The 144179-nt window shown below is 35.2% G+C and overlaps 1 protein-coding gene across 2 annotated transcripts; it reads right to left on the minus strand.

Annotated features, from left to right (window-relative positions):
• Positions 1-8363: 8363 nt before the first annotated feature.
• On the minus strand, positions 8364-91323 carry GYPC (glycophorin C (Gerbich blood group)). Of its 2 annotated transcripts, none has more exons than XM_012544647.3 (3): positions 91053-91323; positions 9831-9869; positions 8364-9102 (listed from the first exon to the last, which is right to left on the minus strand). In XM_012544647.3, the coding sequence occupies exons 1-3, from the start codon at positions 91084-91086 to the stop codon at positions 8906-8908; spliced, it is 270 nt and encodes an 89-aa protein (XP_012400101.1). In that variant the 5' UTR covers positions 91087-91323; the 3' UTR covers positions 8364-8905. The 2 variants fall into 2 exon arrangements, with proteins under 2 accessions (XP_012400101.1, XP_003763814.1); XM_003763766.3 differs by having other exon boundaries at positions 9831-9872; positions 91053-91304.
• Between the last annotated feature and the right edge of the window lie 52856 nt (positions 91324-144179).

The following is a 144179-nucleotide window of genomic DNA, read 5'->3' on the forward strand; positions in this document are numbered from 1 at the left end:
AAGGATTAGACTACATGGCTTCTAAAATTCCTTCTAGATCTAAAGTATACAATCCTTTAATCTGGTTCTCCTGGCATTCAAGCTAATGTTCTTTTTATAGAGGTCCCAATAGTGGTAACCCATTTCTAGGAATTAATAAATTTTATTCTAAAAAATGAACAATTTAAAAAAATACATGCTTCACACCATATCATATTTAATATGAATCCTCTATAATTGCATAGGACTTTTACTTTCCAAAGCATTTTGACAATTGTTACACTTATTTTTATTTTTTTCCCATTCTATTAGTTAGGGTTTTAGTATTAATATTCCCCTTTGGCAAATCAAGGGACTTTCCCAAGATCACACAGCTGGTTAGCAAGAAAATAAGAACTAGAATCTAACTTTCTGGCTCAGTATATTTTGACATTTTGCTCATAGATCCAAGGACTTAAAAAGCTCTGGGTATTAGCATTTCATTTGCTGAATTGTCTTGAGAGACATATGAAGCTATGATCGTGCTGGGCTCCATGGTGCTATGACAGGTCTTGCCCTGTCAGTAAAAAAATGCATATTTGAGAGTGAGGGGAAAGATACTGGCTATGAAGTAAGACAGTCAGCACAAAGGCAAATTGAGTCATTTCTATTGAGAGAGTACCTGTGGAGAACTTGATGAGAATGCTCTCTCCTGCTAAGCTGTTGCTCCCTAGTAAGAAAAGGCAGTAGTATCTAAGATTTAGGAAGTTCCTGTGTAGCCCTCTCTTTCATTCGAGGATTTTAGCCAAAATATTTCTGCAAAGATGGCTTTATACATAGGCAGAGTAGTTGACTATTTTTATGATGTAATTGGTAACCTATTTCATTCATCCATTCAGTGAACATTTATTAAACACCTACCTCATGCCAGGTACTGGGGCAAGTACTGGAGATAAGAGAAAGAGGCAAAAGACATTCCCTGACTTCGAGGAGCATACAATCTAAGAAAGAAGTGTAAGCAGTAAGAGTGTAAAGCAGGCTATATCAATGATAAATGCAAATGAACAGAGGAATGGCACTGGGATTAAGAGAAGTTGAGGAAGGCTTCCCATAGGAGGTAGAATTTTATTTGGAATTCATAGGAATCCAGAGAAGTCAATGGTCAAAGTGGAGAAGAAAGGGAACTCCCAGAGAGAATGCCTGGAGCTGAGAGACAGAGAATTTTATTTGTGGAACAGCCAGGAGGCCAGGGGCACTGGATTAAAGAGTATATGTTAGGAATTAAGGTAAGGTTGGAGGTAAGCGTTATGGAAAGAAGACTGGAAAGGTAAGGTTATGAAAGAATTTAAATACCAAACAGAACATTTTCTATTTGTACTTGGAGTCAATAGAAAGCCACTGGTGTTTGTTGAGTAGGGGAATGATATAATCAAAACACTGACAGTGTCTGAAGCACTACTATTAGAGTCTTTCCTTTGGGTGCAGCAGTACCTTTAAAAATGAAAAAAAAAAAAACAAACAAACAAATCCTGATATGGGGGAAGGCCATAGTACCCAAATTCTCTGAGAGTTAAGTTGCTAGATTTTCAGGCAGTTAAGAGATCCAATATTCCAAATGGATTGTCCAACTTTTCATTAGTATTTCTCATCAATCTGTTAATCAGTTGAAAGCCTGTATTGTTTCCATATGCATCAGAAAATTTCATGAGTCCTCCAACCTATGAAGCAGAAAGGCGGTTGACTCTTACTGTTCCCAATGTCTTTAACATGGTTCCATGACTCTTTACAGTAGATACCTGACCTTGCCAAGGAAGAGAGGAATAAAAATAAATTGTCTCAGGGATATGTTTGAAAACATGTGATCATCATTGATACAGTTCAGAGGAGAAATTGGAATAAATGTTAAGTGGCAGCAACCTGTGTGTGTGTTTGTGCATGTGCACATGTGCATATTTGTGCATACACATGATGTAATTAGACTCTGGTAACCTTTATATATAGGATCACAGGACTAAAGGACCATAAATCTTAAATTAAAAGAGCTCTCAGAGACCTTTAATTCAACCCACACTTAGCAGAGTGTCTGGCACATGGTGGGCACTTAAATGTTTACCTATTGAGTGATTTTACATTTGAAGAAATTGAGATCTAAGTAGTATCTTGCCCAGTCTGGGGGTCGTAAAGATAGTAAGTATCAGAGATAGGGTGTGAACCAATTTTTCTGGCTCCAGAACCAGTGCTTTTGGGATTCTTGGCATTCTGGGAGATAAGCTGGCAACATCTGGGCTATAATTTGAAAGCCTTCACACTTCAACAAACATAAAGGTATTTCTCAGATCTGCCCTTTCTAGAAAATGAACTCATTCCTATTTGGCACCTCTTCCAAAGCATTAACCATCATTAATCTTTGCCAAGAAATGAACTCATTCTTATCATGTCAACCTCCATATAAACACAAATGATGTATTACATTTGTAGAGTATTTCAGATTTTTTTTAAATAAATGTTTTCAACAGAAGTGAGTACTTTTTGCCCCAAACTGAAAAAAAAAATATGGTCCATTGAATCCTCCATTAGGAGTTTTGCAAATAAATAATTTCTGGTCTTTTCCTTCAATGTTAATTCTTGGTCACTTGTCACTTGAGAGACAGCTAAACACTGATTCTATTAGTGTAGAAGGTCCTTGAGAGGAGATAGTATTTTAATCTTTTTTTTTTATAAGCCCACACATAGCATAGTGACTGTCACATACTAAGGACTACTTTGAAAGGGCTTGTCCATTGGTTGATTCATTTTGAATTCTTTCTTCTCTCCTTCCCTAATATTAATATCTATTAATATTTTAAAATCAATTTCTTGTCACTATCTACCTCTTGACATAATTTACAGGGAGTGTCAATGCTACCCTTCTTCCTGCAGAGAGAGTGTTGACCTTGAGATCAGTCCCGTGACTTCCAAATTATTGTAGAGAAGGTCAAGAAAAGATTGGAGGAAAACTAGTTCTATACAGGGGTTGTATTACTTTACTTAACATTTTTTGCCTCTATTTCCTCTGGCCCATCTTGATGGCTATCTTTGTCCATAGGATTTCTTCTAGAATAGTTGAATAGTTTATTCTCCCTTGATGAGATGTTGTTATGAGGCTATCTACAGACTTCAAGTAAATTGAAATTTGGAAAAGGTTAACTATTACACAAACTTCAGTAGAATAGGACTACATACCCCAAGGGATGTGGGTGCTGGTAAAGTGCCCTGAGTCTTCTCAGCAAATTTAACAGTACTAAACTCATTAGATTGTATGGACCTTGCATATGGGAGTTCTTACCAAAAATATCTGTGCGTAGGAACAAATGCACTGAGGAATACACTGCCCTTTCTTAATTAAGAAAACCTGCTTCGAAATTCTCATCCACAACAAAAAATTTCTTGAATTTGTGGACTTCAAGTGTGCTTTCATTTGTGTACTTATATGTTTATATGTGTGTATGTGTACATTATGTTTGATTGTTAATTTATAGCTCTCTATATGCGACAAGATGTGACATGTATGCATGGATATGTAGTATTAGTCATATTTTGCTTTCTTTGATTATTTTAAGTCTTTAATGCACATATTAATAAACCTTTCCTAAGTAGACTGTAGATTCCCTAAGAATGGGAAAGATGTCATTTTTTTTTGCACCTTACTTTGTTGGCAGCTAGTAAAGCAGAGTTAGGTATACAGTAAGTGCTCAATAAAGACTTGAGATTAAATTAGATTGAATTAATTAAAAGTTATTATTATCTTAGGGAGGGGGAAGGGAAGTGAGGAAGTGAGGGATAGAATTTGGAATTCAAAATTTAAAAAAATACAAATGTCAAAAATTGTTTTGACATGTAATTGGAGAGGAAAATAAAATATTTTAAAATATATATATATATATATATATGTATGCATATAAATATAGATGTGTGTGTGTCTCTCTCTGTGTAAAGATACATTTTTCCTTTCCTCTGCCTCCTGGCATAGGACAAAAATACAGTTGGCATATTTCCCTATTTCCTATAACCAATGGTCTTCTTTGGAAATTGTTGGAAATGTTCCCACACATTCAGAAGGTCCCATCTGCAAGACTTTCCTGTTGACTTGGGTGACTGCATCTGTTCTCAGTTGTGCATTTAGAACTCGCTGGGAATGAATTGAATTTCACAACATTCCTTTACAATGCTAGGAGGATGTACATGGACAAGAGCTTAGGAGGCAAATCCATAGGAGTGCTGGGTTCTTCCATTTCATAGGCTTGGAAGTGTGAAAAGGACTCAGGGGTCACTGGAGGCTAATGACCTAAAGTGTCTCCAAAAGCAGGAAACCAGTTTCAGGAGTTGCACCAGCTCTAGAATAAGAAGATGTAAGGATTCAGAAGCCAGCTGCCATTCTTACTACCGGCTGTGAACTTGGGTAATTTATTTATCCTTCCCAGGTTTCCATTAGGGGCATCCAGGGGCACCTGAGACTGGTACCAGAAAGACCTGAGTTCAAATTTGGCCTTAGATACTGGGTAAGTTACTTGATCTTGTTTGCCTATTTTCTCATATGTAAAATGGGGAAATAATGGCACCTATTTCCTAGGATTTTGCCAGGATCAAACGTGATAGTAATTGTAAAGCACTCAGCCCAAAACCTGACATGTATTAAGTGCTATATATATGTCAGATAATGACACTTATCATTCACTCTTTCATCTATAAGCAAAGGGGTTGGACTAGTTGAGCCTTGGTTTCTCTTCCAAGTGCTAAATCAATGATTCTAGCATTTATACAGCCTAACCTCAATCCTCCTGATTTCCCACAAACCCAGGTTATATTCTGTGATTTAGAAAATAAAAATACCAGGAAACAAGCAAACTACAGATCTAAGCAAAGGCTAAGTTCTTAATGGGCTGGGCAGATTCCAAGTCAGATTAAAAAATAAGAAAAGAAAATCAACAACTTGAGGGTGGGGCATGGAGAAGAATTTTTCAAGAATCCTGCAGCGAATGGCATTCTAATAACTTTGAGGAGAATACACATTTTTCTAAAAATGAAAATCAGAAAATTTCCCCTCATCACCCTGAAAGGCAACACCAAGCACCCACTTAAAGTGTTGTAGAACTTGTAGAGAGAAGAATTTGAACTCATTCCACTTCTAGCCACCTTATTTTGCAGATGAGAAAAGGGAGACTTAGAAAGAGGAAGTGACAGGTTTAACTGACCATTGTAGATGGCGTTTGACAACTCTGGCCCCAATCACTCCTTTGACATGGTTTTCTTGTTTATCCCTGAGCTTATCTTCGTCTTGACATGCTTAAACAAAAAGGAGACTGACTAGTTGACTGTTCCTGTCCTACAGAAGGGTAAATCTAAAGATTCAGATTAGACTGAGCAACATATAACTGTTAGAGACTGAGCGGTACTTCTAGGACTGAGAGACACACTAGGGAACACAGTGGACTAGAGATCAGCAAAGCTATTCTGAGATGCTGAGTTCAAAAGCTAGTTTATTAACCTAAGAAAGAAACACACTTAGGACTCGCATGTAATTAGTTTCCAAACTGTAAATGGAGAATAATTGAGAGAATGCACCTTTTCTAGAGTGTTCTGAACATTAAATGAGATAATATTTGCAAAGCTCTCACGATGTGCCTAGCACATAGATATTTAACAGATGAAGTTTTCTTTCTTCCATTTACCACGTGGTTTGCTGGAAAGACCTTAGTTGGATAGATTCAGCTAAGACATGAAGTCATTGATAGATTGCTATCCTCTTACATGTTTGTTATGTATCAAACTATGTTTCTGGTATTTAAAAAAGACTTTTTCTTATTTAAGAAAGGTTTGGATGTTGTGAGAGAGGAGAAGAAGTTAGAGACTGAGGAGAGGAAGAGGGACAAGGGAGAAGAGCTGATAGATAAAGATGAGATGAGAAAAGCTGTAGAATGAGAGCACTTAACTAGTACTGAGTTCAAGTAAAATGAGAAAGGAGAAGGACCTGTTCAGGGATGATCTGGAAAAGAGGAAGGATTGAAAGCACGAGACAGAGAAGAATTAGACAGATGAGAGTTTTTCTTCATTAGAGAGAATGAGAGAGACAAGAGGGAGATAGGAAAGAGTAGGGAGCATGGAATAAGGATTTGATAATTGTAGAAAAACTATAGTTCAATTAAGAGAGTTTTTATTAAAAGAGGGGGAGAGAGAAAGAGAGAAAGACCGACAGACACAGAGAGAGAGACAGACAGACACACACAGAGAGAGACAGAGAGAGAGAGACAGAGAGAGAGAGAAGGACAGAAGAGAGAGAGAGAACCAGCCACCCAGACAGACAGAGATACACAGAAAGAGAGGACACAAGAGAAGAGAAGAGAAGAGACAGACAAGAGAGAGACAGAGAGAGAGAGAGAGAGAGAGAGAGAGAGAGAGAGGAAAAGAGAGAAGAAGAGAGAGAGAGTGAGCAAGAGAGAGCAAAGAGAGAAAGAGAAGAAAGACAGAGAGACAGACACAGAGAGAGAGACAGACAGATAGAGACATACAGAGAGAGAGACAGAGAGAGAGACAGAGAGAGAGAGAGAGAACCAGCCACCCAGACAGACAGAGATACACAGAAAGAGAGACACACAGAGAAAGACAGAGAGAGAGACAGACAGAGACAGAGAGAGAGAGAGAGAGAGAGAGAGAGAGAGAGAGAGAAAGAGAAGAGAAAAGGAGAAAGAAGAGAAGAGAGAGAGAAAGAGAGAGAGAGTGAGCAAGAGAGAGCAAAGAGAGAAAGAGAAGAGAGAAAGGAGAAGGAGAGGGAGAGGGAAAAGGAGAGGGAGAGAGAAAGGGAGGAGAGGAGAGAGAAAGAGAGCAGAGAGAGAGTGAGTGAGAGAGAGGAGAGAGACAAGAGAGAGGGAGAGGGAAAAGGAGAGGGAGAGAGAAAAGGAGAAAGAAGAAACATACAGAGAGAGAGAGAAAGAAAGGGGAGAGAGAAAGAGAAAGAGAGAAAGACAGACAGAGAGACAGACACAGAGAGAGAGAGACAGACAGAGACACACACAGAGAGAGACAGAGAGAGAGAGACAGACAGACAGACAGACAGAGACACACACACACAGAGACAGAGAGAGACAGAGAGAGAGAGAAAGAGAGAGAGAGAGAGAGAGAGAGAGAGAGAGAGAGAGAGAGAGAGAGAGAGAGAGAGAGAGAGAGAGAGAATCTTTTAAAAAAAAGCAATTGAAGTTTGGCCTTGAGTAACGAATTGTTTGTGACTAGATTAATTTACAAAACCTAGCTTCTATGGCATGAGGAGCCTGTGATCACATTTGATCTTGGAAGCCCTGACATTGTACATTTGTAACAACTTTTGAGGGCTGTGTGGTATGATATAAAGGTTCAACCTCAAGACAGGAAATCCTGCCTCTGAGACACAGTAACTGTGTCACCATCTGCAAATCACTCAACCTCTCATTGTTCCAGAAATCTCTTTTAAGACAATAAGAGAGTGTTGATTACCTATGTTAGTGAAGGGATTTTGTACACCATGAGTGTTCTGCTCACTGATGAAATCCTGCACAAAAATAAATAAAATAGATCTTTTGTTACCTGTTTGGTTTATGTGTATATGCCATGGGTATCCTAAAAGAACAAGTCTAACAATGGCATTAAAATGATCTTAGAACCAAAAAGGTGACAGAAGCTAAGCTAAATTTAAGCTAAGTACTAACACAATGAGATTACCAATTTGTAGCTGAAAAGGTCTTCAGAGATAATCTGTGGTTCAACCTCCTTATTTTACAGATGAAGAAACTGAGACCTAGGTAGATTAAGTGACATTTAAGGAAAAGGTACAATCCAAAAATGTAATGTCTCGTATGTACAATGCTCCCCAAACTCTCATAACTGGTTGGGTTAACAGAATTACTTTGACTATGTTGCATGTATATTGTATCATTATGTAATGCAAATGTCAAAAGAAGAATTGAAAAGAGTCCTTTGGGGTACCCAGGTAATGGTGAAAACAGTAATAAAGACTCAGAGGACTTTCACTTCATTTGCAATCTCATAGAGTGGGAAATCTTAGAACTCAATTCCTGAGAAGGTCACTCCTTTTCTATCCTTGGTGAGTGCACAACCAGGATTCATATATAATTACCTTAAGGATTTGTGACCCTGTCATATAACAGTAACTTACTTCTCTCAAGAGACCATTTAAGTCCAGATACTCCTCCTCCCCTCCCCCCTTTTACTGAGGGATCAGTTTTTCTTAAATTTTTGTTCCATGTTGGCAGAATGTAATGGGCTTTGTAAATATCTATAGTGGAAAAAGACCCACCCAATATAGTTAATGTTAAAAAGAAGAAACAAACAACACAAGAGAGATGAGAAAAGTCCCTGACAGGGCATTGAGCCATGTTTTTTTTTTTTTTTTTTTTTTTTTTTTTTCCATATAATCACAATGTTATCTGGTTCAGAATGTTCTGTTACCATTTAAAATTTATTTCCAATAGCTCTGCTATAAATCAACGGGACATGCGCATCCTCTGCTGTTAAGGTATCCTTTTTTTTGCCTTGGCACCTGTTGTTTTCCCTAAATGTCAAGGACTGACATTTGATATCATTATGCCCTGTCAGTATATTAATGATTAAATTTCCCATTCCACTCCCTCCCCTACCCCATGCTCCTGCTCCTGACATTGAATTTAACAGTGACCATCTGTATTGCAAATAAAATCAATAACCCCCAATCTGCCATTCAGTTCTCCCTGAAAAAGAAAATGGCCTCGAAATGGGGGTGTTGATAGCTTCAGCTTCCCCTCAAAATAGCCATAGCTTTGGAGCTCTCCTCTTCCCCAGATGTATTGTTGCTAGGGGTATCCTCTGGAATAGAGAGCACTAAGAAAATGTCTGAGTGGTAACTTTTTTTTTTTTTTTTGATAGGGGGAATCATTCCTTTTTCTCAAATGAAATATTCTTTTTTGCTTTCGTCCCCAGGTTCCTGAAGGGTTGGGTCGTTTTTCAGGGCTTCTTCAGCACTTTCTGCAAACTCTGTTCCCTTGTCTTCATTTGTGTGGTAGGTGCCCTTGTGCCGGAACATATAATGCAGAATTACAAGCAGGAGACAGATGAGGACAAAGGCCACAGCAGCAATCACAACTGCATGAAACAAAGAACCACAAGTGAATGAACTACTGTATATGATACACTTGGCAAGTCTTAAAGTTCCATTTAAATGTCAGATATTATTTTAATTTTTTAAGTTCTATTTTTAAAGATTCTAAATTTAATAAAGACCAAACAAAATGAGCATTTCCATATACAGAGAAGAGCTTAAAAAGAGAATTGTACATGAAAATATAGAGGGATAAAGAGATAGGGAAACAGAAAGAGATATTTAGAGAGAGGCAGAGAGAGACACACACAGAAACAGAAGCAAAGAGAAAGAAACAGAAAGAGTCAAGAGAGACAAGGAGGGTGGAAATCAGTTATAGAAAGACAGAAACAGAGACAGAATTCCAAGCTTTGTGATTTCCAGGACTGGGTAGCTGATGATTTTCAAGTCCAGCATGAGAAACTCAAGGGGAGAAATCTTTGTTGGTCAGGTAGGGATTGGGATAAACACCAAAGACAGTACTGCCCTTCCAGGTCAGAGAATCTAGGGGATAGGGTGATAGAAGTGACTTTTGTCCTTGGAATTCCAGAAGCCTTGGAACTAGTTTCAACCAGTGAATTCACAGAAAGGATAACATGAAAAATTTCAAAAGTGCAATGGATGGATGGTGCAGGGGATACCAAAACCAATTATCCTGTCTGGCAGATCGATGGATTTGGGAAGGGATGCTGACAGCAAAGTTGAAATTTCTAGTATCAGAGAGCTTGCTCACCTGCAATGATGGTGATGTCATTCCCTGGTCTGGTTTCTCCTGCTGTGAAGAGAGAGCACAACGGCCCAAGATGGATTAGATATACATAGTTGAATGGAAATCATCAGTCTATTGGTTCTTTTCAGCTTCTTTTTACCACCATCAATCTCTCCCTAAAACTAAATATGTGACTTCTCCTAAGATTATTAAACAATTTTTCCTTAATTGTTCTGCCCTGCCCTGCTATGCTCTTGTCTCCATAGAGTTCTGTAAAGAGGTGGGGGCAGGAAGAATAACACTAATAATGGATGAAGTATCATCTGTCTTGGAAAGGATATTAGATTTAAAATTATGAGATCTGTTTTCAAGTCTCAGCACTGCCATTGATTAGCAAATTCCCCAGACTCTGTGTTTCTGAAATATGACTGTAATAGGAATATACATTTAAATAACATTTCACATATGTTACCTCATTTGAGCTTCCCAACAGCCCTCTGAGATAGCTACACTAGTTATTATTATCTTCCTTTCATAGATGAAGAAACTGAAGTTGAAGGAGCTTAAATGACTTCTTCAGGATCATACAGCCGTTGAGTGTCAAAGTCAGGTTTTGAATGCATACTTATTGAATCCAGTTCTAATGCTCTTTCCACTAAACTGTGTTGACTCTCATATTAATGCTGCATCTCAAGGCCTGCCATCCCTAAAATTAACCCTATTTCAGTTAAGTAAGCAGATATATAAGGGATAAAAGGAAATATAGAGAGAAGGCATTAGGATTAAGAGGGTTAGGATGGGATTTCATCTGGGATTTAAAATAAATCGGGGAAGTCAGAGAAGGAAAGAAGGGGGAACATTTCAGACATGGTGAACACGGCAGACTTATAGGAGCTGTTTTATTTGTGAAATAGCCAGGAAGCCAGTGTCACTGTATGAAAGAGTACATGGTAGGGATTAAGTGGAAGAAGACTGGAAAAGTAGGATGGGGATAATTATAAAGAACTCTTAATGCCAAATTGATCATTTGATGTTTGATCCTGGAGGTGATAGGGAGCCATTGGAGTTTACTGAGTGGGAGTGTGACATCATCAGTGCTTTAGAAAAACCAAATGTTGGATTGGAGTAGGGAGCAGGGAGAGCCTTGAGGCAGCATACTTCCCCTAGCACTCTATTTTGATAATCTAACCATGAGTTGAAGAGGTCTCTATTAGACTGGTGGCAGTATTAGGAGAAAGAAGGGGGCATATTCAAGAGATGCCAAGGTGAAATTGAGAAGCCTAGCCAACAGATTGGATTTGGAAGAGTGAAGGATGATCCTGAATTCCTGGGTTGATATTTCCTAAGTAATAATGAGAAAGGTTGTTTGGGGACCGGGAACTTTCCCAATACCCCTGAAATCAGGGGTAAAGGGAAGGGCATATACATTTATATAGCATTTACTATGTGCCAGGTACTTTGTAAAATGCTTTACAAATATTATATCATTTGATCCTCACAACATCCCTGGGAAATAAGTGTTGTTTTTTTCTTTACTTTGAAGTTGAGAAAATGGAAGCAGACCAAGATTAAGGGATTAGTCCAAATTTACACTTCTAGTAAATGTTTGAGCCTGCATTTAAACTGAGATCTTCCTGACTCTGCATCCAACTCTGTAATCACTGAGAGACACCTAGTTGCCAAAATCTTATCACAAAAGTTGTTCTCTAGTTTGTTTGGTCTTAAAAGTCTTGCAAGAAAGGAATGATTTTTCACAAAATCTACAAAGACTGTTGGAGACCCTTTCTTTGGACAATTCCTCTCTTGCTTCCTTTGAATGAAACAATGACTTGTTTCTCCTCAAGGAGTAATGTTTAAAATTTTTCTTTCCTTCTTGGGAGAATGGATATTAAAGTCTATCCCAGGAAGTTTTCCTTGCCTCTTCAGCACTACCTTAGAATCCTTTGTATTTTATCAGACCTATGGAGTTTACTTAAGTCACTTCGAGCTCTTGGAATTCTCCTTCCTAACAAGAGCCCTGTGGTCCTAAGAACTAATGAAATTGTGTGTGCTTGTCCTCGGTTATTAAGCAGACTTACAACCTCTCCTCTGGGAAATTGGAAAGAATAATGATTTATTAGACAGAGGAAGAAGCATCAGTGTTAACATGCAATTCCCATGTTCCCATTACAAGGACTACACATATTAAAACAGAGAAGACTGCTTTATAATAGACATTTCCGTTCAAATAATCACTTTAATTATAGTGATATGAGGTCATTCTCTCCTGGGGTAATTGCCAGATGCTTCTTTTTGTTAAAAAGCAAGTTGCCAACATTAGGACCATGGGTATTTAGTAGCAGGGAATATACAAAGAGGGCAGGAAGTCAGAACAAGAAGGACTGGACAATTCACTGAGAGAAGGTAGTGGGGGTGTGCCTATGTTCAGTTTAGGGGTGCTGTTTAGGGCAGCAAAAAGGCTCATATAAAAGGTCAAGATCAAAGAATGGAAGAGCCATCTACTGGGATACCAAGATCTAACCAGCTGAGGCATCTTGAGCTCTGACATTGCTTGATGCTCTAAGGGTAACAGCCGTTCTCAGATCCATCTCCTAGAGACATCTCAACATTGGTTCCACTCAGTTTTGGAATGTCTCTGGGACAGAGCTGCCCTGGACAGGATGGTGAGCCAATCTTCACATCAGTCTTCTCTACATAACTGGCCCCACACCAGATCATGCTTCTTACCATCTAGATTCACAAGGAGACCAGATCCTAATCATCATAGGCATCTTGCCATCTGCTACCTGGGTTTAGCTCCAGATGCTGTCCTCCTCCTGCCCAGACACAGATGTGTACATAGGTTGTGCCCAGAAATACCTCAAGATTTCAAAAAATTGATGTTTGGTTTCTCATTTTTAAGTTTTTATTTAAAAATATAATTTTTAATTTTAAAAAGTGAATTTCGTTGACTTTTAGTCTCTAGTACTTTTTTTATTTTTGATGAATAAAATACATATCTTTTATGACTTAGAATTCAATAAATTTTTACATAAAAAAATTCCTTAGGTATACACCCTAAAGAAACAATGCATGCTTGTGTGTTCAGGAATTAGGCTTAGATATGGAATTCAAATCACATCAGTATAGATATTGCTTTTAGAAAAAGTAATAATGATCACACTAGCCTTGCTAATGCTAGCCTTTTAATGTTCTAGAAAAGGACAATATAGTTAATGTGCTATGACTCCTTTATAAACCCTAAAGTGCTTAAAGTCCCCTTCCTTGACTACTACTCTCTATTCATTTATTATATCCTCACAGTAGAATATAATCCCCTTGAGGGCAGGGACTTTCTATTTTATAGCTCTATTCTAGATAGTTTTGGGTATATAATAGGTGTCTAATAAATATGTTTGATTGATAGAAATTTGGAAGACAGGCATAATAAAAAGTATCTTTGAATATTGGAGGCCATGGTAAGATGGGGGTATCTCAGAGACAAGGAAAACCAACAAACTCCAAGAAGCCTTTGCACCAAAGAGAAAGGAAAAGGAAATAGTAAAAAGGCTGAAGTATATGAGAACCTCAGTTACATGCAATTATTTAGTATTAAGCAGTGGAAAGGACAGAACCTAGACTTGATACAGGGAATAGCATCACCATGAACATAACAAACCTTTTGATGTCCGGTACTTCTCTCACATAAATAATAGAGGTATAAATTTAGAACTGGTCCTTATAGGTCATCCAGTCCAACTATAATTATTTTACAGAAGAGGAAACTGAGGCTTTGAGAGTTTGTAACATGCTCTGGGTCACACAGGTAGAAGTAGGATCCAAATTCAGCACTTTTGATTCCAAATCCAGATATTTTCTTGAGTAATACACTCCCTCTTTTATTTCTCTTATTCCTTTCCTACCACTCATTGGATTCTGAGTCTGTTGCTTTTAAACCTTCAGGCTATGGATGCTGATAGTCAGATTGAGTTATACTATTCTTCCATTGTATTGTCACTCCTTCAAAGTCATGGCAGATAGAAGAAGAAATGGTTAGGGACTAAAGAAGTCAGAGTCTGAAAGGACATCACATTTTTGTTAGGTTTATAAGTTATCTTGGTATAATGAAAGAACATTTTTCTGAAGGTCAAGACACCTGGACTCTAGTGTAGGCCTTCCTACTGACTAGGTAATGTGACTTTGGGGAAGTCATTTGACCTCCCTCTAGTATTCAATTTCCTAATTTATAAAATGAATTAGTTGAATTAGGCGCCTTCTTGTTTAAACATACTATGATAAAATGAGAAAACTGGGGTTAAGCAATAGCAGCAAGTTGATTTAATTCTGTAGCAAGCTTCTATACCAAGCCCAGTGCAGACTTTTTGTGAGCAACTGCTCACAACTGCTTCACACAAATTCTATATTAGTCAAAAAGTTGGAGCGTGTTTAGAGGAAGGGATCCAGGATGATGAAGGACCTTGAATTCATGTTGTGTTAGGATCAGTTGAAGGAGCTGAGAATTTTTTTGTCTGAAAGACACAGAAGACACAATAGCTGTCTTCAAATATTTCAAAGACTGTCATGTGAAACAGAGGTTTTCTTTGTTCTTTTTGGCCCCAGGAGTCATAGTTAAATGTTGCAAAGAGGAAAATTTAAGCTTGATATTAGGAGAGACTTGCTAGCAATAAGATCTTCAGAGAGCTAAATGCTAAGAGAAATAAGGTGCTAAGCCTGGAGTTAGTATTAAGTTCAAATACAGTCTGACACATTATTTCTGTGACCCCCAGGGTATATGACAGCCTCTTTGCCTCAGTTTCCTTACCTATAAAATAGAGATAATAAAAGCACTTATCTCTTAGGTTTTATGAAGATTAAATGAGTTAATATTTGTAAAAACCTTGGCACATCTTAAAGATACACACATGCACACACATATCATTACACACATAACAATTACAATGTTGTTGTAATTGTTATTATAATTTGTCCAAAAGTGAAATGTACTGCCTCAAAAAGTAGTGGGTTCTATCATTCCAGTTTGGATTTCTTCAGGCTGGGCTTGGATGGCCACTTCTAATTCCTGGTACAATGGGAATTTCTTTTACATATGGCTTGAAGTAGAAATTGGCTACAATTCTCAATTTTGGTGATTCTGTGAATAAGAATAGCTTAGGCACTGGAACCTTGCTTATAGTACTTATCATGTAAACGTTTTCTGAATATGGAGCTGAGATGGCAGATATGGTCATGGTCTTCCTTCCTTCTTTTCATTTTGCTAACAGTCATTTTACTGTTTGGCTCTTACTCAATAGCTAGAGCTTTCCAGATCCTTCAGATCTTGCAAATGCCTCTTTCCTTCTGGTCTTGGAACCTTGTCTTAGAAGTCTGTTCTCTCTATATCTGCACTTAACCACATGGAACCCAGGAATCTGAGCTCAGTCCAGAGATAACTGGTTCTTCTTTGAAATTGTGTGGGCTTTTTGAGTGCATATTAAAAAAAATTACCAATAGGCAAGAAAACAAATTCTATAGTGGATAAAAATCTGGTCCTGCTGTCATAAAGACCTGGATACAAGTTCTTTCTTTGATATGAGATTGGGTTCATTCAAAAGACTATTTACAAAGTAAGGAATGGATTTTGATCTGTGTCAACAGGAATACCATCATGGGAAATCCTGGATCCTTGAAGAAAGAAATATGTGCTTTTCATATCTGAAGATGTAAAGATGACTCTTGGGGATCTCCTGGCCAATGTTCTTACCACTAGATTGCATTTTCTCCTAAAATTAAACATTCTACCCAAAGAACATCAGGTTTTTAAAAAAAAATAACATTTTTATTTATATATCCATTCATTCATTTTCTTTCTTTGCCTCTTCTTTCTTTTATTTATAATTGAACATTTTGGCAATAGAAGCAACATGTGTTATATTTAGTCTGTGATGGTCCTTTAAGGAGATGGAAGGTTGCTTGGTTTCCTTATCATTTAAGGTCTAAAAGGCCTAACCCAGTGGAGCCAGTGCTGGAAGTTTCACCAAAATTCCTTGCTGCCTTGTGAAGGAATGACTTCCTGATTTAATATGGTTGCCATGGTGACTGTGGAGAAGGAAGAGAGTAGTATTTTATCTAGTCACTATCTTTTTTTTTTACTTTAGAAATTATATCTAAAATATCTAGTTATCAGCAATTTTTTTAAACTGGAGTTTATGTTCCATAACTTCTAACCCCAAGCCTGAATCATTTAATTGACCTAGGTTTAGGTCTGGCCCAGAGCAATTAACTTTCAGTGCCTCCTTTTTATTAACCTTGCTGACAGCCTTTGTGAGTCATTGCCTGGTCTTCATATCTACAAATGTTTATTAGCTATTTTAAGTGGTTACACAGCTTTCTATTTCGCTGATTTCTTCTTTAGAATTTGGATTCTTCCAATTCATACAGGGTTTTCTAAAAGTCTAAATGCAGCATTAAACTTATATTTTCACTGACTTTTGGAAAATGTTTAATAAATTCAATTCAATAAACATTTGTGAAATAACTACTATGTCCAAGGCTCTTTGCTATGTAGTGGTTTTATTAGTTAGTCAAACAATTGATATTTATTGAGCACAGCATATTGAAGGAATTTGATCCATAGATTATCTGGGCATTCTGTTAAGCAATCCACAACTACTCAGCCTGGAATTCGATGCCTTGGGAGATAACAGAAATATAAGACACAACCTTTTCTCTCACTGAACATAAAAGTCTAACTGGGAAACAGAACACTGGCACATAGCTCTGTATTTGGAATAAAAAGAACAGTTTGAAACCTGTGCTTAGTACGTGTGAATCTGGGTAAGTTACTGAACCTTAATGAGACTCAATTTCCTTATCTATAAAATAAAGAAGTTGAACTAAATGACCTTTAATGTTTTGAGTACTAATTTTATGATCCAGTGAATAACATATGCCACAATTAGAGAATAATACAAGATAGGATATTGTGTGGTGAAGACACAGTGAGGGTGTTAGGAGATCTGAAAGGGGGAAAATTACTGGGAGGTAGAGCATTTGGAGAATGCTTCATAGAGTGGGAGGGATTTGAGCTCAAATCTAACCTAAGCTATATTTTTCTTTTCTTTTAAGGAACCCAGAAATATTTAGTTTGTGAATATTTATTCATTAATTAGCAACATACTGAGAAAGAGAGAACGGGAGGTAAAAGGAGAAAAGTGTGTGTGTGCATGTGCATGTGTGCAATGAAAGAGAGACAGACATACAGAAAGACAGACAGAGAGGCAGAGAGACAGAAACAGACAGAGAGAAAGAGAAAGAGACAGGGAGACAGAGAGACAGAGACACTCAGAAAAGATATGGAAACAGAGAAAGAGAGAGACAGAGACACAAAGAGGAGGGGATCATAATTTTTATTTTACACCGTATATTAGAACTTATGAACCAAAATGACTTAGGACTAGCTTTTCTTCTGTGGCATTTGTCATTTGAGCTTTTGGACTAATGAGCATTGGTTATATCTAATTAGCACAGCTAATACCCACACCACATTGATCTTTAGTTAAGTGAGACAAACAATGGGAGCCAGAGGCCCTTCATTTAATATTATTTTTTTAATATTCCATCTATACTGAAATATATCATGATACTAATGATGTCATAGATTTGAATTGTGACCTTGTTATTGATTGGGCTGGTAGCATTAATCAATCAATTAAAAGTATTTTATTGAATGAAATCAAGCCAATGCATGCCAGGCCCTTTGCTAAGTGCTAGAGATACAACAAAAGGCAAAAAAAATCCATGTTCTCAAGGAGTTCACAGTCTTATTATTAAATACCTGTCAAACCCTAGACATACAATATAATGAATATAGCAATCCCTATTTTTATTGAATTTATATTCCAATGAGGGGATGAATAATAGAGATCTCTCACTTATCTATCATCTCTCTCTCTCTCTCTCTCTCTCTCTCTCTCTCTCTCTCTCTCTCTCTTTCTCCTTAAATACACTTGTGTGTGTGTATACATGGGTATATATATATATATATATATATATATATATATATATAAAATATATAGTATCTTTTTGGGATGTATCATGTTGTGTGATGAAAGGGCCTTTCTTCTATTCTTAATATTTCTCATTGGTATCTAGGACTAATTTGATTGATTGCTGAACCAAAACTTTGTGAATGTACTAGGAAAATAATCTTCTACTTATGAGGCTTTTTTCCTGTCAGCCTTGCACCATTAAGGACCATTCTATGAGCTCCTGATCAACAGGAAGAATCCAAGGATATCTATGTTTGCTCTGAAATGGGGAGAGGGAAAGAGGAAGGGACCGTCCTTCACACATACCAAAAGGAACACAATTCATAGAGAGAATAAATATGCTTCAGAAGTATGTTGGGAGCCAAACAGTACCTACTTGTTGAAGATAAGGACTCTTTGAAGAGAACTCTCATTCTTTATTCCTCAAAGAAACTGGAATTTAAAAAATAGAATCTTATCTGATCCTTTACCAAACTCTTCTCCTATTTCTAACATCTAATGACTTTTCCAAATGCTTTAATGATTACTGAAAAAAAATTCTAACATCCTGTTCTACTGCCTTCCATCCTTCACTCCATTCATTCTGAAATGTATTTGAGCTCAGTTTTGTCTATAAGATGTATGCAGAAGTAGAGTAGTTATCTCTCAAATAAAATTCTTTTTTTCTTAGGACTTGAACATTCTGGAAGGATTTGGAAGGTGAGAAAGAATGTGATTAAAACTCTCCAAAACTGGGTAGGGGGATCCAGACTTGCTAAAATTTGAGAGAGGGGCAAGTAACATTTCTATTCCCCACCCCAATTTAACAAACTTTTATTAAGCAACACATATTTATGATCAAGGTACTAAAAATTCTAAAACTCCCCTTTGATTGGATTGTGGACATTCTTCAAGAAAGAATTAATTTGAAAGCTAAGAGAATCTGAAAGAAGTTAGGAATTGGAAACTCTTAGAAAGTTTAAGAGACTCCCTCAAAGTCACACATGTTATGAACAACAGAAGTTAAATTTGAATTGAGGTCCTTTAACTTGAAAATCATTGTCTACTATTCCATAGTTAATTCTTGGAGAAGTGCAGGGTAGATCAAAACGAACTCTAACAAAGCAGAGGCTCCTTTCTCCCTTGGTATCACTTTGCTTATCAAACTAGGTAAAGTTTGATAACCCTTCCAGTGGCTGGACTATTTGTACCACTCAGGTAAAATTATATTCCTTCCAAAGACATGGAGGATCATCAGGCTAAAAAATATTTGGCTTTTAGTCTGAGTTATTTGCAAATAATTTACATTAATATCTCAGGGAAATCACTTCAACTCTCTGTGTCTTCCTTAACTTTCTTCCTCCCTTCTTTCCTTCCATCCTTCTTTCCCTCCTTCTATTTTCCTTCCTTCCTTTCTCCCTTTCTTTTCTCTCTCCCCCCTTCCTTCCTTTCTTCCTTCCTTTTTTCTTTCTTAGGATACTCTATCTCACCTAAGTTGGAAATACAGTAACTACATACAAAACTAATTTTCCTGTTGATTATCATGCATGCTTTGATTTGCTCTGTTTTGCATTTGGACAGATTAATCCCTGTTTAGGCAGCTTATTCTTATGAACTCACCATATTGGTACCAGGTTTAGTGTGGACACAATATTGACTTTAGCTCTGTTGTTGTTCAAAACTCCTGATCTTAAGTGATTCACCAATCTTAGTTTGCTCAATAGCATCATATCTGTCATCATACCAAATGGGCCTTAGTTTCCTAAAAATGAAAGACTTTGTCTAGAGGGGCTTTAAAGTTCCTCACAGTTACAACATTCAAATCCTGTGTTTGATACCTTTTAGCCATCTAAAGGGAGGAACAAGACATTATCCCACTGCCTTTTTTGTAGCATTTGTGTAACAAGTTCTGGGCCTCAAAGTAAAAACTGCCATTTTCCATCCAGGATATTGTTTTGTCTGGCCCCAGTGTAAAAATGCACCACTGGGGACAGATAGGACTCAACTGCTCAAAAATAAGGTAGTTTTGCCTTCAAGCTTGCCAAAGGTAGTTTTCAGAAAAAAGGCAATTTTGTACCATAGAAGAAATTGTTATAGACTAAGATATATGTATGACTTCCAAAAAGGTAAAACTCCTGGATGGATTATTAATATCAGCAATGAGTTAATAGTTTGTGTGGAATTCAGAGCATAGAGAGCTGTTCTCAGAGTCAGAAGGACTTGGGTTAAATTTTTGCCCTTTGATATATACTAGCTACATGATCCTGAGTTATTTAACCTTTCAGTTGTTCCTCCAGTTCCTCCCCATATCAGCCCCCTTTCACAAATACCTTCTCCACCATTAACTCTCTAAGCTTATAAGTTGCAGAACAGTTGGGGGTCTGCATTGGTAGAAAGATTTTCCTCCCCCAGAGTTTTGGATGCTTTTGTACACATTTATTGGGAAGCAACTATCTCTGTATTTAGTCAGTACAGGAGCCTGAAAGAATTATTAGACACAACCCCTGACCATTGGCAATTGACAGTATTGCTGGGAAATCAAGACTAATCCAAAGAAAAAGGTAAATAACAATGCAAGACAGAAGATGTTAAGCAGACTGGAATTCCCATGGCCTCCATTCCACTATCCCAAACATGGGAGAGTGAGTACTATAGGAGTTTAAAAAACTGAGAAAGAGAATGAGAGAGAGAGAGAGACAGACAGACAGACAGACAGAAACAGACAGAGACAGAGAGGCAGAGTCAGAGACAGAGACAGAGAGACAGAGAAAGACAGAGGGAGACAGTGAGAGACAGAGAGAGGCAGAGAGGCAGAGAGAGACAAAGAGACAGAGAGACATACAGAGCAGAGAAAGAAAAACAGAGAAACAAAAAGATAGAGATAGACAGAGACAGAGAGACACACACATAGAGAGAAAGAGATAAAGAGATAGAGAGACAGAAAGACAGAGATAGACATACAGCGAGAGACTGAGAGAAAAAGAGAGAAATAGAGATAGAGACAGAGACACACAGAGAGAGAGACAGAGAGAGACTGAGACTCAGAAAAACTGAGGGTGCCAGCTGTGGACCAGGGAGGCTTCATGGAAAAAGTGTAACTTCAGGATGACAAACAAATCTTTGAATTCATTAGAAAGCCCTGGAAGAATAAAATACAGTAGAATTTGAGCATTGAACTTGGAATTATGGGAATTGAGTTAAATTTTTATTCTATTACTTGTGACCTGTGCAACCTTAGCTAAATCATTTAACTTCTTTTGACCTCAATTGCCTTATTTGCAAAATGAGGAAGTTGAACATCTTAGATAATAGACTCTGAGTTCCCTTCCAATATGAGTTCTGTGATTCTATGATTTAATCTGAAGTTTTTTTTCTTTTCTTTCTCTCTGTACTTGAGCCTAGGACTTAAAGTTCTTCCATGGGCAATTGAGACCAGTTAGCAAATGGATTCTATTAACTGAATTGTTTTGGTTAAAACAAGGTCAAATTCACTTTCTTTCTTTTTTTTTTTTTTTTTTCTTTTCCACATTCTTTTAGACGTTCCCTGAATTAATGAAGCAGACATGCTTTGGGAAGTTGAGAAGTTATGAGAGTTAGTATCATATAATGTAATTCATTTATCCATCAACCCATCGGTTACCCATCTACTCGTTCACCCATTTATCCATCCATCCATCATTTGATGGGAACTTAACTATACAGCCCTGAATTAAGTTCTGTCTGGGCTAAAAGGAAGAGGATAGAAGTATTTTACTCTGTTGAGGAGATAAGGTGTATACCTTAACTTAATCAAATAGGCAAAGAAGTATTTATTAAATGCATACTATTGTGTGCCAAACACTGTATTAGGTTCTGGGATTTACAATGATAAATATGAAACTCTCCTTGCCTTCAAAGACTTTACATTCTATGAGGTGAGATATACAGATATATACAGAGAACATGTATACAAAACATAAATGAATTAGCTACATGGTAATTTGGGAGAGGAGTGTGCTAGCAGCTGAGGACAAGGGCAATTGAAATAACAGGAAAAGTTTTGACACAGAAGAAAGTTCTTTAGCTGAATTTTTGAAAGAAACTAGGGATTTCAAGAGATAGAGGTAAAAAGAGGGAGCATCCCATGCCTGAGGCACAGCCTACACAAAGACATGGAGATAGGAGATGGTGTGCTATATTAAAGAAACAAGATAAATAAACATGATGAGGGAGTAGGGGTTGAGTTTCAAACAAAGGGCACAAACTGGATGTTTCATAGGAGAGAGAGAGAGGAAAGAGAAATCCTTCTTGGGTATTATAAAACTTGATTGGGCTTCCCTCTAGTTACTATCTGAAGAGCCATTTCCAATTCAAAAGAGAACTGTTTTAGGTAGAGAGAAGTCCACTGGTTCTACAGTATCTATCTCGTCTTGATTTCCTTTTCATTTATGTTTTGCCTCATGTCAACAATTTCCATTTGAGAAAAAAAATCATTATTCCATTAACTTATACTTGCTGATTAAACAGTTTGAAGTATGACTGGAACAGGGTAAGAAGAGCCTAACTGTGAATTCAAAAAAATATTTCTCATGAAAACATCAGGAAGTCAGAAATTAGTTTGTAAATAGTTGTTTTGGTGAATTTTATAGTTTCTCCAAATTGCTTTTCTGAGTGTTATGGTAGCATGGTTATTAACACCATTTTCGAGATGAAATTGGATTTGCCTTATTCTTTCTTCCGACACTGTTACCACTTTGGTGTAGACCTTCATCACCTCACACCTGAAATGCTACAATAGCTTGATGGTAGGTCTGTTCGCCTCAAGTTTCCTAAAAGCTACATATTGTTGAATTGAAACTTTTATCAGTTTCTATTTTATGGGTAAATTCATTCCATTCACATTCTAATTTATACTCCTTTCTATTTTTATTCACTGTCCTCACCGTATTACTATCATTTTTCACATCTCTGCTTTACTTCTACTTTGCCCTCCTATTCTATAACCTACTCATACTTCCAAGACTCCCTCCCTTATTCTTTCTTCCTACCTATCCCCTTGCTTTCTTATTTCTTTCTGAATTAAGATTTTCATCTGCACATATATCTGTGTTTATGCATGTATGTATATTGTTCTGTCTTTAACCTATTCCCAATGAGAGTAAAATTTTAGAACCACTTACCCCCAATCGCTCCTTTTGTATCAATTTTTCTTTTTATGTCTCATTTATATAACTACTTGCTATATTGTTTTAATTTTTTAGATTCCCTTCATTATGCTTAGCTCAAGACTTTTTTTTTCAAACTATCCAAATAATAATGACAGTCACAAGAGTACTGTTAATATTTTCAAATATAAGAAGTAAATAATTTAACCTTATTGAATCCTTTATAACTGGTCTTTAAAGTTTGACTTATGGAACAGCTAGGAGGGGTAGTGGATAGAGTACCAGCCCTGAAATCAGGAGGATCTGAGTTCAAATGTAGCCTCAGACACTTAATACTTCCTGGCTGTGTGTCCTTGGGCAAGTCACTTAACCCCAGTTGCCTCAGGGGAAACAAACAAACAAACAAACAAAGATTTCCCTTATATTTCAACATAGAAACTGCTAGGTTTTATGTAGTCATTATTGTAGCTCCAGGATATTAAAATTGTATATTTTTTCTTATTACTTCCAATATTTTCTCCTTAATCTAAGAGCATTGAAACTTGACTATGAAATTCCTGTATGTTTTCACTTAGAATTTTTTTTCAGGCAGTAATCAGTGTACATTTTTTTTATTTCTGCTTTTTTGTTCTGTAATTTCAGGGTAATTTTCCTTGATAATTTCTTGTAATAATGTTTCAAGATTCCTTATCATACATTTCATATAGTATTTTCTATTTTTTCATTTTCATTTATTTAGTATTTTATCTTTCTGCAGTTTTTTAAAAAAAACTTTGGGTTCCAGATTCTTTTCTCTCCCAATTCCAAGCTATCTTTCATTCAGGTACTATAGTGATTTTCCTGATGCACAGGTTTGACCATGTCATTCTCCTACTCAATAAATTCCAGTGGTTCCCTATCACCTTGAATATCAAATACAAAATGCTGTTATTAAGGGCTCAAAGCCCCTCATAATCCAGCCCCCCCTTGTATCTTTCTAGTCATTTTATACTTTGCTCCTTGATATGTACTAGTTGATCCAGAGACACTGGATCCAGAGATACTTGTTCCACAAATAGAACACTCTATCTATCATCTCCAGGCATTTCCTCTGACTGTCCTCCAAGCCTGTAATGCTCTTCATCCTTATCTCTACATACTGACTTCCATAGTTTCCTTATAGTTACCATTAAAATCCTGACTTCTACAGGAAGTTTATTCCAACTCCTTTTAATTGCAGTGCCTTCCCTCTGTTAATTATTTCCTATTTGTCTTATAGATAACTTGCTTTGTATGTGCTTGTTTGCATGGTATCTGTCCCCCATTACATAGTAAATTCCTTTAACCTAATTAAAATACCATTTTCTATAGGTAGCCTTTTCTTGTTGTTGTTCAGTCTTGTCTGACTCTTCCTGAGCCTATGAACCATAACAAACTAGGCTCTTTCATCCTTCACCATCTCTCAAAGTTCATTCATGTGTATGTTTACTGTTTCCATGATACTTTCTATCCATCCCATACTCTGCCAAACCCTTTTCCTTTTGCCTTCAGTCTTTTCCATCATCAGGATATTTTCCAGTGAGTCCCATCTTACCATTAAGTGGTCAAAGTATTTAAGTTTTAGCTCCAGTATTTGACCTTCCAATGAATAGTTTTAATTAATTTCCTTAAGTATTTATTGTTTTTGACCTCCTTGCTATCTAAGGACTCTCAAACTTCTTTCAAATTTCATAATGTGAAAGCATTGATTCTGTAATCAAGCTTTTTAAAAATAATCCAACTATGATAATCCTACTTTGCTACTGGAAAAAAAAAAAAAAAACAACATAGTTTTGACTATATGAACCTTTGTTGGAAAGAATATGTCTTTGCTTTTTAGTGCTGTTCATATTTGCCATAATTTTCCTTCCAAGGAGGAAGCATCTTTTAATTTCATGGCTGCGGTTGCTGTCTGTAGTGTTCTTTGAGTCCAAGAATATGAAATCTGAAACTGTTTCCATTTCCTCTTCCTCTGTTTGCCAGGAAGTGATGGGACCAGTTGCCAAGATTTTAAGAGTGTTTTTTATGTTAAGCTTCAAATCAGTTTTTACATTCTCCTCTTTCACCCTCATAGAAGACTATTAATTCCCTTTCACCTTCTGCTATCAAAGTGGTATCATCTGCACATCTGAGATTGTTGAACATTTTCCCCAGTAAACTTAATTCTAGCTTTTGATTTATCTAGCTTGGCATTTTTCATGATATTCTTTACATGATATATTCTTCCTCACCTCTTAAATCTAGTTAGTTCCTTCTTTTAATTATTTCCACTCTCCCTATCCCCCACTTTTTGCTTGAGGATATTTATTTACTTGTTTGTAGCCTTCCCCATTAAGTTATGATCTCCTTGGAGGCAGAAACTGTCTTTTATCACTTTTTGCATACTGGGTATTTATTGTGGTGTCTGGCGCATAGAAGATGCTTTATAAATGTTTATAGACTGACTGACTAGTGCCCAAAGGCCCATGAACTGCCAGTTGATTAGCTGTTAAATACTAGAACCATCCTCCTTCTCTGCCTCCCCCATTTTAAATGACTCCATTCCCTATTAGATGCCACATTAAATATAGATTTCCTGGCTCACTTTCTTTTTTATTTATTAAATTTATTGACATACCTTTTAAATACTTCCCAACAGACTTAAAAAATGTTCCTATAACGTACATTCCTTGAAACATATTAAGTCTATTGTAAACAGGAAGAAGAGATATGTCTTTTAACAATATAATATTAGTGCCAAGTATTTTAGCAGAATTTATTGGCTTGCTAGGTTGATATTACACTGTTGAAATCATTAAATATTCTGTTCTTTTAGTTATTTTTTTGTATCATATCACTTCATATCAACTTTTTCATATTTCTCTGAATTCTTCATATTTTTCATTCCTTACAGCCTAGTAATATTCCATTACATTCACATACCACAGTCTACTCCCCTCCCCCAGCTATTCTTGGTTGTTGGGCATGCATTTTGTTTCTAGTGTTTTGCTATTACCAAGAAATGGTATGATTATTTTCATATATAATCTAAGTAGTGGAATCTCTGAATCAAAAGATATTAACAATTTAACTGTGATGCAAACTTTTCTTATATAACTCCAGATTATTTCTAGAAGTTAGAAGACCTACATTTGGATTCTAGACCCTCCTTTTACCAGTAAATTATTTTGAGCAAACCATTTCACCTCTAAAAACTCAGTTTCCTGACAAATAGAAATGTCAATTTTTTTTAATAAGCTGTATAACAAGGTTATTGTCAAAAAGACATTGTAAAGTTTGTGTACACACACACAGATATATAAATGTATTATTTTGGCTATATTGTTAGTTCTTATTTTATTTTAGCATTGTATATTTTGTTTCCCAATCCAATCTAATCCAATCTGATAAACATTTATTATGTGATAGCTCTATGAAAAACACTATGTTCACTGGTAGGGACACAAAGGCAAAATAAAACCATTCCCTGGCCACAAGGAGTTTACGTTCCCCAAATGGACTGGGTATTCCTTGAAGAAAAGTTTTGTACTTCATAAGAATTTTTTATAGATCTTATCACAGGGTAGGTACAGGGGAACTCCATGAATATTTATTGATTGAAAAATGGATTTATTGACTGCCTGTGTTGTATGTAGTTCTGCATTACATAGTGTAAGGAATGGAAATTGAAGTAAAGGTACAAGAGAAGATGAATTAGGCTTTTACTTACATATTATAAAAATCCTAGAATGTGCTTTGTGAGATAAGATATCAGCATAAATGATTAAGAATTTCACAATCAATGAAATGAAACTCACAAAAGACTTTGTCTATACCTTGAATCCTTAATTGTTCTTATTTTTCTCAGGAAACAGGTGATGTAGATGGAAGATGAGTATAGTTAAAGAAATACAGCTCATGTTATTTGACCTCTTCTCTTTCCCTACTCTTTACATCTCCTACCTCTCCAAAAAACACTATGCAAAAAAGTATCTTGAAGCTCTAGAACAGTGATGAAATCGGTCATTGTTTGGAACACATCAATCTGACATGCCGAACACAAAAACACTACCACCCTCGAACAATAACTCATCAGGCTTCATATTCATCAGTCCTGCTCTTTGAAAATTAAGCAACGGTTTCTCAACTGTCAATCTGGACAGTAGACAGAATAATTTGGCTTCCATTTATATGCTAAATTATTTCAGTGAAACTAATGGGAGGAAAAACAACCACTGCTGATTCATTTAGGTGAATAACCAAAGTCTGTTTAAAATGCAGCAGCAAAAGGTTTATAATTGCTTGGGCTATTTCCAAACGAAGATACCTAATGCTTCACATGTAAATAGTTCATCACAAAAATGACACAGGAAGGAAATAACTATTTGTAATTTTGGGGAGGAAAACAAGCATTTAGAAACAGTGAAGTGATACTTAGCATGATTTGTATCCTGTTTCATCTTTCCTATTCTGAGTTCTGCTTACATTTTAAAAATTTTTTTACATCACATTTAGACATAGAATATATGCTCCTTGAAGACAGCAGATGTTATATTTTTTTTTTGTATTGCAAACCCAAGTTCCCAGCTTCATTCCTAACATGAAATAAACATTTAATAAATGCTTGTTAAATCATTGATCAGATGTCAGAGATTGAACAGAAAACATCACCATTTTTCTTAGACTATAGAAGCCCCTAAAGAAATACTCATTCAGCATAAACTCTTTCCAAAAGTTCAGCCTCACAAAGGAAGAATGCCAGAGGATGTTCCCTGTTTTTAAACAACAAATCAGAAAGATAATCTCAATTCCAGAGTCAAGAACCCTGAGTTTGTGATAAATGGACTGATAGGAGGCAGGAAGGGAGTAGTATGGGAAATCAGAGTCTTTTAGAACTAGAAAGAACCTTTGACATCATCTAGTCTAAACAACTCATGTTACAGATGAGAACTCTTACATAGGGCCACACAAGGAGTCAGTGGAAAGACAGGTACAAAAATCCGAGTCTAATGAATCTTTTACTGCACCAGTGCCTAGCACTTCATTAATTAAAAATATTCCATCTTGTTTGGTTTCTTGGCTATATAAACAGGCCTCACTTGAAGAAAATTCAAAAGTTTAAAAATTCAATATTTTTATAGGTTTCTTAATAGTTTTATAATGGTTTTAAGGAACAATTATTTCTTCTGTGAAGTGACTCTTTGCACAGGGAAGAAAGTCTATTGAGGACTACATAGAAGGTAATGAAGCCTTTTGATCAAGACAAAATTTACCTCTGGAAAATTAACTGTACAAAGGTGAATTGGGGCAGGGTCCTTATACTGGTGTTTTTCTGGTACTGGGAAGGGATCTAGTGGAAAAGCACTGAGATCAAGAGGGGATAGGGTCTGATGTCAAATGATGCATTGGTAGAAATGAATTGAGGATAAATCCATGTTAATTAGTACTCAACGTAATGAAAAAGGAGACAGTTATTTAAAGTGTTAGACAGAAGCAAATACAGGAAAGCTTAAAACAAGTGACGAGAATCGAGTGTGCACAATTAGCACAATTAAACAATTAGGACAGGTTAATTGTCCTTATCTGCTCTTGACAAAGAGCCAAAGGATCGGTTATATTTTATTCTTTACTTTACTTTACTAAAGCATAATTATTTGAAGCAGGCGGGAACTGAGTAACAAGAAGAAATGCTTGGGTACACCATTCAAGGGAGTTTAATTTAATTATTCCAAAGCTTTTGTTCTAAGGCAGTTTCACTTCTAAGATGATGTCATCATTTGGACTCTTGGAACTTTGTTATACTGAGGTTCTCCTGTGACTTTTTGTCTTGATGTTGCTCTAGTTATCCCTCTATCTTCTGACTTCATCTCCTCCTCACTTTCTCTTTCTTTTAAAAAAAACAAAAAACAAAAATCTCCCAACACAATCCAAAACAAAGACAAAAAACCCCCACCAAAACATTTAAGTGATATATTCATTGAACATATTCAATGAACAGTTCAGAAATCCTAAATCACTGAAGCACAGCACTAAATAATAAATCCCACTAGAAAAGTGAATATTTTCCATTTGGGGGGTACATGTGCATACACATACATTTTATAATTGATATTTGTGAGTTTAAACATATTCATGCACATGTGTGTTTATAGACATATAAACACATCTATCTAGGTTGACTGGAGCAGTGAATATAGTATCTGGCCTGGAGTTAGGAACGCTTATCTCTTCCTGAATTCAAATCTGGCCTGAGATATGTATTAGCTGCCTGGACAAGTCACTTAATCCTGTTTTCCTTGGTTACCTTATCTATAAAATGAGCTACAAAAGGAAATGAAAAACTACTATAGTGCTTTGCCAAGAAAATCCTAAAAGGAATCACAGAGAGTCAAGTATGACTGAAAATGATTGAACATCTCTCTATCTGTATGTATGTATCAAGGTAAGTAGAATGAATAGGTATAGGAATTACACATTTGACTTCACTGGAATAAGGAAATCCCCAGTGATACAATTTCCTGTACCAATCAATCCAATGCAGGTTGACTTCTTTTTGCAATTTATCATCTTAGTTGACTAGAATATTCAAATGTGAAATAACTTTCCAGGTCCTTAAAGCCAGAATGTGTCAAAGGTATAACCTAAATGCAGGTTTTCTTGGTTTTGAAGCTTGTTCATTTTCTGCTATGCCACAAACTGCCTCATTCATCTATGAGACTATTTGTTTATCTACCTATCTACATGAATGTATTTGAGTAGTCACATTATTAGTGCATTTTATTATTTTGTGCTATAGTTCAGTATTTCTGAACTGCTCAGCGAATCAGGTTATACAGAGGTACAGTCCCTGTTTAACTTACTGTCTCCTCTTTGTCTCTCCTGTAGATTATTCTCCTTATATCAAAAGCCTGTGACATTCTACTAATACTTTTTCCTTTTGAATGTGATATGTCTGAAAATAAATTTCCATCCCAATTTTCAAAACATGAATTAATTTATGCTTGCTTCACCTATTGAATAAGTCATAGAAAATAATCAGTTTTAGAGTTCCTGTCTTGAGGTCAGTTTTGGAAAAAGAAACCCAAGAATTTGTACTACTCTACCTCCCCCCACTTTTTACAAAAGGGGTGGCGGTTACATAATTTATTCAAGATCACATCTGTGGGATTTAAACCCAGGCACTCTGATTCCCAAACCAATGTTTTTATAAGAATAAAGGAATGTCAAAAAGAGAAGGAAGGGACATAAAGGGGAGATGAGGGATCACCAAAACATTTTAGTAACTAGTCCTCTCAAAGTTATCTGAAGGCTTTGGGAGGGTATCATTTATCCATAAACTAAAATAACAGTATTTAGATGTTACTACAAACCTAATTTATAGGGGAGGAAAGAGTTAGGTAGGAAGCATTCTGTTGGGGTGAGTTCTGTCTTTTCTTTCTTTGATGAAGCCATTCCTTTGAATTGCCTTTCTCTTAGTCTTCCTTAATGTCTTGGGGAGAACAGAAGTTAATGTAGGTTCTTAAAAAAAAAGACTATGTCCTAAGGATGACCCTGTACATCTGGCTAGCTTTAATACATTATTGAGGGAGAAATGTCATCTCCCCCACACCCCTATGAAAGAGGACTATGGAGATGGTCAGAGCTTGTGAAAGGGTCCTTCCCCCAGCTCATGGCAGTCCAGTCTGAGTGCCCCTTTTGTTCCCAGCTCCCACTCTTTGGTCTATTTGGACAGGCTGCCCCCTAAGGTCTGGGGGCTGGTCATTTTTTCCCTTCTTACCATCATCTTTACTCAGAACAACAGAATTAGTTTTCTCTTTCCAATCTTACTTATAATTTGCTGGTTTAATTTGATCGTTAAGATCTCTTCCTGCTCTAGAATTGTTGCTTTTTATTATTTTTGTTTTTCACAGAGAAGGACTATTATGAATCCACCCAGTCAAAAAGTAATAGACAGCCCTGAGCCTGGATTTCAGAGACAACATTGCTAATGCTTGTTCTTTTTTTCTCTCTGTTCTTTCATTCCTTCCACTTGCCCTTTATCTCCCTTTTACTTTCCCCTCATTCATTTAGAAAATAGTATATGAGCTTTAGGCTATGTTCAACCATTCATCCTTTGGTACTTTGAGTTCAGACAAAAACTTAATGTGCTGGGGACAGAAAGTTCTAAGGAGAGAAGGGGTATAAAGGGTTTGTATAAAGGGTTCTGCAGGCCTGTCCTCCTTTCTCTTGGATAGATGACCTCTAAAAACGTTCTTGTCTGGATATTCAGTTACTTTTTAGACATAAAAGTACCATTGTGGTTAACTCCAACTTAACCTATTCAAGCTGAACAGCCTCTGTATTTTAACCCTGAGTTTTTCTGCATGATTATCTGGGTTTCAGTTTCCTCATTTGAAAAATAATGTAATAACCTTCAAAAATGATCTTATTCCTATTAAATCCAAAATGCAACCTCCCTTCTCTTCTCTGCCTGTCTATAGCCAATCAGCACCTTACTTCTATGAAGCATGTTTTAAACCATCCTAGCAGATATTTGTCTCTTCCTCTGAATCTTCCTAGCATTTGTTTTGCTTCTTTTTTGACACAGTGTGGTGTTATAGTAGAGAGAGTATTATACTTTGTGTAAAATATATATATATATATATATATATATATATATATATATATATATATATATATATAAAATCTATCTGGCTGGCTGGCTATCTAACGCCAGTCTTTCTAAAAGACTAGAATTCAGATTTAGATGGACTGAATATTTGTGCAACCATAGGTAAGTCATGCAATCACTCTGTGTCTGTTTCTTTATCTGTAATTGGATATGTTATTAGTATTTACTTGGGTTACTATCAGAATAAAATTAACAAAGTTAAACACTTTGCCTAGCTTAAAGTGCCATGCAAATGCTAACTATCATCATCATCATCATCTTCTTCTTCTTCTATATGTAAATCAATTTTAATTTTTTTCAATATATATGGATAATTCTTCAACATTAACCCTTGTTAATGTTGTTAATGTGAATTGTGTTCCAATTTCCCTCCTCCTTTCTCCATCCCTTCCCCTAGATGACAAGTAGTCCAATATATGTTCAACATAGTAGAAATATATGTCAAATCCAATATATGCATACATATTTATACAATTATCTTGCTGCATAAGAAAAAATCAAATCAAACTGGAAAAAATGAGAAAATTAAATAAAATGCAAGCAAATATCAACAAAAGAGTGAAAATGTATGTTGTAATCCACATTCAGTTCCCACAGTTCTCTCTCTGGGTGTAGATGCTTCTCTTCATCACAAGATCATTGGAAGTGGTCTGAATAACCTCATTGTTGAAGAGAGCCACATCCATCAGTATTGATCCTCATATAATCTTGTGATTGCCATGTGCCATGATTTCCTGGCTCTGCTCATTTTACTTAGATCTCTCCAGGCCTCTCTGAAATCATCCTGCTGGTCATGTCTTACAGACCAATAATATTCCATAATATTCATATACCATAACCTTTTCAGACATTCTCTAACTGATGGGCATCCACTCAATTTCCAGTTTCTAGCCATTACAAAGAGGGCTGCCACGAGCATTTTTGCACATGTGGGTCCCTTTATCTTTTTTGATCTCTCTTTGGGATATAAGCCCAGTAGAAACACTGCTGGATCAGAGGGTATGCATTTTGACAACTTTTTGAGCTTCATATTGCTCTCCAGAATGGTTGGACCATCTGGGCAGGCATAATGAATTTGGGAAGAAGAGTATAGGGAAATATTTCTGGAAGAATATTGTGTAACCCAGCTCTATGTTTTCTGCATTCAATATATTTGCTCCCAACTCCAACTATTTGAATAAACTGTTGTTATCTAAGCCTAGAATGTCCTCCTCAGTGGAAATGTTCTCTTCCTCCAAGGCTCAATTCATACATCTATACCACTGAAGCTTTCATGATTCCTCTGGTTAGATTGTTCTCAAGTTTCCTAGGTAATTTTGGTGGATTTTCTTCCCCGTATCATATATTGTATATATCTATGTTCATGTTATAGTCATATTCCTCCAGCACAAGTTCCATATGGGTAGTATGTGTCATGGTTTTTATTTTTAATATTCATAGTACTTAGAACAGTGCTAAACAGATGTTTAAAAAGCTTTCCGTTTGAGGTTTTCTCCAATTTGATCTATATGTAGTTTGTTTGCATATAGTTATTTGCATGTTATCCCTCATTAGACTGTGAACTTCTTGAGAGAGGAACAGTCTTTTGCCTTTTTTGCCAGTTTTCTTATTCCTTAGTTCAGTATTTGGCATGTAGTAGGTGCTTAATAAATGCTTGTTGACTTCATTTACAAAAGACATAACTAGTTAGCCAAAGGCAGATTTTGCTGCCTGCATTTCCCCATTCCACACACTCTCTTCTTTCCCCAACCCTCAAAGCTTAAGAATCAAGCAGGCATTCAGGAAAACAAAAGAAGGATGAAGCAGGTTAATATAATACAGTTGATAAATGCAATTATCAGGATTATGTAAGACCCCCTCCTCCCTCCATACCATCCAAACAATAGCAATCAGTTCCTTTACCCATTCTATACCTGAAATCACTAGAGATTCATAGATTTAAAGTTGGAAGGGACCTGAGAAGTCACTTAGAAAAGCCCCCTCACTTCACAAATAAAAAAATGAGGTCTGAGGGGCCATGGTATCACAGGCAGTAAATGACAGTTCCAATCTCTGATGACTACCCTCATTTCAAGTACATAAAAATCTTAATATATGTGGGAGGAGAATCTTTTACATTGTTATTTACCTTCCTGTTGCTGATGAAGATGGCCCTGGATGTTGGCGTAGGCAACAAATTAAATAAGCACTTAAATCATCTCATCTGTTAAAGAATCTGCTGAATTGGAAAATCTCAAAGGATCTTTCCAGCTCTTAACTTTGATGAATAGGCCTAAGGCCATTTTGAGAAATGGATTAAGATTTTGAAATATAGCACCCAGAATTTAGACATGACTGCCATGGCTGAGCTGTGTGACTTGAGATTTTTTTTCATCCTTTTACGTCTCACTAACTGCAAAAGGAAGGTATTGGACTAGACAAGGGAGAGATTTTAGAATTCAGAGTCCTGTCACCCTTCCTCCCCATTTTACAGACTGAGATTCTGAGGGTTTTAGTGCTTTTATAAAAGAAAGTAGACACTAGAACTGGGATTCGAATCTATATTATCTGACTCCAAAATCAGCCTTCTTTCCACTGTATTTTATTAATCAATGACTTTTTATATATTGAGTCTGTATTCTAGCAGGATGCCATATACAATACTACACATGCTGGGCACAATGAATGAATGTTTTTGGACAGCACTAAACAAAACCAAGGTCTGGAACCAAAATGGAACTTTTAAGGCATTTCCAAAAAAGGAAGCATCTAAAAGAGAGCTTTATGACTGGAAGAGATCTGAAGGGACTATCTGCAATGAAATGTCTAGCCATGAAGGGACTCCAGTTTCATAGATAGTACAACTCTTTTCCCTTGGGGTCTTTTTCTTCTGTCTGTCCTGGTCCCACTGACTCCCTCCAGAGGTCCAAGTGATCACTTCTGCTGCTGTAATACCTGACCACAAGAATTTCACTTATTTCTTTGTTGTATTGACTGACTTGAAAAAATACCTGGGGTAAACCATTATCAAACTCACCAGTGTCCTGAAGTTTTAAAGGAGTAATTGTTATTGGAAATGAAGGTAAACAAACTAAAGAAAAAAATCACTCCATGAAATCTAGTAAGTTACAAAACAAAGATGGAATATAGATTTTTGAATTAATCTGTATACTGTCTAAAGCTATTTTCTGCTTACTGTCCCATTTGGTAACACTTTCAGATTTATGGAAGAGAACTTATGAGGTATAATGGGAAGGAAGAAGAGTAGTTTCTGAGGTGGACAGCATGAGCCTGAATCCAGATTTCTACTATTTACTACCTTCATGATCTCTATGAGACTGCTTCAGTTTCCTTATCTGTGAAAGGAGAGGGTTAACTGCAGTGATCTTTTTGGTATCTTCCAGTGCAAGATTTTATTATTTTATGATTTTACAAAGGCAGGGAAAGGAGCACATACAGTCAATAGGGGGAAGAGGAGAAAAGGAAGAACAGATGTAATTAATATAAATATTTAAAGTAAAAAGAAATATCTTACAAGAGGCCATAGAGAGGCAGCCTCCAAGAATAGGATGAACTGAGTTTAAATCATGCCTTTGATAGAATCTGGCATTGTGACTCTGGTCAAGTCACTTAATTTCTTGGTGTTCCAAGGAAATTTTTTAAGACTCCATTGTATTCTCTAATAGGATTAGATCTATAGCAGTTGATAATCTGTAATGATAAAGGAAATTTCCTCATAGGTGAATGCCCCATACTGATGTTATATAGAATAGAAAAATAAAATTAACATGAGATGATGTAATATGCTTCACTGGTATTTCTTTATACCTTTGTGGTATCATAGAAAGTAATAGACTTAAAATTCTTGAATCTGGATTTGAATATTTACTCTGCTATTTATCACCAACTTTGATTTTTTCATCTGTTTAGATGATGTATTTGGATAACTAAATTCTCTTCCAATTTTAAAATCCTAGACTGCTCTTCTATGAATGCAGAAGATATGGGTAAATGGGAGCAAGGAAAGGAGATATAACACAAGACAGGATGGACTCAATTTTGTGAGATCTCTTTGCAAATTCATCTCTTCCTTCCTGTGCTAATCCTGGTTTGCAGGACAAGTCCAGGAAACAGTTTTTTATCTGCTTTTCTAGGTAAAATCTTTTCTGTCCATATCTGCTTTGGCTAGTGACTTTAGAGATATATGAAGATATATGAATAGAGGTATATGAAGGCTGCTTAGGATTAGGTCAATAGTGAGCTTGATGCCCATCACCACAGCTGTTTGTTGTCTGTCTGATGCATTTTTAATAGACTAACTGTTTTTCCCTAAAGGCACACCTGCTATAGAAATGGTGATTCTGACAATATAGTGGAATCTTTGATGCTGTTCAGTAATTTTAATTATATTTGACTCTTTATGACCCCATTTGCCATGTTTTTTTGGCAAAAATGATGGACTAGTTTGCCGTTTCCTTTTTTAGCTCATTTTTTTTTTTTCAGATGAGGAAACTGAAGGGAACAGGGTTAAGTGATTTGCCCAGGCTCACACAGCTAGTATGCATCTGAGGTTGTATTTGAACCCAGGTCTTTTTAACTCCAGGCATGTCCCCCCATCTACTGCGCTATTCTAGTTGCTTTAAAAGAATGTTTAGTCATTTCCAGAACCCATTTCCTATTTCTGTGAGTCAGGACCCTGGACTATGTCTTTTGTCCTAGGTTGTGCTACACCTCCTCCCCTCCCCACCCCAATCTTGACATATTCAGTTGGAGAATGACAGGGATGGAAACGACAAGATAAGTAACAAAAGAGGGGAAACCATAGTCAGGAGGATAAGTGAAAAGATTAATAAAGAACAGGAACCGAATTCTAGGAGCAAGACCTGGGACTTGGTGAGAACAAGTCTGCTCACTACCCAAGAATGAAAACCAAATTGAGGAAAACCAAATTGAGGAACTGTCAGAAGGGACCAAAGGGTCAAAGAAACTAGAGTGAACCAAAGAAACAGGAAGCAGACTGAGAGGCAAATGAATTTTTTTTTAAATAATAACTATTTATTTTCAAAATATGTGCAAAGATAGACTTCAACATTCATCCTCGCAAAACCTTATATTCCAAAGTTTTTATCCCTCCCTTTCCTCTAACCTCTCCCTTAGATGGCAAGCAATCCAATATATATTAAATATGTGCAACTTCTTCTATATATATTTTCATATCTATCATGGTGCACAAGAAAAATAGACCAAAAAGGAAAAAAATGAGAAAGAAAACAAAAAACAAGCAAATAACAAAAAAGGTGAAAATACTATGTTGTGATCCACATTTAGTCCCCATAGTCCTCTCTTTAGATGCATATGGCTCTCTCCATCACAAGTCTATTGGAATTGGCCTTAATCATGCATTATTGAAAAGTCAAGTCCATCACAGATATTCATCACATAATCTTGTTGTTGCTGTGTATAATGATCTCCTGTTTCTACTCACTTTACTTAGCTTCTGTTCCTGTAAGTCTCTCCAGGCTTCTCTGAAATCATCTTCCTGATCATTTTATAGAACAATACTATTCTCAGCTATTCTCCAACTGATGAGCATCAATTCAGTCTGAATGACAGTTTGACACACTCAATAGACACCCTGGGCACTGTATTCTTCTGCTGGGTTTGGATGTATTGATTCTGTTCCTTACAGGAGAAATGTTGTCAAATGCTGTGGTTCCTATTATTGATTCCTACTCTGCTTCTTGACCCATGGACTGGTAACATAACTTTCTAATCTCTAGTCAAAACATTTTCTATCTGGGCTTCAGGTACCATTAGGCACTCAGTCAACAGGCATTTATTAAGTTTTCATATGTTCCAGGTATTGGGCAAGGTTCTCTTATGTCTTAAAATCAAGGCAAATTTTGAGATTTCAATGTTTCTTGGTTCCTTTAAATTTTATCTTCATGCTCAGCCTATTCATGTGATCCAAAATATATGTGATAGCTGGTTGTTAAATATGATTCTAACTTTTCATGAGTTTTTGCTTATTCATTTCACTTCATTTCAACTAACTTCAACCTGGAGCTTCTCTAATTATATGAGTCTGTTTTTCATGCTTTTGGTATGTTTGTTTGCTTTTTTTTTTAACTGAGGTCTTTTGTATACACCAGGGGCCCTGAGCCCATCAGGTTTAAGTACCCTCATACTGGTTTGCTCTCCTGTGAGATAACAACACTTCAATCTTTAGCACTTCTCAGAAGGATCTAATTCTGTTTTTAAAAAAATCATATAATTGCATTTTCAGCATAATTAGGCACCTAATTACATGCCCAAGCTGCCTCCCTCCAGCTGCATGTGTAAATAATGATGATTTAGTTAGCGATGTTTTGTTTCCCGTTTCCTAGAAGCCACTTCAATTGGTGAACGGAATTTTGAAAGTATTTTTCTCTTTCTCTCACCCCATTTCTCTTCCCCTCCCCATTCCATTTCCTAATGCTTTTGAAAGGACATAAAAACAGAGACAAACATACACAAAGTGCTCCACGTCAGAAGAACAAATTAAAGACAAAATAATGGGCTAGAGTTTGACAATATGCAGCACAACTTAAAACTTTAGAGTAACTGCCCTAAGATTACATGTAAAGGATTGTTATTTTCTTATTTTTCAAGTAAGAACCAGCCCAGAATTCAAATTATATTTCACAGAACAAGTAATTATTGCAGGAAAAAAGAAACAGTGTGTCTAGAGAGATGTCCATAATCTCCTATAGTCATCCTAAGTTCTGAAAATGAATGGAAAATATAAATGCAAGCCATGAAAATGGAAAGGATTTTTAGAGAAAAATAGAGAGAAAGGCGGGGGGAGGGGGGGGAGATTTAGATGGGGGAAGGGAGAATGTAATTGGGAAAATCATAAACGCATAGACTTCTAGAATTCGAAGACCTTGAATATTAATGTGGTTTATACAAGCTCTAAAAAATAGTCAGATACTTCCACTGGTTCTTGTATTGGGGAACTCACTATTCCAGTAAGAGATCTTTCTATTTTAGGATATTTAATCATTGAGAAAATCTTCCTAATATCCAGGAAAAATGTCTCTCATTAATATTAATTTTAGAATTATTGATAGATTTAAAGACTCTAAGGTTCATAAAACATTTACTTCACAAGAAATGTGCAAAATAAATTATACAAATGTTATTATTCTCACTTTACAAATAAGAAAACTGAGGCAAAGAAGAGGTTATATAACTTTTTAGGGATCATAGAGTTAGTAATTATCAAAGATAAGACTTAAACTCAAGTATTAATTTCACTGAACTTCACTATTTTTCATGAACTTCTCATTGATTCTACTTCTGTCTTGGGAGTCCAGCACAGTTAAGTCCTTGTTCGGCATAAAAGCCCTTCAACTGTTTGACTATTACTGTTACATATTTCTTAGATAGCACCAATAAATGAACAAGAAGGAATGAGGGTGTTGTGTTCAAGAACTAGTAGATGATTAGTCTAATACATAAGGTTTGGAAAGGTTGGGTGAGAGCAGATTGTGAAGGTATCAGATACCAAACTATAGAGGTTAGACTTCATCCAGCAAGGTACTCTTCTATTTTCAGAAATCACTTCATTTGGGAGGATTGGATGTTAAAAAGTTTTCTTTATTCAACCTGTTAAATTATCTTCTTTATTGTACACTGACATACATACACAGCTGCCATGAGGGAACATGGGAATGTTGGAGAATGGTAGGCTTTAGATCTGGAAGGGACATTAGAACTCATCAAATCCAACCTACTCCTTTTTATAGAAGGGAAAATGAGGGGCTGAGGAGTAAAGAGACTTGCTAAAGGTAACATAGCTTTTGAAATGGCAAAGCAGGCATTTGGAATTTAGGTCTTTCCTTCTGACTCCCAATTCATTGCTCTTTCCATTACTCTAAGATGGCATCCATGAGACTTTAGAATATATAACAAAAGACTGTGGACTGCACCATACTTTGCCTCAGTGTTTTTGCATAAGTGATCCTCCATGCCAAGAATATACTCTCTCCTCTCCTCTATCTTGAAGAATCTCTAGTATCCCTCAAAAGACAACTCAGGTACTACTTTCTACATGAAACTTTTCCTGATTCCCCTAGTAATATAGGATTTGCTCTTTCTTGAAATTGCTTTGTACTTATTTACATTTTAACAACAACATTAATTAGCATTATATACTACTTCAAAGTTTGTAAAGTATTTTACAAATATTATCTCATTTTTTCCACCAACAACTCTGAAAGGTAGATGTTATTATCTTTATTTATAAATAAGGAAACAGCCTGAGAGAGGTTAAGTTACAGACTCACATCATTAACAAAAATTTGAAACTGAATTTGAATTCAAGTTCCTGACTTTATCTCCAGCTCTCCATCCACTGTACCACTAAACTGCCATAGACATATTGTAGTCTCTCAATAGAATGTAAGTTTCCTGAACAGAAGAACTGTTTGACTTTTGCCTTTGTATCTCCCAGTTGCTTACACAGTGTCTGGCACATAGGAGGTTCTTAATAAATGTTTATTGGATTAAATCCCAGCTTCTGAATGTAGCCAGGGCCAACAGGACATCTATTCCACTTCTTTAAGCATGAACTGAACAACTCAAACAGACAAGCATTTATGAAGTGCTTTCTATGTGCCAGGTACTATGCTAAGTGCTGAGGATACAAAAAAGGACAAACATTCCCTGAACTAAAGAAATTTATAATCTAAGAGACAACAGAGAAACCACTATGTAAAAACAAGATATTTGGAGGATAAATTGAAAATTATCTCAGAACAAGAGCCCTAGCAATTAAGGAAGCTGGAAAAGGTGATATGCAGAAGGTAGGATTTCAGTTATGATTTGAAAAAAGTCTTGAAGCAGATAATAAAAGGAGGAGAATTCCATAAATGGTCAACAGCCAATAAAAATGCTTGGATTTAGGAGTTGGAGTATCTTGTTAGTTGAGACCTCTGACACTGGATAGTAGAGTACATGTAGGGAAGTAAAGTGTAAAAGAGTGAAAATGTAGGAAGAGACTACTTTATCAAGGATTTTAAAAGCCAAACAGGATTTTATATCTGATCCCAGAGAGCAATAAGTAGGCACTGGAGTTTATTGAATATGAGTATAACTTAGTCAACCCTGTATATGAGAAAGATCAATTTGATAGCTGAGTGTAAGATGAACTGGAGTGAAAAGACACTTGAAGCAGAAAGATAAATCAAAAGACTATTGCAATAGTACGAGTGAAGGATGATACAAATACTATGATGGCTGTTACACACAACCCTTTACCCATTAAAGAGGTCTAAAAAGCTCAGTAGTATCTTTTCTGTTGAGGTGGGAAAAGGATGCTAGGAACTTTATGTATGGCAGATATGGAGAGGGCAGGGAATCAGTACCTCACTGCATAAAATGCTATTCCAGAACAATGTGCCTTGTTGCTCTGGATTTTTGTGATTGTAGGAGAAAAAAATAACTCCCTGCTTCAGTTCCCAATCTGTAAAACAAGAATTGTTTCCTGCCTTCCCTCCCCCAGAATGATCATAAATGAGTATTTATTAAACTCAAATTCATGCATGTTCAAGGTCTGTGCATATATTTCAGAGAGTCTTTGAACTTGGATGAGAAAAAAATTACATCTTTTCAATAACATAGAACTCTAATTTAGCATTTTTTTCAATTATGAATGAAAAAAAAACATGATTCTGACATGGGATTCACTACAGTGTCAAGTAGTCTATGTCATAAAAAGATTAAGATAACATTAATTGTTTTGATGATATAGATAATTGTTATGGATAATCAGTGCAGTATATCTTAAGCTGTAGAAGAGCTCTTCCTATTGAGGGTTATTTGTACATATTTATGAGGTTATTGTCTCTCCCATCAGATTATGAGTTACTTAATTGACATCAGGGAATGTTTTTTGACTCATTTTTTGGTATCCAGCACAGTAGCTGGCACACAGTAGGTACTTAATAAATTACCCCAAATTGGACTCTTTCTCTCCCTGCAGTAAAGAAAGAGTCCCTGCAAGACTATATTTGGCTTGTGACAATCTGAATAATTTATGATTCCTAACAGTTGTACTACCTGAGAGACTTAAATCTACAGGATGTTACTGACATAGGATCCTGTTTGGAAAAGGTTTCAGGAAAGACAGGACAAGGGTCTGCTTTACATCAACACATTATCGAGGGAAAGACAAGAGAGAGTGAAAACAAGAAATCTGTCTAGCTTATAAAATCAACTTGCCAAATGGAACAATTTTAAACTTAAAATAAGCCATTTTGCTAAACTTGAAAAGGAAAATAATTCCCAGTAGATTGTAACACTATAAAGGTAAGCAAAGAAGCTTTGGGTAAAGTAGCTTTAGGCAGTGTTTTTAAGAATTTAAGAATTCTTTTTTATTTGTACAACTCCTCATGCTTTTTCAAATAATTTTCAGACTATCTTATTAAAATCTCACAACAGTTTTTTGAAAGATATAGGAACTATTATTGTCCCCATTTTATAGGTGAGGAGACAGAAACCCAAAAAGATTAGGTCCAAAAGTTTTTATTAAGAAACTGCTTTATATAAGATACCATGCTGATGGGGGTGTGAAACTGTGTTTCCTTTTGATCTGTAAAATTAACACTTTGAAATTCTGCCCCCTTTGACTACTGGTCTTCTAGGCTCTGAGGAGTTTATGAGAGTGTATTTCTCAGGGTGGATCATTTCTAAGGCAAATCACCCCCTTGATACTGGATCTCCATTCAAATTTAGGCTGAAAAAGCCTTTAAAGTAATTTCAATTGGGAGATCCTGGTCTGATCAGCTAAAACTGCCCCCAACCTTCCACCAAGATTTGCTCATAAAATAGGTTTCTGCGCTCTCACTTCTTTGCAGAATGTCCAAAGCAGTATGCTTTACTTCTTTGACATAGCTGCCAGGACCCTGCCTGCTGTGAAAACATTCTTTTCTCAGCAAAAAATCTTTTGTTATTTCCCTAACAGGATTTTGCCACTGAAGAAGTCAGTTTTTCTAGCAAAGCTGGCTTCTCATCCAATCATAAACTTCCATTTTTGCCACTTAAATCTCTCTGGGTTCTTGATTCTTTCATGAAGGACCTGCACTGACCAAAAGGGAATTTCCATAACTCTCTGACTGCCACTAGAACCCCCTCAATGCTAAGGAAGGGGAAGTACAAAGAAAGGCAAAAAAATTCCTTGCTCACAAGGAGCTCGCATTTTAAAAAGGGAGACAATATCCAAAAAGTACATCCAAACAATCCATAGAGAGAATAAACTAGAAATAATCAATGGAGGAAAAGAATTAACATTAAAGGGTATCTGAAAGGCTTCCTTTAGAAGACAGAGTTTTAGTGAGACTTGAAGGAAGGCAGGGAAGTCATAAGGCAGAGAGAGAGATGAGGCAGAGAATACTTCAATGCTGGCAGTTGGGATATTGGGTGTTTTGTTCTAGGAACAGCAAGGAAACCAGTGTCACTATATCATAGTCTGTGGAGTATTGAAGAGGTTAAGCTCCCCTTGATTACCGGTGGTCACAGAGCCAAATGAAGAGGGGGAGGTTGTGTCCCCAAATGATGAGGTTCGGCACAGGGCAGTAAGTTGTGGGAACCCCTTTGGCTGGTATAGGGGTCCTTCATAAAGGAATTTACGAACCCAAAAAGCTAGACTGGCAAAAAGAAGTTTATTGTTGGCATTGGGAAGTCAGCCTTTACTATGCATGAATAGAAAGACTAAATTCCTTGATGGCAAGGTCCTGACAGAGGGATATAAATTTTCTAGTGGAGGAGTCTTAGCAGAGATAGTTTCTAGCAGAGAAATCCTGTAGCAGAGAAAGTGAATAAGGTCTTGTTAGGGAAATAAAGAGAAAGATAAAGAAAGGGTAATGCTGAAAGAGAATATCATTTCAGTGGGCAGAGGGTTGCAGCTGGGCAAGCTACTTTAGGCCTTCTGCAAGGAGTGAGCCTCAAGTTGGCTCTTTTAATAATTGAAACCTTGGCTAGAAGCTGGGGGCAGCTCTTGATGGGGGCTGGGAGCAGTATGAGCTGGAATCAAAATAGAAAATACTGGAATTGAATGAGTGTTTCTGGACTAATCTCCAACTCAATAAGGTTGGAATCTCCAGCTCTAGCTAAGTAGGAGTGGTCCTGTTCTCAACTAGCCCTACCTAGATAACAGAATGAAACCACTTTATCTTGATTCCCTGGAGTGGGTCACTCAGGGAAGAGCTTACTTAGCATTCTCCCCCCAAAGTCAGAGAGAGAGAAAGAGAGAGAGTTTTGGGGCTCCCCTCGTCAGTATCAGGGATGAGGTAGGGTGCAAGAAGACTGGCAAGGTGGGAGGGCAGTTATGAAGGGCTTTGAATGACAGAGGATTTTAGTATAATCCTGCAGGTGATAGGGAGTTACTGCAGTTTATTGAATGAGGAAATGACATAGACCTTTATTTTAAAAAGATTTTATATGAACTGATGTAAAGTGAAGTGAGCAGAACTAGGAGAAAGTTGTACACAGTAACAGCAATAATCTATGATGAAAAACTGAATGATGAAAGGTATTCTCAGCAATACAATGATTCAAAACAATATCAAAGGACCAGGAATGAAACATAATATTTGCCTGAGGAAAAAGAATTGATATTGTCTGAACACAGACTGAAGTATGCTAATTTTTACTTTCCTTTTTTAAAAAATTTTTATTCATTTTCTTGTTCAGAATGAATAAGATGGAAATGTTTTACATGATTAAACATTTATAAACTATATTGCATTGCTCACCATCTTTGGAAAGAAAGAGTTGGAATTTAAAATTCAAAACTTAAAAAAGATTAAAATGATTTTAACATGTAATTGGGGAAAATAAAATATTAAATCAATTTAAAAAAGAATGTTAAGATGGAAAGCATTATTAAAAAAAAAAAAAAAAAAAGATCCATTTGACACCTGAGTAGAAGATGGAGGGGAAGACTTGTGGCTGAAAGACCAATCAGCAGGTATCAGGTAATGAGAGCCTGCAATAGGGTGGTAGCAGTATTAGAGAAGAAAAAGGGGTATATTTGTGAAATGTTAATAAAGTAAAAAATCCTTGGAATATTGAATATATGGAATGAGAGAGAGAGTAAGGAATTGATCATGATATCTAGTTTATAAGCCTGAGGAACTGGTAGAATGATGGTCTTCTCTTCAGTAATAGGGAAGGGGGGGAAGATTTGAGAGGAAGGATGATAGATTCAATTTTAGACATGTTGAATTTAATGAAGATGTCTGTAAGTTATGCAGTTTGAGAAGTCTAACAGTCAATTAAAAATGGGATATTGGATAGCAGTAGAGAAGGCAGGGTAACAAGGCTTCATATTGATAAGATAAACAAATGTAACCATTTATATCTAGAATCCAGTATGGTGTAGTGGAAAGAATACTGAATTTGTAATTAGTTTTACTAATTACTAATTTAGCCTCAGTCAAGTTACTTAACCTCTCTTTGCTTGAGTTTTCTCATCTACAAAATGAGGAGGATGGACCTCTAAGCTTTCTTTCTACTCTAGATCTATGATTATAAATGTTAGGGATAGGGAAAGTAATAATAAGGCAATCCAGACACCATTCAATACCCATTCCTTCATGCCCACCCCTATGTTCTTATCTCTAATCTTTCTATAAACTAACCATGCTTGGTTACCATTTCATGGATGTTCTAGTTGGTCTCTTCTTTACTGTATCCCTCCCTCTTTTTTTGAAACTCTGCCTGTTATCAACAGACAAACCCTGGGGGAGGGGATATGCCTGCCCTTTTCTCAGCTCAGAGTATCATTTTATAGCCTCTTAATCAAGGTTCTGCTATATGTTTCTATGGATTGTTTATAGTGAAGCCTTCTGGATTAAACATTTGATATTAGTGGCTCAAATTCTTTGCTGCTGACAACAGGTAAACATCCTGGGGATTCAGAAAATAGAAATCCAGCTGATAACAAACACACTGGTACCTGAATTCTGGAGCCACATGCAACCACGGTAAAACTGTTCTCAGCCAACCATGATACTTATGGTTGAGAAGCTAAAAGGAGGATACAGACATGATTCAGAAGACCAGTTAGATTTATGATACTGATTTCTTAGCAGCTATACTCATGGGAAGCAGTCTCACCAGTGTTGCACCTAACATTGATGATATGATTACCTCCATTTCTCAGCTTTTGAGGGAAAGATCACTACTGAATCGGGACACGCAATGACTGCAAATAGGATGCTGATTTAGGGTCTTCCACTCTGAAAAGCTATGTCTCTTGGATCTGTGGTTCTGTCTTCAACTTTTTTTTTTTTGGGTGTGTGAATTTATATTTCTTCTCTTTGTGCTTTGACATAAGAAAGAGATATCTTATACATGTGTTCTCAGAAAGGCAAGGAAAGGGGACAGTGAAAGTTTCTCTTTACCTGTGAGCAGAAGAGGGCAAGGAGCTGTACTGATTTTCTAGAGGAGGATGGTGATCATCAGAGGGTGGGTTGTTAGAAATGTTGGCCTAGCAGGAGCAGAGTTGTGGTAACTCAAATGAGAGCCAGGCTCTCTCCAGAACTGTCAAACCCTGGTTCTCTTCTGAAGAAAATGGGAGGGGGGAAGGTAGGAAAAAGGATGTGAGATCTTTGTCCAACAAAGGAGAATCTGAAGACCGAGAATCAGGAAATGCTCAACAAAATGCAAAAAAGGAGAAAAAATGAAAGCAGCAAAGTGGGAATGAAATTAGTCAGTCTAATCAAGGGGAAATCAAAGAGCAGAAAATTATGAAGTAAATTTGTGGAATCACTGACTATCATGATTAAGAGTCAGGTTTTAGCATTGCTGGAGATGACTACTTATAGGCCAGTACCTCACTATCAGGGGATTATTCTTACAGACAAGTAGTGACCTCACCTTCCAGTTCTTCAGAAATTCTTGTCCTTTAATAAAATCTGAACAGAAACAGACTAGTTCTGCTTTTGTTGGGGACGAACTCTGAGGCTTCATTGTCTCTACCACAAAGGAATTTGAAAGGACTTATGAAAATCAGACATGCCCATATTATATATTTGGTACCATGAAGATCCTTAGGAAGACTGTTTTACCTAAAAAAATCTCTCCTCATTCTATCTCCTCCAAAGAGATCTATTCTTTTTATTGAAAGTTTGTAGATAGTTTAAAACTGTTCTCTTTTTTAAAAAAATCCTTCTTTGGCCTTAGATTACTAGACTATAAAATGAAGGGGGTTGGACTAAAATTTTTTTTTTTAAATTTTAAACTATAACTTCTATTAATGACAGTGATGGTATTAGAGACCGGGAGTAGACCATTGCTTTTTCTCCCAAAATCTAAGCCACTGGGTAGGGGATAGGGAAATCACTAAATTTTGACCATCCCTTCTTCCCACCTCCTCATCATTTTTTCAGCAGATTGAGATACAGCCTAATAGATCTCAATTCATCAACCTGACAGGTTCCCTCTCCCCCCTCCTCCAAAGTCCCAGTCCTGTGATTTATGTTTCCCTGGCATAAATCTTTAAAAGCAAAAAAAAGTCGTAAACACACACATAACTTTGGTTCTTGTCAGTTGAAATCCCATGACACAAATCAACTGACATCTAAATTAAATGTTTCTTTCACGGAAAGTGAAATATACTAACTGCAGTAATCAAAAGAAACTAACTCAGACTTTGTCCCACTTGGCATATCATGGCTAAAATTCATGGACAAGCTTATGCCCCTCCATGATCTGATCTGATTTGTCAACTGTGATTGCCAATGAGCAAATTGTCATTGTATTGATACTTTAGTGACCAAGATTGCTTGGTTAATTTATTTACTGTCTCTCAGAAAAAGAAGCAGCAGCTCAAGAAGTAGGAGAAGAATCCTTAAGATCTAGCACATTAGAAGCCAAGAGAAGAAAGAGATTTAAGAAGTTGCATACACCACTATGTCAAATATTTATAACCACTGCTCATGGTAGCAGAGTAGACCAAGAGATTTAGAAAAATCCTGAAAGTAATCAAGTGGTTAACTTCTTCTCTGATTCAGAGGACACAAGCCAGTTTGAGAAAACAGAAATAAACAAAACAGGATGAAGCTTTATAGCAGCACTCAATTTTTTTCAAATATGTTCCTTTTTATTAACTCATTTTATTTTCACAACTACTTAGATTAGTATGAAAGATTAGGGTTAGTAATAATAAAAACCATTATTGGAAAAATAAACAGTTGGTAACCAATTAATATGTTGAAATGCATTCACTGAGGACCTTATTATATTCCTAACATTATAGGAGAGACGGATAAAAAATATTTTGTATTTTGAATATGCTTTTTGCAAATAACTTTCATACATATTCAGTCATTGTGTCTAACATGTTACAATCTGATGGTACCCAACAAGCTGTTTCCAAAATAAAACCAATAGTGTTATAAATCATAGAAACAGAGAATGTTATAGCTAGATGAAACAATTTTTCTCAATTCAATTCAATAAATATTAAGTGCATGATAGATGAGATATTGTTTTAGGCACTTGGGATATGAAGACAGTTATAACAGACATGTTTCTTAATAGAGAGGGAAAGATTTGTATACAAGCAGCTATGATACAAGGGAGGGTGTGCTAAGTGAAGAGGGTATGGGAAAAAGAGCTTTATAGGGGAGTTACATCCAGTCTTATAAGGAAGAGATTTCAATAGATAGAGATGGGAGATGAGTACTGTCTAAGAATGTGCTCTGGCTTTAAATATGTATTGGCAACTATGTTTGCCATTGTCCTTGGTCTATGTGTGTATGAGTGTGTGTGTGTGTGTGTGTGTGTGTGTGTATGTGTGTGTATTCTAGGTAGGATGCCTTATTTTCTATTGTTCCCTTTTTTCTGATAACATGAATGGTAGTGTTAGGAGAATGCATCAAGATGAAGAAACTCTCTCTTCTCATTTTAAGAATGGTTCTCTTCCAAGGGCTTAATTTGAACTGGAATCCTTCACTCCTTAACTGAAATCTTTTGCTTCTGAACTGAACTCACTAATGAACTGATTACTATGTAAAAGGTGTTCTAAAAGTGTTTTGTGACACTCCGTATGTGTTTATAAGTTGCATACTATCTATCTATAAAATATGTAATATAAATGTAAACACACATATGCACATCTCTAGTGGGAACGTGATTCTCTTTACCATTCACATATTGCTTTCTTTCTTGAGATTCATGCTTTGTAAGAATAAGCCTTTTTATATACACATTTAAAACATTAACACATCTACTGATTGACCGTTAAGACTGGAGGAGAACTCCCACACTCTTTTCAATAGGATTACAGAATTTATGGGTGGAAGGGACCTTCAAGACCATTTAGCCTCCTCCCTTCATGTTATAAATAGGGAAACTGAGGCACAGAGAGGCAAAGTTTCTTACTTCTCAGGAAAATGGAAAAAAAAAGTTGATTTCTGAGGGAAAACCAGAAAAAATAATTGAGGATTTGAGGAAAGAAGGAAAGGTCTAGAGCAGTTTTTGTGCAAAATGTGACAGATAGATAATAAGAGCTGAAAAATGGCTATGAAGTTGAGGTTAGATGGTCTCAATTTGCAGAAGATCCAGTCATCAAATCCTGTGATTTCCATTACATTGTTTTCCTTCTCCTCTTCTCTTCTCTGTCTCTTATGCTCTTTTTCCCTTGACGATTTAATTCTATGATGAAAAGCTTATTTTCATATACAGAATAGGATCACTTTCATAGCTTCTGTTCTGAGATTTTCAGGAATCTGGAGTTTGTTTCCTATGGCAACATTTTTCTTTCATTTTGGAAGCACTTTGATGTATACTTCATTTGCATTCAGGAACCTACTTTTGCTAGATAAGGGAGTTGCTATTCTTTGCTTCATCTAAGATATAGATGTATCCTATTTAACCACAAACAACAACAAACCATTCAGGAACCCCAGTTTAACTTTTTCTTTTTTATGCCCACAAAGTACTCTATGCCACCTACATCATAAAAGTCAAATGGTAGGGAAGTAGCAGGAAAAAGTCTATCTAAAAATCAAACATCCTTCCTACGCCCATAAAACTGTATCTCTTCCTTTCCTACAAAAGGGGTAAAAAAGGAAAGGGAACAAATATTTAAGGGCCTATTCTGTGTCAAGATCTATCCTAAACATTTCACAAATATTTTAAAATTTGATCTTCACCACAAACAAACCTGTAAATGAAGTACAATAGTTATAATTTCCATTTTACAGATGAAGAAATTGAGACTCAAAGATTAAGTATTTGGGGACCTAGACACATACAATTAGCAAACTTCTCTTCCAACCCATCATCCTCATTTCATTCCTCTAGTTCTTTCTTTCCCACCCTAGAGGATATTATGGGTTTCAGGTATCCCAAGATGCTTGAAGAATTTTAATGCATCTTGTTGCCAATTACCCTTTAATTATTCTCTCCATGTTTTGGGTTTGCTTCTGACTAGGAATTCTTTGCATCTCTGCCATGTCAAATCCTAAGCTTTAACCCCCACCTATTACTACTAGTACCTCCTATTTCAATTATTATACTGCCTCATTGAATTTACTTATTAAGACTGTTACTTTTATAAAGCTTTTAATCAAAAGAACTCTTAGAATGGTAACAAGACCTGATTTACTTTCCTTAGACCAAGTGTCCTTCATCTTACCTTTTGAGCAGCAGGGAGGGCAAAATGTTGTCAATTCAGATCTCAGGAGGTATTTACTAGGAGGGGAGCATAAAGGTTTGTACTCATGAACTGGATGGTTGTTCAGACTGTGCTGATAAATGCAGGAACCACAGGGTGCCTGGTGTCTGTCTGAATGTCACCTATGCTGGCAGAAGCCAAGAGGCAGCCAGAATCAATTTTGCTTTCTTTGGTACTATCAGTAGTTTCATTTTCTTACAACTCTACACTGCACAATTAATCTCAACTACAGAGTTCTTTGGAACAAAATCACCTCCAATATTCTTACATTGTCAATTTGCTGGGAATAATTCTTTACCTGTTACCAAGCAAAATGTCATAAATGCTGGCTTGTAATTGTCAAGAACTGGGTTTAAATTCTCACAGACCAACTGTGTGATAACTGGGAAGTCATTAATCTCCTTGGAAGCTGTTTCCTTGTCTTTAAAATGGGAATTATAATATACTTATTACCTACTTCAGAATGTTATTGTAAGGCTCAAATCAATTAATGCAGGTAAATTAGCTTGCATATGTTAATACAGTAAATAAATGCCAGTTATCATTAATAGCTGAATTGAGCCATCTCCTCAATAAAATATGCATCTAGCATTCACTATATACCCAACTCTGGGTTAAGTAATTTATAGAATCTATCAAGGTAACAGGGACCTCCCCTATATCATAGTAAGCCTTGTCTATTCCAAGCTTCTTTAATTGAGACAAGTTTCAAATCTAGGTCCTTCAACATACTTTTTGTATTGTACCATACTGTTTCCTCTGCCATGAACTACAAAAAAATATAGGACACACTATAAGCCCTAAAGTAGCTCTTTCTAATTGGAGGTGATAATTACAAAACAATAAGTTAATAAAGAGCTCCTATTGACTGCAAGGACTAGGAGATAGAGATGGTTGAATTTTCAGAAAAAGGATTTAGGCCTACCATCTTCTTGTTGAATTGTCTGATTCTTTGTTATTGCTTTAGGGGTTTTCATTGTGAAGATATAGGAGTGGTTTGCCATTTTCTTCACCAGCTCATTTTATAGATGCGGATTAAATGGATTGTTCAGAGTTACACAGCTAGTAAGGATCTGGTGACAGACCTAAACTCATGGAACTGACTCTTCCTGATTATAGACCCAGTATTCTATCCGTTGCACTATCTAGTCTGCCCTATTATGTGCTAATTATATGCTAAGCACTGTGGTAAATGCTGTTAATTGGTGACTCTCAGATCTCACACTAGGTCCATTTATTTCTGCACCAGATAGGCAGCTGAATGTCCTTCTAGCTGATTTTTGCTTACTTATTTGACATCTATTTATTCTTTCCATTTATAAAACTATTCTCCTAAAAAGTAAAATTGGGAACTCTTGTTCCCTAGCCTTCCCTATTCTTGATCTTTTTTCCTCTCTGAGGTATCTCCAGGTACCATAAAGTCCTTACTTACTTTTCCCTCTGACTTTGAAAATCTATTTCCAATAAAGCAGGGATTCTTAATTTTTTTGCACAATGACCTTTTTCTCAGAATAGTGTTTTTAATGCATAAAATAAAATACAAATGGAAACTATTTTATTATGTTATCAAAATATTAGAAGTTCCAATTTTAGATTTCCTGAAATCAATCCACAGACTACTAGATTAAGAACCCCTGCATAAAAGAGTAGGATTGTAGACTTAGAATAAAGATTTTGAAGGTAACTGAACTCAAATCCCTCATTTTCAAAGTAAGGAAACTGAGGCCCAGAGGAAAGTGATATGCCCTACAGCTAGTAAGGAGGGGTGGGATCCCAGGTTGTAGCAGGAGCAGTGCTGTCCTGACACAATTCTTTTTCTTCCTTTCATAAAGTGGAAAGTGATTACCTAAAAGAAAACAAAGTAATTCCAAGGCTTTTATTGGCCTGACCTTTAACCCAACTTTCTGGTCATCTGAGGACATAAAAAGTCCTAGCCACACAGAGTCTTGGTCCTTCAGAGCTGATGGATTCTTAAGATCACCAAGTCTCCTTGTCTTTCAGTGATATCCCATCCTGGTGACCAAATATCTTTCCATATGGAAATGAATGGAGCCAAGTACAGAGATGTTAAGTACCACTGTATTCTTTTGGTATCCTTGTTGTATTAAAGTAAAGTAAATCACTAAATGATTAACACAGATGTGTTAATCATTTAGTGATCTGCAAGTGCCTCATTTGGCTACAACACTGAAGCTAACTTAAGAAAGGACTAGAATTAGAGCTATTGCTAGTACAGGAAGACTTAATCCTACATAGTCTCATAAAACAATTCATATTAAGGACCAATAACTGATAAGATGGACTGCATCACCTTTTCCAGGAATATTTTAATTATAATAGGGAAAAAAGCTTTTTCAGCATGGACTTTAGGGTTTAAAATATATTAATGGAACCCATCATTTTGGAAAGTTTGAATCATTCTTAGCATAAAAAGAGATTGGAGAAATTATGGAGGAAAATAGAGGGAATTAATTATATCTTTCTTGCTCAAAAATTGTTACACAGAATAAGTGCTTCTTAATAAATACATCAATTTGTGTTTGATATTCTAGAGAGAAAATATCATCAGCATCAACATTTTCCTCACAGAATCCTTATTCAAACAATACTTTGGAAACTGTTATTTAAAGTCAAAGGAATAAAAATCTTTAGTGGTGAAATTTCAGGCACAGGGAAATTATGTCAGGAAAATTGAGCTTTTTTGTCATCACATTACATTATTTAATACACAATTTCTTTACTTTTTCAAATAACTGACCCCCACTTGAAATTTTCCTGAGGGAGCCTTAGGGAAATGCAATGAACTAACAGACAAAAGTCTGGAGAGAAGAAGAGATAGCTGTCAAGTTTCTACATTAACTAATTGTAATTTAGTTCATATTCAAACAGATTATACTCTTATTGAGAAGAAGGGTATATTTCTTCTCATATCCCCAGAGTAACCACCATAGAGTTTAATGCAAAGTAAGTGGATATTGTCTTCCACACTCAGGAATTCACTCCCACTTTTCCATTAACTCATCTATCAAAATCTGCTCTCAGGAAATTATCTGAACTCATGTCCATTCAGATATCTTGACAGTAAATAGTTAAAAGTAGTTTAAAGTGTTATCCTCACAAGGCTTTGCTGTATCATCATCATCATCATTATCAAGTAGCTAGCATTGATGTAGTTCTTTAATGTATATAAAGTACTTTACAAATATTATCTCATTTAATTTTCATAACAACCCCAGGGAATAGGTGCTAATATCATCACTATTTTACAAATGAGAAAACTGAGGCACAAGGATTTGCCCAGGGTCACATAGTTAAGTAAATGTTTGGGGCGGAATTTAAAGTCAGGTCTTTCGGACTTCAGATCCAGCACCCTATTCATTGTGTCACCTTGCCATTTCCCATCAACCCCCAAATCATGGCCTGAGGAGAAAGAGAAGGCTCAGAAAGACATCAGCAAGTCCAAGAATAAGGAATTTTATAGAATGAGAAAGGCTTCTTGAATCCCAACCATATGGGTAACCTCTGATCGGCTTTAGGCATAAGGCTAAATCTGATAATCCAGTAGGATTTACATTGAAATGAATAGAGTCTCCACCTTTCTTCATCCTAAAGTGGGTGAGACCTAGTTCTGATCAGTATCTTTGTCTCTGTCTTTATGCCTTCTAGTGTTTTTACTGAAAAAAGGAAAACCAAGTACTAAAACAAGCAACAGCAAAACTTCTAAACCAAACAAACAAACTCTCATCTTAGGGATAAGGAATTCTTTCCTAGGGCTATTTATAAGGATTTTTTTCATTATGTAATAAAACACCTTTTCAGGTACATGTGAGATCTACTGTAATGCTAACAATGTAACTGTAATGTAACACTGCATAAACTAAACTCCACATTGGAGGACAGTGCACACTGATGTCAAAAATTAATGGCGCAACACACTTAGAGACACTCAACTATGAATGTAGGGCTGTAACATGGAAAAACAGGGAATCCCAAAAGTTTTAGGGCAATGTTAAGATCCCTGTAATAAGTCAATCATTCAGGAAACATTTATATTTCTTATTATGTACCTAATATATACCAGGTAGTATATTAGTTAGTGTATACATAAAAACAGAAATGAATACTCCTTGACTTTATGGAATCTACATTCAAGAGGGGGAGACACTCTCACACATGCAAATAAGTCCCTGTTCACTCAAATACTTAAAATTCACAGACATATAGGTTTATTCCACTTACAAACACATTCACATGGACATAAGCACACAATATAGAACGTGGAAATTATGCTACATTTGGAATCAGAAAGTCTAGATTAGAATGCAAATTTTTATATTTAACCATCTGGGTGACTTTGGACCCCAGATTTCTTCCTCCTTTGTCAAGTGACAAGTTTGAACTTTTATCATCCAGGGGGTCCTCTCCAGCTCTAGATCTGTGATCCTTTATGCACATACAATCACATACAGAGGTTTATCCCTTCAAACATGAATAAATACACATATATCAGCCCCCATCCCACATATAAATATATACATTGACTCACCTTTCCATGCATATAAACATATATATATATGCTTATATATACTCATCTGCATATAAAAATGTTCTTTTCCACACAAGTATACATAGATATCAATTTACACACATATGTATATGTATGTGTGTATCTCTCTCTAAATATATATGTGACTTTGTATATGTATAGTATATGTATATCTATTTCTATTTTTGTATGTATATGTGTGTATTTCTGACTTTTTATCCTCAAAATTTAATTACACATACATATGCATATGCAAACACACACACATATATATACACACATGCGTTTATATACCTGTGCGTGTATATCCCTATCTATGTATCTTCACAAAACATAGAAACACATAGCTTTATCTCCCCTCTCCTTCCCCCCCCTCCTCCCCCCCCACTCCCCTACTCCAAAGGTACCCACATACTCATAGAGTCATGGACACAATAGAAACACATGCACCAAGAGCATCTATAGGCTCATTGCCTGATTGTAGATCAGAGAGCCTCTACTGAACCAGCCCTCTTCTTCTAACTTGCTGCCAGATTACTTTCTATTTAAATTCAGTGACTGTATCAAATCCTATTAAAGGTCTGCACCCTAAGCCTCTATCTCCTTGTTCAAAAGGAAAGAATGCCTCCATTTATGGACTGGGTACTGCAGCTCAGGTGCCATGCCCATGGATTACTGTACCTAGATGAAGTGCTCCATGAAATGGGGAGGGCATGGGGTTTGGGAGGGAAGTTCCAGGCTGCCATTTATCAGTTGCTGGCGGCTGCCTAGGGCGTGTGTACCAGACCACCTTCTGCAGCCTCTTGATAAAAGGCTTAGCTTCAGCTTGTTCTGTTGCCTGGGAGGCTTATCTGAGACTTGAAGAACCAGGATGGAGGTGGGGGGGAGGGAGTGAGGGAACTGTTTTCCATCTGCTTAGGGGAAAAAAAGGTGGAGGAAGAAAAAAAAAAAAGCAAGCAAGAAAATAATACCCTGAAACTCAAATGCTGCCAAGTGAGCTGAGCATCTTGCTATTTTGAACTTTTCTTCTTGCTTCAGAGAGGAAAGGACAATTGGGGGAAATAGATTGCCAAGAAAAGGGACATTTCAGAGGTTGGCCTCTCTTAAATGTCAGATTAATTAAAGGAAAATCAGTGAATTAGGTATGGAGACTAGGAACCTCAGTAAAGGTTTGTACCAAGGTGAATTACTTTGACATGTTGTATCTAGATTTACTTGCCTTGGCAAATTGAAATGAGGCTCTTGTTTTGTTGATTTGTAGATCGAACTGGGGGATGGAAATGGAATCTGAAAGAACTGGCTTATTATCTATTGGGAACCATTATTATCTATAGATACCCTCAGAGACTCCCTTTATCCTAAAACTTGATACCAAAATAGAACCTCTTCCACAAAACAGCCTTCAAATATTTGAAGACAAGTTATCTTGTTCCAGCTGAGGCTTCTTGTGGACAGAATTAATAACTCCAGTTATCTCTGTACATTATTCTCTTGTTTTGTTCTTCATAGGAGCTCTGTAATATAACTAGGCCATGGATTATTTCCATTTTACAGAAGAGGAATCCTAAACTCAGAGAAGTGACATGATTACTTAGACAAAATGGGGATTAAGACTAAGTACATCTACTTGTTCTTTGCTTTACATTAGAATTTCTAAAAGTAATCTTTCTTTCTGTAGAATTGTCTAGCCCTAACTGGATTTATAAACTTAGGGTTCTCTTCCTTTCACTCCAGAGATATCTGTCCCTTTATTCTGCTGTACTTGATATATTGTTTAGGATACATGGAATCAGGATGAACCTCAGTTCAAATTCTGCTTCTGTTGCATACTAGCTATGTGCCTAGTCATAGCTTTTCTGAGTCTTGTCTTCTTCCATTAAATACAGAGGAGAGAAACCTTGGCATAGTGGAGTATTGGCCTGGAATTTTGGAAGAATTGGATTCAGATTTCACCTCTGACACATACCTGCTGTATGACCCTGGCTGGACTGTTTGAACTCAGTTGAACTGTTGGACTCAGTTATCAGAATTCCCACAACTCTGTTAAGACTAAATAGCAGAGCTGGTGACAATCTGCATGGGTACAAAAATTTTCTTGAGGGGAGGAACTTGTACCAATAAAATTACAAATCTGGTAAAAATAAAATAAAATAAAGTGAGGATAATGGTATTTATAAAAATGAAACCACTGGTCCAGTCCAAATCTCTATTCCCATTGCTAATGATCTCTTGGAATACTGATCTCACAGGATTATTGTGAGGCTCAAATGAGATAATGTATACAAAGTATTTTACAAACATTAAAACCACTATTACTGTCAGATATTATAATTCCTAGGACCCACATGCCCTATAAAAGACTGCTTTGTCAGGAGTTTTCCCCCAGCTGCCATGTGAACCCACAGCACAGTACTCTGCATAGAGTAGGAACTTAATAAATGCTTGTGCTAGTATAAACACAACCACCAATAATAATAATCCTTTGTATTTGGAGAGTGCTTTTTAAACCTTTCAAAAAGAGTTAAAAGATCATGAGTTCATTTAATTCTTAGAACCACCCATTTTATAACAAGCCTGTCATCAGGACTGTCAGGAAATATTTCTGTTCAACAGATGGGGAAACCAGAGCCCAGAAAAATGACAACAGCTTGTTAGTGGAAGATCTATATAGTAAGGTCTTTTTACTCCCAATCAGTCCAATGTGATAATGACAGCTTATGTTTATAGAAGAATGTTCAGTTTACAAAGCACTTTCCTCATGATGACATCATGAATTACAACAGAACTAGCACTGGATTCAGTCAGAAGATGCCTATTTGATTTCTAATTCTGTTATTTTCTCCCTATGTGAACATGAACAAAATATCTCACTTCCATTGGGTTTTTTCACATATATAAGAGGAAGGTTGGATTAAATGTTTCTAAAATTATGATTGTAGGTAGAGTCCAGGTATTATTGTCACCATTTTATAACTGAGGAAAAGGAGTAATTTTTACCAATGTCTCCTTTCTTTATCCAGGCATTGAGGTAATCCTTTGTTTCCAAAATCTGTGCTGGAGAAGCACCACTCTAATAGGTTCTACTAAATTAGAAAGACTTTGAGCACCAATTTCAAGTGCAGATTGCATGACAATTGTTAGAGAGGCAGCCTGTCTAAATTTTGTGTCTTTCCAGCATTTGGAACAGTTTTCTGAACTCAATATTGAATATTACACATTTGTTGAGTTGAATGGAATCACCATCCCTGGCTCAAACCTATCTTTTCAGTTTTATTAGACATTATTTCCTCTTCTACACTTAGTGATCCCAGTCAAATCAGTGATTTCTCTGTGTTTTGCATTGCCTGTCCCTCACAGTTTCTCTATTCCATTAATATATAGTCTCATTATCATCTTCTACAGGAAATCTTTCCTGATTCATGCTCCTCCCCAACTCTTTCCCAAATGACTTATATTTAATTACTTTATATACTTAAAATTTGCATTTATGTTGTTTATATTTATATGTATATTTATCTCCCCCATTAAAATGTAAATTTATCCTCAACAGGAATTATTATTTCATTTTTTTCCCCTTGTATCCGTAATGTCTAGCACATAGTAAGTGCTTAATACTTTAAAAAAAAAATTGATGGTCTCTTTGAAACAAGGAATTTTAAATGGTAGTGAGTTCTTCATCACTGAAGTGATCATGCAGAAAGGAACTGTGTTGTAGGTAGGAAGGGGGATTAGATCACTGGTAAAGTTCCTTATGACTCTGGAATTCTCCTGCCTTCATAAAATCAGGTTGGAATCAACAAGGACAAGGGCCTAGGACTTAGCAGAGTGAAGAAGTAATTCTTAAAGGTTATGCTGACTGGATAGGATAACAAGGCAAAATGGCTGGGCCTTAGAATCTCTTTGACCACCTGGAATGGCCCTCAACTTGTGCAGAGAAATCCATTTACAAAAGATCTTGGGAAAGAGGGGAATGGGTGAAATAAGGGCTTAAATGGAAACTGATGAAATTTTAATACTTCTTGTCCCAATCTCATCTTCTAACTACATTCCAATATACTGGTTTAGGTATTCAGAATAATTGCCTATTTGTTCTCACACATGCTATATTAATTTCTGACATGAAACTTTTGTTGATCACCTAACACATAGGGTTTCATTGTGTCTAGTGATTTGTAAACTTTGTAGGATATACAAACACACACATGTGAATATTGCACAGATACATGAATATATATTCACATATATCCATATACATATAGAGGCACATACATCACATATTCATACATACATGCACACACACACATATATTCCATCATCATTACTATCCTTTCAACAGTGGAGTTCAGATATAGAAACCTTCAAGTAATAGAACAAGTGCCTATCATAATTATTATCCTTTTATGTTTAATAGTCAGTAAAATGTTTATATAGGTTGATAAAATGATTGCTTTTTTATAATAGAGTAAAAGTATTGGGCTATAAACTTATCTTTTGTATGCTCACTGAAAGCATCTAGCAGAAGACATCAGGGATAATATGCATTTTATCCTGTTCTTACTTTGTTTCCATTTTTTCATTAGGTCTCTATATTTTGAGAGCTTTTCATTCAACATAATTTAGAAGTTATGAGTATTCAATCTATCAGCATCTATTAAGACTTTATTTTTAAATGTTTTTGAGATAAGATTGTTTCTGTCTGATTTGCCTATGATTATGCTCTGGCAGCAGAAGAATCTTGAGAATATATTAAGATTAATATTTGAAATATAGAGATTTGTTTCTGCAAGTTTCTGAAGAATAATGAACTGCTGGTATAGAATTTTAGAAAATCAATTATGTCCTTCTAAGATTTTGGAAGGTCCTAAATTTTCACAACTTGGAGTATTTAGTTTCTTTTCAAAATCTGCATCAACCAGTAAATCTGGGTTCCTTAGGAATAGACCTTCTATAATTTCTGATGGTAAAAATCTGATTTTGTAATTCAATTACAAACCTTTTTGTTTCTGTTTTTAAAAAAAGGCATATGATTCAGTAATTTGTCCAAGTATTCTTTGTGGACATATCACTATTAACTGAGTTCATGTGGCTGTCACATGAATATCTATTTATAATTATTGTTATATTCATTATTTTTATTTATGCATGCTCATGGTTATTATTGTTATTATATTATAATAATAATTATTATTCTTTTCTCCACCTGGAATAACCTGCCCTCTACTTTCTAAATTCTTTATAAATTCATTATAAAATTACACTTCAAATCTCACCTCTTTCGTGTGGTCTTCTTTAATTATTCCAGGGCACGATAATCTTTCTCCTTTTGGCAGCTCCTGTGCTATGAGTGGCATGTAGTCATTGCCTTGTATCTTATAACTTTAAAGAGACTACATGACATGATGGACATAGTCCTGGACTTGAAGTCAGGAAAATAGGATCTACCTGTGGCACTCTATGACTACAGTATGACTACAGACAAGTCTCATTTTATGGGCACTTTAGTTTCTTCATCTATAAAATGAGGATAATGACTTTTAATAACTAGGTATGGTACCCTTAAATTATTTACCCTTTTTGGCTATTAGTTCCCTCATATCTAAAATGATGATCTCTCATTTCTCTCAGGTTTACATTTTGTGATTATTTTTATTTTTCATAGTGCCAGCATATGGTGAGACAAAATTTAGGTAGATGTTCAGTAAAATCTGCTGGAATGAATTGAAATTTATAGCAATGATGGTGATAAGGATGCTACCTTTCAAGGGAGATCAAAGAACTACAAAGAAAAAGTAGTCTTTTTTGGGAGGAGGAGGGGTGAAAATCAAGAACTCAGAGATTACCACAAGCATGAATCAGTATATAGACAACAGGACAGAGCTTTGGGGATTGTACTATAAGTTATGTCACAGAGGGGTTCCTTAAAAACTGAAAGGAAATAGTGAAGTAAGCATTTAGAGGAAAGAATCTTTATTCTAAAGGAATACAGGATTCCTTGAACAGCAGGTGGCTTCCATATCTAGCATAATACAGAGTTAGAACTGCAGGAGGTAAGGATGCTGTATGAACTACATACCTTTCCCTAAACCTGGACTAATCTTACATTTAGAGGCAGTTTTTAACTTTGTAAAAAAAATATCACAAATGGACCACTTTCTTGTCTAAAAGGTCATAACCTTATTTTTGTATCTTGGGCAAGCAGCATGAAAAATCTTTTTGATTTGATTGGGATGGGAGAATCTGATACCGTAGTAGGGGCAGAAACAGAGAGGGCTTACCTGAGATGTGGCTGAAAGGAAGAGGCTAAATTGCTATCTGATAGCTTTCAGTTTTTGATACTTATTCTTGCTTAGGGCCAAGACCTATATTAATGAAACACTGAAAGTGCTATCAATACCCTTTTAATTTTTGGTACCCCCCCTCCCCCAGTTATGGCTTTGCTGCTTAGGATCTTTTCTTCTTGTCTTGGCTGCTCTCCAGCTTTGCTCCTTTGCCTATACTGTCCATTATGTCCAGAATAAACATCCCAGTCTCTTATTTATGCTTTCAAGTTTCAAAGACTTTTTCCACGAAATTCTGCCTGATCCACCCATCTCTCTTTTTTTTCCTAGCCAAAACTGATCTCTTTCATTGTTTCTCCTAGTATTCTCTATCATCCTCTTTTTTTGTATTGACCTCACCCTTTTTTGTATCTTAACTGTTTCTATTGTTGCTCCGTATTAGTAAGCTCTTTGAATACAAACATCATATTATTTTTTGTCTTTGGAATCACATTCCCCTCAGCAGTATAGCCTATAGTAACTATTCATTTAGTGTTTGCTGAATTGAATTTGGTCTTTGGCTTGTGGAGTATCTATATCTAGGTTATCATTTAAATAGCAAGAAATGATTGTTAATGGTTTAATTTTTGTTTTTCTTCTCTATTCAAACACTAAATTACATACCTGAGATTATCACTTAGACCTCTTGATATATTTAAGAGTTTCCAGGGTCACCAGTCCTGAATTTTTTTGAATTTCTGTTACATAGATGAACATTAAGTTCTCTCTAAGAGGTTATAGATATATGTCTTATGTCCCCAAGCTGATTGGAAGCTCTTTGATGACAAATATCATTATTTCTAGTCTTACCTGAAAGTTCCATTAATACTTCACATTTGATATGTACAAAACAGAACACTTCCTCTTTCCTCTTAAACTTATCCCTCCTCCAATGGATGGATATATTTTTTATTAAGAAAACCATAATCTTTAAGTTAAATCAATTTTATAACCTTAAAATCATCCTTGACTTTTTCTCCTTCCTCAACCTTCATATCTAACCAGTTTCTTAGTCTTGTTAATTCTACTTTTCACTTCTCCTGTCTCTCTATTCACATGGACACTACCCTTATCTTATAACTTTAAAGTTATACTTCAGGTATACTACAGGTAAGAGGTACTATATGCTTACCTGTACTGTTTTGAGCTTCCTAAATGCTTTTCCTGTTTCTCCTCCCTTTTTAAACTCTCCCTTTCCCCTTTCCAATCTATTTCTGAGTAGTTACCAAAATAATCTTTCTAAAACATATGACTGAGGTGTTCATTCCTCTGCATAAAGTCAACAAGCACATATTAAGTGTTTACTATGTGCCAAGCACTAGGTATACAAATGAAAACAAGACAGTTCTTGCTCTCAAGGATCTCCACATTGCCTATAAATTAGTCTGGCATTTAAAGCCATTTTTATAGTAGGAATTTAATAAATATCTGTGGCTAGAATGGAATTCAATTAACAGAAAGTTTTGAGAGATCAGAAAAACTTTCTAAACCAAAGGAATGACCCCACAATGGTGTAATTCTGGGCAACATGATAGGTTGTCAGGAAATTTTCAAGACAGAACCTTGATTTCAAACCCATAAAAATCACTGTATTTAGGAGTCCTATGTATGCTCCTGACATATTACTTGTATCATCAATAGCAAGTCACCTAACTTTTTTTAGTTTCAGCTTTCTAATCTGTGAACTGGACATAATAAAATTGGTATGAGGCTTGAATAAGTAATATGTTTGTACTTTATATGCTATATACACACAATACACATGTATGTGTAAATATATGTACATACATACACTAGCATATAAATAGTATATATAGAAATACATACTTTAATATACTATATTACATGTGTACATATGTGTACACACATACACATATACTATAACTTTATACTGTTATAAAAGTTAATTCACTCCATCTCCAAAAAGGTCTTGTCAGAAAGTGACTTCCTCTGAACTCCCATAGCACTCATTACCTCTGCTATTCATGTAGCATGTACCAATTATTGCCTTGCTTTATTGTTGTTTGTGAAGAGACATTATTTCCTTTTCTGGTTTGGAAGATCTGGGATCCCATCAGTCTGGGTATTTATTCCTTTTAGTGGGGCAGCCTGTCTCTGAACTCTTATTCTACAAAACTCTTGCCTATGTCTTTCCATAAATCAAATGAGTCAACAGGGCAAAATGCCATCTTAACCTCCTCAAAGGAGTTTCCTACCATCACTGATGTGTTATAGGTTACCTCTCTCTGACCCAGCTTTAATGTAAGGCAAGGCAATAAGCATTTTGAAGCCCTTACTATATGTCAGATACTGTTTGTACTAAGTGCTATACAATAGCAATTCAGGAAAATATTGTAATGCAGTGGTTATATTGTAGCGCAGTGGTTATATTGCTGTACAATAGTCTCAGAGCCTAGAGAATCCTGACTTTTAGCAAAAGTGGATCACTAAATAATGCACCTTTGTTCTTTCATGCTGAGGACTTTGTGCAATCCTGCCTCACTTAAACCAATTTAACATGCTAATCAAGACATCACCCTGTGATGTTGTTGGTCCTCTTCAAAAACAAAGAAATGAAGGACAACAGGGAAGTGGGAGACTATGGGTGACAGATGCTGTGTATGTTCTCAGACAAGGTCACTGCATTGGTTCATTTTGCTTCCCTGTTTTTCTTCATTAGGAGGCATATCTAAAAAATGACTGATATTTTTAAAAAATTTAAAAATTAGTGTATACACACTGATAAAACTTATTGAAAAACAAAATAAAAAAAAATCATCAGGTCTTTGGTGATAGTAATAATGAGTGAGTGGAGGTAGTTTGAGGGAGGAATCAAGGAAGGGCAAGGAGCATGAGAGAGCTCTGAAGCCCATGAATGAGCACTGTGTCCTCAAAGGAGGGAAAATGCCGAGGCCCTCCTCTTTCTCTTCTGCTCCTTGTACCACCAGCAGTGCCCGATGGAGTATGGGGAGCAATGGGGAAAATAAAAGGGGAGTTCTGAGAGTCAAGGGAGCAAAGCAGACAGAGACAGGCCCTTTATCTAGGAGACAGTCAGGCTTCTGTTCCCATGGCTCTTTGACAAAGAAAGGGAAATTTTCAGGAAATCAGATAATTGGGTGGGTGCCTCTCAGAGACAATCCATAATCAGAAATCGCTTTAGGGGAAAGAAAAGAGGAAAAAGTTCTAAAACAGGGGAAAAAAAAGTAACAGCTTCAGAAACCAAATGCTTTAAAAGAATAAAAGGGACAGAAAAAGAATAGAATAAATAATGTCCACAAACATTGGCAAGGTGCTAGGGCAACTGAACTTTACTAATACAAACACTGATTTCAGCTGCTTTTTGACTGTACTGTCCTAGAAGTAGGGGGCTACAACTCTTGACTATTTCCAGAACACTGCAAGTATTCAATGAACATTAAATATAGTTTCATTGTGGATGATTGCTTAAAAATATCTCAGTTCCCAAAGAGACCTTTCAAAAATTCTGCATTGCTAAGATTAGAAATGACCTTAGGATAATTGGCAAGTAATGACCAAAGACTTAGAAAAATATATAGCATGTAGATAGTTCATGTGAACAATGTACAATTCGGGTCTCAAGGACTTTTCTAGGAGCCTTCTGCCTTTCTCCCTCCCAACAATCATTATTAGCCTGATTTCTTTCCTTTTATCCTTCTTAACCCCCATTACACACAATTTATTTGTTCTCACCTCTGTGCTTTGGCATATGATTGCAATGTGTTCACTCTTTCTGGCAATTTGTGAGTATGAACCTTTTTCCCCCCAAACACTAGCTTTTGGTTAAAGCTAATTAACCAGGGTCCAACTAAGCTATGATTAAAAACAACAGATTAGTGGAAAAGTGCCAAGGCAAGGCATTTCTGATCATTTAAATCTTACTCTAAACTGTGTATCTATTTAAATATAATGAATTTTAGTAAATGTTATACTTGACTATGTAACCATTATTTTACTTTGAGTTAAAAAAATTGTGTTATCATTTACTTGGGATCCTCCTGCTAATGGGAAGACTAGTCTTTCAAACTAAGAAGTCAATTGCCCAAGAAATACTATTCAACTGGCAATTTCTCCTGACGTATGAAGGAAAGATTAACATTAGGAGTACTAGCTTTGCAAATGAAACCTACAGGGACAGATTTTAAGATTCCCACCCCCCCACCACCTTTCCAGACTGACTCTTTTTCATAGTTACTATCTCAGTTTTTTCAAACCTTTCCTCTCTTCTCAATCCTTGAGATGTCAACCCATTCTAGTTCTCTCATCACAAGATCTTACCACATGCCTTACTAAAAATTTTAAGACAAGATGGTAGGTTGTCTCATCTCTTTTATGTCATATCTTTAAACCCTCTACATATGTACCCACACTCTCTTCTTTTACTATCTATCACCTGAGTGATAGTTGCTTATTACTTGATCATTTGTCTCCTTTTTGAGTTTTTATTCTCTATTTGTCTTTCTCTGTCTCTCTCTTCTGCCATCCTTTCTATCTCCCTCTCTTTTTCTATTCTTTCTCTTTTCCTCTCTTTCTTTCTCTCTTCTCCTCAAGCTATCATCCTATATTTTCCTTCCTCTTAAGTGCCATGTAATTAGAAAGAATCTTCTACACCTATTTTCCTCATTTCCTCACCATCCATTCACTTTTTAGTCTCTGATAATCTGTCTTCCAAGCCTGTAAGACTACTCAAATTTCTCCCTCAAAGGTTACCAATAATACTACAGTGGGAAACCAGTAGTGTTGCACCTTGACACTTATTATCTTCTGTGACCTTATATAAGATACTTATTCTTGCTTAACCTCAGTCTTGCATCAATAAAATGAAGGAGTTGCATTAAATAGCATCTAAATTCTCTTTTAACTCTAAGTATATTATCCTTTGATTATATGTGCTTGAATCCAGGTCTGCCTGACTTGGATATCTAGTAAGCCCTGTGCCTTTCTGATACTCAATTTTAAAAACTGATTGATATTATAAAATATAAATATTCTCAATCTTTTTCCCCAACTCATCATACCAGGTTCCCAAATGAAGTTAAAAATACTGAGTTCTTAATGTTGAGAACAAAACATCTTATAAAAGTAACATACATGATTCAAATAGTCTTAGGGTGAATTACATGATGGCTGTGGACAAACACTTGACTTTAATGAAGCCATTTTATTGCTTATACTCTATTTCTCCTATCAAACAACCTGGCACTTTCCCTAAATTAAAATGATTCAGTGGATTTTAGATTCCAAAGTAGTAATTTTATGGTACTTAGCAATAGAGCAGATTCATTTAAAACATCATTTAAAATTTCTGGGAAGGATGGGAGCAATGCAGATATCACACCAAATTTTATTTACCCTGTTTGACTGGGTTAGGTCCCAGATTTGAATCCAACCATACTCCCTCACCCCAGATGAACAACATTGCTGTGCACAAGCATTAAAAGATATTTGTGGGATAATTTTAGTGGCTGATAACCACTGTAAATGAATGACTGTCCTCCTCGGTTGTGGCATTTAGTTATACATTATCTGATTATTATATTATATAGATTTTTTTTTTCCCTTTCCAGGAAAAGCAAAAATTTTTAGGGGTCACGAATTATCTCTTAGACTTCTGTGTCTTCTCCAATGACTACAATAAGTAAAAGAAAGTATAGTTTCTTTAAAAAAAATTCCAACTTTTTTATCAGAAAATGTATTTTCAAGTCCAACTTTATATCTATGCTATCAGATAATTCTTAGCTTTCTCACTCTCCATATGGCTTTGGATAAGTAATTTCAACTCTCTAAGTCCCCTTATCTGGAAACTGGGAAGAATACTACCTGTCTTGAAGGGTTGATGTGAAGCTCAAATTAGATAATCTGTCAGTCAAGAAGCATTTATTAAACATTTACTATGTGCCAAGCACTATGCAAAGTACTTTTTTAAATGAAAATTGTATAATCACAAGAGATGGGTTTTTTTGGAGCTCAGCAAAGAGTCATGTATTGATTGGGCATTTTTCCTTTCTGATGGAATTTTTGCAGGGCTAAAATTATATGAGATATGTGGAAATAAAAACAGTTCAAAAGCAAGTTCCTTTAGCACAGGGATTGTATCTGATTCTTCCCCTTAATCCCCTTTTATCTCTACAATAACAAAAAAGGGCTGGGTATACAGGACCATAGATTTGGAACTGGAAGGAACCTTAGAAGTTATTTAGACCATATTTCTCCTTTCACAATTGAGGAAACTGAGGTTCAGAGAGGTTAGGTGATTTGCCTAAAGAAACACAGATAATAAATGGAAAGAGACAGTATTTGAACCCAGATTTTTAAATTCCAAAAACAGTGCTTGTTTTCCTATTATAATCATTATTTACTAACTTGAATTTAGCTAAATTAAAATGAAAATTGAATTAAATTTAACTGATATAGAGAAGACTAATAGAATTAAGTTGGATTACATCAAAACAAACAAAATGAACTTTCAGAGGTTACTTGCCACCAAAGTCCTCATCTCAGGGCTTGGAGGCTTACTAAAGGAGGGAGTCCTTTATGGGCCTATGATAAAGATTTTTCTAAGAGTAAAGAGTAAAGAGAAAAATGGAGTTAAAAAGAAATTACTTTGGAAAATTAGGATTCAGCTCCCAGTGTTTATTTAAACACTTTTAAATTTTTAACAGAAACTTTAAAAAAGTTTAATATGTACCACTAGGTCACCATAATCTAGTGTGGCATTGGCACATATAAATTACATGGTAGAATTATTACTGTTTTCTTTGGGGATCTAGACAAGTTTCCAAAAGCATGTGTTCTTATTATTTTTAAAAGTATGAATGTCCATCATGCCAGGATTGGAAGTAAGGAGACTCAGTCCCACAACTGATTGGTATGGGAGTTTTGACCTGCTCTATTTCTGACTTTAGCTAATTTCTTCCTCCTTAAATAAAATCCCCACTAGACTGATTACAATAATACTAAACTTAATGTAGATATCTGGGGGTATTGCCTACAGAATCTCAAAATTCTCAAGAGACCTGTAAGTCTCAGCTTAGCTGGGATCTGGGATCTTTGCTGTACCATAAAGCCAAAACCTTAGATTATTTGTTGTGGAGAAGTGCTTACTTGCAGTGTGTAATATTCTTCTCTAAAATGTAATATTCTCTTGTTGGGGTTTTCTTGGGGTCTCTGGAGGCAGCCTTCCTTTCAATTCAGTAATCACCACAAGTTCAGCCAAGGATTAAGGTCCAAATCCTTTATTGTCTCCTTCAAAGTCTTGTCTCCTTTCCTGAGGTCCAGTTAGCTTTCTTAGAGGCTTCTGTAGTCTTGGTTCCGAGAGCTTGAGCTCCTGACTGCCTTCTCTGTCTTCTGAATCTCCCTGCCTGAATCCTGGTTGAGGCTTCTAGCTTAAAGATGTGAATCTTGTAGAACTATGGTAAGTATTAAGTACATGTACTGAACTAGAGAACTGTTAAGCACCATGCTAAATTAGATAACTATTGTCTCTGTCAATTCCACTGACTTAGCACCTTGTTTCAAGTTCTGGCCCATAACAACAGTGCCAGAGAGAGCTTCTTTATCTGGGTTCTCCCTAAATGCATGAAATTCTACATTTAGTCTATATACTTATCCTTTGTTGACATTATTGGTTTTTTTTTTTTTTAGAAAAAATTGGGGATGGAGCATACCTAAGTTACTTTGAGCACTGATTGAGAAGTAATATTTCTTTAGTTACTAACATATAAATTATATAGAAGGTAAAGAAGGGAAAAGTAAATTAATAATAATAATAATAAAAAACAGAACTCTGACCCAAGAAAGTACATTAGGATGATGAAGAGATTGTAAACTGCCACATTTGAAGGACTTGGATCTTTTATTCTTGGAAAACAACCCCAACAAACATCTAGTCCTCAAACAACTGGGGATGCAAAGACAAAAGTATAAGAAAATATGCCTGCCTTCAAGGACCTTACATTCTATGAATTAGAGAATGACTGAACAAAATCATGATATAAAGATATAATGAAACACTATTTTGTTCTCTATTAGATTGTGAAGGCAAGGATTGTCTTTTGCCTTTTTTGTGTCTCCAGCATTTATTATAGTTCCTGGCAAATAATAAGTGCTTAATAAATGTTTATTAATTATATTATAAGAAATGAGGGAAAACATGGTTTCAAAGATACATGAAAAAACTTTTATGAGCTGATGCTAAATGAAATGAATAGAACCATAATGTTTTACACTTTACCATTAATATTATAAAAAAGAACAATTATAAAAGACTTAAGTACTTGGATTATATATAAATGGTTAAGAACTTGAATTAACTAAATGATAAACAGTGATTCAAGAGAGTTGATAACATGATAGAAACTGATAGGTTAATATGAAGAATAAGAAAATATTTTTGGACATGACAATTGGGGGAATTTGTTTTGTTTGATTACGCTTATGTGATAAAGGAGTTAGGAGATGTGAGAGGATGAAAAAAGTAAATGTTGATAATTTTTTAAAAATAAATTTTCTATTAGGGTTATACATATATGTGTATATTTGTCTATCTGTCTATTTATCTATTTATCTAAAATAGAAGGTATTTCGGAAGACGGAAATCACTAGTAGCTAGGAAGAGAAGGAATGGCCTCTCAAAGGAATTGGCATTTGTGATAAACTTGGAAGAAAATTAAGGAACAAAAAAAATCAGAAGAGTTTTGTGGCCTTTAAGGACCTTTTTAGCTCTAAATCTTTAATTCTATGACACTATATGGTATACAAATGTGAGGTTATTTTTATATTTTGTGTATTCTGCTGAAGCTCACAAAGAAATGAAGTATTGGTATGAATTTTTTTTAAAGCATATAAGTTCAGAAAAACACAATATGTTACAGAGTCTAAATATCTTATTGACATCACCTCTCTCATGTAACATTTCCCACTCATTTTTAGAAATCAGTGAGATCTATAGACAGAGGTCCTGCTTGTTGCTTGGTAAAGTACACAACTCAAGAAGCCTCAAGCCCTTTGGGAATAGTTTCTTTCTCTAGATGCTTCCAGAATTATCTGGGGACTAAGAAGAAGAGACGGCACAGTGACAGTCTTTGCCAATTTCACACCTATTGGGCCATTTTAAACCTCACAACAATCTCCTGAGGTAGAATAGGCTTTTAGACAATCCATAGCAATTATCAAAAATTCTGCTATAATAATTTCTGGTATTTGAAGAGAAGATATAAAAGCTTTTCAAACCTTCAGGTGCTTTTTAAAGGGTTAGCCATAATCTATCTATGTGAACTATTTGTATATATTTAGTTCTGTCTCTCTGTTTTTGTCTTTGTCCCTTTGCTTCTCAGGCTATATTTTTCAGTCACTCTTTCTGCCTGTTTCTCTCTTTCAGTCTAGTATATCTAGCACCCTTATATACCTTAATCCAATCTTTATATCCCTAATGCCCTATATGCGTTTTTGTTTGAGGGAAGTGGATCTGGGAATGGGGTGGGGAGGGCTGATATTGGACAAAATGTGAAACTTTGTTTGCCTATTTTTGCCATGTTTGAGTTTCTTTATCACTTTCCAAACAACACCAAAATCATTTTGAAGGGATCATTAGTTCACATTTATACATCATTACAAAGTTGGCAAAATACTGTTTCCATAGCAATCCCAAGAAACATATTACCTCAATTATTATCATTCCCATTTTACAACTGAGAAAATTATGTCTCAAATAAATTAAGTGACTAAATGACTTCCTCAAAGCTACCCAACCATGCAAGTGACAAAGGTGGTACTGAAACCTTGATCTTCTGTTTTGTAACAATTATAGTCTTTTCTCCGTCTCATACTTTTTTCTCATAGGCTAATCACAATAATGGGGGCTCAATAGGATTGTGTTTGTAGTCCGCATTCTTCCTTACAAGTTTTGGTTCAATGATTAGATCAAGAGTGTCTTAACTGAGTCCATGAATTTTTTTTAAAAAAGGTAACTAAATAAGATTGGATTCCTTTGTAATCCTGTGTATTTTATTTTCTGCTTTATGAAAACATTATTCTGATAAGAGGTCCATAATTTTCATTGGATTGTCAAAAGGGTTCTATGACACAAAAATATTAAAAACTCCTACTCTGGATTTATAACTTTATCTCTCCATGCTTTAGTATCTTCAGCTGTCAAATGGGTAACTTCAATGAAACCATTGTCAAAAGGACCAAATAAGATAGTGTGTATGAAAGTAATTTGCAAAATATAAGGCAATATAGAAATGTCATCATCGTTATTATTTATTTGGAATGTTATTTGCATTTTGACAAAGGACAAAGCCTTAAACCAAAAGAATGATCCTTTAACTGTGCAATTTCAGGCATGAATAAGACAGTGGGAGAGATATTCTTTCAATAGGGCCCCAGAAATCACACCATGTAGGTAGCGGCCTACTCCTCCAATGCTTAAGGTCTGCCCTATGTATATCCTTAAATAGTAGGGCTGGAGGGGAACAAATCACTGAAGCCTTTAAACACTGGTCTCAGTTTGCAACTGGTCATTTTGAAAAGTTATTAATATTTAATTAGCCACTGCTATGTAAATGGAACTGGAGAAAAGAGTAGAAAGGGAATAAAAGGATGTAGGTCCCCTAAGGACAAGGAAAAGTTCTTTTCAGGAAGGAAGGATGGACTGAGGAACAAATGCAAACAAGCCTTCATTAGTTCTCATCTTCTTCACTAATCTGAAACGCTCTAATATTGCTCCAAGATCCTAGTTCTCCCTGTTCCCATTCTGTTCTAATTCTATTCTACTCATTATTTTCTAGGCAGTAACCCTACCCTAAACTCTGAATTTAACTTCCACTAGTCTCTAGCATAGGCCAATAAATAGATACCAAAATAGCCTTTTCATTTCCTGAAATTCAGACTTCACTCCCTCTATATGCTTTTCTCCCCCCAAATGAAGAGCCTCAAGTATAGAAATGTCTAGTTATTGCCTTGAATATACATTCCTTAATGTGTTCTGCTTATAATCTGCCCCTCACCATCCCATCTTTGTTCAGAATTCACTCTCCTTTCTGTTTTCCCAAACCTCATTCTTCAGAGAACCCATCAAGTTTCATTTCTTTTATGAAACCTTCACTGATAACTTTATCTCACATTGATGTCTCCCATTTCTGAGCTCCTATATCAGTAATTGTACATACGTAGTGATCATGTATTACATACTACATACCATAATATTTTCTAATTGTCTCATGAGTCTATGTCCTGACTTCTAAATACAATATAGCAAGAGCAACAGAAATGTATGAAGCAGCTACTGGGAATGCACCAGACAAAGTTAGTTGGGAGGGAAGCTACAAAGGTTAAAAAAAAAGAGGGTGCCTCCATTCCAGAAGCTTATATTATAGTAGAAATATATGCTGCAAACATAGATAGGTATATTGGACAGCATCATCTGATAAATGCCTTTTGGTAAAGCTGGCTTCTACCTCTCATCCTGAAGTCAAGTTTTCATTTTGGGACTCCAGGAGGAGTGTATCTAGGATTAGAAAAATGATGAGGAAGTTAGATCCAGAAATACTGGGTAGCCAGCCACCAAACTGGTCCTAGGTTGACCTAGGGGTCTAATGCCATTATTATCTCAAGGCAAAATCCAACTGGATATGCCTAGCCTAGAAAGAAACATGAAAAACTTAAGTGTAGAGAGCCAGAACTCTGGAGAAGTATATTTGAAACAAGGTATTAACTCAGAGAAATTGATGAGACAATGGTTATCTAGTTTACATTATACTTAGTACTTAGCATGATGATGTAATAGTTCTACAATTGATGTATTTGTAACAGGGTATTTAACTGAGGACAAAGTCATCCACAGACATTCCATCTCCCACCATCCTGGTGGCTCTCCTGCTTCTTGCATTTGTCCACTAAGAAGACCAACACCCATCTGAAGGCCCCCCAGAAAGCTATTCTGGCCCCAGGTTAAGGAGACAGATTATGAAGGAGATAATTAAGACTTTGGACTTTATTCCTGACTATTCTTGTGGTGATTATTCTGCTGAAACCAAGGCCCATTCAGAGGATCTCCAGAGAGTTAACCAGAACATTACACTTAAGTCCTAGGTAGCTAGAGTAACTTAAGAACCTTAAGGCCACCAGATAAATTACTTTTATTCATACTTTTACTTCATCTTGTTTATTATTACTGAAACTGTATATTCTATTTTCCATTGTAAATAACCTTAAGAAAAATAGTTTTGTGATCTGTTCCAAATGGAGACAAGAAGGTAAAAAACAAAATAGGGAAGTGGATTCTGAGAATGGATGCCAAGAGCTGGTGGCAAAAGAAGGCTAATTACAGTTATTTAGATGTGACAGATATTTAAACTTAGGGAAGTAATCAGAAAAGGGGATCAAAAGCTCCAGGATACTCATAATCTTGAAATCAGGAATGAAAGAAAGTTTAGGAAAGAGTGAAAAATGAAAGTCCTAGAGCCAAAGACAACATCTTTTGCATAGGTTTTCAGCCAAGGAACTTGTGGCTTTGGAAGTCTGACCATGTGTAAGAAGACCTAAAGAAGAAGAATAAATCCTTTATATAATCTCTGTAGTTTGGAGTTTACCAGATCTTTCATGTGATACTTGTGTGATCTTGGACAAGTCAATAAACTTCTCTGGGTTTTAAGTTTCTCATTTTTATAGTGTGTGTATGTGTGTGTGTGTGTGTGTGTGTGTGTGTGTGTGTGTGTGAAAGAGAGAGAGAGAGAGAGAGAGAGAAATTAGATGGATTCTGAGGTCTTTTCTAGTTGTACAGAAGTCTATCTCAAATCCCCACTACATAATTATAAATTTTGTTTAAAAATGGAAAAGTTGAAATTTGTGACTTGTTTTTCCCTTTCTCCAGCCTGATTCCTTGTAATAAGTAATAAAGGGAATGTTTTATCATCCTTTCTGTGCATATAAAGAAGGGTGATGTTTGGAGGTTATTTCAATTATCCCAGGAAATGCTAGGAAATGCTAATAGGCCAGAAGTAACCAAAAAGCAATCCATGAAGCCAAATATTCTAAATCAGTGCATAAAAATATAAGATTATTTAGTTACAAATACTGACAATCTGAAATATATTTACAAAAAAGGAGAAATTATCTTTAGAGTTGAAAGGATTTATGTACACAAATGAATAGTAGTTGTGACCTATTTTTTGACCAGGCCTTAGTGACAACTGGAACTAATTTCTTAAAAGCTATAAAAATTGGCAGAGTTACTTAAGGGATGATCAAGTTCCTATTTGTAAAGGAAGAAATTAAAAGTATGATAAGAGAGATGATCAAAGGGAGGATATTTCTACTTCCCTTTCAAGATGTTTGGAGAGTTGCAAGACGTTAAAAATATGATAAAGAAAGCTCTCAAGGGAAGGAGTAAAGCCAAAGGCTTCAGAAAGAAAAATGGATATTTTATTCTGGATAGGAATTTAATATAGAGCACAGATTTAAAAAAAAAAAAAAGGTGAAGAGATTAATTAGAGTACAAATTAGAAAAATCTGTGTAGATTGTCAAAGAAAGCTGGTCAGTAAAGAATAAAGGCATACTTAAAGATATCTTATGTGAAAGAAAAAGGGAGAGGAGGTTGGTGATGTGTTTGTTTAATAGATAAAAATGAATAGATTAGGATGGCATCAAAAGAGAAACTTACATAATGGAATTCTTTGTGCTATTATTTTGAGATCAAGAAAAGGGACCAAGAGAATGATCTAAATGCTAACACTGTAGAAAGGTGAAGGAGAAAATAATTTAAAGACAGGTGTCCCAGCTCAAAAATTGAGGAGGCTGTTCAAATGGAAGATATTAAATGCTCCCAATGGCTTCCTTTGAATTGTAAATGTCTTTTGTGGTTAGAGTCCCTATAAAAACCTTTGGCTATTGTCAGTTTACACACAGGAAAAAACATAAAGTGAACATCATAACAAGATATAGTTCTCTTGAGAGGTATCCTGGTTTAAGGGCTAGAGGGTGGATGTTTGAATAGGAAGACTTAGATTCAACACCTGTCTCTGATATCTATAAGGTATGTAAATACAGTAAAACAATTAGCTATGCTCTATCATGATTGGCCTTAGACCTGGAAACTGTTAAATATTTAAACTTAGAGTCAGGAAACATGGATTGAAGATGTCCAGAGTCATAGTATATGACTTATATCTTTGTACTTATACCAAAGAGAAACAAAGGGAGAAGGAGGGAGATCTTTTCCTATACAAAATTGATTGTGGTGTCTAACACTTGTGCAGTAGAGGATATTGCATGTAGCAGTGAACAGTTACACATTCCAGAAGACACAAATTCAGAGATGTAGTATTAAGGAGGAGGATTTAGATAGATCAAAAAGAGAACTAATAATTGCCTGAAGAAAACCGGCAGTAGCAATTGAGAGTTGAGTTATAGAGGGAATTAGATGAGGAGAAATCTCAGAGGTCTAAGTTTCCTTGGCCACTGTGTTTCTAACACAGGTGCCTCACTACCATTGTACTCTAAAATTTTGCCCATCCTTCCCATGGATGCTCAGGGCATTTGAGGGAAAGCACATTCTAGCTTCATGTGAAAATATTTTGTAGCATGCTATTTCAGTAAATATCATTGCTTTAAGGTCATTATGTCTACTATCTGACTATTAAGAGAGTAGCATTCTAGTAGGGACTTCTGGACTCCAGTGTTAGGAATAGGTACAAATAGGGTACTTTCTGGTAACCTGGAAGTAACAGCTACCCTCTAAGAGATCCAAATTGTGAGAGCATATTGGCAAAAGTAGCTTAGAAATAATTTTATTCTAGTTATATAAGTTAGTTCACTGAAATCAGGGTGCTGTTGGTAAATCAGATGGGAGTCCAAAATTCTTCCAATAAAGGAAGGATGGTAAGGAATTATGATCAGTGGAGATTTTGATGTTTCTGGTTATCAGCTTGAGGAAGGAAAAAATAAGGCAACAATTGGGCAGCAGGATACAATAAAAATTGGAGAGCCAAGTTCAAATTTTATTAGCTCATGCTTAAAGTTGCGGTAAGAAAATATTCCTGGTGGAAAAAAAAAAGTAAAAACAAACAAAAAAAGATAGTTTCTGAAAACAATATATTTAAAAATATAGTAGAATGAAGGTTCAGCAGGAAAGAGTTATTAAAAGGAAAACCAAAATTTAGGATTATAAAATATTAGAGTTGGAATAGACCTTAAAGCTTAACTAATCCAATCCTTTCACCAACTCATTATACAAAAAAAGAAATCAAGGCCCTTAAAGAAGCTGTGAGAGATCTAAGGATTCATACCTACTAAGCAGCAGTATTAGATTTCAAACCCAAATATACTAAGCATAATGGAATTAGTGATATTTAAAGATTTTAGAGACATCCAGAAAAAAAGTAAAACAAGGTAAAAGCTGCTAACTAGCATTAAATCCTGGTTTCTTTTTTAAATTCTTTGGCAGATACAGGAAATAGAACTAAAACCAAATCATATATTAGATAACACAGTAGAATTTCTTTGTAAGGGAAAAAGCACCTGCCCAAGAGAATGGATATAGTCTCAGAAAGAAAAAGATTTTTGTAGCCTTGATAATATGGGAAAAGAACAGACAAGCTGCAGTTACAAAGACAAAGTTTATCAGTTTATATTAAAAAGGAGGAGAGCAGAAGAACAAAGAAGTGGGAACATACAGATAAATTCATGCTGATAAAGCATAAAAGTGAAAAACTATAATTGAATGAAAGTCAGGAGAAAAACTTGCCAGAAGGGTAAAACACATTATAGAGAAGAGAAAAATGTGAGATTATTGAATTTACAAGAAATTGATATGTTATAGTCTCAGATATTTTGATGACTTTGAGGTGAGAGAAAAACTTGAAATATGTAAATATACATAATATTTTATAATACTAAACCTGAGGGAACCAAATGAAATAATGGATGTGAAATTGCTTTGGAAAGAATAAAGTGATATCAAAATATAAGAAGGTCATAGTTTTATATTATCCTCATTATACACTTCTTCTTTTCAGTTTTGTCTTTTGCTTTTTCTCCCTCATCTTTTCTTTCTTTTCCTTCCCACTTATTCCCAGATACTCCAAAGATGCCCTTCAGCACTACTTTAGGTGGCTCAATAATAACCAAATTGCTGACCCTAATAGGTGTCTGCATGTCCAAACAAAAGAGGGCTTTATTGTTTGTACTTACTTTTAATATCATTCATGATCTTCCACCAGTGGGCTTCCCTTTAACAATCAGTTAAATGGATAATGGGAAAGATCCATACCCTTTTTTTTTTTAAACTTCTTTTGCTTTCTGTTGAGACTGAAGGGATCAATCCCTGAAGGCTAACACTATACCTTTTTGATCAAGTGACTTGAGGAACCATGAGGGGAAAAAGGTGTGTGTGTGTGTGTGTGTGTGTGTGTGTGTGTAAATATCGCCAAAAATAAAAGGCGGACATAAGCCTAAAGATCAGGCACCTTGTGTGTTCCTTCTATACCTTTCATTTTTACCCCAACACTTTGTATAATTAAAGTCATATCGAAATAATTAAAATGACCACAAAGACATCAGAAAAGAACAGGTTAAGAATACTTGTGAAAGAGAGAGGAGGACTTCTGGTCTTGGCAAGTATGAGGAAGAAGGTTGATTATGTAGGTGAATGAACCTAAAGTCTAACAAACAAAAAAAAAAAGCATCAGATGGCAAGTCTAACATTATTTGCCTCTTGGTCCTTTGTCCTTTTCACTAGTGTCAGCATGAAAGAATAGAAATGTCACTGTACTTTGAGTTTGGAAACTTCATTTCTGGTCTTGTCTGCTAAAGAATCAGATTGGACTACTTGATCCCTAGGCTATATTTTAGACATTCTAAGATTCTATTAATCGGCAAGTATTTACTATTTATAACATATCTAAACACATGTTAGATGTTAAAGAGAAACCTTTCTTGCCTTTAAACCTTCTTTCCTTTAGCTGAATTGTTCATGATTAGCCTCTCACATGTGGAGTAATAGAAAGAAGAGCTAGCCAAATCCTGTCACAATAGGAACTGGCCATACTTTCTGGGTCTGTCACTTATTTTTAGATCCTAAAATTAAGTAATAAGAAGGCCATGCTTGATAGACTTCAGGGTTTATGTAGTTCAATATTACATTTCTAACAAAAGCATCCAGCAGCTAAGTAGCACAGAGGATAGAATTCCAAACCTGGAGTCAAGAAGATTCATGTTAAACTCATATGAGTTTAAAACTGTCCTCAGGTGCTTAAAAGTTGTGTGGCTCTGGGCAAGTCACTTAACCCTATTTGATTCAGTTTCCTCATCTGTAAAATGAATTGGAGAAGGAAATGGCAAACTGCTCCAAAATTTCTGCCAAGAAAACCCCAAATGGGGTCACAGAGTCAGATGCAACTGAAAAACAACAAAATAAGAGCACCATTTTTCTAAGAGCAGAAGTTATGTCCTTCCTCCTCAAGTACAAGAATTATGTTTCCCTGATAAGACTGGGTGATTCCTCAAGGTCAAAGTTATGTCTCTCCCAACAGACTAGTAATTTTCCAAAAGCAAAACAATATCCCTGCCATTTCTTATAAGGCCAATATTGAAAATGAGAAAATGGAAACATAGAGGCTGTTGAGAAGGAGATTCTTCTTGGATATTTCATTGATTTAATAGAGCTTTTAGCTTCCTGCAACTGTTCTCCAAAAAGATGTGGATGAACTTTCACAGGAGACAAGGTAGAGCAGAGAATCAAATATTTCCCCATACCTCCCTCACTAGTTCTACAGCATACCCTTTTACCCCAGCTATACTGCCCTTGGTTATATCTCTACCATGCCCATTATTTAAGATATTCATGTACATAATGTCATCAAAGGAAGATCTAATGGTAATGGGCAATATGATCTCTAAAGAGCAGGGACCAAGGTTGGGGGAGTGAGACCTAAGAGGAAGTTGTTTGAAGGAAGAAGTGTACAGTTTCTGGGGTCTAAATATAATGTACAGTAATTGAATCTAAACTTCTCTATTATTATGAGAAAAAAATAAAGGTTATACTTGTAGGTTATGATTGTGGATGTTTATAGAAAGTTTTATATATACATATATCTATATGTATGTATGTACATATATGTGTGTGTATATATATAGATCCTATAAGAATTTAGCTAATCAACAGCAACATCTCCCTCAAGAACAACAGAGAGAGACACTACACATATACACACACACATAGATACACACACACATGCAGAGGAACAAATAGAAAGTGACAGAAAAATAGACACAGAAGCAAATAAAGGTAGAGACAATGACACAGAGAGAGCTAGCCTGGTTTTCATTATTCAGCTAAATCTAGGATGTCGATTGTGAGACCAACAGTGTGATTTGGGTTTCCCTATGGAATATGATCTTTCTCTTACATGATGTGTATTATTTTATATGAACACTTTACAATTTTCAAAGTACCAGCCCCACAACAACTCTGTGGGCTATGTAGTAGCAATTTTAGTTTTAAACTTACTTATTTTACTTACTTTTAATAATTTAGTATTATAATTTCAATATTTAAAAAAATATAATTATCTTCATTTTAGAGATGTAAAAACTGGGGCCAAGGGAAGATACACATTTTCTATGAGGTAGAATTGTCTGAACCCATTTTTCTTATTCTTTGAGAATAAATTATAAAAAAAAATACATAAAAAGAAATACAAGTTGGTTAGTTACAAGATAGTGGGTGGGACACTAGAAGATAGCTCAGATAAAGCTCCATTTGAAAATAGTGCTTACTTTAGTGCTTATTGTTTTCCTTCATTTTCAAAGAGGTGATATCAAGTCTTAAATTGGATTTAAGTGAGATAGAGTTGCAAAAAGCTGCCAGCTTACTCTCTCCTCTTGAGTCATCAGAGTCTAGGAGCTCTTCTTAAAACAAAAGAGGGATTCTATGCTTAGAGATGATAAGTGAGAGGATTCTAAGTATGAGGTATGCCCATTTAAAGTCATGGAGAAGGAAAATGAAGTGATAGGTATAAGAAACAAAAAAGCCAAGTTAGCTGGAATGTATTTTAGGATCAAAATATAGTCTTTCTTTCAAGAGTCATAAGATAGAGTATTTGGGATAGAATGGGGAGATGTTTCTCTATGCACAAATGTCATGGAGAGAAAACTAATTAAAACTAATTAAGATTAGCTATGGCAGAGCCAAAGAAATTAATCTAGACCTTAACACAGATTTTTATTATGAATTATTATTTTTATTATGAATTGATATTATGATGTTATGATGTTGGGGCCAAAAAATAATGCTTTGATACTACACAACACAAAGTATAAATCTGACCACATCAATCTCCTATTCAATAAACTTTAGTGGCTTATTATTACTTTTAAGATCATCTATAAAATATTTTCTTTGACTTTAAAACAAATTAACATTTTTTATTTATATGTAAAAACAATTTTAATGTTCTTTTTTCAAATTGTGAATTCTGAATTCTCTCTCCCCCTTTACTCTCATTGACAAGGCAAACAACTGGGCACAGGTTATACATATGTAATCATGCAGAACACATTTCCATGAAAGTCATACTGTGAAAGAAAATACAAATAACCCCCCAAGAAAAACAAAATAAAGAAAAAGTATTTTTAGTCAGCATACAGGCTCCATTAGTTCTTTCTTTGGAGATGGAGAGCAAATTTCATCATAAATCCTTCAGAATTGTCTTGGATCATTGTATTGCTGAGAACAGCTAAGTTATTCACAGTAGATGACAATCCATTATTGTTTTTAATGCTACAATCTCCTGGTTCTGCTCATTTCACTTTGCATCATGTTTGTGTAAGTTCAGATCTTTTTGGTGACAACATTCTACTTGTCATTTTTTCATAACAAAATGGTATTCTATCATAATCATATATAATAACCTGTTTAGCCTTTTTTCAAATGACTGACCTCCTTTCAATGGCCAATACTTTGTTGCCATTAAAAAAGCTGCTTTAAATATTTTTTGTAGATAGATATATGTCTTGTTCCTTTTTGTTTTTTTTAACTTTTTGGGACACAGACCTACTAGTGCCATTGTTTTTTACATATCAAAACCCTTAACAACTAGGGCTCTTTCTACTTAGCAATCTTCTCATACTTTATTCATCTCTACATATAGTTCAATGACATTGATTTTCTTTCTATTATTTCCACCTATCACTCTATGTCCAAATTCAGTGACTTTTTATTGATTGTCTCCTTAGCTTGTTTCTCTCTCCATACTTTGATCTCCTCATTCTTTTGACTTCTTTTATGAATACCCTTAAATTTCAGATTCTGCAAAAAGCCTTTCTATTCTTCCCCTTCCACTCCTATTTCTAGTGCCTTCCAAATTACATACTGTATATTTTATGTGTATATAGCTATTATCCTCCATAAGGTTATAAGCTCCTTAAGGGTAAAGATCATACTTTTGCTTTTTTGGTTTATTTTGTTTTGTTTTGTGTACCTGGCTTTTTTTTTTTTTTTTTTTTTTTTTTTTTTTTTTTTTTGTATAGTGCTTAATACAAAAATGCTTAACAAGTACTTATTGAGGAAGCAACAAGATGGCAGATTAGGGATAACCACCTATGTAAATTCTTCAACATTCATTCTTCTCCAAACAATTTTATAATAATTCCTCAAATGGAATTTTGGAGCAGCAGAACTAACAAAAAGTCAAGGTTAAATAGTTTTCTGGCTTGAAAAAATTCAAAAGGCAGGCAAAAGAAGTCTGAAACACCAGGGTGGAAATCTGTCTGAAGCCTACACAAAGAAGGACAACATCAGTTGCTACAGCATCTTTGGGAGTTCTCATCTCAGAAATGGTAAGGAGGTTGGATGACCAAGTCAGAAAGAGATTACCGAGGACTCTTCGCTGCTATTGGGTACAGTTAGCACTCATCAATATTATCAACTCTAATACCCTTACACAGTTTTGGATTACAGTTCCAGGGCAGAGAGGAGTGCTGGTGATTTGTCACAAGGGATCAAGGGCATTGGTCACAGTTCCAAAGCAAAGAGGAGCTCAAGTCCATCCATCTACAGGGGATCATGGTCCTTCTTGTTAACAGAAGGCAGACCAGGAGAGCAGTGACCATATCTCTTAGGATCACATGATTTTGGAACCAAAAACTTATAGATCTTCAGAACTAGTAAACAGCAGCATGAAAAAAGCCTGAAGCTTTTATCTTCCCATCTCAAGGTGAGCAGAGCTCAACTTTAACATAAAGCTCAAGGGAAAAATGAATAAAACATAAACAACCAAAAAAAGAATTTGACTACAAAAAGTCAGGGAAGACCAAGACATAAATTCAGAAGAAGACAACAGTGTTAAAATATCCATCAACAAAGTCTCAAAGTTAAATGCTAATTGGAACTCAACCCTACAAGAATTCTTGAAAAAGGTAAATAATTTTTTTTTAATTGAGGAAAGAAATTAAAGGGGAAGCTGGATGGCCAAGTGGGTAGAGCAACCAGCCATGTAGTTAGAAGAACCTGAGTTCAAATTTGACCTCAGACATTTACCTGTGTGTAATCAGGCAAATCACTTAACCTCAATTGTCTCAAAAACATTAGAATGATGCAATAAAATTATGAAAAGGTAATTAACAACTTGGTAAAAAAAAGTACAAAAATTACTGAAGACAATATAAGCTCAAAAAGTAGAACTGGCCAAATGACAAAAGAGGTACAACATCTTATTGAAAGAAAAAATTGCTTAAAAATTAGAATCAAGCAAATGCAAGTTAATGACTTCATAAGACATCAAAAAATAATAAAACAAACTAAAAATATGAAAAAAGTAGAAGAAAATGTGACAACCTACTGACCTGGAAAATAGATTGAGGTGAGATGGTTTAAAAATTATTGGACTATTTAAAAACCAAGTTGAAAGAAAGAGTATAGACAACATATTTCAAGAAATTATCAAGGAAAACTATTCCGATGTCACAGATCCAGAGGGTAAAACAGAAATTAAAAGAGTCTACTAATTATCTACTAAACAGATCCCAAAATAAAACTAGCCAGACTTCAGCGCTCCTTGGGCAAAGAGAAAATACTTCAAGCAATATGGTGAGCAATCATCACTATGAATGTGAAAGTGATGAGCTCATCCATAAAATAAAAATAGATAACAGCACGTATTAGAAACCAAAATCGTGCAACATGTTGTTTACAAGAAATACACTTGAAACAGAAAGGCACACACAGAGTTAAAATAAAGGACTGGAACATAATAGAATATGCTTTGATTTAATTTAAAAAGTCAAGAGTAGCAATTATGATTTCAGACAAAGCAAAAGCAAAAAAAAATTAGATCTAATTAAGAGATTATCATAGAAACTATATTTTGTTCATAGAAACTATATTTTGTTCAAAAGATACCATATGAAGTAATATCAAATATTTTTGCATCATATTTCTCTGATAATATATTTTCTCAACTCAATACTGTGTATAGAACTGGGTCAAATGTATAAAAATAAGTAACATTCTTTAATTGATAAATGGTCAAATACCATAAATAGGCAGTTTTCAAAAGAAGAAATCAAAGCTACGTATTGTCATATAAAATGTTCTAGATTTCTATTAATTAGAAAAAGCTAAATAAAAAAAAAAACTGTTTTAAATAACAGATATTCAAAACCACAACTCACTTATTAGAAATGAAAAATGGGATTTCAAGTTCATTAAATTTCAAGTTCTTCAGATTTTTCCCACAAACAGAATATATTTATTCCTCACAGTGAACATAAAATAGTGAAAAATCAAAAAAATTTGGGACAAAACAGGGGTCAGAGTTGTGCAGAGTTGTAGGTCTGACTCTGGGAAGAGTGAGGAAACTGGCTGATTAGGAACATCAGGCCCAACACTGTTTAGAGATGCAGCTTTGAGTGAGAAGGAACCAGCACATCTGGTGAATATAGAGGCAGCAGGGCAGGTTCTCTGCTGGCTATGGGCATTTGCAGGAGGTTGGAGCTCTTGGTTCAGGGTTCCGGGTCACAAGGGAGAGCTGAAATGAAGCTAGAGGCACCATCCCCCCCGTCCCAGGAACAGAGGTGCTAACACTAGTACTGCTTATTAAAAAAAAGAAGGAAGAAGAAGAAGGAGAAGAAGGAGAAGAAGAAGGAGAAGAAGAAGAAGAAGAAGAAAAAGAAGAAGAAGAAGAGGAGGAGGAGGAGGAGGAGGAGGAGGAGAAGCAGAAGAAGAAGAAGAAGAAGAAGAAGGAGGAGGAGGAGGAGGAGAAGGAGAAGAAGAAGAAGAAGAAGAAGGAAGAAGAAGGAAGAAGAAGGAAGAAGAAGGAAGAAGAAGGAAGAAGAAGGAAGAAGAAGAAGAAGAAAGAAGAAGAAGAAGGAAGTAGAAGAACCTAACTACAGAAACATACTGGGGGAACAGGGAAGATCAGGTTTCATCTTCAGAGAAGAACACTGAAGTAAAAACAAAACTTCCACACCAAAGCGTAACATTAAATGGCTCTCTGCCCAGAGAGAATTTATAGAAGAACTCAAAAAAGAATTTTAAAAATAAAATGAGAGATATTGAGGAAAACTTTAAAAAAATCCAAGAAAAACAAGATTATAAAAAAGTACCAACTAGAAAAAGAGATACAGAGTCTTAAAAATAAAAATCAGTCTTAGAAAATTAAAATTGCTCAAGGGGAAGCCAGTGAAGCTTCAAAAGACCAAGAAATAACAAAACAGAGTACAAAGAAAGAAAAAATAGAACAATATGAAATATAATAAAAACAGCAGATCTGGAGAACAGATTAAGAAGAAAAAAAATATAAGAATAATTGGACTATCTGAAATCTATGACCAAAAAAGTACTTTGACATAATAATGCAAGAAATAATTCCAGAAAGTTGTCTTGAAGTGATAGAGCAGGAGGGAAAAGTAGAAATAGAAAAAAAAATCTACCAATCACTACCTCAAAGAAATCCTTTGTGAGAAAAAAAGTCAAAAATAGCAATTATGATTTCAGACAAAGCAAAAGAAAAAAAATAATTAAAAGAGATTATCATAGAAATTATATTTTGCTCAAATATACCGTAGCCAATAGGTAGAAAACACATAGGAATATTATTAGAAAATTTCAGGATTAACCCAAATCAAAGAGAAAAATTTTCAAGAAACAAGAAAAAACAATTCAAATACACTGGAGCTACAATTAGAACTGTATAGGACTTATCAGCAGCCACAATAAAAGACCTCAGGTTCTGGAATCATATCTGCTGGCAATCAAAAGAACTAGATCTGCAATCCAAAATAACATATTCGGCAAAATTATCCATTATATTAAATGAGAAAAATGGATATTCATCAGATTTGCAGATTTTCAGAACTTTCTATCAACCAAACCCTAATGCAATAGAAAATTTAACATATAAGAGCCAATATCAAAGATCAATTCTGAGGAATTAGATTGACATCAGCATTAGATAACTCTAAAGAAAGATTGGAGCAGAATTAAGGTAAAAAATAGTGATTATGTTGTATAAATGAGGTGCAGAGAAAGAATAGACACAGAGACATTAGAGGGAGGAGAACAGATCATAGTTCTGAAAACCTACTCATATTGGGAATGAGTTAAATAGATAACACTGCATTTATGCCATGAAGAGTATAGTACTCAGAAAAATCTATAAAGAAATAAAGGGAGAGAGATGGATAGAGGGGGAAGCAAAGAGTAGGGGAAGAAGATAAAGGAGGGATCTATAAGTGGGGGGGGGTTTAATAATAGCAAGACAAATTAAGGAGCAGAATTAAAGCAAAGAATTAGCAGAGATAGGAAAGATGTGTGTATGTGTACATATCTATATATGTATACATAAATATATCCTTGCTGAACTATAGCTTGCTTGGGGTAGGTATGGGGGATGAATGAAGAAAAAAGAAAAATGTAAAAAAAGTGCATAGCAGAGAATGAAGGAACAACCTGCAAAGAAGTAAAGAAAAGAAGGACCCACAAATATAATTGATTTTATTATATAACCTTTCTTGAACTGATAATTTATTGTTATATATTTTGAATCCTTCCTTATATTCTGCTGGGCACATGACAACACTCTGTTTTGTTTTGTTTTCCTTCTCTGTTTTTCTTTTTTTATTCTATTATTTTTCATAATATAAATAAAAATTAAAAATGCTAGAGGGGATGAGGGAAAAATAGGTACACTAAAGAAGTATAGATGGTAGAATAGTGAACTGGTCTAACCATTCTGGAGAACAATTTGTAACTATTCCCCAAAGGATTATAATTTTGACCCAGAAATACCACAAGTAGGTTTGTATCTCAAAGAAATCAAAGAAAAAGGAAAACAATTATAATATAAAAATATTTCTCAGCTTTTTTTGTGGTGGCAAAGAATTGGAAATTCAGGAGATGCCCATCAATTGGATAATGACTGAACAAGTTGTGGAATATTATTGTGATGGAGTGCTATTTTTTTATATAAGAAATGATGAAAGAATCATTTCAGAATGAACTGATGCAAAGTAAAAATGCAAAGAACCAGAAATCAATGTGCACGGCTATAGTAATTGTAATGATAATCAACTGTGAAAGACTTGGCTGCCCTGATCAATACATTAACCAAGAAATTCCAAAATACTTATGATGAAAAAATGCTATCCACCTCCAGAGAGAGAGAAATGATGACTTGTGAGTGCAAAGTGGAGTATAATATTTTCTTTATTTTTCTTGTTTTTATTTTTAAAATATGGCTAACATGGAAATATGTTTTATACAATTTCACATATGTAATTGATATATTGCTTACATTCTCAGTAGGTGGGGAAAGAGTGGAAAGGAGGAAAATAATTTGAAACTCAGAATTTAAAAAGAAAGAAAATGGTATAAATAAATAATTAAAAGAAACAACAACTTCACTGACTGATCATATCCCAAAGAAAATTCTTGATGGCTTTCTCAGAAGGAATCAGATAGCTTTAATGTAGTTTCTTTTCATCTAAATCTGGAGTTTGGTCTCAGTCCAAAATCCCAGCTCAGCTATTTGCTATTGGTGTGACCCTGGGTAAGTCACTTAAATTCTCCAACCCTCAATTTCTTCTTCTATAAAAAGAACATTGAAAGGTGATTTCTGAGGGTCCTTCCACATTTAAATTCTCCAATCCTCTATGAGTGAGCTGAGGTGATAGCTCCCTGGCAGTGTGATTTCATTGACCTGATTAATCTGTGAAAAGAGTTGCCCTCTGCCTAGGACCAAATCTTGCAGGTGGAATTAGTTGTAATTTATAGTTAGAACAATTCAAAAAGATCCTCTTGCTGAATTCAAAGAGTGAACACAATAATGATGTATATATACCTGTGGATTGAACTGGTCAAGAATATTGGGGAGTTAGGGGAGATTTAATTCAGTTCTTAAAACCGAGTAGGGATAGGGTAATTAGAAAGGCGAGTTATTCTAAGGAAGAATAACAAGGTCTGAGACATAAGTTTGGAAATGAATACCCAAATTGGGCTACTTGTTTGGGGCAGAAATATCACTGTGCAGAGCAGTGGGGATGGTTAGGACTAGTGTTATTGGATAACATATAGTATTATTGGATAGAGGTTAGACTGTGGAAGGCCCTGAATTAAAGGATCAGATACTATTTGGTAGGCAGTTGAACTCCATTATAGTTTTTTTTTTTTTTTTTTTTTGAGAATTTGTTTACATACCAGAACTTGATATGCAGATGATTACTAAACTACTTTTGAAAGCATTTAGGTACTTTTTGCAATAGTGCCATGGGAACCCTCTTTATTCAATTCCATATGGTTCAGCAAATATTAAGTAAGTACCATGTGCAAGGGTGTGCCTTACAAATCTAAGTACTAAGAAGTTTGAAAGTCTGGCTTGGGATATATGCAGTCAATTAAAAAAAGATTATTGATGTTTTTTTGTTTTTACACATCAATAATTTTTTAAAAAAAATCTCCTTGAAATGAGTCCTCCTTTGTAACAAATAAAGCAGTTAAGAAAAGGTAACTAATGCAATAGTTCCTTCATCCATTGCCCTTAACCTTTCTACTGAGAGGAGGAAAGTTTTTGTTTTTGAATTATTTGTTCTCTGGGATTGAAATTGGTCATTACAATGAGAGTTCATCTGCAAAGTCATTTTTCCAGTTAGTTGTAAGGCTTAGAAATGAGTACTATTTGAAATCCCTTCTACAATCACAATAGATGTCAATTAACATCTGGGGGTTGGGGGAGAGGCAGGGAGGAAGGCTGTTTAGTCTGCAGAATCAGGTTCAAGTTGACCTGAAAGTTTCCTTTCTCATCCTCTATAATCTCTAATTATACGGAAAGTATCATGAAAATTGTTCCTATTTACTCCAAGGAATAAATCCAGAATATGTTTAGAGTTCTTCAGAGAAAAAAAAAAGTTCTGTGTAAGCTAACACTTTCACTGGTGCTATTCCCAACCCTCTGTCCCCAACACATACACATAAAAACTCTTGGTGACAGTTTCTTGGAGACAGACAATTCCCTTATTCTGGCAGAAACTTGCTGTCAGCAACAATCTAGCTATCTTGACCAAATTACAGCGGGGGGCCCCCTTTTCAAATAGCTTTGAAGTACCTCCCTTCCCATTCCAGTATATTTTGCAAGTACCAAGAAACTAGTTGCCCAATTCTGGTAAGCCATGGGGACACTGGCTTCTCAACATTATGAATGAACTCAAACATCTGACATATTTTTGGGGAATTAAGCAATCACAGAAGTCTTTTCTTTGTTGTGCTTGATATAACCCTCTTTGCTCCTGTCAAAGGCAGAGATATATAAAAATTCCATACCTGGCCTCTTACTGACTAAACTTCAATGTCTCTTTGATTCAGCTGCAGGGGACTCAAGGTTACTGAACATGAGTCACTTGAAAAAAAGAACTTCTGGAATCTGGGCCCAGTCCTAGCTTTGTGAACACAGCTGGATCAAGAAGGCTATGGAAGCCCTCACTCGTTCTATCGATTTGAAACTTGGTGCATTGCTTTCAATCCCCCTCCCCTCCAACCCTACTTCCAGTTCTGTAATGCAAATCAAGACAGGATATAGAAACATCCTGTCTGAATTAACAGGGGGAATGACAGGCAGGCAGTTTTCCTGCAAGATGCATCCCGACATCATATAAATCAAATGTGAGGTTTAAAAAGGATGCAAAGTTGGCCTGTAAAATAAAATTCTCTGGCCATTAAATGTGTGTGTTCTACTCTCATTTTCAGAATCAGAGTTCTTAAAGAATTACTTCTAAGAAGAAAAAAAAATCACAAACTTAAAAAACAAAACAACCCAAACCACTTAATAGTTCTGGCCAAAGGCTATCTTCCTGTCTTGGCTTGACATAAGGAATTAACATCTCACATATCAGTATTTCCTCTGTATTCTATCAATAACTACTTGCATTTGAGTAATTAAAAGTATCATTCGTTGTTTTCCTGCCGCCTCCCCCCACCAACCATGAAAACTGCCCACATTTCCCTTGCCATACATGGGAGGGCCAGACCTCATGGAAAACTCAGAAGTCTCACAACAACACAAATGTTCTTGAGTTATAAAAAGCGGTTCTCTCTGACACCCACACATTAAAGAATATTAATCCCAAATACTCCTTGAATGTTTGGCTTTTCTCCCCTTTAACTATTGACACCATTTGAAATGTGAGAGACTGGGTGCCTATAATGATTGAACCAAATCAAAATTGAGAAGGCCCATAAAAGTGTGGAGGGGGGGGGGGAAGAGAAAAGAGTATTGAAAAAAAAGTTTGTAATTTCAAAAGATGGATAGTGTGGGTGGGGAAGAGCTCACAGAAGCTTCTACACATCCTCACAATGAATCTTTTCACATAAGGCTTCCTGTTAGCAAACCATGTGCTAGCTCAAAACTAAAAAGAGAACGAAAACAGACACCAGAGGGCTAACAGAAAACTCCAATGAGTCAAGAGTATTATCACCCTCCCTGTAGCTTCTTTTGCCCATTCATAATACCTTGTTGGGCTATTGGAGTTTGTTTTGAATACTGCTCAGTGCTTCTACTTTCAGCAGAGCTTTCTTGGCAGCTTAGAAAAAAAAAGTTCTCAGAAAGTTCACTTCAGTTATTAAATACTTGGACTCCCTCTCCAACTGTCTGCATTTTTATTATTTTATGAAAAAAAAAAGTTCTTGCCTAAGATCTCTCTCTTGTGCTCTCCCTCCCGCTTTCCCCCCTTCCTTCTTAAACTTCAGGGGCGAGGGTGAGGAGGCGGGGACAGATAACAGTATCATGCTTTTAAATATGGACAGTTTTCAGCTTCAGTATCAAGTTACACATAGCCAGCTTGTGGCTCATGCCCAGATCGAGCCAGGCAGCTTCTAGGAAAAGCACTATTGGAGCCTTAAGACCTCAACTATTCCACTAACCCCCCCACCCCCCCACCATGTTTTGTTTTAATTCCCCCAGAGGAAGGGAAAATGTCCCAACAAATGAACAAACAACAAAAAACAAGGACTGTGTCTGTTCCCTTTTCTTTCTCATCATTAACTTCTTTTTTAGACTGGAGAGGAGAAAAGGGAAGAATGTTATTTTGAAAGGTGTCCCTCTTTAATAAGTTTATACCAAACTCACTGACTAGAGCCCCCCCACTCTCTCCTAGGCTCTCCTTGCTTCTCAAAAAGAAAAGAAGGATAAGACACGTTGGCTTTACATGCAGTTTTCTTCCCTTCTCTTTCAGGTCAGGTTCCTCAGGGAAATGGGGAACCTGAGAATATCAGCCCCCCCCCCCCCCTTCCCCTCAGCCTAACTGTTTCCAGGCAGTGTGGGACAAACACAGCACAAACAGGTACTCACCGTCATTGACTGTTGTACTGTTTGGGTTACTCATAACTGACAGACTCCAGAGCGTCTTGGGCCACTGGTCTCCGCTGGCTCAGGAAAGGCTGGGAAGATTGAGCAGAACAGCTGGAAGGATCAGAAAAAGGCAGGAGTCTCCTGGAGAAGCCTCCTCTTGTTCTTGCTGGTTCCTGACCCTTCGACAACTGGGAAAGGAAACAGCACATGTGTCATTCTCTTTACAGCTCACATGCTGAGGGGAGGGGCTCAAATTTGGAGATAGGCAGGGTTCTTAGTTTGTTGTGTTTTTTTTTTTTTTTTTCTTTTTCTTTTTGTTTTCCTTTTCTTCTCAATGTTAGCTTACTGGCTTTCTAATACATTTTTTAAAAACGACTATTCACTCACTCTAACGCACATACGCTCACTTGCACATCTGTTTGTCTCACACACATTCTCTCTGTCTCACACATATACTCTCTCTCTGTCTCTCAGTTTTTCCTCTCACAGTCACTCTTTCTCATCCTTTCTCTCTTTGTCCCTCTGTCTCTGTCTCTCTTTATGTGTCTGTGCCTCTCTCTGTTTCTGTCTGTCTCTCACATGTATACTCTGTCTCTCATATACATACTCTCTTACAATCTCTCTCTCTCTCTCTCTCTCTCTCTCTCTCTCTCTCTCTCTCTCTCTTTCTCTCTGTTTCTGTGTCTGTGTATCAGCCTCTTTTTCTCCCTCTCTGTCTCTATCTTCATAATCATTAGTTGTGAAATGGAAGTACAAGTATATACAACTACAGCGTGAAACCTCACTTATCTGAAAATTACTTATCTAGCAAGCAGACCTATAAAAAATGTTAAGAATTAGAAAGGAAGTTGTAAATGCTTTTGAACATAAGCATTAGGTGAACAACCTAAATAGATTTCACAAGATCTATATTCTAAAATATATTTTTTTTATCCCTTGGGTTCTCACTCACTATCAAGCTACTTTTACTTTAGCCAGTAGTATGCTAGTGAATGTTTGTTTAACAACAACTCTAAAATATACACATTGACACACACACACACACACACACTTTTAAGTTTATCTTCATTAAGTCTAGACAATCATAACAATAAATCAAGTCTTGATTTATAGGATTTCTCAAGCCTCTTTGGTACTGATTCTAGCACATCCCAGCTTTAATAAATCTAATCTCTAATATACTAGGTTATTTGTTTTCTTAGCATAGTGACTTCCAAACTTTTTAAATTGTGTAGCATTATCAGAAAAAATATCTACCCATCTATCTTATGTATATATAACTGTCCTAATATATATATATATATATATATATATATAAGGACAGTTATATGTATATATACATACATACATAATACATACATATATATATATATTAGGACTGACACAAAATAGAAAAAAAAAGAATGAAATAAGGATGAAAGGCCTTGATCCTAGAAGCAATGGGTAGTCATTGAAGTTTATTGAAGAGAAGAACAACAGGGTCAGTTTGTGCTTTAAGATAATCATTTTGGTAGCTATGTTGAGGATGAATTGGATAGAAACTTGTTTGAGGTAAGGAAACTATTATACTAATACTGGCATGAAGTAGCAAGGTCCCCCATTGGGGTGAATGCTGTGTAAGTAGAGAAAAGGGGAGAAATGGGACTAATATAAAAGAAAAGCAGTCTTTGGCAACTAGTTGGTTGTATTGGTACAAGGGAATGAGGAAACAAAGATGTACCAAGATTATGAACATAGATGACTAGAAAAATGGAATGCTCTTGACAGTAATAGTAAAATTTTTAAAAGGAGTGTTTTTTTTTGGAGGGGAAGATAATGGAATGTGATACAGATCTAAATCTCTTATTATTTTTCCATATTTGTTCATCCTGGGATACTCATTCTGTTCTACCCAAAATGAAAAACACACAAACAAAAACAGGGAGGAACAGTATTTTTACAACCAACTCAGAATGAACACCCTGCATTCTGACATGTACCTAATATAGGTGTCAGGTTATCCAGGGAACAGGGGGATATTAGACATATGTGTGCTAGAGTGGGCAGAAGGTTTTCTAATAGCACTTGTGTAGTTGCTACTATGGGTATCTGTGTGCAAATTATGCTATAACTGCCCCCAAATGTCAACAGTGGCTCAAAAGGTATAGGTGGGTAGGTGGGAATTTCTACAGTATAAAGAAGGGATGGGATAGGGACAGATGTTGCAAGATAAGGGTAGGAGTGATTGTCTTGGAGGCAAGTTTCACAATTGGTTACTGTGGGGAAAAAGGATATTAGGAATCTTCCAACCCACTAATGATTGGTCCACCATAATTCTCTTGGGAGAAGGACATATCCTCCATTTTGGAAATATAGGCTAGGAAGCAAGAGATGAAAAATAGTTACTTGGAAGAGAATGGAAAATTGCTTGAGACTGGCCTACTACAGCAAAAAGTCAGCTGATGGTCTATTAATAAGGGATAAGCAAAATATTATAAAAAGCAGACATAAAATTTAAAAAGCATCACAGCCTGGGATTATTTAGGGTAAGAGAAGAAGTCAATGACTGCATATAACTCAAATTAATAATTTTTCCCTGAGGCAATTGGGATTAAGTGACTTGTCCAGGGTTACATAGTTAGGAAGTGTAAGTGTCTGAAACCACATTTGAACTCAGGTCCTCTTGACTTCAGGGCTGGTGCTCTATCCACTGCGCCACCTAGCTGCCCCTAAATTAATAATGTTTCATTGTAATAAAGGAAGACAACATACAGAATGGAGCTGGAAAGAGAAGGGAAGGTGTCTGATACAAAGGCATGATTGTGACATCTAGAAATTTAGGACCAAAGGCAGAAAGAGAATGAACACAGGTAGGCCTAGAATCTTCCACAAAATGGAGGCTCCAGGAATAACTCACCAATAGGAGAAGCAAGAATGAGGAAAGAATATTCTAGGGTGAGTAGACTTCTGGGACAGGTCATTTTAGGGCAATTTCAGGAGGTCCTTGGAGCTAAGAAAATCCCCAGAAAACCCCAGAAGTAGCAAAAGTGTGATTTTGCAGTCTAGCAAAATGGGAGCTTATAGTTCTATCATTCTGCATCTACAAAGCTTTAGAGTTGAAAGACTGAGATGGGATCCATATGTCAAAACAGCAATAAGGGCTAGCAGAGCTCAGACTAGGAGAGCATTGTTCACACTTTTCACTATAGGTACACTGAAAGTTTGAAGGTCCCCAGGTTGAACTGCCCCAAATTCAAAATTCAATACCACCAAAAAATCAACAGCAGGACCCAAGAGGACATAAATAATTACAATGAAAGCTCCTTGAGGGAAGTGATTATATTTGAATCTTTAAGGCTTATCATGTTTCCTGAAACATACTTAAGGTTTAATAAATGCTTGTTTTGTTTGTCTCTCTCTCCCTCCTCTCAACTTTCCCTCTTTTTCTTCCCTCTTTAGGTTGGAATGCTCAATGCAGCTGTTTCCAGCTCAACTGCATCCCTTCCACACAGCCATTTCCATTATTCAAAGACCTCTTTGTCTATCTCCCTATATGACATAGGGTAGCAAAAACGATTTGTGATATTTTTTCTTGAATTTCTCAATCATGAGTTGGGCTTGTAGATTTTCTAGATGAGAAACCAACTGTATTATTTTCTTTTACTCTGCCATTTTGGGTGGTCTTTCTAAAATTATTTATTAAATGTTCAATATATGAAAGGCCTAAGTGAGAAGAACTCTTGGCTTGGGAAGGAGAGAGGATTGAATATTTATGTGGTTTTTAGTATGTGCCAGGTACTATGCTAAATTCTTTACAAAGATTATCTCCTTTGATCCTCACAGCAACCTTGCAGGATAGGTGTTATTATCCTTATTTTAGAATTGAGAAAACTGAGGCAAATAGAATGATTCACCAAGAGTCACATAGCAATTAAGTGCCTGAGGTAAAATTTCAACTCTTTTTGACTCTAGGCTCAGTGCTCTATCTATTGTGTCACCTACCTGCCTTTAAGCAGAGTTCTAGCTCGGACCCGAACAGTATGTATGACTTTAGGCAAGTCACAACCTTTCTGAGTCACTGTTAGGAAAAAAAAATGAGCATGTTAATATCTGCAGATTGTGGAGAAAGTGTTTTATAGGAGATGGTTTAGAGATGGAGTTAGGAGAACTCCAGATCTTTTCAGGTGACGACAAATAGCTGAGTCTAACATTGTGTATAGATTGTCAGGGGAAGTCATGGAAGGCAAAGCAGAAGAAGTAGATTATATGTGTTAAACAGTTAAACTTTATCTGGAAAACTCAGTTATGTGAGGCAGACACTATTGCTTGCAGCCAGCCCCAGCTGTGATCTCTGTGACTGTGCATGAAAGGAAATATCTTTTTATGGTTTCACTCTTCTTCTTTATATGGCTTAAATGTGGGACAAGTGAATTTGACTTTGTGACTCTGGGAACCAAGAGGCAAGAAGTTAAAAATTGTTCTGTTGTAAATTCTGGGAAACAAGCAATCTGCCTTTGTATTCAGAGACTGAGTAGATGATTAGCATAAATAAGGAAAAAGAAAAGAAAGCATTACTGAATCCAAGATTAAGATCTTCTTTCAGGATACCACCATTTTTTTTCTTTTTTTTTTTCTTTTTAGGTTGGTATTATAACATTTATTAAAATAATTCTATGGATTAAATGAAACATCAAAGGAACAAAAAATTAAAATGCAAGCTATGTAAAATACCAACTAAAATCCAAATGTGTCTAATGTATTCATTCAGTACCTAACTAAAAACTCAAGAAAGACAACACTCAATATAATAAAGAACTACAAAATAATTAGCAATTTTCAGTTATTAAAATTGTGGGTTTTGCATTTTGTATCCTTTTCTCAATCAGGAAAAAATTACTTTTGAATGTTATGTAACATACATATAAAACAAGATAGGAAAATACATTATAAAATTGTAACAATGGCTGTAAGTACATTATCTTACATGTTTCTCATAGACAATAGATTGATTATGGTATATACATAGCATAAAATTACTAAGGTAATAAAAATTGACAAAATACATGTCAGCTGTACAGTAGCACACAAGCAACACTTCCATCTATCTACACACTCTAAAAAATTACATAATACTGTCAGAAAAAGTCTTAAAACTATATATTTTAATAAGAAATAAATTCAATAAGGAATAATAATATTGAGAACCAAGACATTCAGAGATTTCAAAAGTTATGCTTTTTTAGTTGATCCAAAATTGTGTCAACTAAGTTTTCAAAAATTTATTTAGAACAAACATTACTCATAAATGTCATACATATATTTCATACACTTATTTTCTTCCCAATAAAAGACTTTTGATAAATATCTAAACTGTCCAGGTTTATCATTGTTGAGATGAAACTGGAACAAAAACTGGTATCATTTTAGCAAATCTCTCCTCAAATATTTTGAGTGTTGTGACTTTATTCAACCAATCAAAATAAAAATCAAAATGGCACAGCGTATATTGTAAAGAAATCAAAATATTGCATGTGCAACAGGAGGACAAAGTGATACCATCATTTTCCCAGCAACCCACACTCCCATCCTCCCTTGGTGTCATTCTATATTTTTCATTTCTAGTCACCTCACATATTCATTCTGTCACCAGTTTTTGCCATTTCTATCTTCACAATATCTTTTGTATTCAACTGCTTTATTCCAGGTGCTCAGCTGTCCCTGTGGTACAGATCCTCATCATTTCATTTGGACTATTTCAATACACTTCTAACTGTTCTTCCTTTCTCCAGTCTTCCCTCATACTTAAAGCACAGATCTGACTAGGTTATTACCACCTTCCCCTGAATGAATAAATTGTGATGGCTCCTTAGAACTTCTAGCATTAAATGTAAAATATTCTGTTTAAAGCCCTTCACAACTTGTCTCTGTTTCTTCTATTCAGTCTTCTTACCCTTATCTCCTCTGCATGTGCTTTAAGATTGCCCTTCTTCCTTCTCAAAAATATTCCTGATCTCCCAATTTTGTGCATTTTCACTGACTCTTGCTCATTTCTTAAAATGTTCCTCCTCATCAATCACCAGCCTTTTGCTTTCCCCATCTTTTCTCAAGGTTCAAGTCTAACCTTTTCTAAGAATACTTTATGAGTTTCCCTTAATGTCAATGACTTCTTTGCTTTTATATTGCAAACTATCAACTCTTTGGAGCAGGGTCTGTCTTTCTCTTGTCTTTATATCCCCATCCCTTAGCACAGTGCCTGATGTATATATAGTAGGCACTTGATAAATGCTTGTTGATGGACTGCTTCTAAAAGGGAGGTTAGAAAAAACAATTGAGGAATCAGTTCTGAGGCAGCTAGTTTTGTCAAATGTATTTTGATTACCCCTAACCTACTTACTAAAATACTGTCTCCTTACTCCAAAGTATATCAGGGTGGGGAGGGGATCTCAGAATGTGGTTGGCTATGTCATTATGTCATACTGTTTAAACCTAAGATTTAACTAAAAGATCTAGGAAGTTTTAAGTAAAAGATCACTTCAATTTGGAACATGATGGCAGTGTTGGTGGGATAGAATTAGGAAGTTTCTTGGAGAAAGTGAGATCTGATCTGGTTCCTGCTGAGAACCATTTAAACAGGCAGAGGTGAGGAGTAACTGGCATAGAGGATGACATGGAAATGCACAGAAGAGACAGAGGACAAGGAACATTTAGAAGTCTAGATTGTTTGGAATATAGTGTTTGTTCAGGTGAGGAGTAGAAATTAGGATTAAAAGGTAAATTTTGTTCAAAAGGTAGATTTTGTTTAATCTTTCACATCTGGTTCAACTAAGCCAAAAATTTGAAGAAGGCAAAGTTAAACTTTAATATATCCTTATTTTTCATTTCTGAACTTGCTAATCTTTCTTAATTGCACTTCCCTTCAACATCCCCACAAATAGCTCCATCCACCCTTACCTTGCCCTCAAAACTTTATCCATCCTTCTTTTCAAAGTCTGATTTTATCTTGATGAGGATAGAATAGCTAATAGGTTTAATATTAAACTAAGTGATGAACAAATTTCTCCTAATGTGCTATAGCTCCCATGTCATATGATATCTTTCTTTAATGCTACAATGCTTTAACAGAGATTTCAATCAATTAATCAATATTTATTAAGCACCTACTATATGCCAGATACTGTACTTGGTTGCTCAGGATAGAAAAAGAGTCAAAAGACAGTCACTGCCCTCAAGGAGTTTACAATTTAATGGACAAGGCAACATGCAAACAAATATAGATAAAGAAAGCTATATAAAAGATAGGAAATAATGAACAGAAGGAAGACACTGGAATTAAGGAGAGTTGGGAAATGTTTCCTGTAAAAGGAGGATTTCAGGTTAGACTTAAAGAAAGCCAGAGAGGTCAGTAGTCAGAACAGAAGAGGAAAAACATTCCATGCATGGGGATACTCAGAAAGAATGCCTGGAGCTGAGAGATGGGGTGTCTTATTCATGGAAGATCTAGAATGCCAATGCCATTGGAATAAAGAGTATACATCAGGGCATAAAGTGTAAGAAGAATAGAAAGTTAGAAGGGGGTTAGGTTATGGACTTTGAATGCCAAATCAAACATCTCATATTTGATCTTTGAGACAATAGACAGCCATTGGCATTTATTAAGAAGGATGGTGATGTAACTTGTGCTATGATCATACCTGTGCTTTAGGGGCAAAACACTTTAGCGCCTGAATGGAGGATGGATTGGAGTTAGGAGGAAATTGAGGCAGTCAGGATATTATAGTCTCTAAGGCATGAGAAGATGGCCTGTATTAGAATGGTGCCAGTGTCAGAAAAAGGGGAATATTCAAGAGATGTTGTTAAAGTGCAACTGATATGCCTTTGCAACAGAGTAGGTATGAGAGATGAGAGATAATGAGAAATTTAGAATAACTCCTGGGTTGTGAGGCTATAGGAGAATAGTATTACCCTCAACAGTGTTAGGGAAAGTAGGAGGTAGGAAGAGTTTAGAAGGAATAATGATGAGATCTGTTTTGACATATTGAATTTCAAATTTATAATGGCTAGCCAGCTTGAGATGCCTGAAAAGCATTTGAAGTTACAAGATTAGGGCTCAGAAGAGAGCTCATGGGTCAGGAAAGTTCTGGTCTTAGACACTTAATACTTCCTATCTGTGTGACCTTGGGCAAGTCACTTAGCCCCCAATTTGCCTCAGAAAAAGAAGGAAAGAGAGAAATAATAGGATTGCCTAGCATCAGTGAGGGTCTATTTGGAGTTATATGATATAAATTTCTTAGTGGACCCAATGGTTGTGTGATTTTGTCCATCTTTATTCAACAGCACGTATGTAGAAGCAAAAGCAATGAATGATGGGAGACATCCAAGATTGAGGCTTGGCAGGGAGTGATTGATGATATGATATGGGGACTAGGTATTCAAGAGAGGAGGATAAATAGTTGAATTGGTTCACCAAAGAGTCAAGATGGAAAGGAGAGGAGAGAGTGGCTAATGTAAGGGGGATTATCTTTGAGAAAATTGAGGAGTCAAGGGATAAGAAATCATGGTGCAGCAGAAGATTAGGATTAGGATTAGGATTAGGATTAAGGAAAGTAAAAGGGAAAAATGAAAAGCCAATAGATTAAAACTGGATAATAGAATTTCAGAATTCTTGAATATGGAGGTGGTACAGTGGAGGGAAAATATTATTTTTGTGTGTCCTAATTGGAATGGAAGAGAAGTTCATTGGAGGTGAGTAGGTTGATGGATTGAGCAGTAAAGTTATTTAAAGGAGAACCTGTATCTATGTTGAAGTTCTTTAATGTGAAGAAAAATGATCAGGAGGAAAGAAAAATTCTGAGCCTGGTGTCAAACTCATTGAGTAAGGAAGAAGAATGAGCTGGGGTATAGGCATCAGGGAGAATCTGTAGACAACAAGTACCATGACTTTGTTTGGGTGCTAGATATGAATTGCATGGACTTCAAAGAATGAGAGTGATGAAGGAAAGGAGAGAACCTGGAAGTGACGATATAGAGAAAGAACTATTCCAATTCTTCCACTTTGACTGATGAGCCAAGGAGAATGAGTGAAGGTACAGCCAATATTGGAAAGGGTGTCCCAAGTAGTCTGTGTTATCAAGAGGAAACCACATTTCAGTATGAGCAAGTAGATGGAAGTAGCAGGAGAGGAATAGGTTTAAGATGAAGGAAAGTATGTGGCACAGTAGAAGGGCACGGTAAGTTAGGGTAAAATTTTGATATGGAAGAATGGAGAGGTAAGGTGTTCAGAGTCTGGAATATAGGGGTATATAAGGGGAATGTGTAAAGAGAAGAATGTTCATTATTGAGAGGAAGGCTTTGCTCCTCTACCATTAAGGAGCAATAGCAACAGGAGTTGGAAAGTCTAAAGCCAAGGGGGGGATTGCTTTGCTCTTCTCTGCACTGAAGGTTCTTAAAATCTCTCTTACAGACTAAGCTGGTGACAGGAGATTCAAGATACCTTTTGCAGGTACAGATGGAAGTTGTTGTTTTGGAGCAGTTGACAGATATCTGGCCCCTGACAGCCTTTCCTCAGGGTACTTGTGCACATGATCTGAGGTCTTCTCACCTGCAGAAGCTGCTATGAGGCACCAGGAGGAAGTGGTAGTGTTTCCGGGGCAAGGAAGACATCTGGCTGGTCCCTAACAGCTTTTCCTCAGGGGACAGGCTGTACTCAACAATAGATGAAAAGCTAAGGGTGTAGTAATTCCTCTACTAATACTAACCATGATTTCTTTCTGTCTTTATTGGCAATCCTCAAAAAGTATAATGGATGAAATAAATTCATGACTCTTTGGCTAACTTTCTGGTGATGAATGTCACTGAATTTAGGAAGTAGACTTGGTTCATGGAAGTCATATACCTACTCTATTTTAGGACTCATACTAAAATTCTTTCCAAATGGGTAGGACTAGCCAGAGATTGCATGGCTCATTGGCAAAATCTTCAAGAACCTATGGTTAACACAATGCTAAGATGAGGAATGAGGAGGACTTAAAACACAGAGATGATATCATGTGATGTGAATGATATGACATATGTTATAACATACTATATTTATAATATAGATAGCCTTGGTTTATAAAGGTCTTTATGTATAATATCCCATCTAATATTCACAAAAACCTTAAGAAGTAAATGCTATTATTTTTCCTATTTTACAGATGAAGAAATTGAGAGAAGCATAGGTTAAATGAATTGCCCAGATCTGAACAGCCTATAAATATCTAAGAGTGGATTTGAATTTGAGTTTTTTTGACACCAGGTGTATGTTTCTTTCACCATCTTGATTATTCTTTTTGAGACATATTCCAGCCTTTCTACATCTTTCCTACACTGTGACACACTGAACTAAATGCACTTTTTCATTTGAGATTTGACCATGGAAGTATACAGTGGGACTATCTTCCTCTGTTTGGACACTGTTGCACTTTATATATCCTAACTGAGAAATGGCTTTCTTCACTCTGGCCATGTCACAACATTGATTCATATTGAGCTGGAAGGTCTAGTTACCCTCCCACTATATTTCTTCTACAACCTTTACCCCTGTCTTTCACTGAAAAGTGTTATCAAGCCAATCATCTTTCCTCATGCATTTGTGAAGATAATTTTTTTTTACCTATGAAGAGATTTTCTTTTCTTTGTTAAATTAATTTTGTTTGATTTTGCCCATTGATCTTACCTAATTGAATCCTGATCCTGTCATTCAATGCTTAAATCTCTCTTAACTATGGGTCATCTAGAAATTTGGAAAGGATGCCAGCCATACTTTCATTCAAGTCACTGATAGCAATACTGAGTAGCACAAGTCAAGTTCTAATGACTGCAGAGCTCCACTAGAGACCTATTTTGAAATGAGTTTTATTCCATGAATGAGGATTCATTGGATTCAGTCTTTCTATTAGTTCTGTGTGACTTAATTATCATAGTTTAGCTCACATATTCCATCATTTACATACTCAAAAAAATTTGAAATTTTCCAATATGATCTTTGTGAATTCACATTAGTTCCTTTAGTTACCTTCTTTCCTCCTTTATTTGTCTTCATCAGAATGATTTCTGCTTGTATTGTCAACATTTTACTTTTGAGTTTACTATTGCTGTCATGTCAACTTTGCCTCACAACATTAGGTCATCAGTTCAGGGATCTTGTGAGACTCAAATGAGACAATGAACTTAAAATGCTTTACAAATCTTAAAATGCTACATAAATTCCAGTTTACTATTATTATGATTATAATTATTTTTCTCTAATCACCATATCTCCGGTTTGGTGATGACATCATTCTCTGGGCCTTATTCCACATTTCTGCTATTCCCAAGAAATGTTTATAGAAGAATAAAAGGTGTGCTGGTAAATGTTTTACAACAGGGCTCTTGAGGAAAAACATGCATGCACGTTCTTAAAACTTTAATTTGTATTATTAATACTTTGTGATGTTTAAATAATCAATAAAATGATGAAACAAGCATTATTTCTAACAATTTCCAGTTTCAGAGATGTAAATACACCAAAATTTTAAAAAATATTTTATTTTCCCCTAGTTACATATAACAATAATTTTTAACATTTTTAAAAAAAAGTTTTAAGTTTAAACTTCTATCCTTCTCTCTCTTCTCCCTCTCTGAGATGGTAAGTAATCAGTCACAGGTTATACATATACATTCATATAAAATATTTCCATATTCACTCTAAAAATTAACAATCATCTCAGAAGCTGGTTATAGATGAACTTCAGCTTACTCCCATCCTTTCTTCCCTTTCTCTGAAGCCCTTAAAATCTGCTTGTCCCAAATCTATGGTGGAAGTCTGATTATAACCTTATTAGCCTTCTCTAATACAAAACCTACGATGAATTTATAATTTGCCTACAAGGATCCTGACATTTTTATGCTAAAACTTAGTTTTTCTTTATTAGTCAGAATTTGGCTTATCTTTCTTTCCTTTTCATTCTTTCCACTTTTTGAAGGATGAAATTGCTATTAAATCAAGGCACAATTTTTTCAGCTACTATGCTTTTTCAGAGTTTCATCTTGATGTCCAAACAACTAATCAATCAACAAGCATTTATTAAATATCTATTATATGTCAGGCATTTTATTAGGTTCTGGTACTGTACATATAGTGAAAGAAACTGTCCCTACTTTCAAAAAACTGTAGCAGGTGGTTGCTGTGATGTCACTGCACTTGGTTTGTGATCTACTTTCTAATCTCCTTATCTAAAACTTTCCTGGGTCTGAAGTTTAGCCCCTTACAGTTAGTCAATTAATAAGTTTTATTACATACTTACGAATGGATGTTGCCTTAGTCAAAGTGGGACCTGTTAAAGATCTTATCTCAAAAAGGCCAAGATTTCCTATTGCATCCAGAGCCATCTCCTTATCTATATATCTGGCCACTGGATTCAGATGGCTCTGAAGGGACAAGGCAGGTAATCTTGCATACTCTCCCTCACTTAGAACCAATTCACTTGCATATCATGGCATCATCTCTCTAATGTCATTGTCTTTTTCAAGAACAAAGGATAAACAATAACATTCTGTGTTTACTATATTCCAGGCACTGTTGTAAGCTCTGGAGATACAAAAAAATAAAAATAAAAATAAAAAAGGCGCAACACTATTCTGCTCATGAGGAACTCAACAGTCTAAAGGCTAAGTAAATTTGCAAATATCTATGTGGCATGAGTCAGGAAGATCTGTTTACTTAATTTTGTTTGCCTCAGTTTTCTCATCCATAAAATGAGCTGCAGAAAGAAAGGGCAAAGAACTCTGATATCTTTGCCAAGAAAGCCCCAAATGGGCTAACAACCAGTCAGACATGAATGAAAATATGAATAAACAACAACAAAAATGTACCGACAAGATAAATAGAGTAAATTGGATACAATCAAGAAAGAAAACATTAGTATTAAGAAAATTTAGGGAATTTTTTATAGAAAGTAGACTTTTAACTAAAATTTGGAGGAAGTCAGGGAAGCCAGAAGGCAGAAATAAATGTTACTACCCATCTATATTTCTTTTTGAATAATATACTTTTTTTAAGTTTTAGACATGAATTCCATCCTACTAAGGATAAATGATACTTTTGAGGTCAAATTTCAAGGCAACAGATGCTTTTTGATCACATACATTCTCTATGAATATATCCTTTCAGTTGTATGCCTTGGTTATAAATAGTCTCTGTGTGGGATTACTCTTCCCCTCTGATGCAATGAGTATACTTCAAATACACAAGGGAAATGTTTTGTTGCTGGGATTTTTTTTTTTACAATTCTATTTCACTAAATACCTCTTTTTTTGAAAATATTTTGTCATTTGTCCATAAAAGGCAAATGTAGGCTCTCATGATCCATGCTATGAACCCATCGAGTGTCTTGAATTCTGAATAACTCATTTCTCTGGGACATAATCTGTAATTTTTTTTGGGTGGACAAGTACCATCAGGAATTCCACATCTTTTCTTTTCTGAATATTCAGTTTTTTAATAGTTTAGTTGTTTTTTCTGGTTATCTATGTATATTAACTTTTTAATATACCTTTCTTTATGAATCATATTGGGAGAGAAAGAACAAAAGCAAAAAATCATGACAGGGAAAAAAAAAACAGAAAATAGATGTGAACATAGCATGTGTTGATTTATATTCCATCTCCATAGTTCTTTTTCTGGATGCAGATGGCATTTTCTTTCTAAAATTTATTGAGATTGCCTTGGACATTGAAGAGAAGAACCAAGTCTTTCATAGTTATTATCACAAATTCTTGCTGTTGTTGCGTACAACATATTCCTGGTTCTGCTTCTTTCAGTCAGCATCAGTTCATGTAAATCTTTCCAGGCCTTTCTAAAATCAGCTTTTTCATCATTTTTACAGAACAATAATATGTCATTATCTTCATATACCACAACTTATTCAACCATTCCCCCCTTAATGAGTATTTACTCATTTTTCAATTCTTTGCTACTACAAAAAGAGCTGCTCTTTTACACGTAAGTCCTTTCCCCTCCTTTATTATTTTCTTTGGATGGAGACTCAGTAGGGCAATGTTGGTCAAGGATATGCACAGCTTTATATGCCCTTTAATCATAGCTCCAAATTGTTCTCCAGAATAATTGAATCATTTCACAACTACACTAACACTGCATGTGTCTCAATTTTCCCATATCACCTCCTTTATCATTATCTTTTCCTTTCATCCTGGCCCATCTGAGAGGTGTGAGATGGTACCTCAGAGTTGTTTTAATTTGCATTTCTCTAGTCAATAGTAATTCAGAGCATATTTTCATATGACTATTGATAGCTTTAATTTCACCATTGGAAAATTGTATATTCATATCATTTGACCATTTATCAATTGGGGAATGACTCATATTTTTATAAATTTGATACTGTTCTTTATATATTTTAGAAATGAGACCTTTATCAGAAACACTGGCTATACACATTTCCCCCAGCTTTGTACTTCCCTTTTGATCTTGTTTGTGTTGGTTTTAAATATTTTTTCAATCAACTTTTTGTCCTTCATTCTTGAAGAGAACCAGTTATATTGGGAGACTAATATCATGACTTGCAAGTGAATTAAAGTGAGGTAGGACAGTGCAAAGTCATCAGCCTTACTCTTTCCTCTGGAGAAATATGGGTCCAGTGGCAATCAAGATGATGAGATAGTACCAGATTCAATGGGAAACCTTGGCCTTTATAAGTTAAGGTCTTTCCCAGGTTTGTATCTGTGCCAACACATATTCAGTGATTTGAGCTAAAGGAAAAAATGAGCAAAAATGGCAGTAATTGTTATGAAAGTACCACTTGTGCCTGTGTTTGTGTGTATGTCTACATTTGCTCATGACTTCATAATCCTTAGCAATATAGATTTCTTGTGAGCAGGGATTTTTTTTTATTCATTGTATTTGTATCCCTAGAGTCTAGTACAGTGTCTAGTGCATTATAAATATGTGATGACTACTTTTGTATTTATTGATTTATTGATTAAATGATTGATTTTTAGGTTACTTATGACATTGGAAATCACCAGAAGTAGATAAGTGACCTCAAGTTTGGTAATAGTCATGAAGTTTTCTGTTATATCCCAGATACAAATATACCTCATTTTATTGCACTTCCTTATGCCTTATAGACACTGAATTTATCTTATTTCATTTTTGCAAATTAAAGGTTTATGTCAACCTATTGTCAAGCAAATTTAACAGTGCCATTTTTCTAATAGCATGTGCTCACATCACATTTCTGTGTCACATATTTGTAATTCTCACAATATTTTAAACATTTTATAATTATCAAATGTGTTATGGTGATATGTGATAAGCAATCTTTGATGTTACTATTATAACTGTTTTGGGAGGAATGAACCACTCCATATAAAACGATGAAGTTAATTGATAAATGTGTTTATTCTGACTGGCCATTTCCCTCATTTCTCTCTCTCCCCTAGGGCCACTCTATTCCCAGAGACACAATAATATTGAAGAATATTACATTAACTTAACTGATAAAGTAGCAGTAGGTTTGGAGAGAATTGATTCGAAATTTGAAAGAAGTTCTACTATGTAAAAAATTCTCCCAAACAGCATCACATGTTATAGAAAAATCTTTTGTGAAAGAAAGAATCAATCTGTTTGGCAAACTTCATTGTTGTCTTATTTTAAGAAATCGTTATAGCCACTCCAGCCTTCTGCATCCACTATCCTGATTAGTCAGTAGCTACCAACATCTAGAAAAGATTCTCCACCAGCAAAAAAGATTATGATTCACTGAAGGTTCAGGTGATAATTAGTATTTTTGGCAATAAAGTATTTTCAAATTAAGATATGTATACTTAAATTGACTATGTTATAGTTTAAATATAACTTTTACATGCACTGGGAAACCAAAAAATCCATGCTCTGTTGTGATGGTCTGTTGCCCAACACTTAATATTTCCAAGGTATGACTATACATGCTCTGGAAAGATAACTGTCCTCTCTTTTATTTCATACCCATACTTTTTAATAGGGATTCACAGACACACTTCTATGCTCTTCTGAACATTCCAGGATTATAGATAGCAACACATTATCATTCTTTGGAACATAAGAAGCTTTTTTTCTCTAAAGATGCTTCAGCTTCACTCTCTAGAGGAAGAGCCTCATATAGCTAGCTCCAAAGGTTCAGTAGTGCTTCTTCTTGATCATACTCCAACTTCCACACCCAGATAAGAACTTTCCTTTACCTCTATATGTTTTCTTCTCTGTTTCTTCCCTAAAGCCTATATTAGATAATACTTTACTTTTACCAATTATCTAGAGAGTAAAAATTAATTTTTCTCTATTATTTGATATCATGAAGATTTATCCTGGCTCCAAGGTTTAACCTCTTAAAGTTTGTGTGGAATAATAGAAAAATAAACATAGTAAACCAAGAACTAAAAGATTCCGTCAGTTTTCAGTCCCAATTCTGCCCTTAAGCAACTGGGTGCCATTAGTAATTTAGGACTCAGTTTCTTTATTTTAAAAGAAAATAGAGACTGCATGTCATAGACAACCATTATCAAACTTTTGAAAATCTGAGTTGAAGCCTATGTATGCTGAAGCATACATGATATAAGACAAGTTTCTTAACCTTTCAGTGTTTCTAGGCAACTCAGAGACAGAGAGTTGCAGAAAAGGTGCTTGTTTGCTATAGAGGAAGATTCCTTATCTAGTGTCTTATACCAATGAAACCACAATTCATGTCCTGCACCCACCCATAAAAATGAACATACTATTTGAACTGCTTTCCTCATGGGTTCATTTGTAAAAATCAAAGGAAATAATGTATGTGAAAATGTTCTGTAAATTCTTAAGTGCCCTATGAGTACAAGGAATAATTGTAATTATATCTCCTCTGTCTCTTTGGAGACAGAAGAGAGATATAATAACAGAGATGTGCATATAGTAGGTGGACAGTGAAAGCAGTTGATTGAATGATTGTTTGATTAGGTCTTAAGTGAATAATATGTAATCAAGAAATGACTGTAATTTAAAAGTTTGGATTCCATTATTTCAGGGGTATCGAGACCTTTGGAATCCTGAGAAGAAATGAATCATATCCCATATCCTATCCTATCTCAAAAAAAAATAGCAATACTATTAATGGTATCACCATGGAGATTAAATCTCCAGAACTCCAGTGTCAGATGTTAATAATGGTGCTGATGATAGTGGTGTGGATGGAGGTTGTGATTTATTTCCCAAGCAGGGCATTGGGACATTTTGTTACATCACAGATATAGATGTACTTGAATATTCTGCATATACTGCAACATTCTTGCATATACTGCAACGTTCTTGCATACACTGCAACATTCTAGAGACTTCTTTTCACATTTTTCAATTTGTGATAGAAGGGGAAATAATTTTTATTACTATAGTAGAGGACAGAGGGGGAAAATTCCAATTTATACAAATATAAACAAATGTAGAGTGAAATTTGAGTGAATTTAGACAAAAATAATTTAATATGATTTCATTGTGTGACAATGGCAGTCATCTATATGTTTCTATACCAGATTGACTCAAAATACCTGACTTTGATCAGATGAAAACAGATTGAGGTATCTTTCCTGATCTACCTTCAAGGATGTTCATAGGAAAACACTTTACAAACCTTAATCCATCACAGTTGCGTGTTATGTTTTGTGCCAAGCATATGCATCTAATTGTTTACTTTTGTTTTATTTTTAATTCTACACTTTTAAAGAATGAATTTGGCTATAAGGAAATGTATAAAACTTGTAAATCATTAAGAGCAAACATCACTGACTATTAGAGATATTAAAGAGGCTTTTGGTACAGAGAAAATCAAATGTTTCAAGGCTCATTCAAGCCTGTAGTGAAATAGAATCAGTTGCACCAAAGTACCAAGTCAAGTATTATAAAAAATGAAGATTACTATGAACAAACTTTTGTTATAAAAGCCTAATTAATAAGAAAATAACTTGGAAGGGATATGACAGCTAGCAAGTTTTTACTTGATTCCTCTACAATATTATATATAAGTTTCTTGGGGTTGGGAAAATAGTAAGATCACCAGTAAAATATTTCTCGAGCTCAAGACAATATAAAGACTGGAATATTGAAGATTGGAAAAAAACTAATTATTTATTGATGAAATTCAGTTTTTAGTTCAAAGTACTATCAAAGTTTTCCAAAAGTCCATGTGATACTATAAACAAAATAATTAGATTTTAACACATCCAGCCTAAAATGTTTTGGAGATTGTTTCACTTTCAGTAAGCCTGGAAGCCTTGTTTTAATTTAGAAAATGATAAACTCTGATTAGTGTGAAGATACATTTTATATAAACACAGAGAATATGTACATATTCGCTCTACCTAAAGATAAATAGAACGGTGAAACTTTACAAATGGAGATGGAAAATGTATATATAATATGTACAAAAATATATAGCAGTTCTTTTTGTGGGGGCAAAAAACACCTCTAGAAACTAATAGGATAGTAATCAATTGGGGAGTGGATGAACAAGTTATACTACTTGAATGTGATGCAATATTGCTGCTGTAAGAAAGGAAGAAACGATTTCAAAGAAAATTGAAAAGGTTTGTATGGACTGATGCAGAGTGAAGTGAAGACGACCAAAAGAAAAAAAATTATACCATAATATCAATATTAAAAAACATTGAAGATTTACAATTAGAAGAATTATGGAATAAGCAGAACCAGGAGAACAATTAATACAAAAGCAATAAAGTTGTAAGGAATATCACCAATGCAACGATCATCCTTAATTTCAGAGGATTAGTGAAGAAGCCTATAACTATTTTCTGACAGAAAGATGATGGATTCAGGGCGAGAATGAAACAAGTGTTTTTTTTTTTTTTTTTTAATACAGGCAATGAGGGAATTTGTTTGTCTTGAATGTACATATTTGCAGGAGGAAGAGAAAATAGATTTCTATTCATTAAAAATTATAATTTAAATGAAAGTTTAAAAATCTTAAATTATCTCACTTTAAAAAAGAGAGAGAACACTTCAATGCAGCTTTTTGTCATGCCCCATGAGATAAATATATTTTAATGGACTGAGAAAATATGATTTAAATCCCACTGAAAATCTATAGCCTGCAATCAAAGCTAAATTTGAAAAAAACTGATTATTTGTCTAATATTGATGTGAAAATAGCATAATTTCATGATGAAGAATCAAGTTCTCTCTTTTTTCTCTTGATCACTGTCTACATATATGTATAATGTATATACATATACATATATATATATATATAATGTAAATCTTATCAATTCAGTGTCATCATGAAAAATTGCACCAAAAGGAGGATATCACATATTAAAAGTTTCTAAAGATGTAGAAAAGTTGTAATGTTTATTACAGATCAACACATTTACCTATTTTAAAATACTTATACCCATTACCTTATATGTGTAATTATTTTTTATTAAAGCTTTTTATTTGTAAAACATATGCATAGATAATTTTTCAACATTGACCCTTGCAATGCCTTCTCTTCCAAATTATTCCCTCCTTTCCCACCCCCTCCCCCTAGATGGCAGATAGTCCAATACATGTTAAATATGTTAAAATATATATTAAATCCAATTTATATGTGTAATTTTATGGGAAAGTATATACATGATTGCTGGTACTGATTATACAGGATGCAGATACAGATTACCAGTTAATTCAAATTGTAAAGTACTTGTGAAGGTATATAATGTGTTTCTGGTTCAGCAACAGAAGTGCACAGAAAGACAAGTCTGTGGTTGGCTGGGGGAAGGAACAAAGTGGCCCTCCCTCATCTCCTTCTTTTACTCTGCAATGCATGTCCTAATAAGTCTATAGTTACATTGTAGAAATAGTACTGTGCATAGGCAACTGATTAAGTGAATACAATACTGAGTCAAAAAATATGAGTTCAAATTCAGGTGATTACTGGCTCTGTGGCCCAGGGAAAATGATTTAATTTCTTCTGTCCTGTTTCAGTAACTGTAAAATAGGGATAATAACAATAAATGCTAGCCAGATATTCAAGTATCCTCAATCTTTCCCTATAATTTTTCAGAACTTTTTGGTCTAGACATATGATGAGAGCCAAGTGCAGCAATTGTCCATAACTTATGCTGATCATAATGTTGCACACTGTTGGCAGGAGGGATCTCATAAATTCCATCATTAACTTTTTCCCAGTCATTAAGTGGGGTGGAAAAAACATTCTTAGGAGATCTCAGTGAGGGAAAGACTGAGTTTTATTATAGATCTTCTTTAATGATCTGTTGCTTTCAATACCCCTTGTGAAGCTGAGGAACTAAAATAAAAACATCATCATACTATTGTTGTTAATACCAGGCAGCACTAAGTGGAGAGAATGTATTTTAAATACAATTTTGGGAGTGGGAAGAGGTGAGGGGAAAAGGAGACATGTTTAAAAATAGCTCAAAAAGAGCTCTTATTCATGTCGAGAAAACTGTTCATTGTTAGTTGACTTGGGTTCCAAGGCCATCACACCAGCTTTTTTTTTTTTTTTTTTTTTTTTTTTTTTTTTTTTTTTTAATGAAAAGACCTTGGTTTTATCTTCCCCTTCCAGAAATCAATATAATCCGAATCCATTTCATTTTAGAATTACTGTTTTAGTATAGCTTTTATTTAAAAAGGCATCTTAAAATGGGCTGAACTGATATGGGAGAGGAAGAGTCAGCTGATTTTTACATCCTTGGATTGGAAGAGAATCAATAGTCTTTGCCTCATGGTATCTTTCCAATCAAACAGCCTGAAATTCTACCATTAGATCATTTCTTTGAATGAAAGCATTAAACTACTTCATCACTTTAAAATACAGCTTATTAACCTGGCTGTCGGATGAAGCTTATTTATCTCTTCTCAAAATAATATTTTTAAATGAATAAAATAAAATATGCAGGATCACAAAGGAAACTAATTATATTTAAATAAAGTGATTTTATTCCCCCACCTTTATTTGTATTGATAGATCTCTTAGACATCTGTTCATGAAGCCTTTCTTTAAAAGATTGATTACTTCAGCAATAAAATATAAATTATAAGAGGGTAGGTAGTGTTTAATTTTTTATCTTTGTATACCCAGTATCCAGCTCTGAATTTGGTACATAAGAGAAGTTTAATAAATATGTATTGATTGCTTTCATCTGTTTAGATAATCCCTTCCTCTCTGGTACAAATCATTAGATTTGCAAGAATATTGGTAGATAGTCGCCAGGTGTTGCTGTGGGGAAAACAATTCATAACCTGGAGAACACCTTGATAGAAAAAGCCTTTTTGCAATTAGGTAGCTAGACTGATTCTTTCATAGCAGGAATACATCAAATAAATCAGTTCATTGCTGTACCTATACTTTTCTGCTTAGTAAAACCTACTAAAGCTTGTGCCTTTCTAACATAACTTCTGAAAACCCAGAATCATTTCCCCACAATGATGATTCATTAGAGTAATTTAGTGGGGTGGGGGGAAGACATTATTACCTTCTCTCCCTACTTCCCCACTTCACCCCATAGAAATGAAAACCTTATCTGGAAGGAATAAAATGTATGTCTGGATCACTCATAAAACCTGGCTGCAGATCCTTTGGGAGATGAACCACAAGAGAAGTGAGTTTTTATATATGTAAGAAGGATGGTAGTGGAGTAGAAAGAAATACCTGAGGCTTGGATCAGGGGCAGATGGGTGGTGCAGTGGTTAGAGCACCAGTTCTGCAGTTAGGAAGACTCCTCTTACTGAGCTCAAATCTGGCCTCAGAAAGTTACTTAACTTGGCATGTTACTTAACCCTGTTTGTCTATCTCAATTTCCTCATCTGTAAAATGAGCTGGAGAAGGAAATAGCAAACCACTCTAATGTCTTTGCCAAGAAAACCCCAAATGAAGTCTCAAAGATTCAGATGTGACTGAAAGAACTAAACAACATCAGTATAATACTAAGGGGTCTTGAAGAGAAATTTTAGAATTTGATTTCAATGGGGAAGAGCAGAGAAAGGGATAATAGAAGACATAGAAAATAGCCTTTGCCTTATTTAGTATTTGTTTTTAATTTTTATTTGTAGACAAATCTTTTGTCAGTGTTTCAGGATACTGATAAAAGTGCACCTGAGAAAATAGGGAAGACCAAAAATGCAATTTTCACTGAGATTTTTGATGCAGTCATTGTTGCTTACGCTTCAAGTGTTTTAGGCATCTAAGACCTTAGGCAGCTTAGAGCACAATATTTCCCTAGGGTTGTTCACACCCTAGGGAAACGCTAGGTTTACTTGGAACCCATCAAAGTTTGTCACTACTCAGCTATGAAGTAGGCTGGCATTAGGACTGTTTCTCTTTCTAGCATAAAAAATTCTGAAATTGCAGTGTAGTGAGCTAATGCAAATACCAGCCCTGAGGCATGCTGGTATTTGCAAACAAGTATTCTTAAACCACAGATAGGTTCAGAATATGAGAGACATTCATGCCCTCATTAGATCTTTGGCAAAAGCTTCTTGTTTTATTGTCCCACATTTTGACTATTCTGTCTACTCATTTGTGGTAACATCTTGAATGAAGTAGTTCTATATATCTTTTACAGGCATGTTTGCAACTCTGAAAAGATCTGGGGTGATGATATGAGTTTATCAAAATTCATTTTAACACTTACATAACATAAGTTATTCTCTCACAGCAATTAGGAACTAGAAAGGGAAATGGAATATGTACTTGTTTTAATTTTAATTAGATCTAATTTAATTAGTTTAGGAAGTGAAATCATATATATATAATATAATATATATATATATATTATATATTATAATATATATTATATATAATATATATTATAATATATAATATATATATATATTTTTTTTATAGATGAGGAAACTGAGGTTCAGAGGAATCAAATGACTTGCCCCAAATAATAAAAACAGTATATGTTGGAGGTAAAACTTGAATCCAGATCTTTCTGTCTCTAAGATCACCTATGTCACAACATGTCAGTCTCTGTATGGGGATTGGACTGGAATTAGATGTATAAGATTTAGGTAAATGAATTCAAGAGGAAGGATCTTTCCAGACAGGATAAATGATATCAGCAAAGATACTATGGTGAAAATGCTCTAGAGTAATTCAGGGGATATGAATATAAGAAAAAATAACAACATAAAGCAGTCCCAAATAAGTGATATAGACCAGAGCTGAAATTTAGGATAGGGAAAGTAAAGAGATTGCTTATTATACACTTAAAAAAACCTTTAAAAATAAAAGCACATAGTATTTTAATATCAGAATATTCGACTATCCATGACATATAGAAATTTAAAAAATTCTAGGGGTGCATGTCATATTTTTTGATTAAAGAATTTTTTATTTTCAAAACATATGCATGGATATTTTTTTCTTTTTTCTTTCTTTTTTTTCCTGAGGCAATTAAGATTAAGTGACTTGCCCAGGGTCACACAGGTAGGAAGTATTAATTGCCTGAGGTCAGATTTAAACTCAGGTCCTCCTGATTTCAGGGCTGGTGCTCTATCTACTACACTAACTAGCTGCCTCCATGGAAGGGATAGCTTCCCTATTTGACAAGTAATCCAATATAGCCATTTATTCTGTGATAAATCACCAAGAGTGTTATAGTGAAGGCTGAGGGACCCCAGAATATAAGAAAAAAAATATATATGAATATATAAAATATATATATAAAATATAGAATATATAAGAAAAAAATAACAACATGGGGTTGTTGGGGTATAATAATAATACATTTGGATGAGAGAAGAGAAGGTTTTGAACCTTGCTTAGGGTATACAATTGCTTGCTCTCAGTTCTAAACTCCCTGACTCCTGAACACTAAGTGCCTCAGAAATTCAGGGAAACATTCAGAAACTGAATTTTGAAAGATAGTTGCAAAATATTGATAATGGAGGCAGGAACTGAGTCTTTAAAAGCAGGTAGGATGTAGGTGAATGAAGAATAGAGGGTGATGTCCTTCCTGGCTAGAGACGTGATGTCAGCTAAGGTATCATGAAGGAAATAGCCTGAGTAAATAAATGTGACTAAAGCAGGAGTGGCCTTGGTGGAAGTCAAGCATGTCAAAGCTCTAGATGTCACTTGTAAACCAGACTATGGAATTTTGACTTTATAATATAGGGACCAGGAGCCATTGAAGAGTTTAAAGCAAGGGAGTGACATATAGAGTTATACTTTAGAAGGCAAATATGCCAGGGAATGTCAGCATAAAAGGTGAAGTTCAGTTACTAGACACGTGATCAGTGACTTCTGCGTGGGAAGCAGAAAGGTGGATAGGGTGCTGAATTTGCATTCAACTTTATCTTCCTTCCTGTCTGTCTACCTTAAGCAGCTGGTTCTGACTCACTTACCAGCAGAGGTATCAAAGAAGAAAAATGATACACATGACATTACATTTCATTTGCTCTCTGGATCTGTCTGGGAGGCAGATCTATCTAGACTCTGCACAATCCTGACAAACTGTCTCATAATGCTCTGACTCCTTAGAATTCTTTCAGGTCCCATGAATATAGGATTATAGGATTCAAAGTAAGAAAAGAACTGAGTGGTCATCTACTGAAACATTTATTTTACAGATGACAAAGGGGAAGCTGAGGGGTAGGGTGTGGGAGGGGAGGAAAAACAAGGCTGCAATTCTCTCTGAATATTTGCATCTGGTCTCATGCATGAAAACTGAAGAGTTGTAGAACTGATCTGTAAGAAGAAAATTCCAAAGAGAGAAATGGAAAAATATTCTAGTATCTTTGTCAAGAAAACTCCAAACAGGGTCACAAAGTTGGATGTGGCTAAAACAACTGAGAAACATCAACAAAATCATATGGTTAGAGATAGCATTTTTTCATTTGTTACTTAGTTGGAACAGTCTGCATACTGTATGGAGCAGATGCTCTCTCTTTCCAGCTATGGTTATGAAGCATAAAGGTCCTGTTCATTCACAATGAATTGAACTAAGTGAACTTTCCCTCATCCCCCCATTTTAGACTCTGTAGCTCAGAGAAGTGGTTTAGGGGTCTGAAATATTTTTGCTAAGTAGAACAGTAGATTGAGCACCAGACATGGAGTCAGGTAGGAAAACATGTATATAAATTTGATTTCAAGCTTTTGCTAGCTCTGTGATCCTGGACAAGTGACACACCTTGCTTTCCTTAGTTTTCCTCATCTATAAAAATTGTAAAAATTGTAACGTCTTAATTTATTCAGAGTTGTTGTGAGAATCAAATAAGATAATTATGAATCCTTTAGCATAGTATCTGGTACTTTGTAAGTACAAAATAAATGTTAGTTATTTTTGGTTCTAGTTGTAGGGAGTAGAATTCACTAGCATGCAATAGTGACTCTGGAGACAGGATTCTAGATGTTGTTGCCAGGAAAGAAGCCTTCATAAGCCAGAATGTCTGGGACTTGTAAAGTCCAGGATGGGCTTTGGACTTTTGAACTTGGTGGGACTGTGTTACATAGGAACTAAACTAAGCTGTGAACCTAATCCTCTTCTCCTTCCTAGAAACAGAAGTGATAAAAGGGAGGAATCAAATACTCTTTGTGTTGGGATATATTTGTTCTTGCTATGCATTTGAAGTAAATATTCCTTCCTAAAAGCTAATTTGACTGTGAATTGGTTAAATGGAACTGGGGCACAAGGGATCTCTAAAACTGGGGGAGCATCATTGGTGAGAGCTAGAGACAATGACAGAATACCTCCAAATTACATTAAGGTTATCTCCAAAGCCTCTTATAAATACTGAAGAATCCTGGAAAAGTAGTGAAAGAAAACATATTTAGCCTTCAGGCAGTGCGGTCAAAATAGTCACTGTCACACTATGAATAATGAAAAGTTCACTGTACAGGATGTTAACTGACCTGGATTCCAATCTTGGCTCTGCCCCTAGCTTTGGGACCAGTAACTTTGGTTCTTTGCGAAGACATTTCCTGTTTTGTTAAATAAAAAGGTTAAATTCAATATCTTGATTTCTTTTTCTAGATCAAACATTCTGTACTTCACAATGTTTCCAGGTGTCCACCCTGAGTCTTTGAAGGTCAAACTAACTAGGTGATCCAGAATCCTAGAGCCAAGAGACTTTAGAAATGACCTAACCCAATTATCTCATTTTACAAATGAGAAACCATGACCCAGAAAACTCAGCTGATTTGCCTTCAGTCCACAGAGTTAGTAAGTGACTGAGCAGGTATGCAAACTGCAGTCTTCTGTCTCCAAATACAGCACCATTAACACTACTCTATACTTGCTCATCTCCAGAAAAATTAGAATTGCTCTTTTTGGCTGTTTTGCCTTCTCCCAGAGCATGATGGATAATTTTGATCAAGTTCTATAACTTTCTGTGACTTCTAGGTCTCAGTCTGTTCAGTGGAGGTCATTCTGCCCGCTTTGCAGAGGTTGTTTTGAGGGTTTGTTCGATAGTGTATGATTGCCAGTGAGAACTGCAGGCAATGATGAGAGTCTGAGGCATATCAGGTGGGTTGGGCTGATTTACTGTACATTGCTAAAATGAAAAACAATAAAACATGAAATAGATTTCGTTCTCCAGACAAGAACAAATAGGACAGTGGGCAGATACTCTGATATTCAGCCCTGGAGCTGTAGGTATCTGTCCTCCTGGAAACATTAAACAATAGGAACAAAAAGCCTTTTCAGCTCTGAAAAGAAGAAACTAGTTTAAGAAAGCTGCTGCCTTCAAATCAGAAAAAGAACCTATCTGCATTAATGAAATGTAAAAATGCAAAAACAAAACTGTAACCCAAAGGGATGGAAATAAGTTAAATCACACTTGCTGCCTGTGGTAGAAACAAGAGGACAAAGTAAATTGAGCAGCTGTATGCACAGAGGGGAAGAGCAGAGATCCCCACAGGGTGGCATGTTTTCTACAATGAACTAGACTTTAGGGTTGTGAGGGCTGGAGCTACATCTTTATGCCCCACAAGACTGAGCCCCATGTATATTTTTTTGAGATGCTACATATTAGCTATTTGACCTTCAGGGAATCACATAATTTCTGTGAGCATGAATTTAAAAAAATAGTCATAATAGTTCTTGTACTTATTATGTCAAATTGTTGGTAGGTAGATAACACTTTTTTAATTTCAAAATGCTATGAAGGGTTCTTTCTATGAAGTCCATGTATGCCTAAGGAATCTGTGGCTAGATTTTAGGAGTTCTTTGATTTTGGACAGTAAAAGAAAACACTATCTTTATTTCATGGTTTGCTTTGTAATTCTATGTATTTTTAAAGATAGTATTCTGAAAAGGGATTCCAAGGTTACATCAGACTGTCAAAGGAATCCACAATGCAGAAAAGGTTAAGAAACACTGTCTTATAGCCCTATGGTGGTGATCATGATAATGCTTATTAATTATGTGTTGTTTAGTCAGTAAAATGAAAAAGTGGTGGTAATAGACATCTGATTTTGGATACTGGCTTTGGCATTTACAAGTGTGACTATGGACAAATCACTTAACATCTTTTTATAAAATGTTTTCTCATCTGTAAAGTGGAGATAATTGTACTTGTTCAACCTTAACAGGGTTGATTTTAGGAGAATACTTTGCAAACCTTAAAATACTATGAAAATGTGAGTTATTATTCTTATTACATAACTGTTTTTCCTCATTTATTTTCATCAATTTCTAGAAATCAGTAATAGGAAAAAATATGAAAGAAGCAAAACTTAGAATCAAAGATTTATTCCTACAAGTGACTTTATAGATCCTTTGGTCCAACTCTCTCATTTTACAAATAAGAACATTGAAGCCCAGAGAATTGAAAATGCTTGATCACAGGTAGTAAGTGACAGAATGAAGATTTAACAGGTCCTCTAATTCTGGGATCAGCATTTGTTCTATTTTACTATGCTCTTTTCTTGTTTTAATTTCTCCCATCTTCCATTTTTAGTGAGATCTTTCTCAGTCAGTTTCTCATCTCTCCCATGCCACTCAACCTTTAGGGGCTCAATGTTCTTATTCTCTCTTCTCTTTTAACTATTAAAACTTACAGTTCTAGGTAGATTGAAAGTGGTAAAAGTCTGGAAGATCTGAGTTAGAAATTGTCCTTAGTCACTTACTATCTATATGACCCGGGACAGATAAACTCTCAGCCTTAGTTTTGTTATTTGGAAAATGAAAATAATACTGGCACCTGCTTCACAGAACTATTTTGAGGCTAATATGAAATGGTATCATAAAGTGCTTTGCAAATATTAAGATGCTATATAAATGTTAGCAATAACAATGCTAATAATGCTGATTCATATTATGGTGTTCAAGATGGGTGAGATCTTAATGTATTCCCTCTTTATTGGCCTAATAAGATGCTTCTGGCAAAATAGTATAGTGAATTGTGAGAACCCAGTTCCTGAGCATCTCAGGGCAGTGAGAAAGAGAGAGACACAGAGAGGGACAGACAGAGAGAGAAAGAGAGAGACAGAGGCAGAGAGACAGAAACACAGAAAGAACTGGAGACAGAGACAGACAGAGACAGACAGAGAGACAAGAGACAGAGGGAGAGCTTTGGAGGAAGGTTAGGTAGCAAGTCATAGCCAAAAGTTCTGTAGGAAAATCATCTGAGGAATGATGGGAAACTCTCAAGAATGAATTTCTGAAGACCCAAAAAGCATTTTGATGAGGAAGAAAAACAATCACTAAAGAGACTGATGTAGCTGTTCAGAGAACTTACCAATAAACTTAAGTGTAAAACAGATATATACAAAAATAGGGAACAGAAGATGTGTTACAAAACTGCAAAAACAAGGTGATGGTTGCTAAATAGCAGAATAAATTAAGGTGGAGAGGAAAGAGAAAAAAAAGAAAGCTGTTCCCTCCTTTCTTAAGGTGTATTGGAAGAAAGAGGAGGTCTTACAAGACTGGGGATTGATCACAACTCAGGATGACTGGGACATGATAACTAACAAGAGAGATAACAGAGTGTCTCAATTCTCTTTTTTACTTCAGTTTTGGAGGCTATGTAACATAGTGGAGAGAAGCCCTGGGAGGTCAAGAAAAGTCATTTAAATGCTGAACATTTCCAGGAAACTCTTTAAGATGAGAAGTTGCAGAACAGATACCTACTTATCCTGACAGTAAGGATTTCCACTTCTAGGAGTTCCCTATATCAATGAAATCACAGGTACTATCCCTATCCATTCTTTGCCAAGTATAATGACTTTGAACTAGAAAGAACATAGACATAATGGCTAATAATGTTATACAAACTAGATATTAATATAGTTGTTATATTATAGGCAACCAGTTTTCATATGCAAGATAAGAAAAGTGATAACAGGAGAGCATTGTTACTTTTTCTGAATTTGTCATCTTCCCAAGATGGATTAAATAAATAAATGTATGTATGCATATATACATATACAAACATATTATGTACTGAAAAAAACTGATGCCTGTGCTTAATCTACCACTCTCAATGCTAATAACATCATCAAAACAGATACATCCAGACATGAAGGAAAGGGAGAGAGAGAGAGAGAGAGAGAGAGAGAGAAGAAGGACAAGGACAAAGACAAGGAGGAGAGGAAGAGGGAGGGACTGAGAGGGAGGGAGGGAGAGAATAGATTGAGGAAACTATAGTCAGAAGTTTAACTTCAAATTCTAGTTATATTCTAGAATGTATTATTGAAAAACAAAACAAAACACAATATGGTTAGTGAACATTCAGGAAAGTAAGAAGGTAATTACAAAGAATTAGACATTTACAAAGTTTTTCAGTTCCTAATTTTCCTACCTCCCCCTCCCTTTTCTCTTGAGAAGACAAGAAAAACAAAACTTGTTACAAATATATAGTTAATCTAAATAAATTCCTTCATCAGCCATGTACACACAAAAAAAAGCTTCAGTCTGTATTCTGTGTCCATCAGTTCTTTGAATATGGGCAGCAAGTTTTATCATGTTCTCTGAAACAGTGGTTGGTCATCTAGCATGATTTCATCAATAACTAAATTTATATCCTTTTTTGATGGGTTGCTAAATAGGCAGATTAGAGGAACTGTGTCTGATTTTTGCAAAGCCCTTGATGAAATATTTCTGGAGCTCCTATGAAAAAATGGAGAGATGTGAGCCAAATGTTAGGACAATTAGATAGATTCAGAGCTAATTGAATGGCTGAGTTCCAGAAGTCATAATTAATAGTTTGATGTGAACTCTAATGGACTGTTTCAGGGTTTTGTGCCATGCCTTAAGCTATCTAACATTTCCATAAATGACTTGAATAAAGGCATGGATGACATACTTAATCAATTTGCAGATGAAAGAAAGATAGGGAAGGTGTGAGAATAGCTAACATAAAATGGCAGATTCCTAAAATATTATGGCAGATCAGAAAATTGAGTTGAATAAAATAACATGATAAATGTACATTTGGGATTGATGTATCAACCTTAAAAGTACAAAGTAAGTAAGTTATGTCTAGAATGGGCAGTTGGAAGATCTGGGTTTTTTGTTTTGTTTTGTTTTGTTTTTTAAAAGAGTACAGATTCTAAAGAATTCTGTTGCCTGATATGGGTACTGAAAAATGTTATGTGATCTTAGGTTAAAAGAAGCAGAGAAAAAAGAATAATGTTAAGATACTGCTCTGGTCAGACCACATCTTTAGTAATGTATTCTGTTCTTGGAGCAGAATTGAAGGCACTGATTAAGTTGAAGAGCATTTAGAGAAAGACAACAGGGATCTTGAGGCACCATAGGTTCATATTATATGGATATCAACTGAAGGAATTGGAGATCTTTAGTTTGAAGATTAGGAGAGTCTCAGAGGGAATGTAAGAAGTATCTTCCAGAATCTGAAAGAGTATGAAATTGATAAAACAGTGGATTTGATCCAGTTTGATATTAGAATATAAAACTAGGAGTAGGGTATGGAAATTGCAAAAAAAAAAAAGGCAAATTTGGCTTAATAATAGGAAAAATGATATTATAATTAGAGGTACTGAAAAGTGGAATTGGCTTCCTTAGGAGGTAGTGGAAGTTTTTAAGAAAAGTCCTAAAGGCCATTTGTAGAATACTTTGTTGTAAAAATTACTTTTGGGTTTTGCTTGGATTTGCTTTCAACTTTGAAGTTTTATGATTTTTGTGGAAAATAGTAACCAAAAAGCCTCATGGAAAAAAAATAACCAAAGATATAAACAAATAGAACAATAACAACGGCAGCAACCACCAACTCCCAACATGATTAAACATTGTCTTTAAAAAAAACAAAGAAGATACTAGGAGAGAAAAAATAACATTAACAATGGTTTCCAATATTAAACTAGAATGATCCTGAGACACATAAACTTTGATAATGAATGCATTTAAGGAAACAAAGGGCGAATTGACATTAGTAAAGCAGGAAAAAGATATAATTGCCTTTAGTTAAGGACAATGCCTTGACACCAATAAGAGAATAGTACCTGACATTTATACAAAGCTTTAAAGTTTAAGCACTTTAAATTATTCTTTCATTTGATTTTCACATCAATGCTATGAGATTGTGTTATTATTATGTCCATTATTAGAAGGGGAAACTGAGGCTCCAAAAGTTATCAAATACTCAAATAAATCTGTGATCTCAAATAATCAATTTATTATGTGCCAGGTATTCTGCTATGCCTTGGAAATACAAAATCAAAACTAAAAAAATTCTCCTAAGCCTCCTCCAGACCAAAAGATTGCAACAAAAAACCAAACAAAACCCCACAAACCTGACAATCTCTGCCCTTAAGGAGTATATATTCTAATGAGGCAATCATATTGACTCTCATTCTCATCCTCACCACAAACCCAGTTTGCCTTCTTATTCTATCCTATTGTTTCCTTACTTTTTTTACTCCTATCCTTCTTCATGTTCTTTACTTATATGCTGCAGTTGGCTCCTATTTACTTTGAATCTCCATGTCCCACGGGTGGTATTCTTTTTCAATTCTAAGACTGTAGGGTTTGATGTCTTTTAGTCACATGTCATCTCTAGTAGAATATTCTATGGTTGTTCAACCCAGGGTCAAAACATAAGTACCTGAGAAGTATTCAAATCTAAATGTCCCTAACTCTAGATTCTATGCTCTATTCATATATCTCACAATGATACTGTAATGGCAGAAATTTAGCCATCAGCAAAAAGTGTGTGTCTGTGTCTGTATGTGTGTGTTCATGCATATGCCTGTGTATGAGAGCACTAGTATGGATTTCATGTCAATATTCCCCAGTTATATCACCTTCTCAGTGATCTCCTGCTTTATACAGTCTGTCAATATTTCAACAAGTAATGAGATAGTCAAATGTGGCACAAAATTCAGTAACATTTTTGCTATAAAAAGTAGTTCAGACTTCATGGACAATATAAATAGACAACTTTATATCAAATGTCCATATGATAATATTTGCCTTTAACTAACTGGGGGCCTTCAGACAAGTTATATTCTTTGGACTTTAATTTTCTCAGTTTTAAATAAGGGAATTTTACCAAATGTCTGTTGGAGCTCCTTCTGGCTCTGATATTCTATGAAAAATATCAAATTATAGGAGAGAAACAAAGAGTTTTTTTTAATGGTGAAATCTCAAAAACAATTTTTGATGAATATTTTTAACAATCAATAAAGAGAAGAAAAATGAATAAAATTCCAGTGCATTACATTTCTTAAATATTTTGGGTGGGAGCAAGGTCTCCTTACCAATGAGGGAAAGTGACCAGCAAACAATCAGAGTTCTGTGAATCATTATGGGTTGAAATAAAAAAAGAATGTTGTTGAATCAAGCTATGAATCTTCACACTTAAAGCATGACCTTCTCAATTACACTCTGACCTTAATAGGGTGGTGGTATTTGGGTGAATATGTAGGATAGTTGCCAGTTGTCATTTTATAGTGACAGTTTCATTCCTAGATAACTAGAGGAAGTAAACTCCAGAAAGCTTTAGCTATTAAGAAAAGTATGAGGTTATTAAAGTCAACTTTCTCAAAGTATGTGCATGGAGTAAGGGATAAGGAAGAAGGAATGAACAACAAATCCCTAGGTGAGAAATTAGTCCTTCTAAATAAGCGCCTTGTACAAGCTATGACTCAGAACCATCCGTCTTTTCTTGAAACACTCATACTTTTATATGGAGCTGTCAGACAAACCATATGCTTTGTTATACTGTACTAAAATATGTTTGCTGAGAGTCATTTCATTTTGTCAAGGCATCTTTTGGTAATTTTCAGAATAGGCAAACCATTGGCTTCCCTTTATGGGAAATTTATTTTTGTCAAAGTTCAAGTACATCCATCATGGCATCTGATGCTCATAACAGTGCTGCAAGCAAGTCTGGAAGATATTAGCATTCCCATTTTAGTGAGCAAAGAAGGGAGGCATGGAAAAGAAAATTGACTTTTCCCCAAATCCCAATGCTGGAAAGAAGAATAGAATCAGGTTTCCTGATTTGGAGTTTATTTCTCATTACTCTAAACCATAATTCCATCTTGGAAGGTTCTGCATCTCAAATAATTAATAATTGTAGCATGGTGTGAAAACAGGATCATTGGAATTAGAGCTAATGTTTCTTGGTTTTAATCCTTGCTCTGCTTCTTTACATCTATTGGATCCTGAGCAAGTCACATTGGGACACTGACTTGGAGTCAGGAACTAAAATAGTACCAAGGATAGCTCCTAGAATGCACATCTTTATTGTTCCAGTAGCTGTACTCACTACTAGACTTATCAGGGGCCAGTTTGATTTTCTTCTAACAGTGGAATTCTTAAAAAAGATGTTTGTTAAATAAGATTCCAATCCTTAGCAAAGAGATTTTTGGTGTTTCTTGTAGACATCAGCATATCTTCTGAGTAGATTCAACATTCAGTTGGAAACTGTGATCTTTCATGGATTCCTACTTCCATGGGGCCTACTTTGTCAGCCTCCATGGAATGCTCTTCATTAGAATTTTCATCATTTAAGGCTTAGTTCACTATAAGGTTCCAAATAATGATTATAATAGCTGAAGTTTTCTGGATCTTCCAAGTTTCTTTCCAGCTTGAGAATTCTTTATAATCTCCTATGGTTCTTAAGAACTTTAAAAGGAAGGGAGTCTGGTTCATTCCCTCCCATTGGTTTTTATTTTATTATATTGGTTTTATTCTAGTTGCTTTCAAGCAGGTATAGACGCAGAAAGAACTTAGAATCAGAATATCTGGCTTCAAATACTGTCTCTGACATTTAATGTTAGTGTCTTTTTAGGCAATCACTTCATCTCCATAGATGTCAGTTTCTTCATTTGTAAAATTGTGGAGTTGGACTAGATTACTTCTAAGATTCATCAGCTTCATCCCTAATACATTATGATGCTTTTTTTGATCAAGATACCATATTCCATGGCATTATCCTCATCTTATGGCAGAAACTACTCAGAGAGAATATCCATGTTTTGTACCACAATTGCTTTTAGATCTTCAAAGAGTATAGAATGTACTCTTAGCATGTGCATCTCTGATAAAACTTATATTGATAAAACACTACATAAATTCTTCATTAAGCTCAAAGCAGCCCTATAAGGTACTTCATATTCGCAGTTAAAGATCAGCCCTGGCTGCAATTATAAGGTAAAATCAGAAAGAAAGTTTAGAAAGCAAGGGGATAAATAAATCTCTTTAACATAATATATGATTCCCAAATGAGGGTCACATGACCTTAAACTTTGATTGTGACTATTTGGCATCAAAAAAGTTTAGTCAATATTTCAGATGTTTCTAAAGATCTGACTGTTTTGCATTGTTTTGATAAAACGCCATGATTCCCCCCTGCAACTGCTTGTATGTGGGGAGATTGGTTGAATCTCTGCCCTTTCTCCAACCAATCCCTCTTTAGAAGTTTTGTTGAAACAGTTTTCTCTTCTCCTTCTACCAGATATTTGAGTACCCCTAGGTTCAAAATTGACTTGATATTTTATAAATGACTCATAGGTCACAACCAAGTTTCTTCAGGTGATGACCATACACTTTCACTGCAACATCATTCCCTTTTATCCAATGGCTTTTAAGGACCTCTAAATTGATTTAGGACTTTTTGCACTTAATCTAAAGCTGTTGATAGATTTTTTTTTTCAATGAGGATATCTAGAGTAAGTGAAAAGAAGTTGAAATACCACAGCAGGGAATAAAATTATAGGATTTACTACCACAAGAGTTAAGAAAGGATGAACATCATAGTTTCAAGTGAAGTTTAGATAAATTTGTGAGTGATAACTAAATAAGGTAATAGTAAAGGAAATCAGTGATGTTTTTACAGTGTTCCTAACCTTTAAAGTTGACATTAGGGAAAATGAATATACCCATCCATAAGATGTCAGGGTGACAGTGTTACTACTGGGATTATATCCCAAAGAGATTATAAAGAAGGGAAAGGGACCTGTATGTGCACGAATGTTTGTGGCAGCCCTTTTTGTAGTGGCTAGAAACTGGAAAGTGAATGGATGTCTATCAGTTGGAGAATGGCTGAATAAATTGTGGTATATGAATATTATGGAATATTACTGTTCTGTAAGAAATGACCAACAGGATGATTTCAGAAAGGCCTGGAGAGACTTACACGAACTGATGCTGAGTGAAATGAGCAGGACCAGGAGATCATTATATACCTCAACAACAATACTATATGATGACCAGTTCTGATGGACCTGGCCATCCTCAGCAACAAGATCAACCAAATCATTTCCAATGGAGCAGTAATGAACTGAACCAGCTACGCCCAGAAAAAGAACTCTGGGAGATGACTAAAAACCATTACATTGAATTCCCAATCCCTATATTTATGCACACCTGCATTTTTGATTTCCTTCACAAGCTAATTGTACAATATTTCAGAGTCTGATTCTTTTTGTACAGCAAAATAACGTTTTGGTCATGTATACTTATTGTGTATCTAATTTATATTTTAATATATTTAACATCTACTGGTCATCCTGCCATCTGGGGGAGGGGGTGGGGGGTAAGAGGTGAAAAATTGGAACAAGAGGTTTGGCAATTGTTAATGCTGTGAAGTTACCCATGCATATATCCTGTAAATAAAAGGCTATTAAATAAATAAAAAAAAAAGATGTCAGGGCGATAAAGAGAAAAGGAGCCTAAATGTGAAATCAAAGTACCTTTGTTTCAATCTTTGCTTTTCTACTTACTATTTGAATGATTTGGGGCAATCACTTAATCTATATTGGCCTCAGGTTAATCTGTAAAATGAAAGGGTTGACCTAGGTAACCACAAATTACCTTTATGTCCCTAAATGACCCTATTGGATACAGAATTATGAATTATAAGGCCCATGTATCTCCCTAAATATTTAGACTTAGACTATAAATACTAGAACTTGAGTGAAATAGATTTAAACCATCAAGTATTGGATTTTTTGTGAAGAAGGCCATGTGAATTCATCTAGTCTTATCACCCTACCTTCATATATTAATGTACCTAGCCCATTCTAAACTTCTTACGATGTTGGGAGTTTATATTTACATGCATACATACATATATACACATCAGCATATGTGTGTATATACACCTATATGCACATCCATACATGTACACACATGTCTCAGTTACTATTTTGTCCTAGCTTGGTTATTTTTCCAGATTAGATATCAGTAGATTTTGGAAATATGTAAAAATTATAATTGCATGAATTAAAATTTCCTCTGAAAAGATATGGATGAAAAAACAGTGGATATTGAGGCAAAAGTGAAAAATTTTAACAATATAAAAAGAAGTAATTTCACCACAGAAAAAGACTTAGAAGAAGAGTGACTCTCAGTTTATGACTTAACATAGATACATGACATTCAGATTACTGCTGATGTCTCCAAACTTTATTTTAAGTCTTCCATTTTGGAATTATTTCTTTTCTCTCTATTCAAACCCCACCATTCTTTCAAGTCCAAGTTCAAATCAACTCTTTTCTATGAAACCTTTTAAAATTACCTTAGCCTATACTCATCATCCTCTTTCTCTTAAAGACATACCATAGATTATGGTATTGACATACATTTTATAGTTTTTCCCAACTTTCTCATGATTCATTAGTATTTGTCTACATAAATATATATATATATGTATATATATATATATATACATATATATTCTACATGTGTGTATGTATATACACACAAATGCATATGTCTATGTATTTTTAATTATTTCTCCAACTGCATATTTTTCTTGAGGATGGAAGGACCATACTTTAACTTTTATCCTTTGTGACATCTAACTTTTAATTTAGCTTACTAGTAGGTACTCAATAAATGTTTGTTGACTAATTTAAACATAGATCAGTTTTCCTGCTATGCAAGATATAACAAGCCTTTGTCAGTTCATAATAGAATACATTATAAGAGTTATCCTGTCTGTCTATTCAAGAAAAGCTTAAAACAATTTAAAGGACATTATTTTAGTCACCATGGTCCCATAGGTCATTCTACTTTTGAAGTCAAATAATGCACCAGAACAAAGTTTAAAGTTCTTGCCACAATATGAATTAATTATTCAGACTGTTTCCTGTGGGCCAAATTGCTGACTGCAAATTGAAAGGAATTGAACTAGAAACAGAGGTTTTGAATAGAGAGAGGTGGAAAGAGATAGGTACTACTAGGGATATATTATAGAAGATCAGGTTAGAAAAGGGTTCTATTTTTCCTAAGCAAGAATCAATTAATCCCCAAATATTTAATAATGCCTAAAATGTTTCAGGCATTGTGTTGGTTCTCGCTCTCAAGCATTATGTACGAACAAGTTATATACAGATTAAATTGGAGGTAAACTCATATATATATATATATATATATATATATATATATATATATATATACACACACACACTGTAAGGTTCTTCTCTGAGTTTACCTTGAGTTTAAATTGGAGGTAAACATATATATATATATATATATATATATATATATATATATATATCCACTGTAAGGTTCTTCTCTGAGTTTACCTCCAATATAATCTGTAATATATATATATATATTACAGATTAAATATATTTATATATATATTACAGATTAAATATATATATATATTACAGATTATATATATATATATATATATATATATACATACATACATATAAAGATCAAGGCAGGATAGGAGCAAGACTTGGTCAGGGGAAGGAAACTTACCTGTAGTGTTCTAAGATGTTAATAATTCTACAAACAAGAACAGATTACCTGAGATTGAGGGGGAGGATAGAGTAGTTAGGTGGAGTGGACTGGCAGAAGAAAATATCTTAGATGTGACACCATGAGAGAAGCAGTGTTGAAATTAAAATGTAAACCAGAGAATGAGGGCCCACAAGGAAGTTAATGTAAAAGATAGTGTTATCAAATAATACTAACATCAAAGGATCATAAATATTGATATAATATATCAATATTGATATTGATAAATGTTGACATATTGACCAGATCAAGTCTTTGTATCTGCCTTTCTATATACCTTGCTTTCCACTTCCTTTTCTAGATATTCTTGTCCTTGATAATGCCTTTTATGTCACTTACCCCATGAAAGTCATAATTGATAATGTAATGTAGTATATTTGCAATCATCCATTTTCTTTGAGTTGCTCATATATTTGATTCTTTCAAAATCATAATGTTCCATGACTCATAGTTGTAAATATTCGTGTTAAGAATATGAACTCTTCAGCAATGATTAGATTATATTTATTGGAAGCATTGTATATTATTGGAGAATCACTGAAAACATTTGGCAATAAGTTTATCTGAAATGCTGGCTATGGAGACATTAATATCAATGAACAAAACCACTTCTCTTAAATGAATAATCTTCTCTTTTATCGTTTAATTCTTGAATATACAGATTCATATCCTTTAAATACAAGGAGATACAGTTGATCATGCTATTTCATATGTCTGAAGTCCAGTAGATCTAAGAATATAGATTTTTTTCAGCAATCTCATCCAATCTAGTTTGGTGAAAAGTTGCATAAGCATTTTCTGCCTTGTATTTTTTTGGATAGAAACAGTATCTTAATGCTTACTGCAAACCTCTCAAATCTGTTACCTACAATCCATCTTGAAGTTTTACTGAATTTCAAGTAACTAGCACAATGTCATACATGTAGTAGGTGATCTGGAAGTATTTATTGGTTATGATGATAATATTGATAATCATATTTGTTGATAAGTAGTTTGATGTGGTAGAAAAAGTATCAGATTTGGAGTCATAAATCATGAGTTTAAATTCCAATTATATCATTAGTCATCTATATGACTTTGAACAAATCACTTATCATTTCTAAGACTCAGTTTTCTCATCTGTAAAATGAGGGGGTTGGGCTAGATTACCATCTATTATCCTGTCATGACAATAATGATGTAAACTTAAGATTTATGAATAGAATTCTTGGAAATGTCCCAGATATATACATATGCTTAGCGACACTTATCAACACATCAATCAATAAGCAAATATTTGCAGGCCATTTACCATGTGTAGCCTTGTTCTAGATGGTGTGAAGGAAACAGTACAAGGAGAATATGTAGTTTTTACTTTCAAGGAGTTTGTAGTTTTGTTAAGAAATGAGACCAGCAGCAATGCTACTACTACTAATAATAACAACAATAATCATGACCAAAACAATTTCTCCCCAGAGCTTTGCATCTTTTCTCATCCCTGCCTTTCATTAGGAACATTCTATGCTTCAGCATCACTAGGCATTCTGGTCATTACTTCAAAATGCATCCAGTGAGATGGTTTGTTATTATTTTTATCAACAAATTGATAAAAATGGACTCAGCTGTAAAATGCTTCTGATATCAATCAATCAATAAGCATTTAATAAATGTGTACCATATACTGGGCACTGTGCTGAAGATAAAAAGAAAGGCAAAAGACAATCCTTGCTTTTAAGGATCTCATAGTCTAATGAATAATATCACATGCAAACTATGCACACACATGATATAGACAAGTTTAATCCTAGATAGACTCAGAAGGAAATTGATTTGATTAAAGAAAATAGGGACTATTGCTTGTGAAAAGTAAAATTTTAGCTGTGACTTGAAGGAAGCCAGGAAAACTAGGAGGCAAAGATGAAGAGGCAGAAAGATATAGGTTTGGGAGACAGTCAGTGAAAACTCTTATTGCTCACAGAGGAACAATTCATAGAGTATAAAGTAATGCAGACTGCAAAAGGAAGGAAGTCACTAGGTCATGAAGGGCTTTGAAAATATTTGTTAGATCCTGAAGTTTATAGGGAATAGGGTTTTTTGAATATGGATAGGAGAGACATGTAAAATCTGATTTATTTTAGAAGTCAATCTGGCAGCTGAAAAGATGATGGATTTGGATAAATGATAAAAAAGAGAGGAGGAGGAATTACAGGAAAGAAGATTCACATGATCTCTGTTGCCAAGACTTGATAGACATCTATAAATTTTTTTCTGAGATTAGTCATTCAGGAAACCAGCATTTCTTAAGTACTTGATTATGTGCCAGGTACCTTTCTATTGATTTCAACTAGTTATCTAGGCTTAATTATATTTTGTTGTTGTTCAGTGAGGTTCCACTCTCTGTGACCCCATTTATGGTTTTCTTGGCAAAAACACTGGAGTACTTTGACATTTCCTTCTCCAGCTCATTTTATAATTGTGGAACTGAGGCAAAATGAAGGTAAAGGGCTTATCTAAGGTACACAGCTAATAACTATACTAGTAACTAATATCTAATTAGACTTTAGAAAGTGATATTTATGAGGGTGGTAAAATTGGTACAGTTGATAAAATACCACTCCTCCTTTCCCCAAAGAGTATGACTTATTTTTCCATTGGTAGATATGGGATGTGTGTGTATGTGTGTGTGTATGTATGTGTGTGTGTACAATGTACTATTATTTATTAAATTTCATAAATTAAAAAGTAGTGAGAAAATATGGAACATTTAATTAGAATTTTAAAATGTACAACTTTTATTTTTCTTAACAATCTGTCATATTGAACATTGCCATAATTAATTAATTATTTCCTTTGATTAATGTTTTTTCCCCCCTTCAGCTTTAGAAAGCACATGTGGCAAGCGTATAACACTAACAAGTCCCAAGTAGAACTCAAGATGTTCTACTTAGATATGGTGTGGCTCTTTTGCTCAGCTCTTTGTGGAACTATGAATCCCTATCTAGTCTGTCATTGGCTCTCATTTCAGGCATTGCCACCAGCTGGGCTATACTGGAATGCTGTGAGGATACCTGATGCAAAAATCAATTCCTCTGGCTCTCTGAAACAGATAAGGTTTTTATTCAGGCAAAGGAGGTTGGAGTGGGGGAGATCTAGATGAAAGCTCTGGCTTGAGAGGCTTTCCCCCCAATCAATTTCTTTTCAGTGGGTTAGCTGGAATACTCTTTTCTCTATACTGCTAGACATGTGAAATCTGATTCCAACCAACTCAGTCCCAGAGGGTATGACTGAGTCTCTCCGCTATTCAGAACAGACTTTCCCATTGATCCCAGGGAGTTATTCAGGCCTTATTCACACCTAGGCAATAATGGAATTGTGTTCTCTCCTGATATCAGTATGTTGCATCATATCAATAATTTTGAGTAGGGTTCTTGCCTAGTCTGACCTGCCAGTTTCCTTTACAATAGGCTAATTGAACCTTGAAGCTAGAAAAGATCTTAGAAATAATTTAGTCCAATTGCATTTTCAAAATGAATATTTATGGTTCAAAATGAGAAACACTCTGCCCAGAATCACCTGATTTGTTAAGGGACAGTGCCAGAACCAAAACCAGCTCTCCTGGCTATCCAATATAATTTCTGCAATACCACTTAGGGATGTGGAGGATGCTTATGTGTGTCCCTGATAATTTTATTGGCTCAAAGTCAGAGCAAAAGAAGTCAGAGATTGTACTCTAACAAGTATGATGGAAGGCTAACAATATCTTTATGCACAAGCAGAGCATGAGTACAGGGTATGATTTAAGGGGCATCAGGAAAGATCTGCCTGTCCTTGGGGCATGGTGTCACTCACATACAAAGTGCCTGAAATTTTATCATTAAAGGGTCTTTTTTTCTTTTGAGTTAAAGGATTTCCCTCTTTTTACAGGCAAATATTCCCGGAAGAGATAACGCATGGAGTCCATCACTTTCAGTATGAATGCTTGTCACACAAAAAAACTGAGACCCAGAGGGGATAAGTGATTCACCTTCACAGCCTGCTAGAAAGCAAATCTCCTAATTCTGGTGATCTTTTCCCATATTTCTTATAAGGTCTCTGTGTATGTATCTTTGGATTACGGGGATTTGCTTGTGATATATGTGTGTACATATATGTACATGTGGATATGTGGATTTGCATTGCTTGTCTTGGTGCTGACATAAGCACATTATATTCCTTTTAGATACCAATACAGCTTTGATTTTGTGAAGGCAGATTCTTTTCCTCAAAAAGCATATCTTCCATGCACAAATTACTATTCCAGATGAAATATAACAGTCATTTTTGTAGACATTGCCCATTGTCACATAGTAAGGATGAGAGGTGAGACCAGAATCCAGTTTTTCTTGACTTGAGTTCAGAATCTGGATACCTCAAAATGCTACCTCTCTGGCTTAGCCAGAAGATATATCCTGTCTCATGAATAGATAATTTTCTAGCTCACTAATCACACTTCTTAAAAACATTAACAAGATGAAATTTTAAAGTAAACATAATAATTACAATTTCAAAGATGCTGCAAAGATGGTATTCTACTGTCCCTTTAAATAGGTCATTCTGAATATTGCAAACTTAGCTAGAACTAGTCAGCCCAATAAATATGATTTGAGGGATAAACTGTGATAAATGGAACATGAAGAGTCACTGCCTCTTAAAAATGGGAGTTTCTTTCAAAATGGGTATGAAATATGCACATAAAAGGCCATACCATCATAACAAAAGAGAGACAGACAGAGAGACAGAGACAGAGAGAGAGAGAGAGAGAGAGAGAGAGAGAGAGAGAGAGAGAGAGAGAGAGATAAGATCAGGTACCTATCACAGCTATGACGACTAGGGGTAGTGAAAGGGTTCCTTATTAAACAAAGAATAGAGATCATTTCAAAAAATGTCATAATTTGAATGACAAACTGAAAAAAACTTTTGGGAGAACATCAATGCAACTAGGGTAAGAAAAGAAACTCTGGGGTACAAAAGAGGTATCAAAATGAGGTACAGCCCCCTACACCCTTTTCATCAACTGTCTGTTAATAAGGATCTAGTATTGAGGAAGGAAAAAAGAAATAAAATAAATATTTAAGATCAATGGTCAATGCATATGAAAAAAAAGTGTTTTAAAAGGAGAATTGCAAAATATTCACATTCATATGAAAAATTGCTTCAAATCATGAATACTAAGAGACATAAAACCAAAAAAATATATGGCTAATAATATCCTTATGTATAATCAGAGTATATGGTTATCTACATGGTATGATTTGAGGGGCATCAGGAAAGACCTTCAATATCTTTTTTATGGGTATTAATTACATATATGGTATCTGAAATTATTTCATTAAAAAGTTTTCACTTTGAGTCAAGATATTTCCCTCTATTAGCAGATAATTATTCCTGGAACAGATAATACAATGAGCATATCATTTTCAGTTTGAATTCTTGTGACACAAAGAAACTGAGACAAATCGAATACAAATAAAGACAATTCAGATTTCACAGCTCCTCCAACAAATTGGCAAAAATGGAAAAAAAGATAGGATTAATTGGTAGTGGAGGAATTGTTAAGATAGAGAAACTAATACACAGTTAGTTGATTTGTGAAATGGCCTAGCTTTTCTGGAAAGTACTTTAGAATTATGCTTTGACCAAGGATGTCAAAGACAGAATGATTTCATATACATCAAAATATTCATGGAAACCCTTTGATATTAGCAAAAAACTGTACACAAAGTAGATATCCATTGCTTGAGGAAAGGCTAAAAAATGGTGATATGTGAATAAAATGAGATATTACTATAACAAAGGAAGTGATGAATATAAGGAATTCAGAGACACAATTAACAGAGGTTTCAGACTGTGAATATGAAACATTGCATATATTGTTTGACACAGGTTGAAATAAACATTAATTTTGACAAACTTCCTTTTCCTCCTCAGAAATTCTTCATTAGAGGGGTGTTTTTATCAGTAGAGGAAGAAGGAGGCTTGTATCCACAAATGGTAGAGAAATAAAACATATAAATAAAATTTTAAAAGTGTAAAAATCCCTAACTTTAGTTATAAAACTATTTTTTATCTAACAATCACCTGATCACTAAAGAAAACACCCAGATGGGAGAACAAGTTTATGTATAAACCAAAGTAGTTGCACGCTTCTGTTATATGATTTTAAGGGCACAGGTAATACCATCTCTTTTCCTCCTTTATTTCCATTTACTACACCTGAAGTTTTACCCTTAGTTTCATTTCCTTAGCTTACTCTTTGAATTCTATTGGATCAAAAACTTTGGACTATAAGAAATATATAGATCATCCAGTTCATTTTATAGATTAGGAAAATAAAGCCCAGAAAGCTCCTTCTAAGCAACAAGCACTAGTATTACCTTTTTTTCAAAATGATAGTCCTTCATATATTGAGAATTGTTCTGCCTTCTCCTTTTTCAAGGTACACATAGTATCAGAGGGTAAGAGTTGGAAAAGACCTAGGACCTCATCTAATCCAAACTCTTCATTTTACAGAGACATCAATTAATGACTCAACAAGCATTCATTTATTAAATGTTAATTCTGTGCCAGGCACTGGGGATAAAAACATTATGACTGACACAATTCCTATTCACAAGAAGCTTTCAGTATAATGGAGAGATAAGGATATATATTCTGTATTTAATAGAATAAATATAGAAAAATACCTACAGATAAATACAAAGTCATTAAAAATAGAGAAATTTGAGAAGGAAGATACTGATAGTTGAGGGTAGGATCAGGAAAAGCTTTATGCAAGACATTTGTGACAAATACAATAAAATAGACAAGGGAACAAAGAATTTGAAAATAGAGTAGAAGATATTTTTGAATCAGCTAAATATTGGGAGAATATTGGAGAGGAAACAGTCAAGTCTGAGATGATAATGAAGAGTTTTTAGACATTGATAAATGAATAAATAATTTCTTAAACAATATTGTGCAAAGCATTGTGTTAAGCTTTAGGGATACAAATAGGTAAGTAGCTGTTCTAAGGGAGATAATTTTCTAAAGGGTGATATGTGATAACTCATATGTTTCAATATGAAGCTGCAAGTCCTATTGTCCTTAAAGTGCATTGGCAAAGCAGACATTAATGTTTCTTCTTTGGGTATCATTTCTATTGATAAAATCACACCAATTTCTGTAATTGAACAGTTATTGAGAGTATTGAGAACTTCAGTGGCAAGAACTTTCCTTTCTGGGTTTTTGGGAACTATGTCTTTAACACTTCCAGGAAGAGTTGCTAGGTTTCATTTTCTTAGGGGTTGATTCCCAGAATGATGACTTAGGATAATAGGTTGGAGACAATCTATTCCCAAAGTTCTTTGGTTCAGTGTCCTGGACTAATTTCCTCAGCATCTGGTAGTCAAGGTGGTGGTGATTTGATTTGTCTGACTTGTGCTGCCGGGAGGATAAGACAAAGAGACATTGAGTTTTGATGAGGGAAATGTAACCCTTATGGTTAATGGTGATATCCAATATATGACCATATCTATGAGTCACAAAGTTGAACATCCCTGATTCCTTCAATTGATCCTTGAATAGAATAGTCTCTTGTCCTTTGATTATCCTGTTTGGCTTCCTCTGGACCTGTTTGGTGCTCAGCCAGTTTTAACTTAGCTAAACTATTATTTTGAAGGCAGAAATACCCTAAGGATTGCACTAGCTTATGGAGGAATAAGCATTAAATATATGAAACAATTAGAGAACAATACAAGAGAGAATACTTTGAATGCTAAATTGTGTTTTACAAGCATTATGTGCTATTGGAGTTTAAAGGTGGGAGGCACCCATATAGGTTAGATTTTTTAGGGAAGCAGGTGAAAATTTCCTGTGGAGCAGATGAGACATAAAAATGTTAGTTCTGGAGTCAAACTTGGGTTCAAATACTGGCTTCATCACATAGTGCCTCTGTGACCTTATATAAAGTTATTTTATATATATATATATATATATATATATATATATATATATATAATTAATTCTTTGTGCCTTGATTTCCTCATCTGTAAAATGAAAGATTTAGACTGGATGACCTCTAAGAACTCTTCCAGTTCCAAATCTGTGACCCTGTACATATCTTTCCACATTAGGCCTTGAGACCTATGCACTGCCAGTAATACCCTTGACAGGTCCAGGGTTTTGCCTCTGTCCGTCTTTCTCTGGCTCTATCTTTGTTTCTCTGTCTCTTCCTTGCCCCCTTTTCTTCTTCTATCAGGAACTTTTATAACTAAAATCTCTCTTATTTTTCTCTTTACCATCTACCTACATTTTCATTCTAAAACAAAGTTTTGAAAGTTCATTTTATTTGGGTTTAACCTTGACCAATGAGTTATTAATTCCCCTACAAAAAGCCTGTCTTGTGGGAACATAGACAGATACTTAATCATGCTATGCTCGCAGTGTGGATTCAGCTATTTAATAAGCAGGGGTGTTTTTTCTTCAGTCCCTTCTGACTTTTCTCCAGCCATGTTTTATGTCAGCCCCTTGCTATCCTAACTGATCTCCTTGGAAGAATCAGTTTTCTGTCTTTTACTCATAATCTTTGTGGCGCTACTCCCTCCCAAAATGACCTTAGGACTTAGGGAAATATGATTATCAATTTGATGGAACAGACTAGAGGAATCACGCCTAATTCCTCTGATCAACTTCTATCCTTGATTGTTAATCCCTTTAGGAAGTGAGATGAAGGAATAATCAATGTGTCCAACCTGTTGTTAAAAGGATTTTGTTCAAGATTACCTTTCCTGTTTTCTATGACCACTCAGCAATTACTGTCCAACCTTGATGCTTTTTTTTTTACCTTTTTCAGATTCCAGACTTTTTTTTTTTAATTTATTTTAATGATCAGTACTACAATGAACCTGCATAAGAGAATCTGTGTTTGGATTTTGGCTTTGCTAGTTAGAATAAGGGTAGCTTAGGGAAAGACCACCTCAATTTCTGAGCCTTAATTTCTTCATTAACATATAATCCAAGGCCATCCATGGCCATCTAAAAATAAGAGGTTAGGATGCCCAGGATTCTTGTCAACACTAAATTTGTTTTTTTTTATGAGAATCAATTTTAAAAAATATCTTTTAACACTAAATTTGGATACTGTGGTTATGAGATATAATTTTATCCTAAAGTAGTAGGAATTTAATGTTCATTCTCTCTTTGGAGTATTTAATTTCAAAGAAAATAAATGTTTGTAGAAAGCCCAGAGGAATATCTTTTTAATGGTGAATTTTTAGACCATCCATGGGGAAGATATTTTGGAAGCAACAGATCTTCCTGATACTCTTACACTAATATTGTATCAATAGGTGATTACATACTTCTTGAATATGTTAAAAAAAGCCTTCTCCTTCAATTTCCTTAGCTGTGCTATTTCTAGAATATCACAGGAAAGAAAATGATCAATTATTGTTTCCCTTAACTAATGAAGTGGGTATTGTCTATTGAATAAACATTCAATGGGTCTCAAGCTTCTTCTTTTATCACCTGGCTAATAAAATGTAGGTCCATCAGCATGTGCAATTAGCATCAGGGTGTAGGAGTAGAAGTCTTAAGGAGTTTCTCATTAAGAACCATGAAGCTCTATGTAAGGATGCTTCCACCTTAAAGGAACTGTACCCATTAAATATGCACCTGGGAGACTGCTCTGATGTGCTGAAAGGCTTAATCTTCATCATAGGGATAAATCTATTTCCTAACTCCCATCCCCTCCCTTGTTGATCTGGATAGTTTATATAAACTCCCCTGTCTCACTTGCAAATTATCATCTCCCCATCCCCTGGCTCTGTCAAACATGCTTATCTGGTTAGGAAGGCTGGACTGGCCAGGCTATAAAATTAAATGAAATTACTACAGAAGCTTGGGTGTTAGTGACAATGAGGTGAAATTATAGCCCAGAGAATGGCAGGGGGAGTTTTATGGTACCCCATTGCCTATCTGCACAGCAATTATTCAAAAGCTGCTATTTTCTTTGATGTCCGCTTTTAATATCTGCTTTTGCTTGCCTCAGGATCTTCTTCTTGTTTCATGACATTGTTCCTCTTAGAATTATTGAATTTTTAGAGCTAGAAATGACCTTAGGAATCATTGAGCCAAATCCCATTATTTTACATTTGAAGAAACAAAGTTTCAGACATGGGAAGTGATTTACTTCAAGTTATATGGTGAGCTTATGATAAGTCCAAGCTAATTCAGACAACCTGATGTCCAGTGTAGTGATTTTTTTTATCATGCTGTGATATCTTTCTGACACTGATTTTCATGAGCTGAAAATAAATGTATTCTCAGCTATACATTATGGAGATTTAGAATCTGGACATGGTCAGATAGTTGGTTTGAAATCCAGTAACAAGAAACTAATGAAAGATCAATGGTCTTTAGTGAATCAGTATCATTTGTATATTACCCTTTTTCTTTATCTTTGGTTTCTTTCAGCAGCAAAGAATCCATTTAAAATATCCTTCCTCCTCATTTTTTTTTCTATACAAATATTTCTTCTCCTTAAAGGACTGTATTTTCTTTCTTTCTTTTTTTTGAAATTCTTCTAAACATTTTCACATTTATCATTTTACACAAGAAAAAAATATATTAAAAGGGAAAAAATAAGAAAGAAAAAAACATGCAAACAATAACAATAACAAAAAGGTGAAAATACTGTTGTGATCCACATTCAATTTCCATAGTCACTCTCTGGAAGCAGATGACTCTCTCCAAGACAAGACTATTGGAATTACCCCGAATCACCTGAATCACCGTTGTTGAAAAGAGCCAAGTCTATCACAATTGATCATCACATAATTTTGTTGTTGCTGTGTACTTAGTTAATTCAGCTTCCAGTTCTTTGCCCGCTACAAAAAGAGCTGCTACAAATATTTTTGCATATGTGGGTCATTTTCCGTTTTTCTGAATTCTTTGGGATACAGATCCATTAGAGACATTGATGGATCAAAAGGTTTGTATAGTATTAGTATAGTAGTAAGTATAGAGTAAGTATGTATAGTAGTAAGGATTAGATTTTATAAGAAGTTTTCTCTGATTATACCTAGCTAGAAATTATCATTATCTAATTTGAAATTCAATTCAAGCCAACACATGTAGAAAAACTGGACCAAAAATGGCATACTTCCAGAACTCAAAGGATTTATAATCGAATCAGACTTCTTGTCTGTGTCATTTCAAATACTCAGAATTATAAAATGTCTGAACCAGAGGATAGTTCAGAGGTCAATTAAAATTAATTGTTTTCCTAAACAGTCTCATAATAGAGCATAAAAGAAAAACCCAAATAATCCAATAACAAAACAGTAAGGCTTTAGCTAAACAATCTCATAAAATGGTTTAATATTGGTCATTAGAGGAAGACACTTGATGAACCCAAGGGAAGATCTTATGAGTGATGGGCTAAAAATCAAACACATCTCTGATAGTCTTTAAAAAGCAAGATGACCTTACTCTGAGACAATTAACCTTTATGATTTGACTATGAAGAAAATACAGAAATATTTAAGACTTTTTGAGCTCTTGAAGACTAATTTGAAGACCTTATTTCCTAACCTTAATCCTTTTGAGTTGGAAGGATTTTGAAGACAGGCTTGGGACATACAGGATTCAGAGCTGAGATTTTGAGAAAGCATAGCTAGTGAGCATTTCCACTGGTCCTAAGATGAAGACTTCTTTCCTTTTCCTGAAAAAATTTTGCAGTGCCCTAATGAAAATATTCAATTTAGCTGGAAACCAGAGATTATGAATACTTGTAACTAACTGGTGGAGCAAGGTGTCTTGCAGAGTAATGTACCAAGCCAAGGTACCTTGCTCAGAAGGAGTTGTGGTATATTATAAAATGATAGGAAGTTTTTTCCAGCAGTGGAGATGTGAATATAATCTCTATATTTGCACACTCTCCCCATTGATGGTTTATGGCTTTTTGAGTATGGACCCTAAAATTATGAGGGGGAGATGTGTTCTAGTGTAAATAGTTTTACTATGCTATACCAATAAATGTCTTTGCATTTGGTTTTGTTTCCTCTGACTATTGAAAACTAAATGTGGAAATTATAATTTCAGGTTAATAGATCCACAGATTAATTTGAATCTAGACTATCCATCCTGGAAGTTGGAGAGGTAGAAAGAGATTATTAATGATATATTATATTTAAGTATCTGTGCCAGGCATTGAGAAGAGAAAGATGACTATGGTACACTCCCAGCATTCAAAGAATTTACAATCTAATAAGATATTTTTGTCTGTGTCACTTGAAATACTCAGAATTACAAAATGTTTGAACCAGAGGATGAATACTTCAGAGGTCAACTAGTACAACTCGTCTCAATAAGAATTCTCTCCACAATATTTTTGAGAAGTGATCATTTATAACTGTATAAATATGTATACATATATTGGATTTAAAATATATTTTAACATATTTAACATGTATCTTCCAGCTAGGGGAGGGGGTAAGGGGAAGAAGGGCAAAATTTGGAACAAAAGGTTTTGCAAAGGTCAATGTTGAAAAATGACCCATGCATATGTTTTGTAAATAAAAACTTTAATAAAAAAAGAAAAATAAAGAAAAGTGATCATTTAGCCTTTGCTTGAAAACTTCTGGAGAGGGTAAAGTCATTAGCTCTTAAAGTACTCTGTTCTACTTATGGACAGTCTACATATGGACAATATGAACAATTATAACTAATTGTTATAATTGTTAGGAAATATTTCCTGAAATTAAACAAAAGCTTATCTTCTTGCAATCTATATCCAGTCTGTCCTCTGGAACCAGTCAGAAGTATAGGACTTTCATTTTTGGAGTCCTGGAAAATGAATTTCTATTTAGTGAATTCTAGGATTAGATGTAGATTTTTTTCAATCAAAAGAGTGAATATTTATTGCAAGAGTCTGAAATTTTCTAAGTCTGAATTTTTTGACGGTCTCAGTTCTTCAGTTTGCTTTCTTATATGTATGTGTCCTTAATATGGAATGAAAATCTCTTTCTTTTTTTTGTTTATTTTATAACTTTTAATTGACAGTGCATATGCATGGGTAATTTTTACAACATTATCCCTTGCACTCACTTCTGCTCTGACTTTTCCTTTCCCTCCCTCCACCCCTTCCCCTAGATGGCAGGCAGTCTTAAACATGTTAGATATGTTATAGTATATTCTAGATACAATATATGTGTGCAGAACCTAACAGTTCTCTTGTTGCACAGGAAGAATTGGATTCAGAAGGTATAAATAACCTGAGAAGAAAAACAAAAATGTAAACAGTTCACACTCATTTCCCAGTGTTCCTTCTCTGGGTGTATCTGATTCTATCCATCATTGATCATTTGAAACTGAATCAGATCTTCTCTTTGTTGAAGATATCCACTTCCATCAGAATACATCCTCATACAATATTATTGATGAAGTGTATAATGATCTCCTGGTTCTGCTCATTTCACACAGCATCAGTTCATGTAAGTCCCTCCAAGCCTCTCTGTATTCATCCTGCTGGTCATTTCTTACAGAACAATAATATTCCATAACATTCATATACCATAAGTTACCCAACCATTCTCCAATTGATGGGCATCCATTCATTTTCCAATTTCTAGCCATCACAAAAAGGGCTGCCACAAACATTTTGGCACATACAGGTCCCTTTCCCTTCTTTAGTATTTCTTTGGGATATAAGCACAGTGGTAACACTGCTAGATCAAAGGGTAAGCACAGTTTGATAGCTTTTTGGGCATAATTCCAGATTGTTCTCCAGAATGTTTGGATTCGTTCACAACTCCACCAACAATGCATCAATGACCCAGTTTTCCCTCATCCCTTCCAACATTCATCATTTTTTTTCCTGTCATCTTAGCCAATCTGACAGGTGTATAGTGGTATCTCAGAGTTGTCTTAATTTGCATTTCTCTGATCAATAGTGATTTGGAACACTTTCATATGAGTGGAAATAGTTTCAATTTCATCATCTGAAAATTGTTTGTTCATATCCTTTGACCATTTATCAATTGGAGAATGGCTTGATTTCTTATAAATTTAAGTCAATTCTTTATATATTTTTTAAATGAGGCCTTTATCAGAACCTTTAACTGTAAAAATGTTTTCCCAGTTTGTTGCTTCCTTTCTAATCTTGTTTGCATTAGTTTTGCTTGTACAAAGGCTTTTTAATTTGATATAATCAAAATTTTCTATTTTGTGATCAATAATGCTCTCTAGTTCGTCTTTGTTCACAAATTCCTTCCTCCTCCATAAGTCTGCGAGGTAAACTATCCTATGTTCCTCTAATTTATTTATAATCTTGTTTTTTATGCCTAAATCATGGACCCATTTTAATCTTGTCTCAGTGTACAGTGTTAAGTGTGGGTCTATGCGTAGTTTCTGCCATACTAATTTCCAGTTTTCCCAGTAGTTTTTGAAATAAGATGGATTCTTATCTCAAAAGTTGGGGTCTTTGAGTTTGTCAAATACTAGATTGCTATAGTTATTGACTATTTTGTCCTATGAACCTAACTTTTTCCACTGATCAACTAATATATTTCTTAGCCAATACCAAATGGTTTTGGTGACTGCTGCTTTATAATATAGTTTTAGATCAGGTACAGCTAGGTGACCTTCATTTGATTTTTTTTCATTAATTCCTTTGAAATTCTTGACCTTTTGTTCTTCCATATGAATTTTGTTATTATTTTTTCTGGGTCATTGAAATAGTTTCTTGGGAGTCTGATTGGTATAGTACTAAATAAATAGATTAGTTTAGGAGTATTGCCATCTTTGTTATATTCACTTGACCTATCCAAGAGCATTTAATATTTTTCCAGTTATTTAAATCTGACTTTGTGTGGAAATGTTTTCTAATTTTCCTCATATAATTCCTGAGTTTACTTTGGTATA

The sequence above is a fragment of the Sarcophilus harrisii genome, chromosome 3, assembly GCF_902635505.1.
Source record: "Sarcophilus harrisii chromosome 3, mSarHar1.11, whole genome shotgun sequence".
Classification (NCBI taxonomy): Eukaryota; Metazoa; Chordata; class Mammalia; order Dasyuromorphia; family Dasyuridae; genus Sarcophilus; species Sarcophilus harrisii.

Excerpts from the sequence above, each read along its gene's own strand:
- GYPC (XM_003763766.3), bottom strand. The coding sequence starts at position 91,086 with ATGAGTAACCCAAACAGTACAACAGTCAATGACG. Across the intron at positions 9,873-91,052 it reads CAGTACAACAGTCAATGACG|CAGGAGAAACCAGACCAGGG; the intron begins GTGAGTACCTGT and ends CTCTCTTCACAG. Across the intron at positions 9,103-9,830 it reads TGACATCACCATCATTGCAG|TTGTGATTGCTGCTGTGGCC; the intron begins GTGAGCAAGCTC and ends TGTTTCATGCAG.